Source organism: Alosa sapidissima, chromosome 6 (genome assembly GCF_018492685.1).
Source record: "Alosa sapidissima isolate fAloSap1 chromosome 6, fAloSap1.pri, whole genome shotgun sequence".
Classification (NCBI taxonomy): domain Eukaryota; kingdom Metazoa; phylum Chordata; class Actinopteri; order Clupeiformes; family Clupeidae; genus Alosa; species Alosa sapidissima.
The window spans coordinates 27,842,017-27,984,547 of NC_055962.1; the positions used below are offsets into that span (position 1 = coordinate 27,842,017).

General features: G+C 42.2%; 9 protein-coding genes, 2 long non-coding RNA genes and 3 other non-coding genes across 25 annotated transcripts in view; 3 read left to right on the forward strand and 11 right to left on the reverse strand.

The window, feature by feature from the left end:
• Window positions 1-5,285: 5,285 nt before the first annotated feature.
• On the reverse strand, window positions 5,286-5,358 carry trnar-ccg. The gene has a single exon. It is a non-coding gene; the product is annotated as a tRNA-Arg (tRNA).
• A 482-nt stretch (window positions 5,359-5,840) lies between these two features.
• On the reverse strand, window positions 5,841-5,913 carry trnar-ccg. Its single transcript has one exon. It is a non-coding gene; the product is annotated as a tRNA-Arg (tRNA).
• Window positions 5,914-7,514: 1,601 nt separating this feature from the next.
• On the reverse strand, window positions 7,515-7,587 carry trnar-ccg. Its single transcript has one exon. It is a non-coding gene; the product is annotated as a tRNA-Arg (tRNA).
• A 38,098-nt stretch (window positions 7,588-45,685) lies between these two features.
• Window positions 45,686-47,177, reverse strand: LOC121711856. Its single transcript, XR_006032467.1, has 2 exons — window positions 46,983-47,177; window positions 45,686-46,097 (listed from the first exon to the last, which is right to left on the reverse strand). It is a non-coding gene; the product is annotated as an uncharacterized LOC121711856 (long non-coding RNA).
• A 4,792-nt stretch (window positions 47,178-51,969) lies between these two features.
• LOC121711174 lies at window positions 51,970-56,726 on the reverse strand. The gene is made up of 6 exons (XM_042094536.1): window positions 56,528-56,726; window positions 56,323-56,436; window positions 56,025-56,100; window positions 55,681-55,938; window positions 55,308-55,470; window positions 51,970-52,027 (listed from the first exon to the last, which is right to left on the reverse strand). Exons 1-6 carry the CDS (start codon window positions 56,657-56,659, stop codon window positions 51,970-51,972), a joined length of 801 nt encoding a protein of 266 aa, XP_041950470.1. The 5' UTR covers window positions 56,660-56,726.
• Window positions 56,727-56,730: 4 nt separating this feature from the next.
• LOC121711937 lies at window positions 56,731-71,908 on the reverse strand. 4 transcript variants are annotated; one of them, XM_042095831.1, is made up of 11 exons: window positions 69,734-70,431; window positions 68,809-69,007; window positions 67,976-68,598; window positions 67,702-67,882; window positions 67,517-67,593; window positions 67,191-67,371; window positions 66,824-67,069; window positions 66,543-66,714; window positions 66,278-66,426; window positions 59,894-59,942; window positions 56,731-57,046 (listed from the first exon to the last, which is right to left on the reverse strand). In XM_042095831.1, exons 1-11 carry the CDS (start codon window positions 70,004-70,006, stop codon window positions 57,037-57,039), a joined length of 2,160 nt encoding a protein of 719 aa, XP_041951765.1. In that variant the 5' UTR covers window positions 70,007-70,431; the 3' UTR covers window positions 56,731-57,036. The 4 variants fall into 4 exon arrangements, with proteins under 4 accessions (XP_041951765.1, XP_041951763.1, XP_041951766.1 ...); XM_042095829.1 differs by lacking the exons at window positions 56,731-57,046; window positions 59,894-59,942 and adding exons at window positions 64,380-66,154; window positions 71,904-71,908 and having other exon boundaries at window positions 69,734-70,008; XM_042095832.1 differs by lacking the exons at window positions 56,731-57,046; window positions 59,894-59,942 and adding an exon at window positions 64,380-66,154 and having other exon boundaries at window positions 67,976-68,249; window positions 68,373-68,598.
• dynlt1b (dynein light chain Tctex-type 1b) lies at window positions 70,431-75,117 on the forward strand. 2 transcript variants are annotated; one of them, XM_042095833.1, is made up of 5 exons: window positions 70,657-70,808; window positions 71,479-71,520; window positions 72,331-72,454; window positions 74,186-74,263; window positions 74,884-75,117. In XM_042095833.1, exons 1-5 carry the CDS (start codon window positions 70,782-70,784, stop codon window positions 74,952-74,954), a joined length of 342 nt encoding a protein of 113 aa, XP_041951767.1. In that variant the 5' UTR covers window positions 70,657-70,781; the 3' UTR covers window positions 74,955-75,117. The 2 variants fall into 2 exon arrangements, with proteins under 2 accessions (XP_041951768.1, XP_041951767.1); XM_042095834.1 differs by lacking the exon at window positions 74,884-75,117 and having other exon boundaries at window positions 70,431-70,808; window positions 74,206-74,261.
• A 202-nt stretch (window positions 75,118-75,319) lies between these two features.
• tmem181 (transmembrane protein 181) lies at window positions 75,320-83,872 on the reverse strand. Of its 2 annotated transcripts, none has more exons than XM_042095741.1 (17): window positions 83,611-83,872; window positions 82,028-82,131; window positions 81,789-81,853; window positions 81,547-81,637; window positions 81,242-81,360; window positions 79,964-80,092; window positions 79,730-79,810; window positions 79,278-79,377; window positions 78,938-79,068; window positions 78,671-78,762; window positions 78,503-78,560; window positions 78,256-78,358; window positions 78,105-78,156; window positions 77,879-77,961; window positions 77,562-77,651; window positions 77,386-77,452; window positions 75,320-77,247 (listed from the first exon to the last, which is right to left on the reverse strand). In XM_042095741.1, the coding sequence occupies exons 1-17, from the start codon at window positions 83,739-83,741 to the stop codon at window positions 77,163-77,165; spliced, it is 1,581 nt and encodes a 526-aa protein (XP_041951675.1). In that variant the 5' UTR covers window positions 83,742-83,872; the 3' UTR covers window positions 75,320-77,162. The 2 variants fall into 2 exon arrangements, with proteins under 2 accessions (XP_041951675.1, XP_041951676.1); XM_042095742.1 differs by lacking the exon at window positions 83,611-83,872 and adding an exon at window positions 82,744-82,888.
• A 560-nt stretch (window positions 83,873-84,432) lies between these two features.
• On the reverse strand, window positions 84,433-118,358 carry tulp4a (TUB like protein 4a). Of its 2 annotated transcripts, none has more exons than XM_042095204.1 (14): window positions 118,235-118,358; window positions 115,930-117,038; window positions 103,485-103,613; window positions 102,357-102,518; window positions 98,261-98,441; window positions 93,873-93,980; window positions 93,603-93,769; window positions 93,095-93,319; window positions 92,588-92,822; window positions 92,169-92,313; window positions 91,676-91,820; window positions 91,425-91,518; window positions 87,711-91,297; window positions 84,433-87,571 (listed from the first exon to the last, which is right to left on the reverse strand). In XM_042095204.1, exons 2-14 carry the CDS (start codon window positions 116,179-116,181, stop codon window positions 87,455-87,457), a joined length of 5,547 nt encoding a protein of 1,848 aa, XP_041951138.1. In that variant the 5' UTR covers window positions 116,182-117,038; window positions 118,235-118,358; the 3' UTR covers window positions 84,433-87,454. The 2 variants fall into 2 exon arrangements, with proteins under 2 accessions (XP_041951138.1, XP_041951137.1); XM_042095203.1 differs by having other exon boundaries at window positions 92,555-92,822.
• Window positions 118,359-125,776: 7,418 nt separating this feature from the next.
• mrps10 (mitochondrial ribosomal protein S10) lies at window positions 125,777-128,420 on the forward strand. The gene is made up of 7 exons (XM_042095480.1): window positions 125,777-125,876; window positions 126,034-126,086; window positions 126,672-126,738; window positions 126,877-127,016; window positions 127,300-127,408; window positions 127,518-127,607; window positions 128,099-128,420. The coding sequence occupies exons 1-7, from the start codon at window positions 125,805-125,807 to the stop codon at window positions 128,183-128,185; spliced, it is 618 nt and encodes a 205-aa protein (XP_041951414.1). The 5' UTR covers window positions 125,777-125,804; the 3' UTR covers window positions 128,186-128,420.
• Window positions 128,421-131,364: 2,944 nt separating this feature from the next.
• si:ch211-51e12.7 (uncharacterized protein LOC336335 homolog) lies at window positions 131,365-137,212 on the reverse strand. 5 transcript variants are annotated; one of them, XM_042095224.1, is made up of 7 exons: window positions 137,136-137,193; window positions 136,071-136,176; window positions 134,679-134,838; window positions 134,318-134,455; window positions 133,761-133,895; window positions 132,830-132,943; window positions 131,365-132,403 (listed from the first exon to the last, which is right to left on the reverse strand). In XM_042095224.1, exons 3-7 carry the CDS (start codon window positions 134,780-134,782, stop codon window positions 132,313-132,315), a joined length of 582 nt encoding a protein of 193 aa, XP_041951158.1. In that variant the 5' UTR covers window positions 134,783-134,838; window positions 136,071-136,176; window positions 137,136-137,193; the 3' UTR covers window positions 131,365-132,312. The 5 variants fall into 5 exon arrangements, with proteins under 5 accessions (XP_041951158.1, XP_041951154.1, XP_041951159.1 ...); XM_042095220.1 differs by having other exon boundaries at window positions 136,023-136,176; XM_042095225.1 differs by lacking the exon at window positions 136,071-136,176 and having other exon boundaries at window positions 137,136-137,212.
• Window positions 137,213-137,552: 340 nt separating this feature from the next.
• Window positions 137,553-138,634, reverse strand: msgn1 (mesogenin 1). Its single transcript, XM_042095226.1, has one exon. It carries the CDS (start codon window positions 138,393-138,395, stop codon window positions 137,913-137,915), a length of 483 nt encoding a protein of 160 aa, XP_041951160.1. The 5' UTR covers window positions 138,396-138,634; the 3' UTR covers window positions 137,553-137,912.
• Window positions 138,635-138,843: 209 nt separating this feature from the next.
• LOC121711548 overlaps window positions 138,844-142,531 on the forward strand; it is a 19,284-nt gene continuing 15,596 nt past the window's right edge. Inside the window, exon 1 of the long non-coding RNA XR_006032366.1 lies at window positions 138,844-138,854. This is a non-coding gene — a long non-coding RNA (uncharacterized LOC121711548). The remainder of the gene's footprint in view (window positions 138,855-142,531) is intronic.
• The window catches only part of LOC121711543 (flap endonuclease GEN homolog 1), a 10,771-nt gene continuing 7,765 nt past the window's right edge, over window positions 139,526-142,531 (reverse strand). For both annotated transcript variants that reach the window (XM_042095216.1, XM_042095217.1), the window contains exons 13-14: window positions 141,701-141,850; window positions 139,526-141,055 (exon numbers count right to left, since the gene is read on the reverse strand). In XM_042095216.1, the coding sequence (XP_041951150.1) occupies window positions 139,632-141,055; window positions 141,701-141,850 (1,574 nt within the window). In that variant the 3' untranslated portion in view covers window positions 139,526-139,631. The remainder of the gene's footprint in view (window positions 141,056-141,700; window positions 141,851-142,531) is intronic.

The window sequence follows — 142,531 nt, forward strand, 5'->3', positions numbered from 1 at the left end:
GCTACAACGCTGCCAAGGGAAAACACATTTGCATTCCGAACGCGACACTAACGTTAACGTGAACACGGTTTGATTAAACGATATTGCAGTTAGACCCAGTATTGAACTAGCTTCTACGTCTATGCACAACGTTATGATTATCTTTTAAAGTTTATGAAGTGTGTAGTTTGCTTTGTGGTGCAGGTTAAGCAATAATGTGACGCATTAATGAAACGGTAATCAATGCTGGCATTTTGATAATAACCTAAAGTAACAATTCGTTTCTGACCAGTTCGCTAACGTTAGTCACCCAGATTGTGTGTTCTTATTTTGGAAATGCTGAATGATTTAAAAATGAAACAGTATGGAAGTTGAAATAAGTTATGTGTTCACAATATGGTGTGAAATCAAATTTATAATAATCTATTTTGTTGCAGCTACAAAGTTGTGGATTGCTGCTAGACATCCAACGTTGGAGGTTTTTGCAGAGTTTCCACGCTTTGTGGACATGCCATATATGGTGAGTGCATATTGTTTTGGGACAATGAAAATAATGAAAGTTGGATGAATTGTCTTTAATCCCTCTGATATCATTCTAATTATTCAAATGACCTATTTGTAATAAAAATAGTAAAATAAAGATGAAAATAATGAAAGTTGGATGAACTGTCTTTAATCCCTCTGATATCATTCTAATTATTCAAATGACTGTATTTTGTCCATTTATGTACTTTGATACAGAATTTGGAAAGATGTTTCCTGGAAAAGCTGTTGTTCATCCGAAAATGGGAGGGAATGTCCACAAGTGAACCTGCAGCTGCCTTGCCACCAGTTCCTGAGGATGATGGTAGGAGGAATTATCTCTATTAAGCTTTTGTGCTACAGTGAATGAATGCAATTGATTTTAACAAGAAAGTAAGAGTTTACTAAATTTGTTTGTTTTTATAGTTTCATGTTACAGAGCTCTTCATAAGCTTGTCCATCTGCTGCCCCCCACTGCATCAGGCAGGGGCAAAGGGAACACCAAATGCAGTGTGAAGTCAGCTTTGGGCTACCTTTTGGATATAAAACCGGTAGGCCCCTCATATAGTAAATGTTTCTTTTATGTGCTTACAGTACGGAACGCCTATATTGTATGTTTTATGGTGCAATGTTATATCTGGTATAATGTAAAATGAGTATTGTCAATTTGTAAATTGCTTGAAACCCTGCATATGTCTAATGACTTGTTTATGTTCTTGTTCTTTCTTTAAAATAACAGACTGGAACCAGCATTTCCAGTGTGCTGAACAATCATCCTGATAGATCAGTAGAACATCGCCAGCCCCACTTGGTGTGCATTGGAGATCCCTCCGCCTCCGCCCAATACATCATTGTTCCAGAAAACGACTTGCCATTTCTCTTAAGGAAAACGGTTTGAGAAGTTATGCACATTTTACCAGAAAGTGAAAATCAAAATGTTTTTCTTAAGGATACTTGTTACAAAGTTTTTCCATAACCATTTCCATGCAATTGCTGTCCAGAGAACAGAGGACTTTAAACTAATTAGTTTACAAGGATACAAGGAAGTTTATTGTCACATGCATATAGTTACTGGAAGTAAGAAATGCAGTGAAATTATGTCTGGTGTCAGCCTATTTGTGCATTAATGGGGGGGGGGGGGGGGGGTAAAAAGTGCAGTAGAAGAGGGGTTTAGTAGATTAAGTGGCAAGGGCTGCATACAAAAGGTGGGGGAGGATTGGGATTGGGTGGGGGGCACCAACAAGGAGCACCCAAGAGCAAGAGATTTAATTGATTTTAGACCAATACATTTGATATTTTTTAACAATGATATTTTTGTAAACCCTCGCTATGAACTTGTGTAATGTTTATGTGTACAATATTTGTAATAAATAATACATAATTTCACATTAGGCTGTCAGGAATTCATCTTTATTGCACACACTATTTGGTTTAAATATTTCATTATTGTTTTATTTATAAAAAATAAATTCATAATTGTCTTATCTGCTAAGATCCATAAATATACTAAAAATATAAATAAAACGACAACATGCACTTCATTATGCTGTGATTGAATTGACATTGTTGTTTATTATTGCTATTATCCTTCTAATAGTCTGACCAACATCTTAATTTGTTCCCTGTTAAATTTAAGTATTATATTGTCTTGTATTTGTATGTGGCTTTGGACAAAAGCATAACCATAACCAAATGAAAGTAACAATAACCAAATTGACACAAATTGTGTCAACTATAACACACAGGTGTGTTAAAATATAAACACAGTAATTGTGTTAACCATGACCAAATTGTGTCAACTGTAACACACAGGTGTGTTAAAATATCAACACAGTAACTGTGTTACATGGGTTTAACACAAAAAATAACACAAAATGTGTTGTCCTTACCTAAACACATTGATGTGTTAAAAATGTGTTGTTTCCAACACATCCTTTTTGAGAGTGAATCACTACCATAAGGGATCATAAGGAATATTTTTTGCATTATAACTGGATCCTGTAACTTATTTTCCAGCCCCTCAATTAGCCCTCCAATCCAAAATGAGTGGGGTTGTGGGCATATGAACTCACAATCACAAAGCTACAAGCTCCAGTTTGCTATTATGCAAAACTGTACACCTTACAGTCATAGCTTTCAAAAATAGTGAGAATTATTCAATTATTTTCATAATTTTTATAATTATTTTGAATAAGTTATGATTTATAAGTCAAACTAACATTTCATGTACAAATTGAACCAGTATTAAGTGTTACCAAAAATAAGACTATGAACAGGGGGTAAATGGTTTCATATGAGTTATTAAGCCTACACTGTAACTTGGGCTACTGAATGGTATACTGGTATACTAAAGTGCAGGAGGTGTAGTTTTGTTCAGCAGTGTTACAGCCTCTGGAAAGATCCTGAGCCTGCTGGTGCGGGAGCACAGACTCCTAGAGTAGACTGAAAAGACCATGGTTTGGGTGGGTGGCATACTTGACAATGGATTTGGCTTTGTACAGCGTTTATGATATGTGTTGTGGATGGAGGGGAGTTGGGAGCCAATAGTCCTTTGGGGCGGATTTCACTATTCTTTGTAATGCCTTGCGATCAGCAGCATTGCAGTTGCCATACCATACAGAGATGCAGTTAGTGAGTATTTTCTTTCCTACATTTCAGTTTCTTCCGAGTCCATTCCTGGGGTTAATGCACAAAGTGCAGAGACCACGTCCCCCGCAAAACTAGAGGCAAATGAGTGGACAATTCTTCACAGTTATCTCGACAACAGCGGATTCAGTGATGATCTGCACATCAGATCCCACTCCTCTGCCACGAATGACACCAGACCCTGTGATTGCCCATGTCATGGCCCCAGACCCAGTTCTTCCACCAGCCTCAGCTCCAGAGAACCCACCACTGTCTGTCTCCTGCTCCTCCATCAGAGCCCACAAATAGACAACCAATGAGGGGACCGTGTGGAGCTAAATGCCGACGGCAGTGCTCTGGAAAATTTTCAGAAGACAGGCGGCAAGAAATCTGGTCTGAGTACTGGAATATGACGTATGCACAAAAACGGTGTGAAAAAAATGTCTGTGCCAGTCCCAGTCAGCAGTGGAGCATTTGTCTACAGGCTGCAGGATACCCACAAGACCCTCCAGTTGGTGTGCAAGCTATCCTGTCTTTCCACACTAGGCTATCATCCCACCAATGATAGCCTAGTTCTCTCAGTCATGGGCAAAAGCAATAACAACTGCTCTAGCTTCACCCAATGAGGCATGATATATACTGGGTGGATAATTATAGCTCTCAAAATAAAAACTGGTTTCTGTTTTCTTCACTGCTGGCATTGGTAAATTCTGAAATAATATCAGCTGAAGATGTCGCTTTGAAGTTTTTCGAGCCGGGGCACACCTTCATTGGCGCCGACAGCTTTCACCATGGTGTGGAACAAGAAATGAGGCACAGACCTGGAGGAGTGGTTTTTGATTTTGATGACTTTTTGCCAGTGGTGGCCAATTCCAACTATGAAAGTGGTGGGGGTGGAGCTGAAGAATGATAACATCTGGGCCTGGATGGATGGCCATTCTGCAGCCAAGACTAAAAAAATGCCCAGGCTGGCTGAACTCAAAGTGGTGCAACTGCGACGTGGGTCAAGGTCCATGTTCGTGAAGAAATCCCATGGGGATTCCAGAACTTCCAGAAGTTCAATCCCAACCCACCTTGAGGTGGCAAGACTGGGGTGTGGAGGGGGCCAAGAAGACGGAGATCTCAAGTTTGAGCTCAATGTTTTTATGTAGATCAATGTATTCATTATGACAACTACTTGGCAAATTTTCAGTGTCCTACCTATCATTCAATTGGCTGGACAAGTCATTTTTCTCAATTTCACACTCTGGCGAGTTAAGGTCTTTTGCAGGGCAGTACAGGTGCTGAACTTACCAGATGACCTCAGGAGGGTCTGCATGATTTCATTATCCATGCACCTTTTACATCATTTGATGCTTTTGTAAAGGGAATTGATGTTCAGTTTTTAAAATGTACATCTTCATTCTTTTTTCATATGAAAAGGAACATCCTGATTGCGTTGTATGGCTGTGTGCAGAGGCGTATCAAGCTTTTTTAAAGTGTGGGGGTTGTGGGATAGGGAAGTGAAACAATCCGGACAAATTATAAATAACTCCCTGCGGGGACGTTGGAGGTATTTTCTGAGAGGGGTGCAGACGATATTGGCGGGTGTCCAGGAGTTTCTCCCCCAAAAAGTTTTTGAAATTCTGGTTGCTAAACACACCATTTTAATGCAGTTTGAGAGGGACAGAGCAAGCAGCGCCCCTCATCTGTGTGGGTCATGTGGCATGTAGAACTATACTCTTTTTTTATACTATACTCTTCTTATATTACGCTGGAATGAGAGTATACTGTAGTTCAAATCAGCCTAGAAAATTGCCATGTTTCATTTTTTGTTGGTCTTATTACACTTTCTAACTTGAGAGGAGACAAGTTTTGAATAGGAAAATTCCCGGAAATCTTAGTTAATTTTAAACGTGATGCTAGCAGGCGAGAAGCTAATGGTCTAATCAGATTCAATGATCTATGCTACGCTGGAGCTAAAACTGGTATCGCCAGACTCAAGAGAACGGCTGGATGAACTGAAGAAAGGTAAAAATCAATTGTTTAACTCAAGGGGAGGTGGAAAATGAGTGTAATTCCCCAATATTGGTGGAATATCCCTTTAAGTTAAAGAGAGAAACACCATGGAGAATCTTTTGTCAGACGTGTAATTACACATCATAATGCTTATAATATAACGACCCAGGTGGGACTTGAACCCACAATCCCCAGCTCCGGAGGCTGATGCCTTATCCATTAGGCCACTGGGCCTGTCTGTTCTTTCTAAATGCTCCTAAGTACTTTATTGTCATTGTGCAGAGAACAGAGACAACAACATTCAGTTTTGTCTAATCAGAAGTGCAGAAAAGTACAATGTGATATACACAGTATAGACAGGTGGTGCAGTATAAACAGTATAAGACATATAGTGCAGAATAGATTGTATGCAGTATGAACATATAAACAGATATGTACAGTACAGATATGTGCAGTATAGTAACAGTATATTGAAGACAAGACAGAGTTTTTCAAGTATCTTAATTGTGTATGTTTCTGTGAGAAATCATACACAGCCCAAGTTTGAGAACAAAATATCCAGTGCCTGCGTATTGGTTTCAAGGCGTGCCACAGTGATGCATATCCAATAACTGACTAGCATCTTCCTGAGGTTAATGGAGCTTCGTGGTACAGAAATACCAGAGCTGTGCTTGCCTATCAGACATCAACATTGTTCTGGAAATTTCATAATGTTGCAACCCAGGTGGGACTTGAACCCACAATCCCCAGCTCCGGAGGCTGATGCCTTATCCATTAGGCCACTGGGCCTGCTTGTTCTTTGACAGAACAAACAAATGTAATCACTTCATGTCATACACTCAGAACACAAAGCACTTAAAGAAGCTCTATGCAACAATTTTAGCAAAAATGAACTTAATCATTAGCCCGGTTAAAACCAGACCCTTCTCAGTCGTAATTGAGAGTGGGTCTGGGGAAGGGGACTGTTGAGTGGCGGAACGTCCGCCTTCAGAATGTCTGCCTTACTCTGGTCTGTTGGTTAGGAAGTCCAGAATCCAGTTACAGAGAGAGGTATTGATGCCCAGTTCACTGAGTCTGTTCACTCAGCTGCACAGCACAGACCCTGAAGATGCGTCCGGGGATGCCATCAAGATCAGCAGCATGACGTGCATTAATCCTGCTTAGTGCTGCCCACACATTGGTGGGGGAGAGTGTGAGGGGCTGGTGTTCTGCAGACACCACAGCCTTGATGGCCACCTCCTTGTTGTCCCTGTCAATCATCCATAGAAGTGGTTCAAGTCATCAGGCAAGACGTGTCGGTGGTAGGGAGGGTGGAGTTAGTTGTTTTATAGTCTGTGATGCCCTGGATGCCTTACCACATGCGTCGGGGGTCAGAGTTGTTCTTGAAGTGATCCTCAGTCCTTAGCTTGTGGTTGTGCTTGGCCTTTTTGATGCCCCTTTGTCAGGTTAGCAATGGATGAGCAATAGGCCTGAGCACCATCTGATCTGAATGCGATGTACCATGCCTTCAGCTGGAGTCCGACCTCACTATTCATCCATGGCTTCTGATTAGGAAAAGTGGTAATCCGTTTAAGGGTGGTGATGTTTGAGTTGATATACTGTAGTCCAGAACGGAGGAGGCGTATGAGTCAATGTTCGTGTGGGAGACGTGGGGGTCCAGAGTGGCAAACATTCTCCAGTCAGTGTTTTCAAAACGCTGCTGAAGTGGCGAGTCAGCTCCCTCTGGCCACATTCTGACTCTTCTCATCTGTGGGTTTCACACGTTTGATGAGTGCTGAGTACTTGGACAGTGGAAACAATGAGAGGTGATCAGAGCGTGCTAGGTGGGGGAGGGGAACAGCTTTGTATGCCTCAGCAATGTTACTGTAGAGATCAAAGATTCTAGAACAGAGCTCTGTTGAGTGAGTTGGGTCTGAGTAATAGCCCACAAATACCAGATAGCAGAGTAAAGTGTTGAGGGAAAAGGGAGCTCAGTGTTTGGCTAGACAATCAGTCCTTGTGCAAGTAGTCGGGTAGAACTACAGAGTTCAAGGGCTTTATTCATAGTTTAGCTGAGATAATCAGAATATATTGCGTACTCCATAGTTATTATAATGTTCGATCCCATTACCTGAATGATGCATACCAGAGAGCAGTGTAAAGAATTGAAGACAAGACAGAGTTTTTCAAGTATCTTAATTGTGTATGTTTCTGTGAGAAATCATACACAGCCCAAGTTTGAGAACAAAATATCCAGTGCCTGCGTATTGGTTTCAAGGCGTGCCACAGTGATGCATATGCAACAACTGACTAGCATCTTCCTGAGGTTAATGGAGCTTCGTGGTACAGAAATACCAGAGCTGTGCTTGCCTATCAGACATCAACATTGTTCTGGAAATTTCATAATGTTGCGACCCAGGTGGGACTTGAACCCACAATCCCCAGCTCCGGAGGCTGATGCCTTATCCATTAGGCCACTGGGCCTGCTTGTTCTTTGACAGAACAAACAAATGTAATCACTTCATGTCATACACTCAGAACACAAAGCACTTAAAGAAGCTCTATGCAACAATTTTAGCAAAAATGAACTTAATCATTAGCCCGGTTAAAACCAGACCCTTCTCAGTCGTAATTGAGAGTGGGTCTGGGGAAGGTTAGTTCACAGCCCATTTCCAAAGGGCGTTCCCAAACGGACGCGATCAAAATGCCTCGGACACAATAGGAGAGGCCAAAAACCAATCAGAGCAACGAAAGAGACAGTGACGGAAACACACAATTTGCAACAGTGTCTGGTTGTAGGGAGAAGCAGGAAGAATTAACCACTTTTTAATTAAACGTAGGCTAATTTACAAAGACATCGTGCCACACTGAAAGCTAATATTTTGTCACTAGCAATTTACATCTGCCCTCTGTCAAACACAAATGCATTTTCAGCTCTGAACAAATCCGTTCACGTTCAAACGAGCATTTTGTTTCAGACCCCGTTTACACGAGCATGTGTATTTTTATAAACAAAGACATTTCCCTACGTTTGAGCCTTTCATTTAGACGCAAACGGAGAATTCGCCCCATAAAACGATTATCCAAAAAAACTCCGGCCAAAGTGATTTTTTTGGAAAACTTTGTTTATGCGTTTGGTTGTAAACTGTGGTAAAAGGAGTTTTGGGCAGCCAACGTTACAGTATGTGACAGAAGTACACCAAATGTGCGACCAATGTTTACATTTACATGTTCTCACGTGCGACTTTTCAGGGTTCTGATTGGTTAATGTGAGCTTGAGCTTATCGTTAGACTGCCACTGTGGTTTGGCGTGCTCATGACAGCATGTATGTACACGGGTTCATGTAAACACATTTAAAAAAAGGAAAATAGGAAAATACCCTGCTTCGTGTAAACGTAGTCTCATTCGTCCTTTCTGGCTGACAGGGACATATAAAGCAGGAATGGGGGACGAGAGACTGAAACGTTCAAAGCAATTATGCCGGAATTGTTTCAAGGCAAACACTGAAGTGTAGCATTCGTGTAGCACTCCAATTCAAAAGTAGTTTTCTGTCGGCTACTTGTCCAGCTACTATAGTCCTCAAAGTCAAAGTCAAAGTCAGCTTTATTGTCAATTTCTTCACATGTTCCAGACATACAAAGAGATCGAAATTACGTTTCTCACTATCCCACAGTGAAGACAAGACATTTTACCAATTTAAGTCCACAGACAAACATAACATTCAAGTAAACAAAAAAGTAAGTAAATAAGTAAATAAGAGGGCACATATAATAATGAAAAAATAAGAGCAGCAAAATTTGGTTGAAATTGTGCATGGACAGTCAATAAAATACTAGTGCAAAGTCAGGCCAATAAAAGGCTTGGGTAGTTCTGTTTGACCTAAGTAATAAGAAAGTGGCATAGTGGTGCAAGTTATGTAAGAGCAGCAGAAGTGTTGTGTTTTCAGGACAACAACACCAAGTTGTAAAGTGTACAAGTGTGCAAGTGTGCAAGTGGAGTAGTGCAGGCGGCCATTGTGGGTCCAATGTCCAGGATGTTATGTAGCTGGGTCCAATGTCCAGGATGTTATGTAGCTGAGGGTGGGGGGGGGGAGAGGAGGGAGAGAGTTCAGCATCCTTACAGCTTGGTGTATGAAGCTGTTGGTGAGTCTGGTAGTGCGGGAGCGCAGGCTTCTGTACCTCTTCCCAGAGGGCAGTAGATCAAACAGATTGTGAGCGGGGTGACTTGAATCACTCACAAATTTGGTCGCCTTGCGGGTGAGGTGGGTGGTGTAAATGTCCTTCAGGGAGGGGAGTGAAGCACCAATGATCCTTCCAGCTGTGTTCACTATGCGCTGCAGGGCTTTCCTGTTGTATTCAGTGCAGCTTCCGCCCCACTCAGCGATACAGCTGGAGAGGATGCTCTCAATGGTGCCTCGGTAGAATGTGGTCATGATGGCTGGTGGAGCACTTGCTCGCCTGAGTTTCCGCAGGAAGTACAGGCGGCGCTGAGCTCTCTTCGCCAGTGATGCAGTGTTGGTGGTCCAGGAGAGGTCTTCACTGATGTGCACCCCCAGGAATTTGGTGCTGCTCGCTCTCTCCACCACAGCACCGTCGATGGTCAGTGGCAGGTGTTGGGTGTGACCTCTCCGGAAGTCAACAACAATCTCTTTGGTCTTGCTGACGTTCAGCAGGAGGTTGTTGTCCCTGCACCACGTGGTCAGATGGTCGACCTCCAACCTGTATTGAGTCTCGTCGCCCTTGGTGATGAGACCCACCAGAGTTGTGTCGTCAGCAAATTTCACTATGTGATTGTTGCTGTAGGTTGCAGTGCAGTCATGCGTCAGCAGGGTGAAGAGCAGCGGGCTGAGCACGTAGCCTTGGGGGGCCCCTGTGCTCAGTGTGATGCTGCTTGAGGTATTGTTGCCAACACGTACTACTTGGGGCCTCTGACAGAGGAAGTCCAGTAGCCAGTTGCAGAGGTAGGTACTGAGTCCCAGTTTGTCCAGTTTGCAGATGAGTTGTTGTGGTATTATGGTGTTGAATGCAGAACTGAAGTCTATAAACAGCAATCTCACATATGAGTCTCTTTTTTCCAGGTGGGTGAGGGCTGGGTGGAGGGCAGAGCAGATTGCATCCTCTGTAGACCGCTTGGCTCGGTATGCAAACTGGAAGGGGTCCAGGGTGGGGGGGAGAATGGCTTTGATATGTGACATGACAAGCCGCTCAAAGCACTTCATGATGATGGGTGTCAGTGCCACAGGGCGGTAGTCATTGAAGCAGGATGGAGCAGTTTTCTTCGGCACAGGTATGATGGTGGCAGCTTTGAAACATGATGGGACGATGGCTTGCTTCAGGGAAGTGTTAAAGATGTCTGTGAAGACATCCTTAAGCTCCCCTGCGCAGTCCTTCAGCGCACGACCTGGGATGTTGTCTGGACCTGTTGCCTTACGGGTGTTGATAGCAGCAAGTGTCCTCTTCACGCTGTCGGCAGAGAGGCACAGGGGCTGCTCATGTAGAGGGGGATGGGTCTTCTGTGGGCAGGTGCTGTTTTGTGCTTCAAAGCGAGCAAAGAAGCGGTTCAGGTTGTTGAGCAGAGGGATGTTGCTCTCACAGCTCTGTGGCGCGGGCTTGTAGTCCGTGAGGGCCTGAATGCCCTGCCATAGGCTTTGTGCGTTCCTGCTGTCTTTGAAGTGGGTGGTTATCTTGTGAGTGTATTCCTTTTTTGCTTCCTTGATGCCACGGGACAGGTTGGCTCTCGCTGTTTTCATGCCAGCTTCATCCCCAGCTCTGTAGGCTTTGTCTCTGGCCCTCAGCAGCCTGAGGACATCCCCTGTCAGCCATGGCTTCCAGTTAGCCCGAGTGATGATGTCTTTTGTGTGGGTCACATCATCGATGCACTTGGTGATGTAAGAGGTTACAGTGTCTGTATACTCCTCTATGTCTGTCCGGTTGTTGTAAGTGGCTGCCTGCTTAAACATTTCCCAGTCTGTTGTGTCAAAGCAGTCTTGAAGAGCATCGGAGGCTCCCTCAGGCCACACTTTTACCTGCTTACGAACCGGTTTGTTCGCTTTTACCCTTTGTCTGTATGCGGGCATTAGCATAACAGTGATATGGTCTGAAAGTCCAATGTGGGGGAGGGGGGTGGCTTTGTATGCTCCTTTGTGTGTAGTGTAGACCAGGTCCAGGATGTTGTCTCCTCTTGTTGGAAAATCAACATGCTGGTGTAGCTTTGGAAGTACAGTTTTGAGATCAGCATGGTTAAAATCTCCAGTGAAGATGGTGAAACCGTCTGGGTGTGCCGTCTGTTGTTCACTGACAGCCTGGTACAGTTCACTAAGAGCCGCGTTCTTATCGCTGTTGTTGTTGGTAGGCGGGATGTATACTGCGACTAGCAGAATCGCAGTAATTTCCCTTGGCAGGTAAAAAGGACGGCACTTTATGATCATAAACTCTGCCAGTGGTGAGCAGTGTTTGCATACTACTACAGTGTCCCGGCACCATTCGTCACGGATGTAAACACAGATTCCTCCTCCTCGTGATTTACCTCCCTTTACAATGGCCCTGTCTGCTCGATAGCATGCTAGCTGCTCCAGTTGTACAGCAGAGTCCGGAATGTTGTCATTTAACCAAGTCTCAGTGAAGACGAGCACACAGCAGTTACTTACTGTCCGGTTCGTTGATCTCAGCAGTCGTATGTGATCCATTTTGTTGTCCAGTGATCGTACATTTGCCAGGAGAATGGATGGTATGGCTGGGCGAGTTGGGCTGGCCGCTAGCCTGGCCCGGACGCCTCCGCGCTTGCCCCTCTTCTGCTTCCTCACCGCACACCGCTTCCGACGCTTTCTTTCCGGGGGAGGAGTAGCAGGCGAGTCCGGTGTTGTTGCAGGCCGGAGTAGTCCGAGTTCCTTTAGCGTCTCTGTTGCAAAGTCCAGAACGCTGCAAAACTTGCTTTTGCAGATGTCAATTAAAAACTGCCTGCTGTACTTGTAGTACGACGTAGTAAGACGAGACGAACACGTAAAACTTTCGGACAAACACTTTTTAAACGAACAAAACACCGTACGGTTGGGACAGAGAGAGGTCGCTGCGTGTGTACGCGCCGCCATCTTGGATCACCATATATATAAGTCCTATAAATGAACAGAATATCAAACTGTTTTCAGTAGCCTACCACTGTTACAGATATCACATAGGTATCCCTTACAATCATGTTTGTACAATGTTGCATATTCCAACATAAGGAAGCAGTTAAAAACTTCTAACTTCCTGTCTTAAACCAACATGATATCAGCTTCAAACAAGCGGCAGCAGCCATGGTTGATGTTTTTTTTTTAAAAACCCGGCTTCTTCAACAGGGTGCGCTATCGTCATCGTGTAAAGCCCGCCTCAAGGGTTCTGATTGGTGCCTCGATCTAGGAAAATTGGAAATGGGCTAGAATGAGTTCTTGGCCAGACGGACTTTCAGAGCGAATCTCGAATTTTCCGGAAGTACGTCTGGGTTTTTCCCAGGCTACTTAATTATGCAGGTTGAGAGTCGTTCTGATAGTTCTACAACACTTTTTGGGTCGTTTGGTGGGTGCTTTGTCTCCCCCTAGTGCTCGCTAGCTAGTGGGGGTTTAGCGTAGCAGTCACTTGCTCCCGAAGCTCCAGGGGGAGCTGTCGTGAAAAATGCGAGCCCAAATCAGGTGAAAACCCAGAAACAGCAAAGAAATAACCAGACCTGCATAGGGCTTCTTTAAGGACTAGTAAATTAACCCTTAGAACCCAATTGACGCAAAGTGCGTCAAAAAACACACCCTTCTCTGTTACATTGCTCCGGAACTGTTTATCGTAGCGAGATGAAACCTTTATTGTGTGACAGAGCAGAAGTGGGGCTTTCCAACGAGACGTGCACCCATTACTCTCGTTTGAATTACTCGCGAACCCGTGATCGCATAGATATGGCAAGCATAGCAGATGAAAGAGGAGACACAGGGCTATCCATTGGTACCATGTATATCGATCCTTCTGGCTTATGAAAACAGACAAAGTGACTGCAAAATAATAAATGTCATGTACACAAACCAACGCTGCACACCCATTTGAATTATGTCAAATTATACCCATTTGAAGCATGTCAGATGAAAGAGGAGACTATCAGAGCTATCATTTGATACCAAGTACATCCTTCTGGGTTATAAAACAGACGAAGTGACAGCAAAATAATAACTTCATATAGCTGGACTTACCCCACGTTTTTGTCTGTTTTTGTGGCAAAGCATGTTTATAATCCAACGCTATCGTGTGTTTCTCTATGGCAAAGCATGTTCATAATCCGGTTTTGAGATCCTAGCAAATTCCTGCATGGCATCCAATTCCAGGCTCACATTGCATCCCAATTTGTTCTTTTTTGCCTTTACTTTGTTCATGGCAATGCAGTAAAAAGTTGAGAATCATGAGTGCATACACCGTAGGCACGCAGGCTAACACGCAACCTTGGGTCAAGTCAGGTCAGATCAGTTTGTGTCACAGATAGTGTTGCACGGTGTATCGATACTAAATAGGTATCACGATGCCTTCACGCAAAAAGCGATACGATTTCAGACGTTTTTAGAATCGATACTTTATTAAAATTAACGTTCTGTGTCTGCGTGAACTGCTGCTCTCATTGCTCCTTGCATGCATCTAGGCAAGTGGGTGTGTCAAGCAGGCAGCTCTGAGTGAGTGAGTGCGCAGCCAACGTCAACATACAGTAGTTCTTTGCCGACCGTCCTCGGCCTTGTGGATAAAACAAAAGGTGAAGTGAAATCTATTCTATATCTATTTCGGATACATCGCGAATAGTGAAGGCAAGCCATCAGGTACACAGAGGCCCGTTTGTGAAATATGTTTCAAAGTCATTTAAAAGCAGTAGGCTACGCATGGAACTTGGCTAAACACCTCGCAGACATATCCCAACATTTTTATTCAAAGAACGGCAGGTAAACAAATATGCTATAGAAAACACGACTACAAGGTTAGTGCCAAGTTCTTCTCTTCTGTTTTAGTCTAGCCTAAGTGAAACGAGTAAGGTTCTCTGGGATAAAGCGAACCTTCCTTCATCAATGAATTTTGACGAGACATAACGAGCTGTAATCATAGGGTGCTAACGTGATGAAAGCGCAATGTTCACGCCAGAATAACATTACCATAACTTGTAAACAATCTATTTCATGTTCGGTCAGTACTACTGGTAATATTTGTCATGGCATGTAGACTGCAATTTGTTCAATAAGTATTGCCCAGATGTAGGATAGGCTACCCGAAATGCGCTAATTAAAGCCCACAGCATATAATACCACCAAAGCGTGTTGAGTCCTAATAATAATAGCGGCTTATTGTTACGTTGTAGCAAATCATGTTATCAAAGAAATAGACGTAGGCTAATGTAGGAATGCACACAGACATATTGCTACAGGTAATGGTGTAGGCCTAGCTGACAAAGACCTGAGTGGTTGGAACGTTGTACTTGTACACTGGGCGCAAATAAGACTATCCTCACATTTTTCCCTTTGCAACTGTCAAAGAAATCTCATGAACACGGGAAGGCCTTAGGCCCCTCTGCATACCATTCAGTGATTTGCATGCAATAATTTCAACACTGACCTTTATCTAGCCTAGTTTGGCTATTTAAAGCTACTTTATTGGCAAAACACAATGTAAATGAACTATAACAAAAAATAAAGGACTTAATCACACAAAGTAGGCCTACTATTTTACTGACTATAAAAATAATAATTATGTAGGAAGTTTAGAACCCAGAATTGACCTGCACACTACAAAAGTGCACCGAATTCAACACAAATGACTCAATACACTTGGAGGAGGTATGAGTCCTTTCTTTTCCAGATATCTTAGGATTTCGCCGTAGTATCGTTTCAGTATCGAGCATCGTGATATTTATGGAAGGTATCGTATCGAAGTCATAATTTTGGTATCGTGACAACACTAGTCACAGATATGGAGCGCAGAAAGGTCATTTTTCATCACTAAATAAAAAATGGCATTTATTTCCGTAAAACACACAACACATATTTCTGTAAATTGCTCAGCCCCAGAGTATCCCTCCAACATGGCAATTGTATTGCCCGATTCAGGACAGTCTGCCCTACACACACATGAAATGCATGTAGAGCTATGAGCTTGCTGTGGTGAGTTACATATACACTTTTTATATTTTAATTTTTGTGTGCACTAGGGCTGGGACAACGCGTTTGTTGCCCTAGTGCACACAAACCCTTGACGGAAGACGCAAAGAAAAGGAAAAAAGCTTCAGACCGAGCGAGGGGGAGTTTCGTAGAGAAAAAGCATCAGGCTTGCCTGGTGTCCCTTTAACAATGTACTGTGGTCATTTCAGCCCATATAAGTTTTATCTGTGATTTCAGCTACACAGGAAAATACTTGGCAAAGTCTTAACGGCAAAATCTAACATCTAACTACAAACAGTTTTACACGTTGCTCTCTTCTGGCTAGCTGCTAAATATGAACAAGATAGCATGAGATTACCGAACCACACTTGTTGCTTTTACTATCAGATTCTGATACAATTAAGACGAAACAGCTAGAAGTGTTCCGTACAGTGCTCCCTGCCATAGGAAAACGTTAATTTCGTAGGTAACAGTAATCCGTACAGTTAACCTTTTGCGATCGAATGCAATTAATTATTTCCAGGTCAATAAAAACTATAAGTACCTCTGACAACCTTGTCTTGTTCTCTTTGATCTCTGACCGAGGGGAGTATCTGCCGACCAACAAACCACGCAACTACCGAGTAAGTATGTCAACACACACAGCATTTTTTAGCGATACCGGAAGAATATTTAAAAATGGCGCCGAGGGAGGGTTTAACCTTTGCCCTAAATTACGTAGGGGAAGACTTTAAACAAGATTTGTGAAAATATGTGGTAAAATGTAACGTATTAAATATTGAAGTAAACATGTTGAAAAAGTTATTTTGTTTGAATATAGATTGTTAGTATAACATTAGCGGACATTTTATCAGACCTTTTCATGGCGTAATTAGTGACATTCAAATACGCCGGGAAATGGCGGCAGATTTAAAAAAAAAAAAAAAAAAAAACAGAGCGTGTTAGTGCATTAGCTTGATGCCTAGATATGCAATAGTCATACAGACGGAATTCGCAATTTCCATGAATAAATGTGATGGTCAGATTGTAATTACATAATTTATCATTGTGTAATGTTTTGGATTCGTAGATTTATATAATTAATCATCCTGAAGTTTAAACTTGGCAATCAGTGCAAGTTAGACAACCCTGCACGATGAGGCAGGAGGTTGTCGATACTCACGGTAAGTAAGTAAAGCTAACGTTATTGATAACAAGGTCAGACAATTTAGAGTTGTCGATACTCATGGTAAGTATAACGACCACCGAGGCGATTTTTATTCACATAATTACCACTAGGTTGCTGCATTTCCTATCCAGTAGGTGGCAGTCCAGGATAAGGAATAGCAGAGCCATGGATATATATATATATATATATATATGGCTCTGCGGTATCTTATCCTGGACTGCCACCTACTGGATAGAAAAGGCAGCAACCTAGTGGTAATTATGTGAATACAAGAATAATAGCGATACAAAAAAACTCATGAATCCAACCACATAATAACCAATGAAAATAATGCTTTTGCAGAGCCACATTCCAACAACATAATCACCGCCAATTAAACAATCCTTTAGTTTTGAATTTCCCCTGGGGGTTCAATAAAGTATCTATCTATAATACATTTTATAGAAAATGCCTAACAAATATACCAGGGAGGATGTAGCAAAGGCCCTGAAGGAGTTGGAGGAAGGCGGGAGCCTCCGCAAGGTGGCTGCCCGACACGGAATCCCCCACACCACCCTCCAGGACTGGAGGAAGGGCAAGTATGCACTTGCCCCACCCCAACCGGGCCCTCATGCCGGAGGAGGAGGAGGCGTTGGTGGGGTATATTTTCTGGATGGCTTTGGAGACAAGGGCCACTCCAGGCAGCGTGTCCTGTGCCGTAAAGGCCAGAGACACGTCTACGCGCAGCAGGTGACTACCAGGGACCACATCACCGTCCACTGCTGCGCGAACGCCGCTGGGGAGAGCGTGCCCCCATTCATCATCTTTCAGGGGTGCCCAGCACAGCCTACAGCCTGGAGGGGCCCACCAACGCACTCTACGGCGTGTAGGCTACATGGACAGTGACTTGTTCCTGAAGTGGCTGGGGCACTTTGTAAAGTACACCCGGCAGGAGCGGCCCCTCCTCCTGTTCATGGACCAGCATGAGGCCCATGTTGGGAAGGGGGTGGTCGACTTCTGTCGGGCCAACCAGATAGAAGTGGTGTGCCTGCCAGCGCACACCACCCATGTGCTCTAGCCACTGGACGTGGCGGTGTACGGCTCCTTGAAGGCGGCGTTCTCCCGGTTGGCATGGGAGATGGGGTTGGTGCGAGGAGACCTGATGCTGGGCAAGCAGCACTTTTCAACGGTGCTCAAATACGCGGTGGAGCAGGCCTGTACCCCTGACACCATCAAGAGCAGGTTCCGTTCTACAGGCCTGTTCCCGCTTGACAGGACAGCGGTGGACGACTCAAAGGTGAGTTAGCAGAAAAAACAGTTTGACATTATGTGAAGTACAATTCATTGGATTAACATCTTTTGAGATGTGAAGTACAATTCATCGGATTAACATCTTTTAACACCTACTAACAGCTCGTCAAAGGACCTCACTGACGTCTCCACCGCTTGCACAGCTGCCCACACCAGGCCGGCCCGGGGGAGGAGGAGAATGCCTCTCCCAGCGAGGGTCATTCCTGGCAGAGAGAGAGGAGGAGGAGAGGCGCAAGGAGGCGGACAAGAGACAGGGCAGCACAGCGGCTCCTCCGGCAGCAGCAGGTGGCTGAGCGGGCAGCTGCAAGGGCAGCCCGGCAGGCAGAGAGGGCAGCTGCACGGGCAGCCCAGCAGGCGGCCAGAGAGCAGCGGGAAAGGGCCCAGGCAGCGTTACACGCTGCACGGGAGGACCCAGAGCAGTACTGTACACTATGCAAGGACATGGCTCCGCCTGGGTCCTCCCGTCACATCCATGAGTGGCTGCGGTGCGACTTGTGCACCCTCTGGTACCACACAGAGTGCCTGGAGGTCAGTGTGGTACCAGAGGGTGACTGGTACTGTTACAAGTGCCAGGACAGTGTGTCGCTCCAGGTGGCATTGGAACTGGAGCTGTAAATATTGTATTGTATATATTGTAAATAGTGTAAATATTGTACATACTGTATATAGTTCGTTGGTTTTTTACATATATTTTGTTTTGTGTTATGTTCTGTGTGTTCTGGTCTTGCAAAGGGCTTCTTGAAATGGCACTTAATTCAGTACACGTGTTGTGTTCTGTGTTTCAGGTCTTACAAGTGCCCACTGCTCTTTAATCTGATGCATTCTCTTACTGCCCTGTAACTGACCCTGGGCAATACCGCACCAAACCAGAGGCGGCAGACTGTACGGAACATTGTGTCATACCCCCCTTCCATGTACTGTGATCCAGAACTGTGTTGCGCACCCATATTTCACAAGTGTTCTTAAATGTGGCACCTTTCTATGTTCCCTTCTTTGCAGCGCCTTGATGCACTTTGTATTTATGATAAAAGTGGTCACCACCGCCCTTACAATGACTTGAGGAGTTTCCATTGACTTATTCAAGGAGTAGGCAATCAGAGAAAGAACGTGGAAGTACCAAATGACTTGCAGGTAAGGCTAAGCTAAATCCTAAAATAATCCTTACCACGTATTGATCAACAGATATATCCATTAACTACATAATCTACCAACATCAAACAATGTAAAATATACGTTATACGGTGTAAAATGTGTGTTTAAATCGTACCCAAAAGCGGTGTACGGAACACTGTTACTGTTTCGTGAAGTGGTGTACGCTGTTACGGGACAAATTTGGCGAAATCAGAGAAAATCTTTCAAATGATGTATACAGGAAGTCTATTGGACATCGTATCGCTAAATCATCCGATCGTAAGTGCAATACCGCGCCAAACCAGAGGCGGCAGACTGTACGGAACATTGTGGCGACTTTGCTAGTATAAAAGTGAAATAAATGTAATTCTAATATAATATAATTCACATTTAAGGATTCATACCCATTTCTAGAATGTAATGACCCTAGGGACTTCTCTTCGCCAAGCCATAGAGATGACCAATGTAACAGAGCCTCAGCTAGGTGCCAGGAGCAGTGGGACCACAGGGCAAATGGGCTGTCAGGGGCAGGTTTCAGGGGTAGGAAGCCAGGGACTTGTGAGGTGCTCCTCAGGGCCATTGCCGTACCAGTGTGTCAGGGAGGTAGAGGCAAGCCAGGCAGCTCCATCCATCTGGGAGCAACCTCATAAATGCATGTAGGCCTATACATTTATTTATTCTATGAAAGGTCAAAGTAACAAAAATTAAATAAAAAGTAAAATGTCATGTAAGTCAAATCACCAAGTATCAAAGGTCATTAATCTAATTTGACGTTTAAATCAATGTCATTTAAATTTTAATTTACGTTAAACTTGAAATCAATTGAATAAGAAGTTGAATTAATTTGAAGTCATACATTACATTTACATTTTCCTGTTGTTTTCATTTTGAATGAGACTTAATATTTCAGCCTCATGCAATTCCGTGCGCCACCATTTAATTTGAACGCTTTTACTTTGGACTTTGGTGTTTAGGTTGTACTGTCACCTGTCAATCATGCTCTGTCCCCGCCCCCCCTCCACTGAATCTGAGTCGATTTATCAGGTCTTCAGTAATATTCCCCCCCCCCACACACACACTTCATCACCATCACCAGAGCCTTCGTCTGAGGCAGGAGCCGAACTACATGAGGTTAGTAAATTGACATATCGCTGTGTTTTTGCAAAATCAGGTGAATTTTAGTGTTGACATAAGTTCTAGCTCTGCTAGAAATTTTCAACAATTATGTTGCAAGAAACGGAATGAATGACTTTCATTTACAAACCCTGGCATAACCCCATTTTTTATTTGACAGAGACCGGGGAACAGATCAAAGATCTAGTAAAGTTCTGGACCGGATGGGAGATCCTGCCCAAAACACTTGAGCTCCAGTATACAACAGACAAGACTCAGTTCAAATCGAGCACTTGTTTTGGCCAACTTACAGTACAGAAAACCTTTTGGTTGCACTTGCAGTAACAAATTTTGGCTTTGGCCTTATTTAGGCCTGTTATCTATAAGGGCAGATTAGAGGGGTCTCTCTCACTCACACACACACACACACACAATCAGTTGAGATGATATTACCTTGACAGCCAAGCAGTTCTCTAAATTCTTGTGCCCTTATATGGCTTCAGGTTATCTATTGGTATTTTAATAGGCAGACTGGCCCTAATCAGGCCAATGTGTGTTGTGTTCCTTGTTATTACACAGATCCGAGTCCAGCTAGTCCACCTCCAAACACTAATATGATGAGCTGGGCAACAGTAATCACAGAGATACTGTGTGTGTGAGAAAGAGACAGTGTAAGTGTGTTAGTGTGTCAGTGTTTTTATAGTAGGCTATGTCTACTCGAGTTAATGCAAATGTCTAGAACTGTTGCAAGATTTGTTAGGGCAAGTGTTTAGAATTGTGGCAGGTTCATTGCCTCCCGTTTTAATAATGGCCCTTTTTTATGATGAATTCACTTGTGTTCATAGTGATAACAACTGCACTGTTATGCAATGTTATATAAACATTTAATATACATAAAGAGTTGCCATGTGTATTTGACTGTACAAAGGAAAATGTTGAGGAAGGAAAATTAGATACTGTATAATCTGTATGGAAGTAAAAAAAAAAAAAACCATGCTGTGTTACAAGCCTGTCTCTCTGAACTAATACATTTAAAAAAATTAAACTTATTCAGATTTTCTTTGAGACACTGGGTCATATTAGATCCCAAATAGTTCAAGAGTCTCAAGATAAATCTACACCATGGCTTTCAGACTGGCGACAAGGATCCAGATTGTCGAGAAGTTGTCTTTGTTCTTGAGTCAACTCGATGACCGGTGGGTGGATGTTAGCTTGATTTGGCAAAGGTTCTGCTGCAGAATGGTCAGCCACCCTGTGGGAAAATGTAAATCAGTTTCACAATGTGTTGTCCCTCTCAAAGCTACTAAAATAAGTTTTTTGTTGTTGGTAAATATATTTACACAGGGTTCCCATGAGTCAGGAAAATCATGGAATTTTAACACAGGCTGTTCCAGACAGGGAAAATCAGGAAATTTGATGTTTTTGTGTAGCCTTGAAATCTAGACGCGCCCCTAGTCTAGTAACTCTCCGTTGGCTTGTGAGCTCCAGAAATCGAAACTTAATCAGGCCAATGAAATCGTGTATAGAGTCGTTAGGTGGGCTTAACATAATGATTGATGGCAGAGTTGCAACGGTTTGGCTTGAATTCCCTGCTACTTGAAAACAAATAAGATGGATGTTGCTGCTGGCGAACAGTGTGACACGAGTTAAGCTTTTATTAAGTTGGCAAACGTTTGAACTAGCCAACTAGCTCCGCTGGTGGGAAACGCATGGGACTCATAGCGCTGCCGCTGTCCTATTGCGTGCAGAGGGAATTTGAAAGACAACTGATTATCCCGCCCCTCGGACTGAGCACTGCGAACGGTGAGTGCCCAGACCCTACATTTTAATGTGGGTCTGGCTCGTCAGGCTAGTTTTTGTGGACATAGTCTGGGAATTTTGGTAAGAAGATCTAGTTGTCCCCAAAATAGGATTTATTTATTTCCATGCTTCCTTCACTGTATCGAGTATGAAGTTATCTCATGCCTTACTTGAGATGTTGTGGTTTTCGAATTCCCCCTCCCCAGGACCTATAAAACCTAAGACACATTAAAACTCAAGTAGATCTACATGCCCACTGAGTTTTACATGGTCTGGTGTTTCGGTGTGCTAGGAATTGTTGACCAAAAATAGCTTGCTCCGTGCCTAACAACACCTATCAGCTGACTGCTAGTCTTTGCCGCCAAAACCTGCTAGCCTGTCTAATGCTGTACAGGATTTTTTTTCCTTGGGTCATCCTCATTTTCCATTTTACATAGTCAGAGGATAAATCGTCCATTGATGACATGCTAGGTAGGCTAGCAGCTAACGTTAACTATCGCCAATCATCAACCACGTAATGAACAGACTAAACATAGAAAACATGCCTGCATTACCATACAGAAACCTATTTGTCTACTAGCAGAGCTAAAACGTATGTCAACACTAAAATTCACCTGATTCTGCAAAAACACAGCGATATGATGTCAATTTACTTACCTCATGTAGTTCGGCTCCTGCCTCAGACTCAGACGGAGGCTCTGGTGATGGTGATGAAGTAGGGGGGGGGGACCGGGAAACTATTACAAAAGACCTGATAAATCGACTCAGATTCAGTGGAGGGGGGGCGGGGGACAGAGCATGATTGACAGGTGACAGTACAACCTAAACACCAAAGTTCAAACTAAAAGCGTTCGAATTGGTGGCGCACGGTATTGCATGAGGCTGAAATATTAAGTCTCATTCAAAATGAAAACAACAGGGAAATGTAAATGTAATGTATGACTTCAAATTAATTCAACTTCTTATTCAATTGATTTCAAGTTTAACGTAATTCAAAATTCAAATGACATGGATTTAAACTTCAAATTAGATTACATTTAATAACCGTTGATAGATTTAAATTTGATACTTGGTGATTTGACTGACATGACATTTTACTTTAGGGTGACCAGACGTCCTCTTTGGCCCGGACATGTCCTCTTTTTGAAACCTAAAAATGTGTCCGGGACCGGGCGGAATTTCAAAGTTGTCCGGGATTTTCTTATTCTAGCCTCAAACGTGTTTACAGCGAATTTGCATTGCTCTCTCTTTCATTCATATATTGCCTATCTATGTCTTTCATTCACATATAGTCACACCCTCCCCCTACAGTTTGCTTTGCATTGAGTGGAAAGTGTGTAGAGCCTGACCTTAGCTACCATCATTGGTCGATAGTAATCTCTGTAAACATTTAATTGGTCAGTCACCTCAATAGCGCAAACGTCCTTGTTTAGCCTAGTGTAAGTTCACTGACGAATTAAAACGTACATTTCCATGTTTTTGTCTCGGTCGAGATCAACATGAAGCTGAGTGCTGACCTGCAAAGCAGGCACTTAAGCCTACTTGTCGGTCGCAAATAAAGGTGTCAACGACCTTCAGGCAGGCTACACAATGTTCAGCAAAGCATCAAACGGCAGCGAGGGGTGAGAGCTCATCAGCTAAAGTGACAAGAGTTTTTCGACCTTAAAGGAGAATTCCGGTGTGATATTGACCTAAAGTGTATTGAAACATGATACCGAGTGTGAATGTATGTCTCATAGCCCATCTCGGCTTGTCCCCTGCACTCCAAAATCTGGCGCTAGTTAGCCGATGCTACCAACAGCTTTTTCAATAGTGGTGCTTCGGCATCGGGCTAGCCATGCAAATAAATCACTGTTTTACACCCATTTACGAGGCTCAATGTATCTCCACACTTCATTGGTAGACTTCCGAGGGCCCTGACATTTAAAACGAGACATTGAGAACTTTGAAAAAGCACTGGTAGTTTACTTACAAGACGATTTATACAGACAGTATCTTCACGAAGTTTAGCGTTTGCAGCCATCTTGAACGTCTTTAGTCACGATAAGTCGAGCGACGAGTAAGAATGAACAGGTATGATAAGGGATCAGATTCCAAAAATAATTCAGTGGAAATGCATGGATTCCAGTTGCTGCTACTGGAAGAAACTGGAATCCATGGATTTCCACTGAATTATTTTGTATCTTGCGTGTATAGAGCTCAACAGCCCTGCTTTTATTGTAATTATTGTTTTTGCACATTCAAAATAGTCTTTTGAGGCAGTGTTTTTCTGTTAGCGGGCCGGCCAATAAAGCTCATTATCATACATAGTCACCATGTCTGTTGACACATGCCCCCCCCCCCCCATTCTCATTTCCGAGGGAAAGAACTACTCATCCCATAAACCACCGCGCCTCACTGAATAATATATAACAAGGCACAACCAGCGCGATTTTGCCATTTGAACAACTTCCAACTGACGACAACACACAAACCTTTTCCTCCAAACAGTGATTTTTATATAGTGAATGTGCAGTTATTTCAGGAGTAATCATGTAAATAATAGTGTTTTGGTATTGAATTTTATATTTACCATCGTTGTGTGTGTGTGAAAGCGGTTCACGTTAACGTTAGCAACATGGTGCAGTGCTTTCTATCTGACTGCCATCACCGCTCAGTCGGGCTGATGTATGGACCAATGCATGGTCTGCTCTTGGACCACCATATTCAGTTTATTAACTTGCTGTGAATTATTACACAAAATGTTCATTAAATGTACGAAGAAGTATTTCTAGGTTAATGATTGATATCGTACAGTATGAAGGCTACATAGCCTAGCTAATGTTAACTAGCATTACCAACCTCCCTGCAAAACTCACCACAGCTTTGTAGGTCTTGTCCCTCATGCTGGCCCTTACAAAACCCACACGCTGACCCTCGGACACATAACAGTCAACAATGTGACCTGATTTAAAGTGGTTTTCACCCCTTTGGACACTCTTGATCTCATCCTTGAAACAGCAAAATATTGCCACGGGTGCATGGACAGCCAAACCGCTAACCATTTTACTGCAGTGTCTAGCCGGTGGTAGCATCGAGGCTTGGGCTATCAGCTAGTTCAAAAGTTTAAATACTTAGTGAGGATATACAGGGCTCTTTATGCCTCAACTAACTTGATGTTGCCTATAAACAATAATTCATGTTTAAGAAGAAACAACAAGGTCACTAAAACATAATATATTTAATACCATAAACTGTATGTTTAATACCTGTGTTGCAGCATGTAGGCTAATGTTAGCAGTATTATAATGGCATTATAATGTCTGAAAGGCTAATGATTCAGCTACCTGAAAAGTTAGTGTTTAAACTAGCATTTGCAGTGTTCTATTTGATGGTGTGTTGGCCCTGTCTAGGTTTGTGTGATATATAAACCACAATCCTTGTTTATACAAGGACCAATGTTCGTCTAGAAAGTTTTTAATCACATTAAGATTTTCGCCATAGGCAGTAAAAGACTCCACCATCTTGGTCAGGGATTTTCGCTGAGAAAGTTTCAAACTTTACCGTAGCGCACTTTCAACCAAGCAGAGGCATCACTGTGGGATTGTTCAGGATTATGGGTAATGATCCAAGACATCGCGAAAAAGACATCTCAAAACAAGGTTGGTGCCCCATGAATTTTTGCCATCAATATGAGCATATGCAATCCCTTTGTACAGCCGTAGCTGGTTTTAAGTCTTACCATGTGTGGTTACGTTTTTATGGCTTATACCCCAATTGTCAATGGAGTAATTGTATTGAAATCTTACTTCCGGAATCGGCTGTGGGCGGGACTGTGATGGTCTATACTGAGATGGTGATGCTTTTTAAGTGGGTATACTGCGTAGTCCTGCGTATCACATAGACTACACTAGCCTAGAAATCTAGACGCACCCTGCGGTACATTTCTTGTGGAAAGCATGCCTTGGTTACCTTGTTTCAAGCCATTCTAGCATGGTATAGAAAGCCTGCAGGAAGACTCAGCGCAATTTGCGCCAGTTTCATTAATATTCAACAAGCTAAGCTGCTTGACTCTGAGTGGCTAACAGCTAGTCGGTTTTGTCCAATACATGACAGTTGTCATCAAGTAATTTTAGCTTCATTGCATGAACTTAGCTTGGCTAGCGAGTGCTAGAATTGTCTAAATGGGCATTAAACCTGCTATACTAGCGAGTGCATTAAACATCTATAACATAGCACTTCCTTAAGTTGACAATAACGTTTTACTTATGGACTGGGCACTGGTCGTAGACTGCCAAGATGGTTGCTCCAGGCTTCAACAGCAATCTTTTTGCAAAGCCTGTGGCATTGTTCCAAAAAATAAACTACAGCCATTTGATCCTCAAGTCTGGGTTATTGGGCAAAATGCAATGTTGAAGTTCTATTTGTGCATAGCGCACAAGCCCGTTGACATTCAGCCATCCTTAATATCCAGCATATGAAAACTGTCAGAGGTAGACGAATTCTGGGCGAGCTCATGAATAGTAATGAGCTCAATCAATTCCACGTCAAACTGAAGAGCTTTTGCAATTGGCCTGATTTCTCTGCTTAATTCTTTGTGGCTAGAGCTGACAGAGGAGGTAGCTGTTCATTTTTCACATTCACAATATAGCACAAACACATATGGACCTAACATATTTTTTTTTAAAAATACAAGTAAAAACGGTTTTGTGTGGCAGGGCACCTTTAATGCACATGTAATGACAGTAGTGCATTAATACATTTGTTTGTGAATTTGTGTAGAGCACACAGCTAGCAATGTTTCTGGCTGCTCCCATGTGCTCTGTGGATGTTCCATTTCCTGAGTTTTGACGTTCTGTGTCTTGTGTCTACTTCATGAATGCTTTTAAATGTTTTGAAGTTGTAATGTGGAAACTACAAAGAAAATTGTTGTTTGTTCTTGTCTAGAGCATTTAAGTTACATACCAGATACGTTAGCAATATTAAAACATTTTTTTGTCAATTAAAGAAAACATCACCTCACCATCCGCTAGCTGCCTGTGTCCTGAATACACTGTAAAAAACGCAATCACTCTGGACAACCCAGGCTCCAAAAACAGCCACAAAACAACTTTGGCAAACCTTGCCCATAAATGCCCATCGCGTTTTTTTTTTTTACAGTGTCAGGGCACAGACAGCTAGCGGTTGGTTAGGTGATGTTTGCAGTAAGTGACATAAAATGTTTTGGCCTAAAAAATGCGTGGCATCGCTTAGAGCACCTTTAAGTACACTTGCATCTTGCAACACTAGGATAGGCTATGTTTTATTTTTTACCGTTTCCCCTCATAATTGTATTCTTACAGGATTTAAAACGTTGAAACACTGCCAATGTCAGTCCACCGACTGGCTGCACCATGATCATCGCCTACGCAATAATCACAATAAGCCTATGTAACCTAGCTATATTCATTTATCAGCATGGCACAGCAATCAGAATGTAGCCTAGCCTACCCACAAACAGGTCACAGACCACTCCAACAGCTGACAGGTAGGCTAGCCATGCTATCCCATAAGAAAAAGAAACCTGTAACTCACCCATTAGAAATTCACTCTTCTGAGTATTCTATTCAGCAAAGTTATTCACAATAGAATTGAAATCCAGCTTCCTAGCAAAAGGTTAGATGAACACCCAAACACTAACCGAAGCAAACATACATTTTCATTGAGCCTAATCACGGATGACAGGAAATAAGCTACATTTCCCAACTCCCAGCAGGCTTTAGGCCTATCTCACGTTTAAATGGCATCTTTCCGCTTTTCCATCAACTTGAGGTATCGTTACTTCCGGTCATGGGGGGCACCATTCACAGTGAATGACGATGGCACAGTCGAGAAACAAGACTTGGTGTTGTGTACATCTGTGTACCAGTGACAAACAAAAACAGCCCTATTCGAGGTTTCATACTTTTCCATGTGATGTGGACCATCGAAGAAAAAATCAAAACACAACAGCTTGTAAATGCACTTCAATAAAACGGTGTAACAAAATGATGCAGTATGCCCACCACTCTAGTTCATCCAAAACAAACCAGAAAAGGGACTCAAAGTGCTAAATACTGGAATTATCCTTTAATGATTTTCTATTGAAATGCCAACGTCACAACGTTACCCCACTGGCCAAAATGACGTTGGCCCAGTCAATAAACAATGTCATGTAACGGTTCCTATGCCGTTGGGCCAACGCGTTATCTGGGTAATTTTCCCACTATTTCCTGATGTTAACGACAATTTTGACTGGTAGCTAACATTCGATGTTAGCTTCATTAGCTTCTAACTACCTAACTATATTTTCTATGTAACATACCCAACTAGTACACATTAAAACTATTCATACGGACATTCTAGGGCAGGGGTCCCCAACCTTATATGTACCATGGACCGGTTTGATTCACATTTTCTTTTCACGGACCGGTGGTGGGGGGGGTTCCCATGTTCCGTGTTGTGCATGCATTACTTGAAAAGAACTAGCTCCAGTTATGTATGAACAGTGAAGGTAACGAACTCTTAAAAATGTGGAAAAAACTTGAAGAAGTGAAAATTGAACAACTTCAAGCTACATCTATCATATGTGAACATGCTTAACAAAATATGGTAACAAAACATGGGAACTAAACATGCATTACGAATATAATCGGTGGGAGCCCTGTGCTTGTTTCCCTGCAACAAGAAGGTTCCATCTGGGGGTGATGGAAGACAGTGACACCCTCAGTGTGTTTGAAATGTCCAGTCGATTGCGCAATTTGGTCTTACCCGACAAACACGGGATGTCCCTCGGACCTCATGCCGACATTCACGACGTCCCCGATTGGTCCCGAACGTCATGTTCTCTAGCGGCCGTTCCGGTGACCTTATTGACGTCCGGAGCAAGTTATCGTTTGGTTATTGCGTGACGTCCGGTGCAGGACTTTCTGGGGACGTCACCGTCAGGTCCCTCGGATGACATTTGCATTTGGTCTTTCAAATACCTGACCCGATAATAACGTTATATACGGGGACATGGGGGGGACGTTTGTTTATTCACACATGGCAGCGGAGTTGAGAGCGCTCTGACTACCGTCTGCAGGACGGAGACATCACATCCATGCACGACTTCACGTTACACGTCTGGGGATGACTAAAGTATCTATCTATCTAGTCTCTAGCAGTACCTGCATTAGCCTACCGTAGTCTAAGGCAACATATCATACAGTTTATGAAGTTGTGTGTCTATGAGCAAAGTAGAACCATATGTCTACTTTGCTCATAGACGCACAACTTCATAAACTGGGAAAAGGGTTAACGTTAAACTCAAAATGTATGTGCTACGTAATTACATAATTCAGCATACATTTTGAGTTTAACGTTAATGTATAACGTTACAAACTAGGGAAGGGATTTTATCAAAATGTTAGCTGATGTGATGCTTGGTGTAACGTTAGCAAAGTCGCTGTTCTTAGCTTCTAGCTTAGCCTACAATGCGCTTTTCTTCAGATAACTGTCATTATGTGATGCATGTAACATGCTCTAAATAGGCAGTGGTTTATTTAACATAGTCACGTACAAATCTGTTTTATTTTCAGAAACACACACACGGCCGAATTGGGACTGAACCGGCTTTTGGAGCTGAATACGGTGCAATAAAACTAGAGAAATGTTAAAAACAGACCACGTAGCATTTGTTAAGGGTTGTCTAGCAACATAAGTGACTACTTAATTTGTAAAGCAAAACGATCTAGCTCTACATTGCAGAAGAATTAAGGATACTGCTTCTTCATGACTTGTTTAAATGTCATTGTAATTTATTTGACGCATGCTCGCGTTTAAAACCGTCACGCATAGGCCTAGCTGTCCCCGATGTTACAGCAGCTCCTTGTGGAAACAGCAAAGAGTGCACATATCCGATGAGATTTCTAACGAGGAGCAGAAGCTCTCTGCCTCACCAGAGCCTTACTGTTTATTAATAAAACAATGATATAGAATAGAAACATCAGAATCTATTTATTTCATCTTAAAGTTGGCTATGAAGAGCATTCATAGCCTAGAGAAAACGATACATTTTTCTTTATCTGCAATGTTCCAGGAAGAAAGGCTTACATTTATAGGCTGTCCCTGTTTGATCACAACAGGTCCAAGAAAACGAGTGGATATAACGTCAGTGCATTCTAGTGATGTTTCATGTACTTTATTTCATGTTGAGTTTTGCTTCCCAGCATGCATTGCGATTCATTTAGTATTTTTGGCTATTATTAGTTTTTAATATTTTGAAACAATATGGTTTGAACAATTTATCTTAGGCTAGCCTAGGCCTACTCTGATGATGTTTTGAACAAAATGCTACGGGATATGCCCATTAAAACGTCGTATTAGTTTATTAAGAAAATTACACCGTAGATGTGAAAGCAGCACATCCTAGCCCGGTATAAATGTCCATGTCTCATCATACATGTGTGAAAATATGAGGTGAGTGAAGTTGATTGCGTAGTTGTAGAACAAGTCATTAATGCGTGTTCATGTTCCGTCTACCTCTCTCCTAGCAACGCTGAGATTTACAGGATGTAATACCATACCAAATCGCGCTTCATGTTTTTTTGTTACTATCGCGGAAATATAAACACAGCGCGCATAACGTCGCGGTGACCATTACAGGACGTCCTTTCAAAGTCTCGTGGACGTCTTTTAGACCTCCCGAACAGAGGTCCACGGGAGGTAAAGGGAACCCTACACAATGTCGGAGGTGACGTTCGCCAGGGGACCTTTAGGGGAACGTCCCCAGGACTTTATTTTGTTTACTGGGTAGTTGCAGTAATTGCCGAAAACCTGGCCTTGCATAGATACATGGTGGGAAATGATAGCAACGTTTTCAGCGCTTTTACGGCTATCTCGGGATATTCTGCTTTGGTTTTCATCCAAAAACCCGCCAGAGAGGTTTCCTCATAGCCTACACACTCTTAAGACCACCGTCATTTGCAATTTCGATCAACTGCTCTTCCTCCTGCGCTGACAAGTTTGGACTATTCGGGATATTGGCAAATGGGTTGCGGACCCACTCATTGGTTTGCCGTGGATCTTTGGAGGATGGGAAGTAACGCTCTAACTCATTTGAAAGCGCAACAAGGTGATCGCGCACCAGCTGTGAGAGAAAGGGCCCTGCCTCAGTCTCTCCCAAAACCCCCACTACTGTTTGGAACATATCAAATACACCCCGATCCACTCGTCGTACCCGCAAATCAAGCTTGGCTTTAAATGCAGCTACTTTATCTGCCAGTTTAAAGAAAGTCGTTATTCTCCCCTGCAGCGACAGGTTGAGGTCATTAAGCAACCCGAATATGTCACACAGGTAAGCGAGTTTTGACACCCAGCCCTCATCACTAAAATATGGAGCTAACGGTGACTTTTTTCTGTAAGAAATCTCTGCAGCGGCTCTCGCAACTCAAATACTCTGGCCAGTGACCTGCAACCAACCAACTTGGATAGCGTACCACGGTGACCCATTCACCCTCTCTAACAACTGTGCCTCAATATCCTCTGACATATCATCAATTCGCCTATGGACAGTGCTTGCAGAAAGCGGTACCTGAGCTATTTTTTTAGCTGCAGCCTCCCCAAGGAGTTCATTGCACATGCCTTTACCAGCAGGCAGAATTAACTCTTCCCCAATAGTAAAGGGCTTCTTAGATTTAGCAATCCGACTAGCCACTATGAGGCTTTTAGCGCAGCCACGTTCACCGATGTGGTTGCTTTACGCACTAGTTAGTTCCCACAGCCCTTTGTTACCTAACCATAGTAATGTGGGAACATAGGGCTGACCCCGGAATGTTACCCTTAACTCCGCTGACACACATAAATTTCAGTCCAAACATGCTCTAGGGCACTTCAGCCGTGCCTACTGGTCGTAGTTCGAACCGGCAACCCTCCGGTTACATGTCTGAAGTGCTAACCAGTAGGCCACGGCTGCCCACTCAATCTATACTGTCATACAGTCGCCATTTTTTATATTTTCTGCATGAAAATGGGGCTTTGGTGGTAGAAAGTTCCAAAAGTTGCTGTGAGTTAATGGAATAATAACTGGTGTATTTCTTTCCAACGATTTTTCATCATTTCCCAAGATGCAAGATGTTGGACCATATTTTCACATTTAGCATAATTGTTCTTTTTCCCTTCTATATGGTTTTCGCGAGAGCACAATGGAATTGTCTCTGCGAGACACTCTGGCAATGAGCAATGATGTGGGTAGTGAGAAACATAATGGTGCTTCAGTTTATGATTTGGGAAAGGCTGGCTCCTGGAACACACAGGCAAGTCCACAGAGGTGAATTGTCTGCCCCTGAACTAGCAGTCTGCCATAGCTTGCTAATAGCCTAACACTAAACGTCAACACTTCTGAAATATAGCAGTGGACAGAATAACAATAAACAACATAGGCTACTTGCACCAAGTCAAATGCTGACAGCTCCGATGTGCTCAGACAAAACGTGATCCCAGATACACTGCACAGGTCGCAGTGGGCATTCACACAACAATAGCACTGACAGAGTATCAAAACAGGACTTCTCTCTTCGGAACTCTGACTGACTTTGAGCTCCTCTCATGAGGCGTTAGAATGTTCAGAGAGGTCACGATTTCGCGGGCATTACACATTTACAAAATTCAAATAAAAACACAGACAACAAACAAATCTGATTGGTCTGTACCGAATTCCATATCAATTTATTTAAAACAAAGCATTATGGTCATTGTAGTGACATGAGAACAACACCAGTGCTGTAATAAAGGCATAGTTATTGGACATATGTAATAGTGCAGTGCTATGAACAATACCAGGAACATATAGTATTATAATATTTATAACACCTATTTTAGAGGTCCTTACATGAATACTAGTGCTGAAAGGAATCCGCCAATGTTATGTGACCCCAAGTTGTCACCAAAAATAGCATGCAGTATTCCTTTACAGACATGTCCATCTGGTAACACTATACCACTTTCCTCTAGTTCTTTCAGATCTTTAACCAAGACTAAATCCTGATATTAGTACTCACCAATCACAGTCTGGATCCAGAAATGCTTTAAACCCAGGATGAATGGGTTTAGGGGGCATTGGGCGGGGGCTCAGGACAACACAAACCACCCTATGTTAATACCCATCACTAACATGACTATGATAAAGTACTCACCGATGGAAGCCAGAGGGCCCTGAAAGTGGCACCGAAAGTGGCCGGGCGTGTTGGTTTGAAGGCCTTAGGGGAATCTATAACAGACACATGGACACAGATGGCAAATAATGACAAGTCAGATCTATGGACGTTGCTTTATCTGCCCCCCATGAATGTGGACCCACACTGTTTACCGACACAGAGCACCCTATGTTAAGACCCATCACTAACATGACTATGATATCAGTACTCACCGGTACAGGTACAAGTCTCCTGAAGCCAGAGGGCCCTAAAAGTGGCCGGTCGTGTTGGTTTGAAGGCCTCGATAGGGGAGTCGATAACAGACACATGGGTCCATTAGCTCTAATCAAGTGAGGAGGCGGGCCATTGGATGGGGCAGGTTCAGTGGAAGGGTGTTTGACTGGAGGAGGTTGTCTGAACCCCTTAGTGGACATCATTGGTGCGCAGCCCAGAGGGGACATGCAGAGAGCTTTGGCGTCCCTCATCCATTGAGGCTCAGGCGAAGACCCTGGGCCCTGAGCATATAACAAAGACACATACACAGATTGCAGACAATGATAACTCAGATCTTGGTGGACACTGCTTTAAGGTTGAGCCAGCAGCGAGACCAATGGCTTTGCTGAATTACTAAAGCTAAGCAGGTGTGGGCTTGGTTAGCACTTGGATGGGAGACCTCTTTGGAAAACTAGGTTGCTGCTGGAAGAGGTGTTGGTGGGTGGCCAGTAGGTGGCACTCTTCCCTCTGGCCAAAAATATCGATCCCAATGCCCCAGTTCAGTGACGGGGACACTGTACTGCAGGAAATGCCGTCCTTCAGATGAGACGTTAAACCGAGGTCCTGACTCACTATGGTCATTAAAGATCCCATGGCACTTATCGCAAAAAGTAGGGGGTTCCCCAGTGTCCTTGCTCATTCCTAATCATCCCCCCAGTGTAATTGACCGTTCGCAAAACCCCGCCCTTGAACGATCTTCGTCCAATCCTAGCTCAGCAACTGTAACTGGAGAAGGACATCCATCAAATGTTGCGATTTCAGCAAGATGGTGAAACGATGCGCCTATGGCACCTGCAGGTCAGACACCAGGTACCAAAAGTTTAGAGGGAGGGGTCATTTTTTTCGCCTTTCCAAAGCCCAAAACTCATGCCGACAATGGATTAAGCAGTGTGGGAGACCTCACTCACAGCTAAATGTCTCGAAGATTAATAAACATACATATGTCTGCTCTAAGGTAAGTAAAGCTAATGAGCTAGCATATCAATTATCAATAAATAGTTTAAGTAGCTAAGTACATAAAATCTGTAAAACTGGACTTAAGTTAACAGTTGTGGTTTTATATAGCATTATTATTGAAATTAGTAAAGTTAGAACACTAGATACTTTGTCCCGTAGGAAATTCAGGCAGCCTGTAAGGTAGCTGTTAGCCTGTCAAGCACTAATTATGTTGCCATCAACACAGATAATTTAGCAAGAGGTTGACGGTCACTGGAGGCTATAGGACTAAAATCTGTCAAATTGAACTTAACAGTTCATAACAGTGCATAACATTTTCACCAACAAATCAACATATGTAAAGTCATAACATACTAAGCTAACTGGCAGGCGCTAACCATGTTGCTATTCATACTTCTGTCTGGCATACTGTGTATTAAAGGAGAATTCCGGTGTGATATTGACCTAAAGTGTGTTGAAACATGATACCGAGTGTGAACGTATGTCTCATAGCCCATCTCGGCTTGTCCCCTGCACTCCAAAATCTGGCGCTAGTTAGCCGATGCTACCAACAGCTTTTTCAATGGTGGTGCTTCGGCATCGGGCTAGCCATGCAAATAAATCACTGTTTTACACCATTTACAAGGCTCAATGTATCTCCACACTTCATTGGTAGACTTCCAAGGGCCCTGACATTTAAAACGAGACATTGAGAACTTTGAAAAAGCACTGGTAGTTTACTTACAAGACGATTTATGCAGACAGTATCTTCACGAAGTTTAGCGTTTGCAGCCATCTTGAATTTAGTCACGATAAGTCGAGCGACAAGTAAGAATGAACAGGTATGATAAGGGATCGCATTCCAAAAATAATTCAGTGGAAATGCATGGATTCCAGTTTCTTCCAGTAGCAGCAACTGGAATCCATGCATTTCCGCGGAATTATTTGTGGAATCTGATCCCTTATCATACCTGTTCATTCCATACAGTCTATGGTTCATTCTTACTCGTTGCTCGACTTATCGTGACTAAATTCAAGATGGCTGCAAACGCTAAACTTCGTGAAGATACTGTCTGTATAAATTGTCTTGTAAGTAAACTACCAGTGCTTTTTCAAAGTTCTCAATGTCTCGTTTTAAATGTCAGGGCCCTCGGAAGTCTACCAATGAAGTGTGGAGATACATTGAGCCTCGTAAATGGGTGTAAAACAGTGATTTATTTGCATGGCTAGCCCGATGCCGAAGCACCACCATTGAAAAAGCTGTTGGTAGCATCGGCTAACTAGCGCCAGATTTTGGAGTGCAGGGGACAAGCCGAGATGGGCTATGAGACATACGTTCACACTCGGTATCATGTTTCAATACACTTTAGGTCAATATCACACCGGAATTCTCCTTTAATACGGAGTGGCAAGGCTCTCCTTAGACGGCTCTGATATTTCTCAGAAACATACTCAGATGAAATTTTACACAAGCCACAGTTTTTCGGTCATCACAAATGCCGGAATTCAGCCACGGGATTCTTACCTGAAGAAACCTCTGCCCACTGCCAGATGCCGTTGTTGTCTGTCTCGAAGATTCGTCTCTGTTAATTTAATCTATTCTGTAACAGACATTTTGAAATATGTCCAGTCAGAAAAAAGTATTCTACTGTAACCTTGTTTGAGACAGACTTCAGTTAAACACTAAAATACTGCTGCAAATATGGCTCTCCCTTCATGTCAGTATCTGGACACAGCTTTGAATGCCATTTCAGTTTCATAGAACATTTAATAAACAAAGAAATCCATTTACTAGGCTAATAGTTTGAAAATTCAGACACAACTTTCTTTAGTTTGATTATGGGCATGAATGGATAATTGGGAATACAAATTTCACTTATCTTTAAATAAAGCTTATAATCTGCCTGTTATTCTGTTCCAACACTTATAGATGCTTTTGTATTTCCATCTGCAGCCTGCAGGAGTATCGGCAAGGACTTCAACAGGGGGATTCACAGCCAACGATTGATGCATTTCAGCAGCGACCATTACAAGTTCAAGTTTATAATGCTAGTTCATCAAGACAGCAGGCTATCCACCAAACGATCATCCATGACTGGCTGCTGTCTACCTATATCAATCGTGGAAAATGAACATTTCCGACATTTTCTACGCACCATAGATGAAAGGTACACCCCAATCTCCAGAACAACGATAACCAGTAAAGAGATACCTCAACTAGCGATGAGAGTGAAAGAGTGCATCAAGTCCAGTCTAGTAGATCAGAAATCAATCTCTGTAACTGCTGATATATGGTCAGACCGCACAATGAGATCTTACCTGGGAGTCACAGCTCATGTTCTCAACTCTTCAGCCAGTTCTCCCATTGACGTTTTGGAAAAATCCGTATCTAAAGAGTTTTAGAGCATGTCTTAGACTAATCAGCTACGGAGTAACTCATAAGCATACAACATATCATTTCGAGTGAAAAAAACTAAAAAAAGAGAAAAGAAAAGAGAAAGTCCAAAAAAAGTCAAAGGTACAAGACTGTGTACATATTTTCATTTCCGAGCGAAGGAACTACTCATCCCATAAACCACCGCACCTCACTGAATAATATATAAGCAATGCACGAACTAGCACGAAATCATTTCCAACCGGCGACAGCACGCGAACTCTTTCCTCCAAACAGTGATTTTTATATAGTGAATGTGCAGTTAATAGCAGTTATTTCAGGAGTAATCGTGCAAATAATTGTGTTTTGGTATTGAATGTTATATTTACCATTGTGTATTTTAATTCGTGTGTGTGTGCATGAAAGCGGTTAACAGTTGGCAACATTGTGCAGTGCTTCATATCCCAGACAGCAAAATATATTTGGGCCAGATTTTGTCCAGATCTTCATTAGCATTTGGCGCAGATCCTCTAAACGGACCTGCCCCGGGGTCATTTCTTCCAACGGGCCAATACCGGAAGAGGTTGGAATTACGGATCAGAGACAGATCTGGGCCAGAACTGGCCCAGCACAATTAATATTGCCATGGCATTTGGTGCGGATCTGGCCCAGACTCATATTCTACATCTGGGGCTCATCTGGCCCTGGTCTGTGATTCATATTTAAGCTATCAGACAATTAAGACCCACACAATTTGTAATTTTCAAAATAGTTTTTTATTTTAAAAAGGCAAAAGAGAACACTGTGTCCGCTAGCCTAAGCTTAGGCCTACAACATAACACAAACTAATATGTGAAATATAAGGCTTATGTTGATAAACAAACTCCGCTAAACGCACTGAAAGAAAATGTCATGTTAACATAGTCCGTTTGCATCTAACTGGCTGATGTCCCGATGATGATGACGACGGCACTCAGCTGTGTCGGAGGAAGATTACTGGCAGTCTGGGGAGCACTGAAAGCACAGAACAGTTGGGCAATCCTGCAGATCAGCAGGTCGGTGGACAGCGAGTTTGTTGTTTCGTGAGAGTTCTTCGACATTAGCTAGGCTACTCAATCCAGACTGCAGGGCAGGCTGCTATCATGGCAGCTCGCAGGTCAGCAGCAGTTCCTTGGTCGCGGCAGCGGCAGATCTCTCGCAGAGGCTAGTAGCTGTCCTGAGAAATATTTTCGAACAGACGGTGAATAGCAGCGCCGTTCACGGATGGATGTCAGAGGACCAGGGCAAAAACTACCCCAATGGACTAACGTTAAAGTTAGGCATCAACCTGCGATTCTTCCTCACTGCTCCTGTGAGACGTACAAAAAGCACACAAAGCAAAGAAACAAGAGTAAATATTATACATACTATATACATCCAAAGATTATTTATTTTATAACAGTATAGTATGCCAACGACGCATTGCATCCCAAACCGGATAAACTGGAGGACACCGACAATTCTTGTGGACCTTCGATAAAAAGCCTAGTATTTACAGCCAAGTTTCCACTCTAAATCCATTTTAAACAGGCTTAAAAAACGCTGGCCGTCTATGCAATACCTGCAGTGCTACTAGCAGCCAGGCTAGCTACAGACAAAGTGGGTAACGTTAGCGCTAATGGCTACGAGTTTGCAGCTAACACACAATGGACACGATATTAAGCGATTTTGGTGAATAATAAGCAAAGCTCACCAATTTAGCCTTAAAGCTCATGTTCACATAGTTGTGGATGCATGTTTAAAAGAACCTAGACTACAAGCTAACCGTAGCTACTACCCAGTTTGTCTGGCACGTTTCAGGTTGTCAGAATTTCAGAGTAAACTAAGTTTGTAAACTTTCATGTTTAATACAGGCCTAAATATTTAGCAGACTAAAATGACATCAACACCAGTTTACATTTAAAATTATATTTGTATAATGTACTTACCAATAATCACAAAGACGGTGCAGCCTGTAGTCTTCCACTCTGCATAATCACATAACGTAGAGTTGCAGGTTTATGTGGGGTAAAAGTGTTCCGTTAGTTGTGGCGCGTCAGGTCTGCGCAGGTCCTGCGGATCTGGCCCACACCCGCCGGGCGGACTCAATTCAGTTGTGGTGGATCTGGCACAGATGTAAATGCTGTCTGGGATCTGACTGCCATCCTGATGCATGGACCGGTGCATGGTCTGCTCTTGGACCACCATATTCAGTTTGCTGTGAATTATTACGCAAAATGTTCATTAAATGTACGAAGAAGTATTTCTAGGTTAATGATTGATGATATGACTCGTACAGTATGAAGGCTACAGTAGCCTAGCTAATGTTAACTAGCTTACCAACCTCCCTGCAAAATTCACCACACAACTTTGTAGGTCTTGTACCTCATGCTGGCCCTTACAAAACCCACAAGCTAACCCTCAATAATGTGACCCGATTTAAAGTGGTTTTCACCCCTTTGGACACTTGATTTCGTCCTTGAAACAGTGAAATATTCACGGGGGCATGGACAGTTTGCTAACCATTTTACTGCAGTGTCTAGCTGCTAGCCGGTGGTAGCATCCAGCTTGCTTGTGCTATCAGCTAGCTAGCTAGTTCAAAAGTTGTAGTATTTAATTAGATACAGGGCTTTTTATGCCTCGACTAAGTTGATGTTTCCTATAAACAACAATTCATGTTCATAGAAACAACAAGGTCACTAAAACATTATATTAATGTTAGCACCATTATAATGACATTCTAATGTCTGAAAGGCTAATGATTAGCCTATCGGCTACCTGAAAAGTTAAGTGTTTAAACTAGCATTCAGTGTTCTATTTGATGGTGTATTGGCCCTGACTAAGTTCGTGTGATATATAAACCACAATCCTTGTTGATACAAGTACCAATGTTTGTCTAGAAAGTCTTTATTCACATTAAACATTTTCGCCATAGGCAGTAAAAGACTCCGCCATCTTTGTCAATTATTTTCGCTGATAAAGTTTCAAACTATGATCATAACGGCCTTTCCACCAATCAGAGGCATCACTGTGGGATTGTGGGATTGTTCAGGATTGTGGGTAATGAAGTACTTATCCAAGACATTGCGATTAAAAGACATTTATTTCAAAACAAGGTTAGTGCCCCTTGAATTTTTGCCCTCTATATGACCATATACAATCGCTTAGTACAGCCATAGCTGGTTTTGAGTCTACCATGTGCAGTTAAGTTTTTATGGCTTATACCCGAATTGTCAATGGAGAAATTGCATTGAATTCTTACTTCCGGAAACTCCTGTGGGCGGGACTGTGATGCTCTATTGGGGATGGGATGAAAGAAGTAAAAGTGATGTCTCGGGCACTCTCAAAAATAGCCAAACGTGCCAGTCTTCTGCATAGTAGCACTGTCTTTAAGGATCGGTTTGAGGCTGTTTTTGGAAGTAGTAAAAGCATTCCAGTCTCAAATGTCACAAGGTGGAATTTGCAGTTCAGACAAATACAAGCAGTCATCGAATTAGATCATACTGCACTAACTCAGATGTGCTCAGTGGACTTTGCAAATGTTGTCCTCAGCTCACATGAATGGGCCCAGTGTAGAGAATTTACACTAATTCTTGAACCGTTTGCTGAGGCCACTGAATTGACAGAGGGTGACAAAATTGTTACCATCAGCATGGTTGTCCCTACTGTCCTCGAGCTACATTCTCACTTATCAGATATGGATAGTGAAAAGAGACTATGTAGGCCACTGACCAGGGCCCTCAGAGCCTCACTTAAAAGATTTGCCGGCATCTTTGTTGGACTACGAATGACAGAAGATCATGGCCTTGATTTGTCATTTGGCCATGATATATATATGCAGGGAGTGATGCTGGACCCCCAGTTCGGGTTGAACTGGGTCGAGTTGGATGTCAGGACCAGTGGCAGCGCTACCACCATACAAAGTACAAAGAAGGAACTGCAGAAGTCACTAACAGGCAGAGGTGGGACCAAGTCACTGTTTGGCAAGTCACAAGTAAGTCCCAAGTCTTAGCACTCAAGTCCAAGTCAAGTCCCAAGTAAATACAGAGAAAAGGGCAAGTCGAGTCCAAGTCCAAGTCTCATCAAAGCCAAGTCAAGTCCAAGTCCCAATCTTTTTCAAGTCCTGAACAAGTCATCAGGTGCTCTTCACTTAATAATGGCATTATTAGACTATCGATCATAATTTTAACACTTCCATCTAATCCACAGATTTTTTTTTATAAATACAGATTAAAATATGTTCAATGTTTCTGTCTTGAAATCTTTTACGATATATGCATGTGCATACAATATACACATGTGCATACCTGAGTAATCTGTAGAAAACGGATAGCTACATGACAAATATATATATATTGTTTTTCCAAATTGCGGAGCACACTGTACACTAAAAAAAAACTCTCTGTGTTTACTTAAAGGTCACATTCACAGAGAAACCGTTTAATACTTGTTACTTTCGAAATACTATAGCTCACTCCAAGTTGCATATGCATGCTGCACGTGAAAATGATCTTCTACCCCCATTGCCCGCATTAGCCAATGAAAGAAAATACATGGAAAAACAAGCGAATCAGAAAGAGCCCTTCCCAATGACGCCGAAGGGAAACTGACTATTCATGGCCTCGCCCACCTTGGCTTGTGACCGCCTACAGGAAGACTGGAAGATTTTTCGGCTAGGGGATTGTCTCTGCAGCTAGTAGGAGCTAACAGCAAGTTGCCAGCGGGGCGGGGCGGAGCGGGGCGGGGCGGGGCGGGGCGGGGGAATCGTGCCTGTGTTATTTGTGGCAATAACACATCAATGTTGCATGTCTTGCCTTAGAAACATGAGTTGAGGAAGAAATGGTTCGGATTTATCGTTGGAACACCACCACCGAAATAGTGCAACATTAGTTCTGTGTTCCAATCATTTCGACCACACTCACTGCCTTAGAAAGTGGTTTTGCATCGATGTTCTGAAAACCTGGTTCTGTACCGTCATGACGATCGACCACCAGCTCACAGGCTGTAAGTACAAACAAACTTTTCCACCTAATGTCTGTTACAAAATAGCATGTTCATATTCTTCACGTTAGCATGCATGAAAAGGGTACAAGCTAGGCTTAGGCTAGCCTATATTACAGGAAGCCACACCAGGCACGTAACTGAAGTGTTCTGTTCGCGACGTGTAAAATCAGAGAATGCCTAATAGGAAGGGCTCTGGTAAATTCCATTAGAGGAATGGTCTATTTTCCCGAACGTAGCCTACAGGCCACTAACACACCAGGTGTAGCTACTTCCATTGATTAGGCCTATTGGAAGCTAATTGTTGGAGTACATAACGCGAACGGAATGCTTCAGTTACGTGCCTGGTGTAGCTACACTCATAAGAAACTGACCACACTACCCAGAGATTTAGCTTGTAGAACCTATAATCTTCTAACCTAAGTGTTAAACCACAAATAATAATATTAGCAACAATATTTTATGCTCAACTACGGGTATTGTTCTAGTCTAAACAGGGAAAATCAAAAACACAATACCCCTGCAATATTAGGCTAAGTTGCTATCACTAGAGCTAATTTATGTCTTCTTGCCATTATTACATTGACATACAATGATGTTTTGTTTGATTACTTGCTGTTTACTTAGTGTTTTCTATGTCTTCCAGAGCACATCCTCATGTCAGGCTACACAGCTTTCTAGCCTACATTAGGTCATCACGTTAGAAGCAAAGGTTTGTGATCTAACTTTTATTGTTGTGCTAGTTAGTTTCTAGAAGTCTTTTTCTAGTAGGCTAATACAGGTTCTTACGTGCTTGTCAATGTTTTGGAAAGTCAATAGGCCTTTATCACGGCAGCCGAAATAGGAAGTGAACAGCCCTGTTCCTGTGTGAGCACAGGTGTTTCTAATTAAGTGTCAGATTCGGCCACAGTTACTTCAACCAGAGGCCTCGTTAATGTTTTTAGGAACACCTGTGGTTTGTTTGCCAACAGGAAAGTGAACAGCCCTACTTCAGCTGCCCGTGGGCTGCCGTGATAAAGGCCTATTCATGGGTTTCTTCAGGTCACTTTCCACAGGTGTATAAAATCAAGCACCTCGATTATGAATGCAGACTGCTTGGTGCTTGATTAATACACCTGTGTAAATGGACCTGATGAAACCCATGAATTGCATAACAGATAGAATTGATATTACCGAATGTCTTCGTGGGTGTGCTACTTAGTACATCATACACCTTACCACAGTCACTAAAATATTTTTGTTTCCATTGTGCCAGTACAGTTTTGTGAGATAGTGAATGTCCTGTGTACTATTAGTATCTTGTAACTTGACAGTAATACATTTATTTACTTTAGGTACCCAAACAGAATACATCATGAAAAGTATGAGTATTGATACAAGCACTTCGGATACACCATGGGCATGGGGGCCTGCTACCTCTACTGCCATCAAGCCTGTTCATCCAAGGCCAGCTAGAAGACCTCGGGTTGATCAAGAGGAGGAGGAGGATGAAAGCGACATCTCCACAATAACACCTGATGGCTCCACCTATGGCCCAGCACAATCAAAGAGCAATGTAATAAAATCATCACAGCCAACGAATGTGTTTTGTGTGTTGTCCCTTCGGATCCCCAGGACAATACAAGCCGAGACAACAACTCAGACCTTTTTCCCTAAATAATCCCAGCACCATCTTACAAAGGATCTGTAGGCCAGATGTCTGCATCATCTGGCAAAAAGAGGACATTGTTAATTCTGTGCATAGTTTGGATGTTCTTGTTTTGTGTTTGCATTATTTTAATAGACTGCAATATTACTATTTGTCAGTGTTTCACGGACCACCTAGCACAAAAAAAAAACCGGTAGACCTACTTCAACAGTATATTACACAATAGGCCTTCTCACTGAACCACCTTGCTTGTTGTCTTTGCACCTTGCTTATGGTGTCAGAGGATTCATATGATTTAAACTGGCATAGGTTACATCAGTGTTGCAGAACTGTTTGGATTTACATACAAGTTGGTTCAATATTGCAAACAACTCATCTATTATATTTTACCACATCTACTTGTGGAACACTTGATAGCTTGCGGACCACACTTTGAGTACCACTGCTGTATGTAAATATAATAAAGTTGTTTATAGAAAATTGACCTGTTTTGTATATTTGTTTTAGGAGTTTCATCAGTTTTTGTCCCTTTTAAGCTAAAGGTTTATCTTACCTTTCATATCTTCTGTCTCACAGAGGGCCATAGTCGAATGTTTAGTGCATTTTGAAGGGAGTACATTATTCTAAGGCAGACTGGTTCTAATCCTGGGTACAGGGTCATACAGACAACAGGGGTACTGGTGTTGCCCATTTTTCTAACCACATGAGCAATCCCCTTACGAAAAAGTAGTATAGGAATCTTATAGTATTTGGGACAAAATATTATAGTAATCTTATAGGAATAATTGGGACATACTGTAGAAGTACTACTAATAACTATAATATCCTGTAACCGCTGTTTTTCTATAGTAGTCTTATAGTACCTATAGTATGTCCAAATACTATAGTATTCCTATAAGATTACTGTAATATTTAGTCCCAAAATACTATAAGATTCCTATAGTAGGCTACTTTTTCTGTCATACGTGACAGAAAACAACTTGAGTAGGCTAACCTCTGCCAATGTCAGGCTATCAAAGCCATAGTTCTCATTACCGGAGAAGTCTTGCAGCACACATTCTCTGCTTCTGTAGGCATTCTGGTACAATTCCAGCAAAATATAGCTAGGTAGGCTTGTTTGCATTTAGATCTATATATATATATTGGGCTATGACCAAGTGGTCTTTCAATGATAGTATCATGGAATTCAAACTATCTAGCTATTCCGATAGCATTAGCAGGCTAGGTCAGTGGCTGAACTGCATTTAGGGTGCTTACCTGTGTTGTGAAGTAAAATATCTACTAGGAAGACTGCAAAGACTTTTGACTGTGTAAAGAAATAGGTCTTTATTTTAAAACGTTTCCAACTGTTTATTACTTGAAAGCAAGATGACGATTGTCACAAACGTTTACCTCTTTTAGGAGAAATTTAAGCTGACAGGCAATTGTTACCATTAAACCAACGTTCACCGACAAACGATCAGGAAGCGGTTCTTCTTCCTACTCGAATACTAGGCTCAAACACATGAAGTTGTATCTCCGAAGACATTTTGTGCAACCGTTTTGACTCGAGTTTTAGCCAGGTTTTAGCACTGTAAAGTTGAATATGGAGCATAGCACAGGCAGAATCGGATGAGGACGCACTGGAGGAAGCGTCACAGTACTGTTAGCAAATCAGAGGTGAATTCATTAGCATGTCATTAATATTCATGACTAGAGGCGAAATCCAGTCGTTCCTCCCCGCCCACCTTCCCCACCAAACTAGAACAGCATGAAACAGACGCAGGACAGCATTTTTTTCACCAAAACCGGCTCACAGGGCATTCATCAATACTACAGACCACTACAAAATGAATGAAAAAACGATGAGATGAGACCTTTAAAAAAACAAGTCAACACATTTCACTAGCTTTTTTGAGTAATTTCAACTTGACAGTGAAGAACTCAAATAATCAAGTTAAATCAACAAATGCTCCCAACTTGAAATATATAGTAATGCCAACTTAGTATTGTGAGTAAGGTGGACTTACAGAAGGTTAGCAACTCAAAAATTCAAGTTGAATCAAGTGCTTTTAATTTGAAATATCTAGTAATGCCAACTCAGTATTGTAAGTAAGGTGGACTTACATTAGGTTGGCAACTCAAAAATTCAAGTTGAATCAAAAGTGCTTCCAACTTAAAAAAACAAGTCAACACATTTCACTAGCTTTTTTGAGTAAGTTCTACTTGACAGTGAAAAACTTAAATAATCAAGTTAAATCAACAAATGCTCCCAACTTGAAAATATATATTAATGCCACCTCATACTGACTCTAACCAAAAACCAGTCTAAATAACAACTCAAAAATCCAAATAGATCAAACAATGTTTTTATTTTCAGCCAGTTTGAACACCCCTGACCTACAGTACCCTCCAGAATTATTGGCACCTCTGCTAAAGTTGACTAAAAAGAGGAATATAAAATCATCTTTTGGAAATTGATCTTAATGCCTTAAGTAAAACAATGAGGGAATATCCAACCTTTAAGGACACCAATTTTCTTTGTGAATGAATAATGTATCATAAATAAATAAATGTTCTTTCTTAAAATACAGGGGTCATAAGTATTGGCACCCCTATGTTAAATCCCCAAGGGCATGCAGCTTCATCTTGAAAGACTGCGTTCTTGCAGAACAACTGCCAGCATCAAGGCCCAGGAAAATCTTTTGCAACACCTCGAACGTATATTTCAGTTCTTTCGGGTAACATATTAATGCTATGCAGGAGTCCGAATAGGTAGGCCAGTGCAGATGGAAGATCCTTGATGTCCTGTAGAACAACAGTCTCTTCCAGGGCGATGGCGATATTGGTGACAGTGTCCGGTGCTTTCATGACGAGGTCGTCTTCAATGACGGTCAATATTCCAATTTTCATGCCTCTAGTAGTCCTCCTCAGCATCTGTATCCTTGGTGGAAAAGCACAGAACTACATCACTAAATTTGCAAAAAATAAATTAAAAGACAATGGTTATCCGCGCGTCTTTTAGCGACAATCTGAGAGGAACGCCGGTGCAGCTCAGATGTCTCCTTAATTCTTTTTTTACTTAAGGCGAGACACTACAGGTGAATAGGGTAAAATTTTTAACTAGCAGATATCACTATGAAACTTCCCCAGTTGATTACTTACATAATGAGAAAAAAATGTTTTACAAGTTTTCTGTAATTTAATGTTTACATATGCAAATTAGGCAGTATCTAATTAAATATGCGATAATTTGCATACATTTTAAAACACGTCGAGTTCATCATTAACTGGTGCACCAACTGCATTTTTGTGTTCCCTAATTGTGAAGTGTTTGTGCTTCCTACTTTTGTGTGTGTCGCAAAGTTTTGTACATTGCCAATGCAATGGTCGCAGCCTACAAATGGACAAGTTATAGCTTCATAAAGTAAAGTAGGAGAGAGGCCGCACTATGCATATATACACTTTTATTTGCACATACGTGTTTCGGCGTGTGCCTTCTTCGGTGTGCACAGCAGCACACTGAAGAAGGCACACGCCGAAACGCGTATATGTGCAAATAAAAGTGTATATACGGTATGCATAGTGCGGCCTCTCTCCTACTTTACTTTATGTAACTATCCAGGCCAGCACTCTTAAAGTTTAAAAGTAGACACATTGAGTGAAGCCTGCTGCTATCCTCACTTACAAGTTATAGCTTCACCACTAAATGTCCTCCAAGATGTTTAAAAAAGTCCACTACAATCACATTGGAATGCACAATATTGACAACTGTAGTTTCGACCTGAGATGATTTGCCATTTGCATGCCAAATTAAAATTTAAGGTACCTGAAGTCTTAAAAATACACACACACTGGGGGTGGAGGCAGGGCCAGCTTTTTCCCTGGTGACCGTGATGAAGCCAGTAATGAGTCAGGAGGGTCTCTACATGGACACTGCTTACATTGCATAGCAACAGAAGAGTCTGTAACAACTCGAGTCACATTCCGTTAGCAACTGTCACTATAGCTAACGTTAGTGATATCTTAGTTATGACTGTGAATGGTAGAAGCTTGCAATGTTCTGGGAAGACATAACTAGTAATGCTGAACAAGGATGTTCCTAAAACATTCACTTTCAGACACAAACACCTTAGGTTTGCCACAGATGAGGTCAGACACGCTGTGAAGGCCGCTGTGAGTGCCCTCCTCTCCAGCCCCGATAGCGATGACGATAGAGACCTAGAAGACGCAGCTGCATCAAATGAACCTGAACCATCAGCTAAAAAAACAAGGAGTGATTGCCTGTCTGCATCTGCAATTGCGGTACTGTTTGATTACAGTGGGGAAACACACACAACAGAGCTAAATCATTACTCTCAGGATATATGCCCACCTCTCCACATTGATCCCATGACCTGGTGGAAAGCCAACGACTGCAAATATCCCTGCCTGGCAAAATTGGCAAACACATACTTGGATGTGCCTGCTACATCAGTGCCAGAGCGTGTGTTCTCCACAGCTGGACTAATTGTCAATAGATTGCGCACCCGTCTTCATCCCGAACATGTGGATATGCTCATTTTTTTAAACAAAAATATGGCATAGAAAGATAGTGCTAGACTATGACACTTACTTTCGTTAATAAAACGATGTTAATAAAAGTTCACGTTTATTGCCGACAACTTTGTTATATTGTGCTGCGCTAATATAAGCCTAAAATCATTATGGCATAGATAGCACATTTTCAAATGAACATTTAATTTTGATAACGAAACTATGGTTGTAAATATACATCTATAAATAGAGATTGTTTTTTGTTTTGTTTTTAAGTTTGACGTCAAGTTCATGTTGTAGCCTAGTCTGACCATCATTCCAAAAAAAATGCTTGAGGCAACATTATGAAATTATCAGTTTTGAAGATCTGAAGATGATTTCGCAGTTTTTAAATATTGAAAATGTTATGAACAGTTTCCGATAGGCCATCGTTTCCATATAGCCTATGTGTCTAGTTCAGTCATACATGCGTCTAGTTCAGTCATGCATGCTATAAAAAAATATAGCGATCTGTTTTCGAGCATGTACTAGGCCTATCTGCCTAAGCCTATGTTGAAATAAATTAATGTTCATGGCACAGCTGTTGTATTAAACAGACTGATTTCATACAAATCATAAAAACCTCTCCCTGTGTCATTGTGTGTGCGTATGTGGGGGAGTTCTTGACTGACCGATTTTCGAATCATTTTCGAATACTTTGAATACTATCAGCGAATATCGAATGGTATTTTTGCCAGAAATGCACATCCCTAATTCAGAGCTGTCCGACAGAGGACAATGCCCTTGTATTTTGGTTGAAAAACAAGGACAAATACCGTCATTTGCATGCCCTAGCTGTCAAAGTGCTTTCTGTACCTGCTTCTTCAGCACCAGTAGAAAGAGTGTTTAGTGCTGGAGGGCTCATTATGAGGCCCCATAGAGCCAGTTTAGGAGCAGAAATGCTCTCCTCCCTTATATTTCTGAAGTGTAACAAACCACTTTTGTAAGTAGTTGTTACACATCCATGTACAAGTTTGTTGATAATGTACAGACTTGTTTTTCTTGTTACACATTCATTAGCAGCTTTACTTACCTCACCTGCAAACAAAGTGCTGCACTAAAAGTTTGTTGATAATTTACTCAGATTTGTTTTTCTTGTAAGAACTTTATGCTAAAAAAGCTATTGAGGACAACTGATTTTGGAACAATTAATTATGACCGCCGCTAGCGAAGCGGTCATATAGGGATTGTCAAAGGTTTTTTTTTTTTTTTCGTTATCTACTTCCTGAATTTTTGGTCAACGATACCCGGGACACACACACACAGGCACCCACATACTATCGATACATACTATCGGTATTAGAACGGCCGATACATAATTACAAATTCAGTAGGATTAAAAGAAAGCCAAAATATATATTCATCATCATCATCATGGCTGCATTTCCAGTATTGGCGATAAGTAGTCGTTTGTCTACTAGATGGCGCATCATTGCAGTGAGACGTAATTTTGTTGGAAGTTAAACGTGGGTTGGAATAACAATGGACGCTTCCTACAAGGACTATAGTTTACCGCAGAGAACGTCTAATAAGGATAGGATGATGTTCACATGAAATGTAATTCCCATTTCTTCTTGAAGCCGAAATAAATCTGAGGATGTTTATCGGACATGCTTGGTTTTACTGCAGGTACGTTAATCTTATAATATCAATAAGGACCTAGGTAATGTTACCGTTAGCGTTGGTTGAGTGATGGAGGCCAATTTGATTGATTGCATTTGTAGAAAACTATAAATGCGGTTATACCAAGCAAATTGATAGCAGCACTGTAATTGTATCTTTCGACTGTCATTTGTTGCATGTGCTACAAAAATCATTCTGTGCAATGGAAGATTTACCAACGTTACACCGGTCTGATACAGTTTTGCCTATACATGCATGAGACTGAGACGCCTGTTTATTTTGTTTTAAGTGCGTGCAGGGTGTGAGAGGGGAATCGATGTGCTTTGATTCCAGCTTGGTAGTTGTAGTCTGTGAAATTAAAAAGCACGTGTGTGTGAAGTATCCAAACAATGACACCTTCATTTCATTATGGCTGCTTTAGCAACACACCTTAAGCTACTGTGTAGTGGGTCCCATTTAGAAGTGGCTACTTCATTCGCGCTTTCCTTGACTCATGGAGCTGCGTGAATTTTATTACAACTTTTCGCCACGATATGTCAGTTTAAAGGCCGTGTTGCAGGGTTCATTTTCCAACGAATTTGCACAATTTGCTTGTTGATAATAAACATTTAAACTGTTATCCATTGTATTTGATGTTGTTGGGTATCACAAAACGGAATATAATACGAAAAAGCAGGTAATATTTCACAGCATTTGAAGTGATTCTCCTTTCCCCCACAATGCATTGCATTACGTCACCTTGGGGAGACTACAGACCAAAGCCCACCTTGTGACCCTTGAGAATAACGAGAGAGGAGTAGAGAGACGAGTAAGGTATTGTTCAGCAGTAGATAGCGCAGATTATAGATAAATATATAGGCTATAGATAGCCTAGATATGTATATAGACAGATAGATAGCTAGATAGATCATGTCATTATGCTGGTCACAGGGGAGCTCCTCGACCAGCGGCCAAAATGCACTCGCTTCCCTAGTTACTGCAACTCTCCACCACAGTTTCCATCGGGACGGCACAGCCCACACAAGCACCTGCAAAACTGCGACTTGCCCATATTATCTCCCTCTTTGGTAAGCCGTACCCTGACGATGTCAATGGCAATCAATCACGAGCAGTAGTTATCGAAAATATTCATGCTGAAGACACGACCAGCCTAATCGGCGGCGGCTAGAAGCTAAGTAACTGGGGTGGCTCACAGGTGGGACTAAAAAGTTAGCCCAGCTAGCTATCATGATGCTTCATATTCTGATCTTCTGACTAAGTTTGCCCGGTAGCCTACTTATCTGAACTAACGACATGATCACTATCACTAGATATAAAGAACATGTTGACTTTCATTCGGTGCTGTTCACTGACAGTAAAAAAAAAAGTGTCGTAATGTTATAAGCATAATACATTGAACTGAATAGGTGCATTATAGCCTCATAACGAGGCCTCTCAAATTCAGAAAATTGCATTAAACTAAAATCGGAAGACATTGTTATCTTTGTTAGACCATAGGGTCGTTGTCATATAAATGCTGTAACGAAATTCGAAGTGTAAATATACAAACTTTATGTTGAAAGTGTAACCGCGACCGTTTCCCATAGGAATGAATGTAAAACATATACCCTCCAAAACGAGACCTCCCGAAATTCAGAAAAAATACTAAATTGATATCAGGCACCATTATTACCATTGGTAGATCATAGGGTAGCTGTGATATAAATGCTGTGACGAAATTCGAAGTGTAAATATACAAACTTTATGTTGAAAGTGTAACCGCGATGTCCATTGAAATGCATTGAAATGAATGAAGCGCAGATCAAGTAGTCCCCAAAGTGACGTCATCACCGAATTGCGTACAAAAAACCCGCTAATGCTAAAAACAACAAAAACTGGCATTTAACACCATTTGGAGACATTTTTAAAATGATATACATATATTGAGTGCTTTATGTACCCATTAATCAACAGTGGTGTTTAACCTGCAACACAGGCTTTAAGTCCGCTTGATACTGTAAGGCGTAAGCCATTGGTTTCCAAAGGAGATTTTATTTGTGTCGCCAGCATAGCCTGTTGACAATTTATGTTGTAAATAGGCCTACCTTATAAGCAGACCTCTCAAGTCTCACGCATTGAGCGTGAGACACACACATTTCAATGATTTCACACGCTTACACATGGCCACACATGGCATTTCTCACTCCGAGAAATTATTAACTTGCCCGCACAGACATTTCTAAGGGCTATATTTTACTAACCTGACCCTAGCCAGATGAATGTCGTTCCGCCTAGCTTCACTCACATCCATCTGGGACCTCTTCCATTGAGAGTGATTTCTCCAACCAACTTTATGGTTTAGCCAATCAGGACGCAGGGCGGGAGTTTCATAGATGTGACATAGCGTAGAAGCGACTGTGAGTCTGTTATTAGCGTCACGGGTTGGCTTCGATGTGAGTGGTTGAAGTAGCACGTCAGTAGATGACGGACAAGTGGCTTATTCAATCATATGCAAGCATTTTTTGATTAGGCCCAGCCTTCTGAAGCAACACTTCAATGGATCGGTTCCAGATGGATGAGTGGAGCTAGGCGGAGCGAAATTCATCTGGCTATTGCCAGGTTAATATTTTACAAACGTGTCACACAACGCTGCTGTCTGTACGCTCATTCAGCTCATAGAGCTGCTGTTCAGTTAACCTATCGGCCAATCAGAAAATAGGATTTCTCAACCAATCAGGAAATAGTTTTGTTTTGATGTGGGTCCGCAACGTGGACTCTGCTGGTCCGCGGAGTCGTGGAGTGAAATTAGGCCCGGTTCTTCATCTGATAATTTGCTGCGCAGTTGATCAAGATACCGCGGACCGACAAAAAAAGAAAACTAACGTTTCTGCTATCGATGTCATTAAACATGGAGCCATACAATAAAGTGGTGGTATGAGCGTTCATTCAATGCAGGCGTCTGCGCGAGAGAAACTGAAACTAATCGATAACGTTGGTATCAAAGCTCCGCTTCAACCTGTTGAATGCTATTTAATTGTTTAACAACACTTAATAGAACGTTGATTTTTGGAACTTCCATAGAAACAGAGCAGAGACTGTAGCCTATGATACACTGTATAGCACTGAGTATTGTATAGTCAAATTTGAATATAACGTGGCCAAAAGCTATTGTAGCCTTCTTTCTATCTGTTAAAAATCAACAGATCAGTGATTTACGCCTATCTGCTCACCAAAAAAGCTGGTATTGTGTTTCCTGAATCCTTACATTCAGGCATTCATATTAAACTTCATTAAAAAACCTCAGGTCAAAGAAGTTTGAGAAAGGCTGGTCTACATAACCTGCATCAGATTGAGGTTTGCAGTGATGCGCCTGAAGGCACGGGTTGAGGACCCAGTCAGTTACGTCACAATATGCACATTTGTTTAAATTCATACATACGTAATCACCATGACCAAAATTATACTTTTTTTTTACTTTGAATCTTAAAAAAAAAATATTGACCTACCTACCGACCCATTTTTTTTTTTGGCTGTTACTGCAAACAAGAATATTTTTAAGGATGGCCTCATGACTGTGAAAATGGCTGACATTAAACCACAGTGCTTTAAATGAGAGCCCCCAGTATCAATTGAAAAAATATAATGTCCGCAACACTGCTTTTGACTCCCAATTATTTAATGCAACGTTTCGACCCTGCTAGGTCTTCTTCAGCAGGGTCGAAACGTTGCATTAAATAATTGGGAGTCAAAAGCAGTATTGCGGACATTATATTTTTTCAATTGAGTATAGTTTTCTTTTGTCCTGCACCTGCCAGAAGGTGGGATGTGCGCACAATAACTGTTTGCTGAACGTCTAGCCCCCAGTATCAGTCATCAAGGCATCAAAATCTGCCACAAACACTTACAACACACAACATCACTCATAAACACACACACACACACGGACAGAACCACCACTGTTCAAGAGACCATTTTGGGGCTAAATGTGCTTTTTCTCATTTGGTTGTTTTCTGTTTGTTTAGAGCAGAATGAGCCACTGCTGCTCAAAGGGCCCATTTGGGTTAAATAATTATTATAATTAATGTTATTATTATTTACTATAGGGTTCTAGAATAAATAAAACAGTGTGTTTGAAATAATGGAATTTGTTCAAGCAGATGTAGGACTTTCATGTACTTCGATCAGGGGTGAGGGGGCGTGGCACTGTGCCAATACCACGCCCCCTCCCCCCTGAGAAACAAAGTCTCACTCCTTGCAAACATCAAAACTTGAGAGCCCTGCTTATAAGCCTAGCTAACAGCTTTCTATTAGGATAGTGTGTTAGTTACAGTTTTGTCATAACTCCCTGATGCATTTTTGCATTTAGAATAGCCAGAGCGTGAACAATATCGGGTGCCTATGGACTAGGCTTGGTGAACCCAGCCTGATCTGCCCGCTATTTATTTTTTGATTTCTTAAAAGATTGAGGTTGGTCTGGTGAAAGCCAGACTAGCCATGGACCTCAGTTACACAATGCAAGGGAACATGAATCAGCCTATATTTGCACGAACAATAACGGACAACAGCTCTTCAACTTTGGCCCGGTAAAATGTGTATGAACAGTCTAGCGACGCATTTCATCAAGGCCCATTTGGACATGTCAGTTATTTGCACCACTGGTTAGATGTAAAACAGCATTTCGTTTCAGACTACTGTTACTTAATTTGTGCATTAACAGTAACGTTTCAGACTACTGTTACTTAATTTGTGCATTGACAATAAAGTATTTCATGAACTAAAGATGACTAAAATCTTATGTAGAAGAAGAAACATTCACAAAAAATCCATCCATCCAAAAATGACCTTTGTTTTTGATAGCTGTTGAAAACGGCATGGAACTGACAGAGATGTTTTTGTTTATAAATAAATAAATAACATTTTGCTGATACCTTTTGCTTTTCCCAAATACAATGTAGCCTACAGGTGTAAGTGACCTTTCATCAATCCAGTTGCAATGGATGAACTGTGATGAACTGCCCTACTTGTGATTGTTTAGAGATTTTAAAGGTTTTATAACAATGCTACATCTTCTTTGGCTATTCTACAATCTATTCACCTTTTCAGCACCAGTAGGCTACTTTCTGTGCAGCCGCACACACACACTCAGGCATGCCAAACAAGCATACACAAAAGTTTCAAGAGTGGGGGATGGGGGATGGAGTAAAATATGGAGACAAATTGAAGTGTGATTTATTTTCGCGGAACGGATGTACAGGACTGACCGGCGGTCATATTTTGTACCGCTGTGCGGTACATCTAGTATTTTAAAATAGTTGTTTTATTTAAAAAAGTAGTTGTTACACATTCATGCACAAGTTTGTTGATAATGTACACAGATTTGTTTTTCTTGTTACACATTCATTTGCGGGTTTACTTACCTCACCTGCAAACAAAATGCTAGACTAAAAGTTTGTTGATAATTTACTCAGATTTGTTTTTCTTGTAAGACGTTTATGCTAAAAAAGCTATTGAAGGATACAACTGATTTTGGAACAATTGATTTTGATCCACCTCCTTGTGTGTGTAAGTGAGTGTGTGTGAGTGAGAGAGAGATAGTGTGTGTGTGTATGTGACCCAACCAACTTAATGAACTTCCTGATGGTTTGTTGTCGTTTTATTTAAAAAAAAGTAGTTGTTACACATTCATGTACAAGTTTGTTGATAATTTACTCAGATTTGTTTTTCTTGTAAGACGTTTATGTTTAAAAAAGCTATTGAAGGATACAACTGACTTTGGAACAGTTGATTTTGATCCACCTCCTGTGTGTGTGTGTGTGTGCGTGTGAGTGCGAGTGAGAGAGAGTGTGTGTGTATGTGACCCAACCAACTTAATGAACTCCCTAATGGTTTTATTTTAAAATTCTGCACTTTGTTCTAAAATAAAAAGAACATATGTAATAAATAGGTAATTCCATTGCATATCACTGACCTACTGTACATTCCAAGATATGAAAACCCAGTGTGTTTGGGTGCAAAGTGGAGGATGAGGGAGTGAAATGCCTCCAACGAGTATGTCTGGTACTGTGGGGATAGCTGCCGTATATCCTTCACTAGTGCTGCCCTAGTAGTTACACTCTCCAATTTCATTGCTACTGTTGAGTCTGCATGGACATATTTTACTGATATTACTACATGTTCTTTGACTGTACATATGGATGAAGAATAGCAGTATAATTTCTTTCTTCACATTTACCAAAACCATACAAATATATGTTATAGCTGGAGTACACCTGTAGCAAAATATACTAAACATAAACCACAACCTTGAATATCATAGCATTATTGCATTCTTTAACATACTGATGGTGTACCTGGTTCTAGCCACTGCTTGTTTTGCTGTTCCCCCTCCAGAGGTGGGTGTGCACAGCAGGGAAATGCAGAGGTGTCATGTTCATGAATGTCCTGAACATGGTTCACCAGGCTTTGCCATTTGACCTGCATCACATCTGGATCTCCATCAGGAGTTGAAGCAGCAGTCCAGTACAGGTGATTGACAATGGCTGGCTTCCACAGCTTCAGGTCCTCACAGTGCCTTTCTTTAGCGGCAGCATCCAAAGCCTTCCCTAGAGCTGTTTCAAAACCAAAACAAAGTATTGATGGAAATGTTTTTACAAGACTCAACTTTACAAAAGGCTACCAACAACAGGATACATACATTTTCCAACATGCCAAACATCAAAGAAATGTTTTGTTCCTTCAGAACACAGCTCCTCTCGCACCCACTTGGCAATCTGTGTAGAAAGACACAACCCCTCAAATACACTAATAAAAACTTTGAAGAAAGGAAGAGGTTGGGAGAGGGAGTTCCATTCATAAGCATTGATATTAAACTTTTTTTTTACCAGATCTACTTCATAGGTGTTCCGTTACTCAGAATTAAAAGCCACCCCGTCAGCCAATCAGAAAAGAGTATTGCTTCTCTCCGGGTGATAAATTAGAATATACAACCTTACCTGCCGATGTCTGTGGTAAGGGTTGACACATGTAGGTTCTGGTTCTTTAAAAAAAAACATACTGCGCTTCAGACCCTCAAGCTCACACCAGGTGCTGTTTGGGACCTCAGAGCTCTGTAGCATGTCACAGACAGTGTAACACTTGGAATTTGGTAGTGGAACTGGAACAAAATGGTTTGTTTTTGTTTGATGCCATCATACTCACCTGGACAAGCTGAAGATCTATGATCTTGTTTGTTCTCTCTATCAAGGAGTAAGTGCCATACTTTGCACAATGCCCAGGGGAATCTGACCTAAGAATGTTAAAAATTGAATTAATGAGTTGCAATGTAAACATTTTCTATCTTAGATGAGGCCAACAGGTCATTTACCTGCAGTCACCCGAGATTGCCAGTCCACCACCTTTGAGTAGTGTTACTGGAACATGCTGTTGCTAGTGACCTGCTCCCGGTATCGTGAATAAACCTGCAGTGGTTCCTCACACCTGAGTGTTGCCTGGATATTTTTGACCACATTTTGGTGACAGCGGTGGGATACCTAACTCCGAGACGCGGCAGTGAAACCTGGAAGGCGTAGGACCTGAAAAGGCCTTACAGGAGATCTATTTTTGATTTTGGGACAATACCGTGGAAAAAATGCAACAACGCCCGCGGGACCCATCCTTGCCGGAAGGGAGTCATCCTGTGTCTCGGATACGGTATTACCGTATTGTGGTCACAGGCACCTAGGTGGTGAGTGGGAAGCGATTTTTTTCTACCGCTTTGTAGTTAAGAATTGGCTTGTGTGCCGGGGTGCCACCGAAGCAATCTGCTCTAATTGTAGGAAGGTAGAAAGGTTGGCTTGTGAGCACAGCCGAAGAGCAATCGATAAAGGATCTGCTAAGAGAAGCAATCAGTAGGATTGGCTTAAAGCGCTTGATACTGGGATTGTATTGGTTGAGAACATTGCTATTGTACTCTGATAGTTTGCTCTGTTTTAGGCGTAAGGTAATTTGGCTAATAAAAATATATTAAAGGGACACTGCTATGGAGACTAGTAATAGTAAAACTGTTAAATTGCCCAAAGGTTTACATAATCCTGGATGTTTAAAAGATATGTATAAGAAATATGGACCTGAATGAGTAGATGAATGTTTATTGAATAAGTGGAGTAGATGGATTGAAGGAAAATGTCCTTTAAATGGTACATTGAGTTTGGAAAGGTTAACTGAATGTAGGGCTAAGATGGAAAGGAAGGCTGGGCCGAAGATAAAAGTTATGGAACAGAAAGAGTAGGGCCAGAGAGAGAGGTTTGTGCGGAGCTATGGACATTTCAACTGAAGTCTATGTGCAGACGAGTGAACCTGAACTTCAGCCCTTATAGTCTGTAAATCTCCACCACCATTCCCTTCAGCACCCCCTGCACCACAACCAGCTGTGGCTGTTCCTGCCCCTAAGCCCCTGCAAGTATTCACCTACTGAAGATTGGACTAAAATGGCTATTTTTCAGCTTACAACAGACTGCTAGAGAATTCTTGGGAAGAGTGGCTTCAGCAGTTAATAAACTTTGTGGAGGAAGGAGAGCAGGATTTAGGTGGACTGAAAGAAACGGTTGCTGGAATTGTGGAGACGTAGAACACATAGCGAGATATTGTCCGAAGCAGGGTGATTGGAGACAAGACGGGGATAAATCATCACAACGACGCCCTCAGGGTCCGGTCTGGACACAGAATGGAAATTCTGAATAGGACAGGGAGGACTCTGAACAGGGGGCTCCGGGACCCCTCACCAACACTTCTGTATCATCCTATGAACTTTATCCACAACTGACTTTGAATGCTGCCGCACAACCTAAGCTAACTCTTTCTCTGAATGGTAATGATGTATCTTTTTTAGTTGATACAGGAGCGGATGTTAGTACACTTGGAAGGAAAGATAGTTGTAAGTTTTTAACATTAAAAAGCAATAGAGTTATATATGTAACAGGAGCTTCAGGTCAATCAGTGGCAGAACCAGTTTCTACCCATTTAGTGGTTCAATATGAACATCAGACAGTAGAACATTCTTTTCTCCTGAGCAGTGTTTGCCCTGAAAATTTACAAGGCCGAGATCTAATGTGTAAATTAAATCTTACACTTTTTCTTTCTCCTGAAGGAGTAGGTCTAGAAGGGCCCATTTATCTGTATTGTCAGAAAGTTAACCCCACAAAGATAGGATATGAGTGTAAAGACATTAGTTTAGCATTAAAATCTCCGATCTCGGTCTAGAAAAGACAGAAACCCCTGAGCAATTTCAGTGTACAATCACGTTTTCAAGGCTCTCCAGATCAGCTGTATGTGAAAGAGTGGTACCAGATAGGAAATAGTATTGAGACTATTGATGTAGCCGGCGTATTGACCTCTACAATCTACTCTGCAGTAGTAGTAGACCTGTCTCCAGGTCTGAAATATTTGTTGTTATTCGATGCAGTTACTACCGTTTGTGTCGGCACCGGTGCCATATTAGAACCGTGTTTCGGTGCCCAACCCTATGCTTTACCCAAAAAGGAACAGGCTCTCTGATTGGAGGTTTGAAAAGCTTCTGCTGATGCAGTATAACTACTGTTTCACTCCGAAAGAAAACAAAAAAACATAGGGCCTTGTCATAAAATGAGACTAACACCTGCAGATATATGACAGGGGTCAGATCCCCTCCACACACACACACTCCTATACAGAAGCACTCCCCTCCACACATACACCTATACAGAAGCACTACCCTCCACACACACACACAGTAACAAATCCCTCTACATACATACAAATCACATACGTAGAAGCAAATCTCAATCTCACACACACATAGAGGCAGTCCCCTCCATACACACACACACTGACATTCACATCCACTCAGAGAAACACATCCTTCCACACACACACAGTTCAAACACTCTTCTTTGACATTAGAACAGCCTAAATGTGGCATGCAACAGCATTTTCTGTTTTGGTAAACGCATTACTCCTCTCTGCACTGCAACTGTTAAAAGATGTAAATGTTAATAGAGACTTTGGTTTTAATTATTTTATTGCTGTATTTTATTTACATCTATTCGAATGAAGAAGTATACACACCAAAAATATTTTCATTTTATGTGCTGGAATATGCAGAGATATAAATTAATCAGCAATTTTCTTTAAATCAGAGACTGTTGCATTTAATTTATTTTTTTTCTTTGATGCAATGTGAATAGTTAAGATTGAAACTAATAAAAAAAAGTTTTAAAAAAGCATATTCAGGTTGTGTATAGCTAGTGTGTTTTTGAAAAGTAACTAAGTAAAGTCATTATTAAAGTAACTAATTACTTTTGAAAATAAGTAATCAGTAAAGTAACTGGATTACTATCTTGGATCAGTAAACTAATTACTTTTTCCAAGTAACTTGACCAACACTGCCCATCACTGTGAAGCACTTTGAGTGTTGTGAAAAGCGCTATATAAATGTAATGTGTTGTTGTTTATCTGCTCCCCAAGACTGTGGACCCACACTGTTTAACAACACAGAGCACCCTATGTTAAGACCCATCACTAACATGACTCTATGATATTAGTACTCACCAGTGCAGGTCTCCGGAAGCCAGAAGGCCGGGCGTGCTGGTTTGAAGGCCTTAGGGTAGTCAATAAGAGACACATGTACACAGTTGGCAAACAATGACAACTCAGATCTATGGATGTTGCTTTATCAGCCCCCCATGACTGTGGACTCATACTGTTAACCAACACAGAGCACCCTGTTTTAAGACCCATCACTAACTATATTAATACTCACCCGTACTTCATATGGAAGGAAGTGACATAAATGGTTGGTAAATTTTGTCACTGGCCAATGTGATTGGATACGCTCCCGGTCAATAAATGCCATCATGCTATTCCAAACAACTGACAGCCATTTTTCTGTTGTTAACGTCCTTATTTTCAAAAACTAGCCTTGAAATGTCAGACCATACATCTGAACTGAAATGTTTTTTTGGCCAAAATCACTGAATTTAGCAGTCACTGCAGTGTTTAGCCACATTTTCTATCCCCTCAGCTTCATCCCACATCTGTGATCTTCGATTGAGCTTGTCAGTATTTCTTTTTTCCATGGACGCATTGCTGAAGAATGGAAAGAATGTGGACTAAAAGTGTCTGATTTGACCCTTATATTATGGACACTTTTTTTCAAAATTAAAAAAAGTTCTAGATTTCCCACAATCTTCCACCCTTCCAGTCTGTTTTTTTTTTTTTTGAAAGGTCTGGTTACAATACGACAGTACGGCAGCATCAGAAGGAAATATGGTTGTACATAGTGGTGCACACAGTAAAAAAAAAAAAAGGTTTCGGTATAACCGACAACAAAAGGGTGCAACAAACCTTCACCATAACATTATTCATTTATCACCAGCTAGGTACTATTCTGTAAACAGGGTGTGCTGTGCTGTGGTTGTACACAGACTCCTGTTGGGGAGACACAGGAAGTTTTCAGGGTTCTAGAGAAAACGCAACTTATGCTTTAACCTGGTGTCATCATTGTCTACTTTATTAGACATAACCATAACGTAACATGCCATCAGAAGTTGAAGTCGAACTACACAAGTGACGGCCTTGCCTGCAGTGCCACAGCTAGCGCCGCCAGGCAAGTTCGATTTCAGCAATGTGAATGAATGGCCGAAGTGGAAGAAGCGCTTCGAGCAATATAGAAAATCGTCATGAGTGGATAAGCAGATGGACGAATTTCAAGTAAATGCACTCATGCAGAAGGAAATGGAGCCGTTCATAGGCAGCAAAAAGGAAGATGGAGTCACTCCCATATGTAGAGATCAGGAAGGATAGCATTGGCTATTGGCCACTGGCCTTAGTAGCAAGGCTGATGCAAAAATGACAACTGCCCTAGCCAAATGTGCATAGTAACAAGCGACATCCAGTACCCTCCAGAATTATTGGCACCTTTTGTAATGTTGACTAAAAACAGGTATAAAAAATAATCTTTTGATGATTTATTGTACGCTCACAATGAAAGCAATGAGGAAAAATACTAACCTGGCAATAGCCAGATGAATTTCGCTCCGCCTAGCTCCACTCATCCATCTGGAACCGATCCATTGAAGTGTTGCTTCAGAAGGCTGGGCCTAATCAAAAAATGCTTGCATATGATTGAATAAGCCACTTGTCCGTCATCTATTGACGTGCTACTTCAACCACTCACATCGAAGCCAACCCGTGACGCTAATAACAGACTCACAGTCGCTTCTACGCTATGTCACATCTATGAAACTCCCGCCCTGCGTCCTGATTGGCTAAACCATAAAGTTGGTTGGAGAAATCACTCTCAATGGAAGAGGTCCCAGATGGATGTGAGTGAAGCTAGGCGGAGCTAAGCGGAACGACATTCATCTGGCTAGGGTCAGGTTAGAAAAATACACCCTTGAAGGGAAAAAAAATATTCTGAGAAAAATGAAAATCTCTAGCCTAGAAATCTAGACGCACCCTAGCGGCGGCAAATTAATTTGCTCAGCCTGTACGTCTAGTAGCAAACCATAGGGATTTCTATTGGCTGACGCCGTGGACGTCATCCAATCACAGCGCTCTATTTTGTTAGAGAGTCTTATGGCGGGCTTAACAGGACGACGACAGTCCTGCGACGGTGAACAACAAGGAAGGTGGCTATGGCGAACGAAGAGCGGTTGTTTGAATCGGCGTTGGCGTCAACTTTGGAGGAGTTGGACTTGTGCTTTTCTTTGAAAGTTGAGCAACACAATGCACCTAAGTCATTCTTTTCGAAGAAGGATGTATTTGCCGTTTTGCTCTGGCCACGTCATCCTGCTCTTTGTTCTGATTGGTCGTAGCGCTGGCCTATTGCATGCCTAGGCAGTTTGAAAGACAATTCTCTGCCCGCCCCTTGGATTAAGTGAGGTGAATGGGTCGATTCCAGACTATACATTTCAATGATATAGGATGGCCCGCCAGGCTATAAAATCTCATAAAGAAATAAATATTTTTAACGAAAACATGTTGCTCACGATTATTGGCACCCCTAGAAAAATCTTAAATACAGAATCTAACAGAAGCATTTTCCTATCTAATTTCAACTTATTTAAGTTAACCAGAGTGTCTGTAAACTTTCAGAAGTAGTTTAGTAGTGACTTTCTTTTTCACTAAGGTATGAAAATAAAGTGACAGATGCTAAAACCTCTAGTCATTTTTCAACATCAGAAAGACAAGAGAATACACATTTAAATAAAAAGAAAGTGTGTTGACATTTGTAAGTCAGGGAATGTCTATACAAACTAGGTACTTTGTTGAAAATGCCTATATTTACAGTTAAAACAATGATTAAATGGTTCTAATCAACTGGAAATGTGACAAACATGCTTGGACAAAGACCCAAAGTTATCTTGCCCCCACATACAGTATGGAGGATGGTAATATAGGCAAAAAATTCCATGAGAACCACTATTGGATACCTACAGACAAAGGTGTCATCTTGGGGTCACCAAGTCCCCCAAAAAATATTCAAAAGTGGCCTCATTGCTAATAGTTTATTTAGAGGGCATGCTGTAACAGGTTGTCCAGTAATTTAATTACCAATGTAAACGGCGGGAGTTACTAAATGGTACAGTGGTTTTGTCTGGAAGTGTGGTCTATTGTCAGATGAAATGAAAATTGCGTTCTTTGGCTAGAAACATGTTAGGTGTGTTTGGCATATATAGAATGACTATACAATAGCACTCACGCTGTGCTATTGTGGGGCTGTTTTTATTCCCAAAGGCCTTGGGAATCTAATTAAGGTGCATGGTATCCTGCACAACAAGAAAAACCTGAATATTTTCAAAGGAAATCTGTCAATCTCTGACAAGACACTAAAAGTTGGTCATGATTGGATCATTCATGAGGTCAAAGAACCAAAACAATCGTCCAGATCAAAACCAATATGCTTTACTGAACGCAAAATCAAGCTCTAAACTCCATAGAAAAATAGTGGGGTGAGTCAAAGAGGAGAATGCACAAGTGTGCATCTAGAAATCTGGACGATTTGGGGAGATTTTGTAAAGATGAACGGTCTAAATCTCTTGCCTTGTATTCTCCAACTTTATGGGGTGTCATAGGTGAATATTACATGCTGTTTTATTGGCAAAGGGAGGTTTACAAAGGTATTATAAGCAGGGGTGCCAATAATTGTGAGCAACATGTTTTTGTTAAGAATATTTATTTCTTTATGAGATTTTCCTTTTTCTCAAAATACATTTTTCCTAGAAATTATTTGTAACTGTAAAAATAATCTGTACAAGTAATTGTCGATATTACAAATATACCCTACTGTAGCTCTTTCCACAACAACACAACGGGGAAAGGTTCTTTGATACAGGTGTTTATTTGGACACTGGATACACCGAAGACTCCACACTCCCTTCACGCCATGAGAACTGTTAGTAATCACCAATAAATGGATACATCAGTGTACAGTGCACAATCGTAACAAAATGATACAAAGAAAAACAATGTAAAACAAAGTAAATACCTCGTTGGCCACTGGTTATTGAAAGAGGTTGAGCTTAACTTAATTCTTGTCTTGTGGCTACAAGTATACCAGGCCTAAAACGATGTATAAAGTGGTTGGCTATACAGTAATATACAGAATGAATAAAACAAGTATTGCAAATAAAATTAAATAAACAAAAGGAAATAAATACCTTGTTGCTATTGTTGGTAATTCTTGTACAGGGTTAGATTAAGCACTGTACAGGTACAGATCGGTTTTACGGCTACAAATCATCCTACAGTTACAAATAACAAATATTTTACCATTACAAAATTATTCTACAATTACAAATCAATATTCTACACACAAACACTATCCTACAGTAACAAATATCGGCGGCCATATACCAACGTTTTATGGGCACTCATCGGGCACAGTCTTTGGGTCGAACTGCGCGTGCGCAAGGCTTCACGACACCAATCTTGCTCCAGCGGCGAGATCACAACACATGATTGGCACGATGTCTTCACAACACACCATATGATTGGCTCAATGTATTCACATCACACCACATGATTGGCTCAATGTATTCACATGTCGACGTTTTGCAGAGGAAGGGGTGGGATATGTGTAGACAACGGCCATATTGGCGTGACAAACTAGCCCCATGCATTTCTATGGAGTATTTTTTGAGTGCACCACTACTTATGGTGCTGGGGTACTGGAGCGGGTTGCACCAACAGGACTTAGGACCAGTCTTATGCTTAGACTGGCGTAACTCAACGTTCTATGTCTAAAATGATGTTGCGCCTGTTGCACCACGCAGACTTGGGATGCTCTCTCTAAGTCTAGTCTTAAATTTTACGCCCTGTCGAGAGGAGACTTATGTTAAGGCGGAGACCGTTTTCTGTGTTGGTTTCTGTAGCCTAATTTTCACAAAATCATTGAGTGCAGCTTAAACGACAACAAATTGAAGTAAACGATGGCACGTCTTATTTATACTGTACAATGACTGTGCTTTAAGGGTGAGAGACTGAATGAATCCGCTAGATATCTACAACGACGATAAATTAATTCAAAGGTTTCATTTTAATAGATTTGAGATTTTTTTTGGTGTGATTGGCGTGCATAAATCTACAGCTTGTAGAGTAATTTGTAGGGTAGGCCTACGTCTCGCTGGCACTGAGTCACCGTCTCCCATGATACGTCAACTTACCTAACAAGGCCGAGGCAAGCGCTGTCAAGCAGCGTTTCCTTCAGGCCTCTGGCATTCCTGATATCATCGGCTGCATTGATGGTACCCATATTCGTATTAAGCACTAGCCTATCAGAATACGAATATCTATAGGCTTCATCAACAGAAAAGGCTAGGCTATAACTCAATTAATGTACAGCTCATTTGCGATGTAAACTACCAAATAATCAATTTGGTGGCGCGATGGCCTGGCTCAACTCACGACTCAAGAATTCTCTGGGAAAGTGAGCTATTCAATCAATTCTTGCGATTTTTTCTTCACTTCTTCAACTGTACTGAAGTCTGCAGAATTTTCGAGTTGATTTATACTCTCCGTTATACTTTTCCAAGTCTCTTTTTTTCGTTTGTTGGTTATTGTGTTACTTTGTTTCAAAGTTAAAATATATTTAGTCATACTGCTCAATCAATGTTCTTATTTCTGAATCAGAGAAATGACTCTTTATTTTTGTATGATCCTCCATAGCTAATTAGGCAAAAAAAGTTGCAAACTGAATGAATGAAAAGTAATAAATGAGTATCCTGGCAAGGCATGTTCCATTCTAGAATTCCACGGGCACTTTCATGAACGTGCACCGTTGCGGCCATACTTAGTTAAGACAGGTCTTAAATTCTGTTGGTGCAACAGGTGATATATATGGGCCTAAGACCAGTCTTAACAAAGACTAACTTAGCACTTATGACAGGTGTAGCAAAAACTAGTTGGTGCAATCCGCTCCTGGTGCTGGGGTTATTTGGGATGTAGTTGTCGGGTCGTCATTCCATCATGTGTTATGCTGTGGATACAACAGGAGTTTCCATCTGGGGTGCGTTTCCCAAAACTAGTTGCTAACCAGTTAGCAATTTAGTTGGTTGGCAATGGGAAATTGCATTGCAACCAACAAAGTTGCTGACTTAGCAACTGGGAAACGTGCCCCTGGTCAGTATGTTGGGTTTCAACCATCGCTTGACTGAAGCGGGACACATGACGGGCAACCAACTCCTCCTTTGAAGCCTCAAACCGATGACAGGTCAGGAGGGATGGGGATTTTTTGCATCTCCTCTACAAATGGTGTAGGGTCCTCAAAAACCTCCTCAATCACCAGCCTCATCAGTTCTTCCACATATTCTAGAAAATATTAGTCATATATAAATCTTTTTTTTCATATGTTAAGTGTAACCACAACACTAATCTGTAAATACCGTGTGTATGATTCATATATTTAAAAAAAAACAAAAAAAAAAAACGTACTGTATTTAGAGTCTGTTTTTATGGGCTTTGCAATGCCTTCCCCTGTCTTGGACTTCGGTAAAACAAGCTTGTACACAGCCTGTCCAGCAGAGGTCACAGCTTGCTCCTGGCCGGCATTTTCATTGTAGTGCATGGCCGCTAGATACAGCCTATTGTGATAGAGAAGTTCAGTTATACTGTGGTTGACCGTCATTGCACAATAATGCCATTAATCAGTAACTTTGTAATAAATAAAATAAAACAAAAACAAATGATCGTGTACTACCTGCACAACATTCCCATGAATGTGAAAACCACATTCTTGGGTGCAAAACGCAGGATCAAGCTGTGGAAGGACTCCAGTGTTGAGGTCGGGTGATGGTGGCTGAGCTTTTCCACATCTTTGAGAACTCTCTTATTGTTGAGAATTTTTTCCGCTTTGTATAGCGCCACTGACCCTTGAGTTAAATGGCAAAAAGTTTGGGTGAGGTAATATCTTTTTAAATTATTTCAAAAATGAATGGTCACATTAGGGATTTTTTTGATTAATGTTAATTTAGCACATACCAGGTTGAAGCCATTTGTTTGGATCCCTTGAAACTCTGTCAGGATGTAAACACTTTGGGAAAAGGGGGTCTTCATGCACATGAACATTTTGAAGGTGGTTGAGCAGAGACGTCCACTTTGCCACCTTTTCTGGTCCTGTACTTGAAGAGGTTGCACACCAGTAAACATGGTTTTTTATGCTAGGCAGCCACCTCTTCAAAACATTACAGTCCTTGTTCTGTAGTTTCTCCAGTTTCTTGGACAAACCTGTTAAAGAAATAAAATACACAATCATATAATACTCAAGACTTCATGATTAAGTGTTACAGTGACTAAATGTACAGTTTTTGTCTGACAGCCACATTGTATGGGGGGAAAAACATTTTACCTTTTTCAAAGTGCCTCACGTTATAGAACTGTACAATGTTTCGTTCCCTCAGATATTTCTGTATCTGAGGATGACGATCCGTAACGATGTAATCAACCGCCAACCCGTTTGACTCCAGAAGATCTAGGCATCTTCTGAGTCCCTCTTTCTCCATGTGGTAACTGCCACCTACTTCATTGCTCTGGTGGTTAATGGATAAAGTAAATAAATACATAAATAAAACAAATTGTGAGGCTACACACACACACACACACACACACACACATTACAGATGCATCAACATACTGCCAGCACCGCAAAAATAACATCCAGAAAGAGAAACCCACTTGAACAAGCTGGATGTCCATAATGGTGTTGCTCTCCAGGTTCATCAGAGTGTAGCTGCCAAACTTTGCTGAGTGCCCTAAAAATGCATAAGAGAATACTAGGGCTTTTCAGCACAACTTCAAGGGATATACTGGACGATTTTAGTACAGACCAATGACTCTGTTCTGTCCGAGGTTCTACTTACCTGGCAAGTCTGCCCTCATATCTCCTCCCAATGCAACCTTCCCACCCTGGTGTAATTGTTGATGGAAAAGATTCTGCTGATCCATTTTCCATTTGTGAATAATAGCAGGCTCCAGGTAATTCCTAGCATGTCTCCTGAAGGTGTCATACTGGAATATCTGGAGCTGCATGGCCTTGAATACCTTTAAATGAAAGAGAAATAAAAAATGTTATAGGTAAGTCTATTGCTGGAAAATGTAATAAGATATACTGTGTGTTAACTGCAATAGATTTACCTTTTCCAGTTGGATGAAGGAAGAACCTGTAAAGTATGTGGCAGCTGAAAGTTGTAGGTTGCCAACAGGGGTGCTTCCAACTATGGGCTGACTCTCCCACTGTCTAAAGTAGTTGCAGTGTGGACAAAACTGAGTGAAGGCCACATAAGTCCCCATTCTTCGTCGTTGGACATCACAGTTTCTCTTGCACACCGGACAGTTTTCAAATAGCTGTTTGAGGCAGCTTTCAAACACAATATACTTTGCCTCATCATAGGTGACCTGTGTCTCGAACCTAACATAACAGAACAAGATTAAGTATACATTTTTGCTCAGCAATATTTCCTCAACTCTTATGAACATAAATAGTATGCGTAGCCAAATACACAAAATGTACAATATAATACACAAAACATACAATGCATCCGATTCTTCTGTAAGTACTGAATCTCCCGGGGTGTAAGTAGAGTCCAGCTCCATATGATATTCATTTGAGGTGTCACCCTCCTCCAACTCAAGTGGAGGCTTCTTTCTAGATTGCAACCCAGGACCCCCCTTTATTAGTGTAGAGGTCACTGGTAAGTCTGGAAAATGGGAAGCTGTTCCAGTGCCAACGCTGAGGAGAGGCACTTTTGTCTGGATGCCTAACAATGGCAGAAGAAATACATAAACTCATGGTTATTTCTATGACAAACAATTACTGTTGATTGTTGATTAAACTGACATTTTGTTTATTATTGATATTCTCCTTAATGTAGTCAATTAAGTATATTCTATTGTTTTGCATTTGTATGTCACTTTGGACAAAAGTGTTTGCCAAATCCCATAACGGTACTTTTTATCAAATACAATACCTTTGCTTCGAATGTGTGGCACCTTCAACGATCCCCAGGACAACTGTGTGCTAACAGATTTCATCTTTAACGGCACACATTGTGTTCCCATAGATCGTGTTTCCACAGAATTAGTCTGTGCTGCTGCCGAAATGATCTGAGGAGAGTCGGTTTGGCATCCAACATGATGGAAAGAGGGGTGTGGTGGCTTGAGGTCCTGCTGTGATGCACCCAAAATCGGTCATGAAAATGTACCTTTATAATTTACCAGATGACAACAGTCAACGACTGTAACACTAACCATTGCCGTTAAAGGGAAACTTGGCAGGATGTCCCCCTCTGCTGGAGAAATTGCACATTATGCTATTTCAAACTGTGTGAAAAGGTAATGATAAAGCACATGGATTTGTTTACAAGCTAGCGAACTGTTAGCATATGTTTGGCAGAACTATGTGGATGTTACAAGGTAAGAAACACGATTTAAAACGAGTTTCTTGTTTCTCACTTCTCTTTCCGGGACGGTAGTCTCAATGTTGCAAGGTTGGTTTTCCGCCTGGGGACGCTAGGCGCAGCGGGGAAAGTCACCATTTTCACCGGAACAGGTCATTTAACCATCCAAATGATTTCTAAACGGGTTTATTAAGTTGAAATAGTTGCCAAGTTCCCCTTTAAGATCAGTAGCAGTTTTCTGCTACTGCCTCTCGTTAAAATTGTACCCCATAGCTAAGAAATGTTTACAAGTTGCTTGCGATGCAGCGAAAAAAAACAACCCTTGAGCTAACATACAGCTTGCAAGATGAGCGTTCCATTACCTCAGCTCACACACCACTGCTTTGTTAGCTAAGCTAGCGATATCATTTTGCATTTTGTGTGCTCACTCATAGTCCCTAACTTGTTCTAAAAGTAACGTTAACAAACGAAAGCACAAACAGTAATGTTTACTTACATGTTGTGAGGATATATCTTCTACCATTGGGCCACACAAAGTTGGAACAGCCTCTTCATTCAGAGCTAACAGCTTTGAAAATCCAGCAGTGAACAACCCCAGGTTCTTGAAGCAGTTGTCCGTGAAGTGGTTGGGACACAGATAAATGTTTGGCAAAGTCGCAGGAATAGAGTTAAAAATAAACTCTAACCACTGGGTACGTAGTGGCTCTACCTTTGGTAAACCATACAAGGGAGATGGCCCTTCACAACGAAAAAAACACCTTCTAACCATGGCTATCTGAAACTTTTACTTGTTGTGAAAAACAATGCTGTACTGAACGAACGTTACTGAGTGAGCGAGTGAGAGGCGGACTAAAAAAGGAACATCGTGACGTAGAAAAGTACCGGAAACGAATCCACAACAGAGAACCGGTCCATTTCCCGTTCGCGAACCAACATTTGAACTGCCTGGTCATTGCATTTCGACCTTTTTTTTTACAGTCTATGATTTCGACCAAACAAAAAAGGGTTCGGGAAGCTTGAACCTTGTTTTTTCCTGCGAACCGAAGTGGGCATATCACTTTAAACTTCAGAGGGGGAACCATGAGGTTTCCTTCCTTACTAGTCAACTATATTGCTCTGAAGACGTTGACTAGCATTTTAAACAGCTACGTTTTGACGTTTTTACGGGACAACTGTTAATATAATTCTCCCGTTTATGCATCATCTAACTTTTGTTTTGCATGCAACACCCATTGTTGATAATGCGTCCTGTGTTCAGTACTAAACTGGTGGAAATGTGGGCTTGTTCACTAGCTAGCACCAAGGTTCAAAGAATTCTGAACAGAACCGGTTCAAGAAGGGGTTCGCTGTTGGTTGAAAAACGCCATAGGGATATTTCTTAAGAACCAGGTAGCGTTAAAATGCTAACGCTAAAAACTACAAGCTACTGTGTGACCACGTGGCTGCCGTCACGCTCCTACTACTGTGCGCGTGCGCGAGTGTGGATAACGGGAGCAGGGCAACTGCAGACAACAGCTGGTTAGCAACGGGGACGGGTCAACATCATGGATGAGTTTCAAACAGGAGAAGAGGTAGCTAACTTTTCCGTTAACAATAATGTTAAATCACAGCATTCTTGGATTCACAAAGTCTGATTTACGAGTTCCGTTTACTGTTAATATAAGATACCTGGCTAGCATGAATTTGGATTTGCAGATCAACCAGGCATAATAATTTACCGTTAGATGTTGCCTATTGTTTACGTTAGCGGATTAGCTTCCTAGCTAGCTAGCTGTCAGCTAACGCCAACACTTAATTAACCTGGTCATACTTAATTTAAATAAGTGCATTTGTCTGGCCACACTTAAACAAGGACAGTATGAAATAGGCTATTAAATTGTGGTATGTAGTGGCCAACATTTGTTAGAAAAACTTAACGTTAGGCAGCTAACGTTATAACTTATACCATGGTTGGGTTGGGTAACGTTAAGGAAGGGTAACTTAACGTTAGCTGTGTGTTGTGTGACCTCCTTAATCATTGCCAAGCAAACGTGCAATATCATGCGGCAGCGAAACATAATTGCTGAACTTTATGTAGCTTTCCAGATTACATTTGTTTTTCTAAACTCGGTCAGCTATTGTAGTTTATGTTATTTTAACGTTTAAGTCAATGCAAAGCCAAAGTCATCTAACGCTTACGTTACTGCTGCTGAATGCTGATATGTTCTCTCCCAAAATGTTATCTGTATTTTGTTTTGACAGACAACCTTTATTGTGGATGACGTGAGCACAATCATTAAAGAGGTATGTTGTGCGCCAAGCATTAAAGGTCCAGTATGTAGGAAATAATGGAAAATAAACTGTAACCATTCCAAATATGATAACCATATGTTGTCAGAGAGTAAGGAAACACGATGAATTGAAGTAATGGCTTATTTGACAACATTACTCTAACCCGTAAAACCCATGAAAAAAAATGAGTTACGGGGCGGAATCTCTTAGAATTTTCGTTTATGTTTTGAACTATTAATTCTAGAATAGCGTATTAATAATGGGCTAGCGCGTCCTCCTATTTGGGTTGCCAAATTAGCAAAGGCCAACTGTCAACAGCTGTCAGTTGTAGTCATGAACACCTACGAGAAGCAGGCAAATTTCCAAAATTAAAACAAGAAACAAATTAAGTGGACATCGGAGGAGCTTCCTGAGATGGTGACGTCTTCGTCAAACGAAGAATATCAAGTCTGACGCAGAGCTGGCCATATTTCTCCACAACAGGTAGCCTAGGCTAAACTTCATCTGCATCGCTAACTTCAGCTAAATATGTTACGTTGGTTAGAGAGGTATTTTTTGTTTTCACTATTTCCGTAGCTGGGTCATGGTTGGAGAAACGTTAAAGCAGCTGCAGGTCAACTAACGTTAGCTAAGTCTTCATTACATCTGGCAACCCAGAAGAGGCTCGCGTCTGGTAGTCTTGAGAACGTTCACCAGTGTTTTGATTTTGGCCTGCAGAACGTTTGGTAACAATCCTACAAATCGCACCTTTAAAGAAGAGTTTCTTATTCGTTGTCGTTCTATGCATCCCCTGTTTTGATGTTCTGGTGTTCTCCCTTGCAGTCTGTGGAAGCAGCAATTGGAGGCAATACCTACCAGCACAGTAGGGTGAACCAGTGGACCACTAATGTTGTAGAACAGTGCCTCAGTCAACTCAGCAAACTTGGCAAGCCTTTTAAGTACATTGGTATGTTAATCAGTTCATGTTTTGTGTAAAGAATCTCTAGCTTGTAAGTGTCTTTCTTCCACCCCAAGACTATGTAGTAAGGGTGGACGATACAGCCTTAAAACTATATCACAATATTTCATGGTAATTTTTTGCAATAACAGTATAAATTATATGAATAGTACCATTTGCCACAAATCACATCAGCTTGCAGTCTTGATGACGGTGCAGACACACACACACACACACACACACACACACACACACACAAAATGACCATAATCAGTGATCAACTCTTCCTCACATACGGTTTAAATTCTGTCTTCTGCTATGCTGGTTGACCTAGTTCAGGGGTGGGCAAACTGCGGCCCACGGGCCGGATCCGCCCCGCCAAGCACTTTCATCGGCCCGCCGAGCATTTCATTTAGTTATCAGGCTGCTCGCTATTTTTTTCCTGCAATAGAGACGACGTTGGTTAGCTCTACTGCAAACTGCTTTTCACTCTCCTTAGATAACGTTTACAATGTCAATGTCAAAACATCATGTTAAATAGAGATAACATCATGTTAAACTAAGTTAACTCTTAGTTATCTCCTTTGCAGCAGATCTAACGTGAACATTATGCAATCCATTTAATTGGGAACGCGTCTGCACTCACGAGAGGGAGAGAGAGCCGCAGGTTCCAGCTGGCTTGTGATTGTTGATAATTGATATCTCCTTCTTATAAGAAAGTTTTAAAAGGAAATCATGAAGGCAACAGTAGTTCCCACTACTGACCATTTAAAAACTGTGAGAGGGCCCAGCCGTAGGTACAGCACTAGCCATAGCGGAGCAGGCAGAAGATCATTGAGAAATAAACGTGAATTAAAGCGACTGTCTTAAAGCGACAGTGCACAATTTATACATTTGTTAAACAGCATAAAATTAGCAGTATTTTTAAGCAATTAATATTTTAAAACAAATACTTTTCATACTAAATTATAGGCTATAAAAAATGTATTTTTTAATGCGTGTGGCGTGGGGGGGGGGGTTGTTGTGCGGCCCGGCGGCCAATTTTCAAAACCCAATGTGGCCCTTGAGCCAAAAAGTTTGCCCACCCCTGACCTAGTTGCTAGCTGCCCACCTTGTGGTGCATAAATGCAATATGTCATCAACTATATCATTAATATCACTCTGTGACATTCTTGAGGCAGAATTCCTCTGGTATAATGATACGATATGGCCCATCACTACTGTGTAGGCTGAGTGTGGTCTGAAGGACTGTGGTAGCAAAGTTAAGGAGCTGGACTAGCATGCAGTAGCCTGAAAAGTTGTGGGTTCAATTCCCGACTTCCACCATTGTGCCCTTGCAAGGCACTTAAAGGAAAATTCCGGTATTTTAGCACTTTGCGTCAGAAAAGTCGAGACAGGTCCAGTCGGCAAAATTTCGGTGTCCACCACTCTAGTTCATCCAAAACAAACCAGAAAAGGGACTCAAAGTGCTAAATACCGGAATTATCCTTAATCCTGTAATATAATCCCAATGTAATCCCTTGTACATTGTTTTTTTTTTTTTTTTAATAATCGCGTCATCAAATAAAAAATAAAAACATATTTGGAGATAACAATGTTTCAAACAGACAGCAGCGATATATGTCACTTTGAATAAAAAGTGTCTGCTTAACGAATACATGTAAATGTGCATGTTGCACCTACTTACCCATATGCAATGTCCATTGAATTACTTCTAATTGTACCTCATGATTTTACCAGTGACGTGCATCATTATGCAGAAGAATGGAGCAGGATTGCAGACAGCCAGTTCATGCTTCTGGGACAACAGCACTGATGGTATGTTACAGATGGCCATAGATCCATCAGACATTTTTACTGAATTATGTTGTGGCTACTGAATGACCTCACAGTATGAATATACCACAATAAACAACACATTGAAGGCTGTAATTAATAGTGTGACTGATATAAGAAATGCTGAAATATCAAGCAGAGGTCATGCAAAACATGTGGATGTATATGGAGGATGCTTGTAGTACATGCTATGTCAGCTATAGGGCTGATTCAGACTGGGTGCGTGGCATGAATGTGACGTGTCAGTTGCGTGGTGGCTGCGTGGCGTTTTCTGTGTCTTTGCACACCAAAAACGTGTCTGGCGCTGCAGCGGCCCCTCTGCCTATTAAAAGATCTCTTCACTCTCTGATTTGATTGGAAACGCTTCCAATGCTTGGAAAAATAGGCTATTTCTAGCATGCACACTGAGACGTGCGTGTCACGCAGGCAGCGTGCAAGCTCTAACCTGTTAACATAGGAGCCGAAATAAAAATGTGCACGCTTACGCCACGCAGCCAGTCTGAATCGGCCCTTAGACGAGTGCTATTCAATTTACTTCCGTCTAAATATATTAGTGCAGTTTTACTATTCCTTTTAAATTAATTTCAATTATCTTTCTCCAGGAAGCTGCACTGTCAGATGGGAGAACAAGTCGATGTACTGCATTGTCAGTGTCTTTGGGCTTGCCATTTAAACACTACCTTTGCTAGATTACTGTATAAATTATCACCTGGTGATTTCTTTGTGCCTACTGTTTTCAAGCAAAATCCCTTTGGACCAAAGGTTTTCCACCCATGTGAACCATTGTGCTGTTTTTACTTTTCATGAAAAATGCAAATAAATTATTTCTGTTTTCAGCTTCCTGATTTTAGCTTTTCTTTTGAGAGTAGCTAATTTGCCACATACTCCTTGATCTTTCTCAAACATACTTGTGGGATTTCAATTTCCATTATATTACAAATACACATCATTCATTACCCTTTGTGGTAGCACAGTCAACACTGGAAGCTACTTATACACAAAATGTGTAGTTAGAAAAAATAATTTGTTCACACACTCCTCAGTACAAGCCTTTTCAGGCAAGCTTTTTAATATTGAACTTTAATGACTACTTGACATCACAGAATATTTACAAGTGATTTTATTTTACAAACTAAGAAGAATAAGCCTTTCAGTTGGTGATTAGTATCCCTTATTTCCTTAAAGCCACCTAACTAGCAGCCTTCGTACCCATGGGGAAAATGGATAAACAGCCACACGAAGAATGTTTTTCGTTTTAACCAAGAACCTTACAGACAGATCAGAGGTCTAATACTGTGCAAAATGGAAAGGAAGGCACGTTCATTTTTTCCCAAAATGTATTCATTTATATTTTCTACTTTATGATAACCAGTACACCACTATACATTACAGTTATCTTGGATACAGGGACAAATCCTGGTGGGCTCCAGCAACTGAGAACCATCGATACACAATCTATAAAGTTTTTCCCTATATACCTCAATGCAGGCTATCTGGCTGGTGTTAGCAGAGAAGTCGACAAGCCTGATTTCATTACCAGTACACCCCTGTTAATGTATATAGTGACGAAAAGTAAAATATTTGGTGGTTTACATGTCTTTACTTACATATTAACAGTGTTCATAAACGTCATCAAACAGGTCACTGTTAGTGATGAGGTCTGATGGTGTACTATATGAAAATAAAAAATACACAATAAAACATCACAAAGTCTGAAATGGGCAGACAGACCTTACAGCAGAAGCAGGAGTTCCCACATACAGCCTGATATACACAAAAGGACAAAACATTCAAATCAAAAGTGCATACAAATCTGGAATGTGACATCACAGGCAAGATTTAAAAAAATAAATAAAATAATTCGGTCAACCCTTTAAACACGTTAGGCCCAGTTAGCGGCGGATTGAGAATTGGAAGAATTCCTGGCCAGCCGGTAACGTTTTGAGGCCAGACTGATTACTGTGAATACTTAAAAAGGGCATGATATCTGTTGGTATAAATTAATTTTTCACTGCGCCCTACAGCAGTCTGGTCTGTGATTGCAGACCCTCTCTCACTCCCTGGGCCTCTCCTCACAGCTCTGGTAGCCTAATAACGTGGTAAGAACAACGATGACCTGACATGCAGGTTGGGAGATGGGTAGCCTACAGACTACTGAAGATTTGACATGTCTGAAGTAGCCCCACTCCGCCCCTCAGCCCAGTAGAACAGATAAGCCTGTTTAAAGTCATATATAAAAGGAATGAATTGGCAAAACTTACACAAACATTTACACCAAATTATAGATTTACAATGTTCTTCCTGGCAAAAAGCTAATTCAAATTTACATCCAGATATAACTAGATATTCTGGCATAACTGAAAAAACACAAGACTTCTTCAAACCCTCTGATGTTTATCATGAGAGTAACTGACAGATTGCTGGAAGTGTCTTTGGCACATATGTACAGTATGGGGAGTCATCCTCTGGAGTTCAGATCCATTACATTAGAAGCATGAGAGTTCAGAAAGGATCATTTAAATTGCCATCAACATTACCCATACTTTAGAACCCTTCAACCCATTGATTTATTTTAGTATAGTGTTGACGTTAGTTTTTAGCACTTCTGTTCCGTTAAAATGTAAAATCAAAACCGTAAGCATGATAGCAATAAATTGAAAATAAGTGGCAAGTTTACATTCCGTCAATACCACAAGGAGGGAAAAACTCCTTAAGCATGTTGTTTTGTTTTCTTACATTCACACAAAACTTGTTTGTTTTCTTTGTTTAAAAATATATATTTATATATTATAATCTTTTCAAAGACTATATTTACACTGTATGGTTTTGCAGATGTGCAGTCAGATAGTCAGTCAAAAATCATGAGAAACCACAGAATGGATCAGTCACTGTCACTTTCATCTTGGTACTTCGAAGTGGCTTTGATGGCACGACCATTTTGAAGTGGCATCTCTTCATAGTCGCTCCTTCAAAACAAATTTAAAAAAGTAAACACTCAGAAATGCACACAATGCAACACACAACTGAAACTGCATCTTTAGCGTGTATATTATTAGAACTACATTATGTATTCTTATTCAAATGTTGAAATTGTGAGAACCTACCCATAAATGACCTCATCTTCAGAGTCATTCAACATGGAGAATGCAGGGTTATCCTTCAGCTGGGAGTCTGGAAGTACAACGAACAATTGAACAAACACACCCTCCAAAGAAAGCAGTCAGATGGCTGAAATATGAATTACATGCAACCATATGTTTTTCAGTGAACCAGTACTTACCATACATAGCATTCTTGGATGGAGAGTACACAAAGGCTAATGTGTACAAATAAAAGTTGAGTAATCCGTAGAAGGATAAAAACTCAGCAGGTGCAGGACGTGTTAAGGAACACAATGTAGAGGTCAAGAGAGAATTTCATAAGCTGGCTATAGCAAGATTCAGAGTAAGAAATGTATGGCAATAGAGGTAATGAGAACCTTAACACTTTTTAACGCTGATGTGGTTTAAGATCAAGTTTTCCCAACCAACATATTTTGACAGGAAAATGTCTTCGGTGTTGTGAGGGATGCATACAGCAGAAATAAAAAAAGGATATAGTTCTGGTAATGGGTGGACAGCTCAGCCACAAAGTTGTCTTGCAGAGCTTTGGCTCCAAACCTCAGGTAGAGGATAGCCATGCTGGTGGAGAGAACAAGGACTGTTAGATACCAACTAGCCCAAACTACCATTAGTTCTGTTCTCACCAGGAGAAAACGGTTTGACTAAGTAGATAGTTACAAACAGGGAGAAGAGAAGAACAAAAGCAAACAACAGGAGTGTACCTAATCATCAGCACAACAAACGTCAGGGCAGTCAGGAACTTCAGACGAAGATCTGTGAAAATAAAGATGAGCCATTAAATGTGCGTTTGTATGTGTGTGTTGACAGAATGTGTGTAATATATATATATATATAGTCTCTCTGGTAATTTACCTGAGTAAGGCATGTGCTTCAGCTCTGAGCACGCCCTGACCACCAGAAACACAAGGTAGAGAACATAAAGGACCACGACCAACAGGAAGAAAATCTTCATGCCCTGTAAGTAAATGTATAGAAATTATAAAGTCAATGTAGGACACAAATTTTCTATGTGGCTAATGCCCAGAAATAAACACAAAAACACATCAAAAGGTCAAAGAAAGGCAAAGCACTAAGTATCCATTCAGCCGGTCTGCTTTACCTGGAAGTTGTCGATATCTACTTTGTATTGGTATGTGGGATCCTGCAGTTCATTCACCCTGTAAAACAGAAGCATCTCGAATTCATATTTTTCTTCATTTGGGCAATCACTTCTGATAGCTCCAACCAAAAATACACACAGCACAAGGCTTAATTTTAACAGACTTACGTTTGCCAGATACCCAGTGTTACAGCTGACAGCCAGATTAGCCCAACAATGAGCATTTTGGGCAGGTAAAATGTCAGGCACTTTCTCTCACCCTACAAAACATTAATTTAAAAAATAAGATGAACATAAAGAAAGCAGGGCAAATGTACTGGTCACTATTATGGGTAGCTGTTGTAAAATGTCTAGAGATAGGGTTTAGGTCAGGTCATCTGGTGGCGTGCTGAATAAATACTACAAGGATAGGGGGCGATCAGGTAGAATACCCACCTGGACACGTATGCCATGATAGACACAGAGCCAGAAGAGAAGCAGGGCACAGAGGAATAGGGCCTGGAAAAAGGCATCCAGGGTCCCGGGGAACCAGCTGTTCACCAGGAACGATAATGGGAAGAAGGGATCTGACCTCAGCAAAAACGGGAAAACAACAGATACAAGCAGGGGAGCATGGGAATGACACCGGGAGAGAGTGACAAAGAGGGGAAAAATAGGCGTTTCATTAGTATGGCTAGTGACAGACACTGTTTAAATATGCTGTAATAACATTTTGAAAGAGAGAGAAAATGAGCTGCTACACAGATTTCATTAAATGCGTGAGATTCCGACTCACCATTATAAAGCAATAACAACGGCAACAGAATGGACATCCACTTCTGCTCAATTCCCCAATCCCTCATGGAGAACTTCCTTAAAGAGTGGGCAAACATGCACTGTGGAACCAAGAGTCCAAAACAAGAGCTTCTTTTAGAATGATAGTTCAACAGTTCTTGAATCTTGAATTTCCCCTTGGGGATCAATAATCTATCTATCTATCTATCTATCTATCTATCTATCTATCTATCTATCTATCTATCTATCTATCTATCTATCTATCTATCTATCTATCTATCTATCAGTGTGACTTTGTATATCCACACAAATAACACGGAGAGTATGACTTCCAGAAAGTTCTGTAGTGGTATAGACATTGAAACCAAGTAATAAACACAAACTACATATTCTCTCTGCTCTATCAATATGATGGGTTAACAAATTTGAAATTGTTATGTCCTGTAACCTTACCGTTACCATGAAGGTCAAAACGACAAACACAAATCGAAACCAGATTTCCCCTTGTGAAAAGGAAGGGTTGTACCTCTTCCACTGTGAGACACACACAAAACACACAGAATTTAACTAGAAAAGCAACTGATTTAAAATAAAAATAAAAAAACAGCATCAGCCAAGGCAACTGAGAAGCAACACAGATCATCATCAAGAGTATAATGGGTTCTTATGAGCAGACTCAGGTCTTACCATAAATGTGACATTTCGGATACCATACGTGAGGTTCTCCAGGCCTTTCAGAGCCACGTTCACCTGGTACTGGGTGTAATTCAGGTAGCCCAGGTGCATTACTATGATCTCATCACAACCTCTCTGTGGCTAGAAAAGGCAAGCAAGGGAGCATTAGTGAGTTACTGGATTCTGGCACACAGAAGCTTCATGTGGGCTTGAAGGGCACATTATTTACCACTAAATCACGGGGTATACTGGGCAAATTCTTCAGGAAATATGAATCACTGACTGCTAAATCATACATCAAAAAGGGTTTTGTTTCCATAACTAATACTTCTGGGATGATGAGTGTTATGCTTAGTCACTGCAAGTACTTTGCTCAGGGCAAATGTTTGCCTTCCTTTTCTTAGCTTGTAACCTAAGGATGCAGCAACACTTTTCCCAGGAGTTGAAGTTAAAAACGCAACTCCTACGTCATTTATATTTAGCTGTCTACTAGAGGTAGACTATATAGGCCACCGTGTGTGTGTGTGTGTATGAGGGAGAGTGTGTGTGTGTGTGTGTGCGTGAGTGAGTGAGTGAGTGCATGAGAAATAGTGTGTGTGTCGAAGGACCTGTGTCCATGTTCCAAACGAATGCACAGATGGAAATTCAACTTTTCCCACTCTACATTCTCAAGACTTTCCAAGTCCAGATTATACTCAAATCTCTCAACATACTCAAACAAACTCTAGACAAAAATTCAACAGGGAATAAAGCACATCTATTCTACTTTCCATTCACCCTCAACAAGGTTAGCAGAACCAATGCAAATGTAGATGGACAAACTGGACACATCTCTCAAATTCCACTCAAAGCTCTCTATACAAAGGTTAAAGTTGAGTCACCAAGCATATCCCTGCTTAACAAAAGCATGCCTCATATTAGGGCTGAAAAATGTGGGGAATAAATCTAATTGTGAAAATTTCCTCAACAGGTATTGCGATTGCCATTTGATTTTGCGATAGAAGTTTTGAAAGTCAAGCTTCAGTTCAGTGTTCTAAATGTCACAATAGTTTGGCCACTTGGCATGCCTAGTGCATGAGGAGCACAGCAATCCTGATTGGTGAGCATCACTGTCTGTCACACAAGGAGGATGACATGAACATAAAAATGACAAGATTAACCATTGGGACAGAGTTGCAAGCTGTATGATTAATTACCACTTACATTAAAAACAGATTAGCTAATTGCATGAGTTTGCAATTTGATTAAAAGCCCTACATTAGTCATACTTCCTATAATAGTCACACTCACAGCACAGTGCAGCATGCGTAACCTCTGGTGCACGTCATCAGTGATATGCATCACGCTGGCATCCTGCATGACTCCTTTTAACAGCACATTGATCTGGAAAGGCTGTTTAAAGTCTGCCACTACAACAAAAAAAAAAAAAAAAAATAATAATAATAATAATAATAATAATAATAATAATAATAATACACAGAAAGGTCAACAGAGGAGCCATCATCAGACTGAAAGAAAATTTATTTTTATTATACAGCACTTGTGCACATAATCATATACCAAATTCATTAACAATCAAATGGGGGGGGGCTCACCGTCACTCTGGGACACTTGGATGGAACAGGTTAGCCATAACTGTTGGTTGTATGTGGAGAGTGGTGGGGAATATAAACTAAACGGCCCAGTCTAAAAGAAGAGACATTAGAATGTTAAGTAGTAATTTTCCCTGTCCACTACTACAGGCCAAATCACACAGACACACACTCATCACTCATTCTGTGCCCAATGACAATACAGTCACCCTTAAGTACAGATTTGAAATATAAGAGTGTTTCACCTTTGAACCGTTTGTCGCTGCATTGGTAAAAACAGGGTATTTTGTCTCTTCTATGATTCTTGGGCCTACAAGGGGTTGATAAAGGCAAACAAATATACCATTAACTTGACTATCTAATACACTGGCTCTGAACCACATTGTATAAACTTATTATATATTACCAACTACTTTACACTTAAAATGCCATACATCCATATTTTTTCCGGGTAGCACGATGTGTTACATCCGACACCACCTACCTGCTATTCCTATGAAGACTGTGAGTCCAAAGCATATCAAGAAAAACACGAAAACCAACACGAAATGTCTCTTGGAGAGTGTGTATAGCCGCATGGGGGCGAGCCTAAAACAGGAGAGAGACGGAGAAATACAGTCAGTGAGGCAACAGTGCACTGGATCATTCGGAAAACACGCACACACTGACAAACTCAAGAAAATAATAAGACAACCCACATAATCTACACATGGCTTTAATGATGCGTTGGCTTTACTGATACCGTTAGCATCCAGAAATATGAGGTGATGTGAGTTGCATCGCTGAAACACGAAACAACTTGCAATGTTTGTGTTTGCGTTAGCTTCGCTAAATTAGCTGCTAACCAGCTGTTCCATTTCTTGTTAATGCATCCTGTAGGCTAGCACTAACGTTACCGCAAACTAAATAACTTTGAGACTAGCTAGCTAACGTTAACAGCCAGCGCCTCGATGAGAAATATAAACGACAAGCATCACTAAACTACTGGCAGTGTTTTACATAATAGCAGTAACATTAACGTTAGGAAATTAACAAGAATAATACTTTTCAAGCTTTCCTTTTGACACTGATTACACACGGAGCAGGCAGGTTTTCTTTAGCACAACGTTAGCACATCTGTAAGTTAACAGATGTGCCGTTATAGGCCTTAAATGTTTAGCAAGACAAGGCCCCGAGTAAGAAAAAATACTTTTTACTTACATATCCATTTGGTAAACTTCGCCGGCAGGGCGAAATGTTTTTTTTTCGACAGCTGCAAATCACTTCTAGACACATCCGTATACATCAGACTATGCGACAAAATAAGCGATAACTACGTCATTATTCTGGTCTGAGACCAAGTCACGTGATATTCGCAAAGGGAGGAGAAGAACCGAGAAGAACCCTGGGTGCGTTCATAGGCCTACATCATTGGATTATAAACTATTTAACGGTGAATTAAAAAAAAACGATGAATTAACGGTAAAACTAAAAAAAAAAAGTGGCCATGTGAAGTTGATAGCACGACGTGACTATGTTAATCAGACTGAACAGTTCAATAACGCGCAGTCTGTAGGTTAGGCCTACTATCTAACTGAAAAAGCACTGAAAATGTCAAAAGACTCGAGCCATGAACCATTACAAACCTGTCGAGCTACGAGTTTTCAAAGGTGCACAAGTACATAATACGTTCACAAAAATGTAGACCATCTGCCTAGGTTGCTAAGAAGTAGAAGATAATGAGAAGACTTGTAGCAGTGGTAAGGGAAATGCAAACATTGACCAATTTCACCTGGACCTAGTCAGCCAACAGGCTACGTAACCTAACCCAGACCTAACTACGGCATAGACAGTAAAAGAAACTACGGTCTAGGCTATATGTAATTTCACGAAATAACTGTGCCGCCATGTTGACCACATCGCCATGGTTGCAGATTACATGTTGCTAACATAACAGGCCTATTTATTCGAGAAAAGACAAGCCCAACAGTAGGCCTACATGGACAATTCCGGTCTTTTGATGGTTTAATGTATATCTCGATTCACTGAGAGATCATTAAAATACTCCATCACCCGTATATGACCTACCTGTAGAACCGATCATCTCTGTACGGAGTTATGTCTTCCATTAGTTCATTATAGGCCTCCTGTATCTTCTTGCAGAAATATTTGAAGTCGCTGTAAAGCGGATTCTCAAAGTTGGTGTAGTCGGTGTCCATGACTATCCATAAATGGTGACAAGTGAAACAAGCCTTCCTCTATTTCGCAGCGAGGCTAGTTAACTGATACATCAGTCTTCATGCGTAAGGTTTGCATGGAAGCAATCCGTAACGACAGGCAACTGGATGCGAGTGCCACGTGATTTCAGCACCTTGGATAGAGACGACCGCTATTTGTACACAGCTGATGTCGTCATTAATTTCATACACTGAGTAGGCTACCGTAAATTCGTGTCAGTCTAAAAAAGCTTCAATTAAGATACGATAGCATACTATGCCCACACGTAGGAATATATTCAGGATACTGTCCCGCAGTTTAGGACATTTACATCACACGCTGCCTCAGGAAAACAAGTCGCAACATGACAGACAGCCAAACTAGCCACACTGCACTGGCACGTCTCTTCTTGCTACCCTCTGGTAAATGGCTCGGGGCTATCCCCACATTCACCATGACTTTCAGGGACAGCTTCTATTCCCATACCAGAGTTTAATTCACAACACATTCATGAACATGCACCTCTTACTGCCGTTTCTGTTACATGTATCCATTTATATTGCATTGTATTGTTATCTATTGCTATTGCATGGTTAATATAATTAATAATTAGATTAGTTAATTAATTAAAATAATAAGAATTAGAATATACACACATGCCAGCAGGAACATAATTAATTCATTACACAAGAAGCCAATCCATCCATTTTATTTCTTCCAAACCAGCACAAAGTTTTGAAATGAGTGACATATACAGTGTAAAATAATTTACATGGCATGCCTTGCTACCTTCCACAAAACATTCAGTCACCAAATTAGTCTCCCATTTTTTTCAAGTATTTCTTTTTTTTTTTTTATCATCGTTGCCTACAACTATGTGTACAAAGCATATCTGTTCAGTTAAACACTTTTCAAAAATGCTACACCTTCCCATACAGTTAATCTCAACCATTCATCAGGAGTTTAAGATCATTCTCCTCAAGTGTTGGAATTAGCACATACAGAAGACCGAGTGTTACACCATATCAGAATGGAAAATGTGATGTCTCCTTGCATGAACAGATGAGCGAAAACAAAAAGAAACAGAAACGTGCATCTCATTGACAAATAAACCTCATATCTAGCATGGGAAGATAATGAGAAGAACATGTACTTAACAGATTCATCTGTGTTGAAATCGGTTGACTTCACAACTGTACACAAACACATCTGACATGATACGCGACCTATACTGCACTTGACTATACTCTATTAACATATAAAAACTCATTCCCTTCTGTAGCCCACAGCCATTCTGAAACACAGCACCTCTATCCCCCTTTACAAACACGACAGTAACAAATCTTCTCAATACAAAGAAATGCTCAGCAACATCTACATAACTTATATACAGCAATGGGAGTAAAATGTCCTTAGTATAAATAAAAAAAAATTACAAACCAGCACTGCATGATACGCCATTTCATTTTACCCCCACCCTGCACTACAATAAATGTGTGCAAGTTTCTCAGGAAAACATTAACATTAAAAGATGGGATCTTTCAAAATATTGCACAAACAAAAATAACACAAAAGAATTTATGAGCGTGTTCCATTTTGGCTTCTCAACTCAATAACATTTTTTTTGTCATTCTCAAAACAGTCATGCTTCCATTTAATGCACACCAAAGACACATTTTCCTGGCATTACATCTATATGACACCATCATTACCTTCATACACATAATGAATGCATGAATTACCTTAAGAAAATTTAAACAAGCTCTTGTGGTTTAATTAATAGACAAGTAAGAGCTGAATCATTCAACTCAATGACTGCTCTATGAGATTGAAAAGTAGAGGAGGGGTTAGACCAAAAGAGCAAAACGGTACAAGAGCGACAAAGAGAGGAAACAGTCACCTGGTCCCATCTAACAGCATTAAGCTTTGGCACACAGACTTTTTTAGGTTTGGAGGTATTAAAGAGCAAAAATGTAAAAATAACTGTACTAATAACTGAATCATATATTGCAATCTAGACTTCATATGCGGATGGCAACAATTATATCCATACAAAAAAACACACAAAGAGAAAGACAAACACACACACACACACACACACAGTGGAGTTATGGTATACAAACCAGAAATCCCACTGTGCAAAAGCAGGCCAATCAGGTCACCTGCTCATAATACTGAAACCTTTCATGGTTATCACACCATGTCAGTTCAAACCTGCTCGCAGTAACCAGCAGGCTACCACATCTCATAGCACAATGCCAGTCCACTTGACTTACTCAACAAATATGCAATCAGATTATAAGATCCTTCATAGAGGCTTCATGCACTTGACTCAACACCTCCACTGAACATAAGGCTACTATGTCTAGTTGTCAGTCAGTGTACTTGCACAAAGAAGCACTTATTTCAGGGTGTTGGACACATACAGCTTGTTGTTGTTTCTATGAGGGGTCTACATTGTAATGCATGAAGTTTATGACAAATTTGTTATAATTAAAAAAAACACACATGAAATGACATTTATGAGACATAGAAAAATATCCATTGTACCTTGCTTAAACCAGGCATTAGCTTTACCTGCACAACTCACTTCATAGAAGTGATGGGTCATGGCTAATAACGCGCCATTTTTTATTTTACTTTTGAGAATTTTGAATACTCAGATTTAGTGTGCCATTTTCAGTCTCAGTAACTGATGCCCAAAACAAAACATCTACAAAGGTGGTGTAAACAAGGTACAACAACATTGTTTGACACACCTACATAAATATATACAATTACAATTATAATGCTGATAGTGATGAACACAAAGTGTTATATAGGTTATAATAATTAGGAGAAATAATATTATCCAACATAGACGGGGGCACAAATGAACAAGTATTATGTAAAGGATATGGTGTGAAACAAAAAAAAAAAAAACAACAACAAAAATCACCCTGAAATGTGATTGCTGCAGTTTTTTTGCCTTTACCAAACCATACATACCAGAACATTTCATACATAGCTCATTCAGTCCCATTTTAAATCAAGTGATAATCTTTCATTTGACCGATCACAAAACGCGCCACCAGTGGAAAACCAATCAAATGACTAAAGGGGATTTATGACTTAGTTCAAGAGACAAACCCTCACTTACTCTGAGTTCAACAGATGTAGATATTTTGTGTAAATGTACTGTTCCTTACACACAATATCACTTACACAACTTACAGCAATTGATTTCAGTGCCCAGTAGTACCTCTATAGTCTGGAAAATCATGGCCATTTTCCAGAAAGCAAAAAGGTTTCAAGTATTACTGTTGCTTACTTTTAAAATTGGACAGACACAAGCACAAAACAAAAAGAACTCTGAGATGTGACCATTTCATCAAGAGAGTAAAGTTCATGTAAGGCAGTCTGTTCGGGGACAGGGGTGTCGTTTCTCTTAGCCTCTATAAACCAGGAGTGTTGGTTTGTATTACAACAGCAGAACACCGAGCTCCTTGTCTCCAGACGAGCAGACATCTCCTGCCAGTCTGAAGAGCCACTCTCTTCCTCCAGGGGGCGCCGTTTTCAGCTTCCCCTATTCTGGTGGAGGCTTTTCCAGAGCTCTTTGTGGTGGGCTTCCTCGGACACATTGTAACCGATTGCTAATCAAACTCAACTCAAGTTAAGAACTGTCCCACAACAGAAACTCTTCTTATAAAACCACAGAGAGAGGGAGACAAGCTGATCACTTCAGTCTCTGGGTGACGTTGGCCAGGGCCACTGCAAAAGCTTGCACAGCAGAGAACGGATACTGAAAGTCCAGTATGTAAGCGTTCCCATCAATCCTTCCAAATTGCATAACCTGTACAGAGACACAAAGTTGTATTAACAACAAAAAACTGAGTTTTACTCAGCTCTGCCTACTTTTTTTACAAGATCCTTGCAGATGAAAACAGTATTTATTTTATTAAAATATCTTCTTTCAAATAAGAGTGTCTTACCTGTCTCCCCTCAAGCTCAATCTGAAAGTTCTTTGCCGACTCCTGAGTAACTCTCCCGCCAAAATCCAGCTGGTAGACCTGTGTGGCCTCGTTCCACAGTGGCTGCTTGTTGGCCATAACATAGACGAAGCCTTGGCTCCCCAGGCTGCGGTCCTCCTTTTCGTTGGCCTTGCGGCACTTAATCTCATCCAGCTCGCAGGCCCCTGCTCTCAGGCTCCTCTTGGTCTTCCAGCCCTTCTTGCTGTTCTGGCTCTGGTTCAGAAGTTCGTCGCCACTAATGAAGAGCTCTGGTTCGCTCTCCGAGCTGTCCTGGAACTCGTTCGTGGTGGCTTTGCTCAGCTTTTTCGCCTTCAATTGCTCCTTTTGGCCCTTGGGCTTCTTTTTGTCCCGCCCACCCAGCCTGGGACTCGAGATGAGGGAGTTGAAGTCGCCGAGGGCCCGGCCTCCATCTTTCTTGGACTTGCTGCCGCCTTCTGTGATGGCCGGAACGTTCGTCTCGTCGGCGCGACCGTTGTCCAGCCTCTTGCGACTCTTCTTGCCGAATTTGTCGGCTCGCTGCGGCACAGGGCTCTCGTTGAGCGACAGCACCTCCTGGAAACCTTCACCAGTCTCGGCAGAAGCCTCAGAGGATCCGAGGTGCCCTTGCAGGTCCGCGGTTTGGGATGGGGGTGGCGGTGGAGGAGGGGAGAGAACCTGCTTCTCCATTACCATATGAGAGGCTTTTGGAGGGAGGGTCCCTGCTGGGCTCGACATGGGTGGGCACGGGTTGTAGGTGCCCCATGGGTGCAAGGCAATGGGGGTCATGGGGACTCCTGCGCAAGAGTTTGCGCTAGGATACATCGGGGGTAGCGGGCAGCAGGCCAGACTGGCAAGATTTTGTGCATAGCCTGGCGACAACACCAGTGGTGGGTCTTGCTGGGAAAAGGGCACAGGGGCTACCACTTCTTTGGGGGAGCAAGGCCGTGGGGATGCCTGCATGGCCTGAAGCTGAGCCCCACTGTAACCTGTAGCTGTCGAGTAGGGCAAAGTGATCGGATATCCCCCTGCCAACTGGAAAGAGGCGGCATTTGGGGAGGTGGGAGACTTAGGGGAGAGAACGAAGGGCACCCGAGACACGTCAAGGTGTTGGGCAGGGCTGAGAATGAGGGGAGGTGGCTTATGCGGGCCCGGTGGGCCAGGCGAAGGAGCCAGTGTGGTGGTCCTCTCCTGTGGGATCCAGATCTCCTCGGTGGCCGACGGGTCCCACTGGTACGGGGGCGGACGTTTGACAGTCAGCGTACCCACTTCGGTACCCACCGCCAGGTGCCTCAGTGACTGACTCAGTGCCTCGTCCTCCGTGAAGGCAGTGTTCACGTAGTCCGCCCTGTCTCGACCAACGCCACTCCCGCCACCCGTCGCACCACCACTGCTGCTACTCCCATCCAAACTCAGCAGGTTGTAAGACGACTGAGAAGGGAGGGGCGAGGCGCTGTTCGAATGCACTATGACGGTGCTGTGTGGCGCACCACTTCCTGTGGGCGGAAAGTCCTGTCGGATGATGGTGCCGCCAGCAATTCCGTTGCTACTACCGGCGGCCCCACTCACGTTGTTGTTACTGCTGCACTGGCTACACGTGTAAAGCGCCGTGGGTACGCGTTGCTGGTAAGTGGCTGTGAGCGAGCTGCTAGCTTTTGCTTTGGTGGGGAGAGTGCGCTGAGGATCCAACATCTGGGACACTTTGAGTGCAGCCTCGCGGCTGTTCCTCCGCAAGGTGGCGTGGATGAGGCTGCTGTCGAGCCTCTGGCCTGGGGTCCGCCCTGAGTTTGTTTGATTCGCCGGATCTGGGTAAGGGGGTGGGTCTCCGCTTGGTATGGAGTATCTGGGCACAGTGAGGCGATTGAGGGTGGCGGACGCGTACGGGAGTTGCACTTTCTTGCCGTCGGCGGACGCGGCCGAAGCGGAGGAAGAAGTGACCCTGAGGGTGGCAGAGCTTCCTGGGCCCTGCAGAGTGTAAACATTTTGGTTGCACACGAGCCGCGTGCGCGGGCGGCAAACCTCCTCTACGTTTCCACTGCTGTCAAACGTTGTGATCCTCTCGTAGCCCAGCGGCGTTGGGTACTGCACCCCCTGGGCACCGGGAGGGTACAGCGTGAACTCCCCTTTCTTCAGGCACAAGTCCACTGGGGGCGGCGTTCCACTCACCCCCCCTGCCCCGCCAGAGACGGCCGACCCGGCAGCCGAGGCGGCCGAGGCAGCAGCTGCAGCCGCCGCGACTGCGGCCGCCACCGTCCCCGGGTAAGGGGGAGGCGGGTTCATTTTGCTGAGCTCTAAGGGAGCACTGAAGACCACAGCATCACCTTCAGCCAGCTGAGGAGTGGAGCGTGTGGGTTTGATCTTCAACAGGTGCTCGTGCTCCACTCGTTCGACAGCCGCGTGGTCACTGGGAGAGTGAGGCACCTGTAGCATCGCCTGTTGGAGCTGAAGGAGTGGACCGGGAGACTGGCCCTGAGGTAGGGGGTTAGGTGGGATCTGGATCTGAATGGGGTGCTGCTGCAGCTGCTGCTGTTGTTGTTGCTGAAGCTGCTGTTGCTGCATCTGTTGGTGTTGCTGCTGCTGCTGTTGTAGCTGCTGCTGAATCTGTTGCTGTTGTTGTAGCTGCTGCTGCTGCTGTTGCTGCATCTGTTGATGTTGCTGTTGTAGTTGCTGTTGCTGCATTTGTTGTTGTAGCTGCTGCTGGAGTTGTTGCTGCTGAATCTGCTGCTGATGTTGCTGCAGTTGTTGCTGCTGCATCTGTTGCTGCTGCATCTGTTGATGCTGTTGTAGTTGTTGTTGATGCTGTTGCAGCTGCTGTAATTGCTGTATCTGTTGTTGCTGCTGTATTTGCTGCTGTTGTTGCATTTGATGGAGATGCTGCTGCATTTGTTGATGCTGAAGCATCTGATGTTGGTGTTGCTGTTGCTGCTGAAGTTGCTGCTGTAATTGTTGATGTTGTTGCTGCTGCTGCTGTTGCTGTTGTTGTTGCTGTTGTAGCTGCTGAAGTTGTTGAATTTGATGCGGTTGAAGTTGGTGGTGGTGCTGCTGCTGTTGTTGCTGTTGTTGTTGCTGCTGTTGTTGTTGCTGTTGCTGCTGATGAGACAGCGCTGGACCGACCAGAAGCCTTCCGACCTCCAGCCCCCCAAAGATCACCTGACCAGGGCTGGAGTATCTGGTGGGAACAGTGTACTGAGCCGTCAGCACAGAATCCTGGCCTTGATCAGATGCTGCTGCTGCCGCCGCCACTGCTGCTGCAGTGGCCATAGGATTGGTCAGGATGTCCAACTGGACATTCTGATTGGCTAAGAGTGACTGAACCAGCCCAATGCTTTGGGTTGGAGACATGGCTTGAGCAGGGCTGTGAATGGGGGCAATGGGGATATTAACAGTGCAAGGAGGGTTGTCGTCAGCCACTCCTGAGGGCCCGGTAACAGGGAGGTCATCCTCATCCTCGCTGAAGACGTTGGGGCTGAACACTGGCAGATTGATGTAGTCCATGGAGATCTTTCTCACCTCAGGCAGGTAGATGGTCATTTGACGAGGTTGAAGATGAAGCAGGCTTGTCTTGTAGATGACTGGACCAGGACAGGGTGGCAAAACCACAAAGAAGAAAATACATTGTTATGATTCCCAACAAAGGCAACTGATATCCTGAAGATTCATGACATAACGGACGGAATCACTCTTTGGTAGGAATTTTACCTGCGCCAAGATTTGTTGGCAAGAAAGTGGCAAGCCCAACAATTTTGAACTTGGTTCCCCATATATTAGATGTCACCTGAGCAAGGTAATTATGCTGAAGAAACAAATAATCACCAGTTATTAACAGTCAAAAACACTTCCAAACAAATATTTTGGTATTGCTCTTTAACCACACCTCAGTAACCACAATGAAATCTGTCTTTAAGCTGAGACACTGCGATGTAACAAAGTCCATTCACAGCTACGGGTACCTGTGTGATGTCATCAAGTGGAAACTCTCTGCGGGTCAGGCTCGGAGAACCAATGGAGGGTTTCCGGATTGGTAACCGTGGTGATCGTGATATTTCCTGTGTGGCACGGGAGAGCTTTGGGGACTTTCGGGGATCTATATTGATCCTGTTGGTAAAGGGACACACTAAGTCTCTACAGAGAAGGTAGTAGACGGAAAAAGAGGTTGAAATCAAGGTGCAACAGGCATGCAGAATACCTACTTGTACTACCTACGACATAAAAGTTCAACATACGTAGGACAACAAACAACATAACATAATTTGAAATGAAATAGCAAAATGAAGGTTGGAAAAGGTTTTAAGACACAGAAAATCACAATTGCTTTTGCCCGATTTGCTATTGATGCACAATTGCATGATTTTAGCTTGTTCTTCACACTGCCTTTAAAAAGAAAACGTGAAAATGTGAAAAAAAGAGCACAAGTGTGAGTAAACAGGCAGGAGACTTTAGTACCGCGGTAGTTTGGGTGACTTGCTTCCCCTGGATATCTTTGGTGATTTCTTGCCCACCCAGTCATCACTAAGCTCAATGTCACTGGAGTCGGAACAGTTGCAGCTGTCAATCATGGAGGAGATCAAAGTGTTTCCATAGACTTCATCTGAATGAAAGAACACAGAGCCAAAGTCAAACCACTGCCATGGTAAAGATAGCAACTCAACCTTGATTCGTTTTCATCAATATATTTCCATGATATTATTCTTATCATAGTCACCTAGACTAATCTTACCCATTTAAAGATAACTTTCATTAAATCACTAGATTCCACTAAATTGGAATTTCATTGCACAAGTGGATAAGGAATAAAAACAAATAGTGAAGCATTCCCACTTTATTCTGACCTCTCTTGCACCCATGTTCCACACAACACCCACCGGTCTTCCCATCGGTCTTGGGGTCCATGATGACGAATTCCGGACGGAGCTTGCTGATCCTGCGGCCCTTGAGGATGGGCACGAGGCCGCCTAGATACTCCAGGTAGAGGGTGTAGCAGGGTCCCCCCACCTCGGGGTTGTCCTCCGTGCGCTTCATGGTGCAGTGCAGGCGCTCGTTCCCGGACGTGGGGTAGCTGACAAAGTCCCGCATGTTGTTGGGATCGGGAATAGGGGGCTGAGTGGACACACATCATGAGTCATGTGAACTTCAGACTGATCAAGTGCAGAGAAAAGTGAACTCAATTGCTGCATTACTGAATAAATTCCATTAGATTATCCTTCGTTAAAATATATTAATATATAGCTGAATGAGGGTGTTCCATGGAAGTCCTTTAGAGGATTTCTTTTGCAATTATTTTGCAACGTCATATAAATGAAGGAAGGAAGCAGGAAGAGGATGTAACCAGTGACAGATACACCACAGCCACCCCTCTCAGGCACACGTACCTTGATGGTGGGTGCAAAGGCGGTGGTGACGTAGGTTCCGAGGCGGGAGGGCATGGTGAGCTTGGCCACGTCCTTCTCCTCACGCACGGCGCTGGCGATGCCCTGCTGGCACAGCAGCTGCAGGCTGGCCACACGGTGCTCCACACGCACCACGTACAGCGCTGGCCCACACGCCAGGAACAGGCGCGAGTCACGGTGGCCCCAGCACAGCGTGGTGATGGGGCGCTGAGCGCAAACAAACAAAAACATACACATAAACACACAAACATATACATTACATACATAATTTTATAACAAGTTACACAATTATACACACAATTATATTTAACATTATTCTAATCAAAACTGATCAAAGCTATACAAATTTCGCATTGCTTTTAGGCATTTTACAACCACTTACAAAGTGATAAGCTCACACACACCATTGCACAATTAATCCTATCCAAGCGAACCACTAGGTATTACTAATGGCTATGACAGTCTTCAGTGACACACGAGACTCATTCACCTGTGCAGGTGTGTCCAGGGTGTAGACGTGCTCCCCGCGGACGTTGTAGAATTTTACTGTGGCGTTCCTTGCCGAGGGAGCGCAGGCGGGGTCAGAAGACACTACGTGTCTCTCCATCCCAGCCACAGCCAGCAGGTCACCTTGAGAGCACCACTGTACCACGACATCTGCAAGGGAGCACACACACACACACACACACACTCAGTTGTATAGTCAGTTCTATGTTGATCTCCATTTTTAGACCACAAATGTTAGTGCAGGAGTTCTCACCTTTTAGCCCTGAGCGGATGTGTATGGGAGAGAGGTCGTCATAGTTATTCATCAGGTTGATGTCTCCCGAGGTGAAGCAGACCGTTAGCAGCGGCCGCAGGCTGTGCACTACACAAAGAACAAGACCAGGAACCATTACATTGCTTTACATTTTGCTGACGCATTTTTAACCAAAGCGACTAACAACATGGTAAACAGTTTAAGTTTTAAAGCAATTCTCAACAATACCAAACACCTCAGCCAGAACAACGGCAAAAAGACGGTGGAAATATTATTTTTTTTAACCTGAAGATTTTAAAACCATTAGCAGGACATTGGTCATTACCATCCAAATTACCCACCCAAACCAAAATCCCATTCCCATAACTCTAGGAACCGGTCATGTGATTGCCCTGCAGCATTGCTAAAAAGTTTTATGCTATGTGTAATCAAATCATGTATTCTTAAGAGGAAAAGTCATCAGAGCTTTCTCATGAAGTGCTTTAGTCACCAGCAGTTTGCCACACCTCAACATTGCAAAATGTTATACAAAGAAAAATAAATTACTGTAACTCTTAACTCATACTCAGAGCTCCAACTCTAACCTTGGGCTTTCGTTGCTTAGATTAACCATGTCCACTCGGATCATGCTTCATAGTCAGGAGACTTACTCACAGATAACAGCAAAACCTCATCATACTTTATCAAATTCCCTAGAATTGTGTACACTCCCTGTCTGACAGAAACATTTAATTGTCAGGTTACAGGACTCTGTTTGAGCAATCTGACACATTGCACATTGCGGGGGGGGTGACTTTCTCTTCTCAGGCTCTTGCTCTTCTCTGTAAGACAGACGACATCAGGTGTTTTTCTATGGGGAATCGCCCCCTACGCAGGAGAATGTAAAGAGCATCCACACCCCCCAAACACACACACACACACACACACACACACACACACACACACACACGTGAGACCCCCCCCCCCCCCCACACACACACACAAAAGAGTATGCCAAACTATAAGAAAACCATTCTGCAAATCACATTGCCTATTCATACCACCCTCTGACTTCACATGAAAAGAGGGGTGCCAAGGCCAAGTTAAACTAACTATTAGGGTGGAGGAGGAGAGACATAAACCTTCTATTTATTTGCTAATGTATGGATTATGTAGCCATAGTAACAGGGAATGATACTTTTTGGAGAAGTTTATGGAACCTGTACCTAAAGTAATGGTGCTGGTAACCCTGGTAACAGTCTTCTGCCAGTCATCCATCCTGATTACAGCACCACAACACCGGACTCTCAAGCACACTTCACCCAAAAAGACAAGGATGCACATACAGTCTTTACTTTTTGGAGTAGTTTATGGAATCAGTAGCTGAAGTAATGGCAAAGAGCATGTGGTGACGCAAGCCCAGCATGATGGCCGTGACGTTCAGTGGCGTAACAAACCAATGGTGGGCCAAGGTGTGAGAGTGCTACGCGGGCCCCATACCAACATACTTTAGCCCAGGATGAATTAGCTCTGATACATGCAATACACATTAAGGGTGACTTCAATTGTTTATGCAAAGGGCCTGAGGCACCGAAGTAGTTACAGATTACAATTTCAAATAAAAAAAAAAACACACGACTACATAGGATCCATTACATGTGAAAACATTAAAAATAATTTTATTAACAGCCTGCAGGCCAGGGTAATCTAATATTACTGCATCATCATCAACTCGCATGGAATTATGGGAACACTTAATGCGCTCAATGCGCCTCTTCAACCCTCTGCTGAAACTGCAAGCGTAGATTGCTTGCTTATAAACTCGCACTGCGCAGAAACAAAACTTAAATGTAGCCCAACTTATTTAACCGTGCAGGAACCAAATAAAATCATTCAAATGCATACACTCCCCAATATGCGTGAATTAGGCCATTAGAAGAAGGCCATCTTACGAGCCTTTCGTTGTGCAAAATCGTCAACGATGTTCCCAATATTTAATGCTCTGGCTCTCGTATTTTCAATGGACAGGATAGCTAACCCACTGAGCCTCTCCTGCCCCATGCTGCTCCTTAGGTAGGTCTTAATAAGTTTGAGTTTGGAAAAAGATCGCTCAGCTGTTGCCACAGTCACAGGCAATGTCAGAAACAACATGAGAGCAGTACACACTTCCCGAATGTGGATGTTACACTGTCATAATCTACCACCAGCATTTTGGCAAGTTGAAAAATAGATGACTTCTGTGAAATCTCTGCTTTAAAGCAAGACCTGAATGAGAGGAGTTGTGTTGGGAATGTTGGTGCAATGTCCCTGCTATAATGGTCTGACAAACGTCTTGCCTTTTCAAGCAGTTCATAATCACCTGCGAGTTGAAGGGTCATAGGACGTAAAGACTCAAACACATGACAAGTTTCCCGCATACTTGCAAATCTTTGGGAGAGCTGACTGATTATGATGTCCAGAGTTGCATTAAATACCTGCACTTTGAAGTATCTCTCTTTTGGTCAGAACGATGACTGAAATGTGCAGCCACCATCCATTCAAAAAATCACAACAAATCACTTAGCCTACCCAGAAATCCTTGCTGCATCTCAGCAGAAAGAAAGATACTCTGGCGAAACAGTATGACGACAAAGAAAGATGGTAATTTGATTTAGACGTTTTTATTTGATAGTTTGATTCTTAATGGTGAAGTTCTAAAAAAAAATTTTAAAAAAAGGAGGCAGGGCGGGGGTAGCGACGGGCCCCGGGAGGTCACGGGCCCTGGTGCGACTGCACTTGCTGCACCTACTATAGTTACGCCACTGGTGACGTTCATGATTCTGGCTACTACCAGCTGGCCAACAGCAGGGGCCTTTTAGTGGCGGTCACCTAAACGCCACATGTGCACTTTTGTCCTGCTTTTCATGCCTCACCTATTCAGGCAGCTTTTACCACCTCCGTTCAAACCAGCACGGCATTCTTACAAAGTAATAGGCTCTGAAAATGCTCACTCTGAATGACGGGGGGGAAAACCTGAATTGAAAGAGTTTTCAGAGGGTTAGGCAGTTAGGATAACTATAAGAGCTGGTCAGGATGACCTCGTATTGTCTTTTTGTGCGGAGTTTACACAAACACACACACAATCCCAAGTCTACGAGTTCAGACTCACTCACACACACACACGCTTCAAAGCAGCACTTCTAACGCTCATCCTACTTCCAGACTCAATATGCATGCAGTACAGTATAGTATAGTATAAGTATATGTATATACTTTTTTGATCCCGTGAGGGAAATTTGGTCTCTGCATTTATCCCAATCCGTGAATTAGTGAAACACACGCAGCACACAGTGTACACACAGTGAGGTGAAGCACACACTAATCCCGGTGCAGTGAGCTACCTGCAACAACAGCGGCGCTCGGGGGGCAGTCAGGGGTTAGGTGCCTTGCTCAAGGGCACTTCAGCCGTGGCCTACAAGTCGGGGTTCGAACCGGCCACCCTCCGGTTACAAGTCCGAAGTGCTAACCAGTAGGCCACGGCTGCCCAGTACGCTGATGGTGCAGGGGAGGCAGTTCAGAACACAGCAATAGTACCAAAAACTAGCAAGGAGTGCCAGATGGGCACCACCCAGGCTCCATCTGCGCTGACCACGAGACGGGGCCGGCGAGTGGGAAATCAGAACAGCTGGATAAAGCTTTCGCAGTACTCTGGCCCCAGGGGAGCATCACTCTGCTCCAGATTAACTCGGTGGCAGCGGCAGCAGTGCTTATTTTAGGAGGGGGGGGCGGGGGGGGGGGCGGGGGTGTCTAGGATGGATTAAGGGGGCAAGGTCAAAGGATAGGGGACGTGGGGACGTGTGTGTGTGTGTGTGTGTGTGTGTGTGTGTGTGTGTGTGTGTGTGTGGAGGGGGGTGTTATGGGTCCATTGTAATTATGAGTGCTCCTGGTTGTGGCTGGTTGTGCGTAGGCCTGATCCTAACAATGAAGTGAAGCTGGTCTGAACACTCTAGAATGCACAGTTGTTGGACGCTGGAACGCTGTGTCTTGGATGGAATCAGAACTCACTAACCTCTTCAAAATGGAAAAGTGCTATTTAGGGGACAAGCCTCAGGCACTGTGAGACTATTCTTAAGATGCTTTCAGGACTTTGAGTAGTTCCGTCTACAAGGCCGGCCAGATCCCTTTCCAGGAGGCATTGTGAATGAGAACCTCTAGAGAGGGCTTTAGGGGCTGAGAGTGGCTTCAACAACACGCTTAACGGATAACATGTTTCACTACAGCAGCCAATAAATGATTTGGAGTGAGAGAATGTCGATGAAAAACTTTGAAAAACTGCTTAAATCAGTAATAACACGGGGGGGGGGGGGGGGGGGGGGGAAGAGAGAGAGAGAGAGAGAGAAAGCAGAAGGACCCTGGACAATGACGCTTACCCTGTGGGGGAGCATAGTCATCTGAATCGGTGTCGCTCTCGCTGCTATCCTCCACCAGGAAGTTGGGGTAGTTCCAGGCCATGCTCACGATGCCGTCTGATTCGTGGAGCAGGATGTGGGCCAGCATGCGGCCGTGGCAGTCCATCACGATCACCTGACCATCAGCTGTGCCAAACAGCACCTGCAGGGGGCAGCGTAGAGCAGGACGGATGAATCAGAGCCTGGATATGGGCCTAGGGCAGTGTTTTTCAACCTTTTTTGGGCCACAGTACATTTTTTACATAAAAAAAAAAAAAAATCACAGCACACCACCAACCAAAACTGTAGCAAAATTACACACTGTAGCCTAATACAGCAAGTTTCTCCATTTGTTTACAGTTCACAGTTTACAGTCTTTTTTTTCCTTTTCAAGTAGGCTAGTCCTATTTATGTATCACTGTTTTATGTTTTTTCACCCATAGATATTAAAAAGCTAGATACGGCATTGTCCGTTGAGTTCTATTAAGTGGCATAGACTACATGATCACGGCCGTCATATTGCTGGGGGCAAACACTTATGGGCAACATTTGCCAACAATCAGAGACACCTGTCTGATGTCCAATCAGAGACACCTGTCTGATGTCCAATCAGAGACACCTGTCTGATGTCCAATCAGAGACACCTGTCTGATGTCCAATCAGAGACACCTGTTTCTCAATTGGCCTCCAGTGATTGTTGCCCCCACCATGATGGCAGCACCATTTACGTACCCTACGTTCTGGAGCCCAATGCGGTATCTCTAATATCTATTTTTCACTGCCACTTTTTGTGCGCATCACTTAATTAACAAGGTCATTATCGCACTACCTACTGCCACCCACTGACATGAAAGACTATTTATTTACTTAGCAAGTCACTACATTGCAGGCACAATGGCATAGCCTACTATTTGCAACAACTAAATAATACATGTTTTTGGACCGATGTGAAAGTCAAATTGGACACGGCACACCTAATGATCTCTCACGGTACACTGGTGTGCTGCGGAACGCGGTTGAAAATCACTGACCTACAGTATAATAAGTGTGTGCTCTCAGTGGCCTAGGGTATAATAAGTGTGTGCTCTCAGTGGCCTAGGGTATAATAAGCGTGTGCTCTCAGCGTATTACAATGAGATGTAGGAGGCCTGATTCATCATCAAAATTCATTCAAAAGGCAGACTCATTGTAGGCTTGTGAAATAGTGGAATAATGCATTTTATGAGGTAGCAAGTTCATTTCAAAGCAATTCAAGCTTTGGTCACATGTAGTAGTACTGTAGTACTTTGGTCACATGTAGTTTTTGTACAGTCAAGATGACGGTATCAAATGAGAAATCTCAAATCCTAGTTATAGCTGCACTCATGTTTGATGTTATTACAGCTTAACTACATGGGCTGTAACAGCAATCACTGCTTACGGATACTGTGAACCTGGCACTCTTCCCCATGGCTTGTTTCTGGCACAGCTGTGCCCATTGTAGGTTTGTCAACCTTTAGCAATCAATCCTGCAGCAAGGAATAGTACGGAAGCGCAGGACCTTTGCTGACACTGTGGGAGGGTTTAAGAAAGCAACAGCTGATGAAACAGGGCTGTTGGGATGGCGGGGATGGGGTTGAGGGAGTTGATCTGACGGGATCCATTCTGACAGAATTCTGACAGAGAGAGATCAGAGGCCTGGCTGACACGTCTCACTGACCGACACAGACTCTGACTGGGGTGTGAGTGCAGTGTGGGTGTCCAACAAACACCACAAACACAACACACACCAGAGGCAGAATGAAGAAATCCAAGATAAGTGATAAAGCGAGGTTTGACATAGCGTTTTCTGGTCATCCTAGCTCAACTCGTTTCACTAACGCCAATCCAGGATGAGTAGGAGCGACTAGGACAGCCAGGTGTAAGTTATTCAGGATACATGCGTGTTCCCGTTTCTGCCCCAAAGAACTCACGGTTGGGAAAAAAAAGACGCGGAAAATAGCGTCATCCACACAAAGTGAACAACCGCTTTTGATATAGACTTAACAATTAAGTAAAGTTTTCCTTTTTTGAATGGGGAATCATGGCTATTTCTGTAAAACAGCAGGAGTAGGTGTGGTAGACTAACTGAATGCAAATTTATGTATGCGCCCACGTGTGAGTGCTTCCTTGTCTCGGCACGCACGCTTGCCAGCGCAAGACAGCGCTTGCCACTGCAAAGATGCACATAGTATGACTATATACACCTTTATATTGTCTTAATTACCGAATTAGTTGAAAACACCTTTGAAAAAATGGCCCTCCACTTCCAATGAACGACTACAGTAGGCTATTCATAAAACATCTATCAACAAAAGAAGCAAACAACAAGTATGTTAATAATTATAAGGCGACCATAATTAAAATAACCATATGGTATTAGGCAGACAATCTGCTGTGTTTTGCGAGTAAATAGGCTACATGTAGCAAATAGTATATAAATGGAATAAAGCTCTTAAAAAAATTCACATGGAAATCTGATTTGAATGACAGCTGGCTGAACCAGAGACTTTCTAATGAGGAGACACAGCACTCAAAAAATCCTCCATAGAAATGCATGGGGTTAGTTTGTAACGCCAATATGGCCGTTGTCTATACATATCCCACCCCTTCCTCGGCAAAACGTCGACATGTGAATACATTGAGCCAATCATATGGTGTGTTGTGAAGACATTGTGCCAATCATATGGTGTGTTGTGAAGACATTGAGCCAATCATATGGTGTGTTGTGAAGACATTGTGCCAATCATGTGTTTTCTTTTTTTTTTGCTAATCATGTGTTGTGAACTTGCCGCTGGAGCAAGGTTGGTGTCGTGAAGCCTTGCGCACGTGCATTTCTGCCGAATAGGATGCCCAATGAGTGCCCAAAAAGCGTTGCAATATGGCCGCCGAGTGGAGGGACTTGCCTAAAAGGACTTGGCTGAACCAATAAGACAACATAATTAACATTAGAATTAACTAAGCCTGGCTGTTAGCCTCGTCGGGACCAGGCTAGGTGCAGAGAATAAATCCACTTGGTAACTTATGTGCCATCTCTTTTGTGAAACCAAGTCAAGGCTAAATTCATCCAGGCTAACCAAAAAATCCCAGCTTAACCCTTTATCTAGGTTTTGTGAAATACCCCTCTGGCCAGACACCCAACTAAAAACAACACACACTAGGCCAGCTGACACAACAAAAACACACACCAGGCCAGCAGACACAACAAAAACAAGACGCACCAGGCCACAGCAGGCCGGAACACAACCCTGAGAACATTCCAATTCTAAATACATGGTTGCTTCTGCCATTCCTTTATATGTGATAAAGGCGTCTGCCAAATCCCATAACCATAACCATAACTTCAGCAGTTTATTGCAAAACTATCCTAACCTAAAACTCTTCTCTGTTCCTCAAAATCAGATCTTCAGAAGGTTGAGCATCTTTTAAAGCATCTTTGCTACTACACACTGCAACACAATGGCTAATTCTAACATTGGAGTACTTCAACCATACATGTTTGAACTGGAATACAATTCTGAAGAAGATAAAGAGCGAATTTTACAAGGTCCCCTACAAGTTGGAGTGTGAAATTGGTAGGATAAAGTGGTTATTCCATTTCTTTCCCTTTCAGTAAAGTAACAGAAATGTAATAGTAAAACAGGCTGGCTTGACAACATAATTAAACAGTTAATTGTGATGCTGTGAATAATGTTTATGTAACATCTAGCAAGACTAAAAACATGATTATTATTGAATGGGGTCTTCAGTGGAGAGAAATGAAGGGGGGGGGGGGCAGTCTGCAGTTTAGCACCTGCCCAGGTAAACTCTAGCCTTACAGGCCTCCGCACTGCCTTACCTGCCCAGGTCAACTCTAGGCGGACAGGCCTCTGCACTGCCTTACGTGCCCAGGTCAACTCTAGGCGGACAGGCCTCTGCACTGCCTTACGTGCCCAGGTAAACTCTAGCCTTACAGGCCTCCGCACTGCCTTACCTGCCCAGGTCAACTCTAGGCGGACAGGCCTCTGCACTGCCTTACCTGCCCAGGTTAACTCTAGCCTTGGCCTCCGCACTGTCTTACCTGCTGGTCATCAGGGGTCCAGATGCCACAGGTGATCTGACTCTCCAAGTTGATCTCGGACGACCAGTGTCTCTGACCGCTGACAGAGCCCACCAGCACGAAGCCGTCGCGGTAGGAGATGAGCGCCTGTGTGCCATCATGTGACCACGTGAAGTCGCTGACCTACAAAAGATGAAGCGCAAAGAAAAGGCTATACTTAGAGGCATGGATGTCCGCCTTATGATGCGTACAGCGCGCTCACTGCGAGGACGTGGCTTTGTGGTTATATTAGGAACCTCATTGGGAGCGTTCTCCGCAAAATGACAACATTCTCTATTCTGACATGGCACCATTGGAGAAGGCTTTTGATCAGCAGACTGCTCATAAAAGGCATCTTTCTTGGACTAATAAAACTTAAAGTTATTTTGGCATGCGAGGAACAAAAACTGCGGCTATATTTATCCACTTGCAGTGAAATGCAACCAACATTTTGCATGACATCCTTTTTTTTTTGCAAATCTCCATGAGCTTTAACCTTTTCTCAAATATAAGGCCTATTTATAGATTTAACAACGCAAAATGAGACAGTCTGTTGGAATTTAAAAGGGAGGAGAGACATGGGCGCTGAGAAGCCATAGCTCACTGTGACACCGTGAAGTCCTCCATGACCTCTCAGACCTCCATGTCACTCAGTCAAGCCAAAACAAATAAAGCAACATCAGAATAAAGGAATCAGATGTCTAATCCCTTGTTCATATTCTAACATGAAAAAAGGAAAATGAGAGGAGTCCTAAGAGTCTAAGGCGATTTGAGTGAGGACACTTTCTAGTAAGTCTTTTAAGTGCAAAAACAAAGAATTACAAGTATTTTAAAAGTGTTGTATAAATCTGTGTTAGTTGTACTACTTATACTTAAGCATTCCATAATCTAACATTACATATCACATACATTCCATTAGTGCTTACATAATCATAGTAGGCTTAGCCTCAACCTCATTTGAACCTATTCAATTCTAATTAACATAAATCCTTACAGAGCTAGACATCATTTTTACTCCGCTGGGTGATAAATGGACTGACCGCTCAGAATCAATGTGTTACTTCCTTTTCGTGACACCACATTAAAATGGGGGGTGGGAGGGTGTTTTACCTGAGCTCCACGGTCGTTGACTAGCTCCACAGACCAGCGGCCTTCATACTGGATCCACACGAAGATGCCTCCATCAGTGTCGCAGGTGGCCAACTTCTGGAAGGGCTCGTTCCAGCGGACTAAAACCACCTGTTATGGCAACACACACACACACACACACACACACACACTTGGTTAGTTATGATCTTTAAAATCTCAAAATGACAACTGAATTCTTTAATAATAATAACAATAATAATAATAATAATAATATCAGTTGCAGTGAGAAAAAAAATCTTCAGGGGAAAAAACATAAAATGATAACATTTATGAAACATTAAAATAAAGCCATTTGATATTATTTAATGTCTTTATTTCACTGTATGTGTAGCAGTGCTGATGGTCGATTGTAGTAGAGCAGTAGATGTAGCAGTAACAGTAGCATGTTAATGGTCATCAGTAGCCCATCATACTAATGAGAGCAGTGATAGGCTAGTCTGCAACAGCACTGGGGGAACAGTGGACTTACAAGAACACTTCTCAACAAATCACCTCATCATTCACAAACTCCATGACCTCACCCACAGGCCCCCTGAGGGTGGGTAATGATATGTGGCAGATGTCCGCCAATGCCCGTGGCGCCAATGTCCGCCCTCACCATCCCCACACTCAACCAGTCCCTCTTACGTTGCCAAAACAAACCAGAACATAGAAACACACTAGGAGGCAACAACTGTCTGTAATGCTGTCATTCAGAGGCATTACTGTCTTCTGGGGGCTCATACAGTGTAATGGCTGAAGCAAGGTCCCCATCTCATTTCCACCGCACCCCTCCAACTTTCCCTCCAACCATCGCTTTTCCAGTCTTCCACATCCTCATTCAACAGATTCTCTCTTCTCTACCCGTCTGTCCATCACACAACCTTTCCCTCAATCAGGGTGTGGTTGTCCCTACAGGTCTCCACGTCACAAAAGAAGCACCACACACTTGGGCCATGTGAGTTCGTCCTGCATCGTGCTGGAGTCTGACCTACGCCTGAGCCAAGGGGCCCCGTCACGTGGCGTTGAGAGGAAAGGGGTGGGGTGGACTTCAATGAGCAACTGGGGTTTTAGTTGGGGCTTAAAATGACCAGCAAGCCCTTGCTGTAGCTTAACTCCCTCCAAAGCACGGGGATTAGAAGAAGCCTCCGCACACTGCCAACGACTCAATCAGAGGCGTCACAGCCACCACAGGCTCTGAGAGCGCGAGGGCTCAGCTGCGCTCCACCCGTGACGCCGCACCACAACAGTCTGACATGTGTGTGTGTGTGTGTGTGTGTGTGAGTGTGAGTGTGAGTGTGAGTGTGTGTGAGAGAGAGAGAGAGAGAGAGAGAGAGAGAGAGAGAGAGAGAGAGAGAGAGAGAGAGAGTGAGAGTGTGTGTGTGTGTGTGTGCAGGGCCACGTTTGGGCATTGGGCAAAGGGGCTGCTGCCCCGGGCCCCGGCCACTAGGGGGCCCCGGCGCAGGACATTTAAAAAAGAAAACAAATGTCTTATTGTCACCTGTCTTTGCCCGTATCAATGCATGCTATCACAGACAACAATGGCTTCGCATGAGACAATTAGGAAGAATGAAAGCGGAGCTCGAAAAAAGAGAGAGCGGCAGCCAGACGTTCTCAGTAAGGCGCGCCACAACGAGAGAGAATTGCCCCTGTGTGTGTGTATTCACACCAAATAGGTCTAGGTTACCATAACTTCCCAACTCTGCACAGTATTCCATTAGGCTATTTACAATTTTCTGTAAAGTTTGTAAACGCGTTATCAAAATCAACTTAATGCAGAACTATGCACGCGTGCACCTTTTGTTTGAGCAGGAGCCTACATACGCATGCTACACAAGTTGTCGGCTAGCTTGTTGTTTTCTATTACTATCTATGCTGGTTATCAGCACACAATGTTATAAGCTAATTCATTAACTCGAAACTCATCATGGATATAACACGTTTTTTTTAAAAAATGAAAACAGAAAGGATGGAGACAGCAAAGCGAGGAGTTATTTCAAATGGGCAAGCTGCAAGCACAAGGTAGGCAAGATTATTGTGCTTGTCAAAATGGCTTGCATTACCGCTGTTTAAAGCCATTTACGTGAACGTAGCCTTCGCTAGAACAAAACTAAAAGGTAACTTTAGCCTTTATAGGGCTATACAAAGTTGTCCAAATAAATAGGTCGTTGTTAGACGTTGTTGTTGTAAAGATATTGCATGTGGATGTCATTAGCCTACTATGTAGGCTACTTTTTAACTGACCAATGCAGGAACCTAACTGGGACAAATATTATCAAAGCGTTGAAAGTTAGGTGGGTGTGTGCGTACCATCGCATTTATTCCTGCAGGCGCCCTGTCCACTTTTTTTTTAAAACGAGGATCAAAATAGTGATAAGTCCACGTCTAGGCATACTACTACCCCTGTCCCTGACAACGTTACCGTTATCGACTACAACACCCCCCTTGTTTGTATTTGATGTGGTTGGGCGGTGTGTGTGCGCTAGACTGCGTGTTTCAATGTATTTGACGTCGTGGCTGGCTAGGGCTGTGTGTTAACAATGTAAAGACAGCGTGTTACAATGCATCATGATGTGGTTGTGTGCGTGCGCGCCTAACTCTAGGCTACAATGTTTCATGAGTTCAGAGTTCGGGAGTTGCACATTTTAGGCCGACCTGGTTACCACTGGCAGTTTTTTTCAAGCCTTAGTTTAAATAATTCATTGATGGTAATAATATAATATTTCATGGTTGATTTTTTTTTTTGTGCATTGCCCCATGTTTGTAGGCTACTTGTTTTTGTATGTTGGTAAAACTGTATATTGGTTATACAGTTCCACAATATAAATGCAAATTTCATTTTTACATTATCTGTCAAAATTTAATTGCCTCTCTCTCTCTCTGTCTCTCTGGGGAGGCCTCTGCCCTGGGCCCCAGATGACCTTAACCTGGCCCAGCTTTTGCCAACAGGATGGGTTGAAAAAGGGTCAATTTTACATTACAGCTTCGTACGACAACCTGTATCTCTAACACTTTTATTCGGTTTTAATATTTCTATTTCACACCAAGGCACAAACACAAACAGAAACACAGACACAAACAGCACACAGTGAACACACAGTGAGGTGAAGCACACACTAATCCCGGCGCAGTGAGCTGCCTGCTACAACGGCACTGCACTTCAGCCGCAGCCCACTGGTCGGGGCTCGAACCGGCAACCCTCCGGTTACAAGTCCAGAGTGCTAACCAGTGGGCTACAGCTGCCCCGTGTGTGTGTGTGTGTGTGTGTGTGTGTGTGTGTGTGTGTGTGTGTGTGTGTGTGTGTGTGTGTGTGTGTGTGTGTGTGTGTGTGTGTGTGTGTTTAACCAGTGGGCCACGGCTGCCCACAAAGGAGAGTGCAAGGAAAAGGAGTGCAATTCATCTAGATTTACGGTTCCTTCCATACGCTATAATTTGACTGTGCTAAGGCAATCTCAGAGCTTCCATCTGTATTTATTTGATCACAAGCTCCACAAGGAAGACGCACAACACTACACACAGAGATAACAACGGAACCTCCTGCTAAAGAACACGTCTGTTTTCGGAACACAAAAGTTACAACACAGGGTGACGTAAAAGGTATATTTACTCCCCCCCACCCCCAAACCCCACTATCATAAATCATGAAGCGCTCAGGCTTTCCAACAATCCCCTCCCCCACACAAGCCAACATCCACACGGCCGCCCACACACAGACACAGACAATAGAAAGACAGCGCAAACGCTTCCTCCTGCGGCGTTGGACACACGTTTGGACAGGACAGAGAGGGATGGAGGGGGATGAAGAGCGATGGAGAGGGGCGAGAGAAAGAGTGAGAGTGAGTGAGTGAGAGAGAGAGAGACAGAGACAGAGGGAGAGTGAGTGAGAGAGAGACAGAGACAGAGGGAGAGTGAGAGAGATAGAGAAAGAGAGAGACAGAGGGAGAGTGAGAGAGATAGAGAGCGCGAGAGAGAGAGCGAGAGAGAGAAAGAGAAAGAGAGAGACAGAGACAGAGGGAGAGTGAGTGAGAGAGAGACAGAGACAGAGGGAGAGTGAGAGAGATGGAGAAAGAGAGAGACAGAGGGAGAGTGAGAGAGATAGAGAGCGCGAGAGAGAGAGCGAGAGAGAGAAAGAGAAAGAAAGCGCATGTAAAGGCTCACTCTGCATCGGATCAATCTTGTGATATCTGCTGTAGACCTGCCGAGGCCAGCAAGAAGGCATCTCGCCTTCAGCAACCCCTGATCAATATTCAATTACCTGATCAATATTCAATTACCTATTATTACTTCCACAGTATTGCTCTGGCCTGTTGCTTCCTGAATCCCAAGAATGACCGGCGCTATTAAAGCTAAGGCCTAAATCCTCATGCCGCCGCACAGCTGCATGCATCTGGTACAGCAGGCCCCCTTCTGACAACTCCCAACAAAAGGTTAAAAAGGCTAAAGGACTTCAAGCATGACATCTCATCCTAAAGGGAAAAAACCCCAACAACGGCAGGCTAAATATAGGCTTGGCTGTGGCGGGATTAAAAAGCCGTCCTCACCAGACACCTTTAAGGGGCTCACAGCAGTCCCCAGTGACGAAGCGGTTCTTAGGATCCGGTATCACATGGACGGCCGCCAGACTAAAGAGCCTAGGGCATAAACCGCGGCCGGCAAATGGAGGGAGTAAAGCCAGGGACAGGCCAGGTAATGGACAGGACAGCAGTGTCCAGAATGGCCTGAAAAGACAGGACGATCCAAAGACGAATGGATCTGAAGGGTCTGTGGCTGTGTGATTTAGCACTGCGACGCTCAACATTACCTTCCGTATCCGTATACACATCACACACACACACACACACACACACACACACACACACAGGGAGGCACAACATAACCTTTCGTATATGTACACATACACACACACACACACACACACACACTTCTGACCAGAGCATGTATACACACATACACACACACACACACACACTTCTGACCAGAGCATGTATACACACATACACACACACACACACACACTTCTGACCAGAGCATGTATACACACATACACACACACACACACACACACACACACACACACACACACACACACACTGGGAGGCTCAACATTACCTTTCGTATACGTATACGCGCACACACACACACACACACACACACACTTCTGACCAGAGCGTATACACACACACACACTGGGAGGCTCAACATTACCTTTCCATTTGCACAACATTCAGACACAATGGGTTCATCATAACACGATATGTTCTTTAGAAACTCCTCTTTTCATGAAGGCCAGACTAACTTGAGACATGACAAGACTCGTACTACATGTAAGATTCCATCATTTCATGTCTTGAATTTCCCCTTGGGGATCAATAAAGTATCTATCTATCTATCAGAGTGTGTCTTTCTACCCAGCAGCACTACAATTATTGGACTAAACACAGTGGGGCAGGGGTCAACGAAGGACGATGTAGGAGACCAACAGGAGGGTTTTACCATTCGCTGCGTTTACCGATAGGCCTTTAAATCAGGCCTGGAACTCAATTAGTGAAATTTGCTGTTCTAGGACATGAGGGCTGATTTGCGAGCAGAGAACCGTCTGCTAAAGAGTGTGTGAGAAAGAGAGAGAAAGAGAAAGAAAGAGAAAGAGAGAAAGAAAGACCAGATAGAGACAGAGGAAAAGGAACAGAGAGCTGTGTTTCTGTGTATGTGAGCCAGAGAGAGGAGGCAGACTCCATCAAACTCTTTATTAAATATCGACATTGACAATTCTCTCTCTTTCATCCATTCTAGACATCCTCTGACAGGAAATGGCATTCCTGGGCCCCTTGTTTCACATGAGACACAAAAACATCATAAACATTCTTTGCCGGGAGACATTGTCCCAGGCTGCACAGGTAATGCTGTTTTGAGTCAAAACCAGTGATAGCCTACTATATACACTTAATAGATACACCTATATGAATCTCCAATTCTAGGGAGTTTTCCCTCGCCCCTCATGGGCCCTCTCTGAATATTTAACACTCTGTAAAGAGCCATGAGACCAAGTGAAATTAAACTGAAAATTGAAATTGAAATTACTAGTGTGGCTCACTTTGGCTAACTGACACGTGTCACAGCTGTTCATATGAGCCCTATGAGACTATTCCAGAATCATTCATATTGTGAACCAGGGCTCTACACTAAAAAAAATTTCCAGGAGCACTTGTGTTTGGGCGCACAGTCAGTTCTGTACTTAACTTACACATAATCTAACATTACACTGCAGCTAACAGTTAAACATGACAGTGCACCAATTGAAAAGATTAAGAATGACTGACGACATTTAGGCTACAGGAAACAGGATTTTAAAGATCAGTGCCTACTGTCTGTTCTATGCGAGTCTGTTCTATTTTCCTACATTTTGTTAATTTAGCTAATCCAAATATGCCTATGGTGACCTATCTGACTGCATACTGAATACTACTACTAAAACAGTCCATTTGCTCTTCCACAAAATCCAACATAGTCTAATCAAGGATATATTTTTTATACTTTTATTTTTTATTTGAAATATCTGCATTGATGGGGGCAGTTAGGCAAACATTAGGCCTACTTTCGTTTTGCACTTCAGCTTCAGTGTAAACAAACAAGAATGCGTGGAAGCCTGGAGTTGTCAGTAGCGTTCTACCTTTGAATAAAATGGGAGTATTACGGGAGGCTACTTTTGTGCCTGTTCGCTACAGCTATATTTTGCATATTGCAGCCAATACGTCAACTGGGCTAAAAGGCATGTTAGGTTACCTTTCGTTCTCTCACTGCATTCTCAGAATCTCATCCTCTTCCTCCTATATCCGATGAATTCGGTGGATAGAAGAACTAATTTCTTCAATCTTTGCAACTTGGCTGGCTAGTCTAACTTTCCGCTTTTTCTGTGCGCTCTTGGATTTGATAGAAGCGACTACTAGCGAGTCACAACGCGAAACTGCTAACGTTGATGGGAGGTGTAGTTTTTATGCTGCATTCGCGACATGATTCTATGGTTTGCACCAGTAATGTTTCTCGATGTTGCGGTGTATTTTGTAGACAAACATTGACATGTTTAGAAGTCATTCGCACCAGTGCGCCTAAATATTTTTTTGCACTCGCACGCAATCATTTTTACTCGCATGTGCGAGTGAAATGGGCGCACTATAGAGTCCTGTTGTGAACTAATGTGAACTCTACCCAGTCTGAAATGATATTGAGATGTTCCTGTCTGTTTTGCTGATTGTCATGAGTTTCTGCTTTGCCTATTTAAGTTCCTACAAAAAGTGGATAAAACCTTGTGTGAACGCATGGAGAAGAAGCCAAAGCTGGCCGAGGCCAGCGTTGTTGTTCCTCAACACGATCAGAAGGTACTGTCAGTACGTACTCCAATGATAAACCAGTTTCATGAGTTAATCAGATTACTGTCCGACACGAGTCTTAGTGTACACGACTTTGACCTGTGAATGATACCGCAAGTCTGCGATTCAGTGTTTAGGAAAACAAAGGCCACCTACAGGCCAGGACACCTGTATCAAGAGTGCTTTTAGCATGTGTCATTGGGGTTAAAAGGGGTAAAGGTCGCTAACACATACACCAGTGCGACAAACACACACAGACACACACGCACCTGGGAGATGAGTGGTAACCCTTACGTAACATAATTACCTTGAGTACAGATTTAACTCCCAAAGCTGGGCAGCCTGTGTGATATCTGACCAGAAATCCCCCTGCCACCTGCCCCCATAGCACCATCGCAGACTCACACAGTGCTGCCCCAACTAGTAAAAACAGCATGCAGACCTGTGCCCACTAAATATCTACTAAATGCACTCGGGCGGTCGGTAACATGTGAATGAGCACACCGGCTTAGTCTCCTCTAACTGCTATGGGGAGTGAGAGGACAGTGTGCGGCTTTTCAGAGGAGGTAAAATAGCTTTTGCTACATCATTTATAAAGCGCAAAGAAACTTTGCTGTTTAACACTCAGGTAGATGGAAAAAGGGGAAGAGGGTTTATACAAAACTGGGCCATCGGAGAGAGGCTGGAGGACACAGGTAGACTAACAAACAGGCTTATGAAACACACACACACACACACACACACACACACACACACACACACACACGTGAGCACAACACACAAGAATAGCATACAAGCCATTATCCTTTGTGGGAATCTAGCCTAAAATGTGTGTGTGTGTGTGTGTGTGTGTGTGTGTGTGTGTGTGTGTGTGACAACATAAAGGGGAAAGGGAGAAGAGCATATCCCGAGAGCATGTCTTCTGCACCCCCACAGGCCTCAGGGAAGGGGTGACCCCTCTAAACATGACAGGTGCTGAGAAGAAGCAAGCGCCGTCACATGACCGGACAAGAAGCCCTCTTCAAAGCCAAAACTACTGGGGGACGATTGCGCAGTGAGAATCCCAATCAGGCCCCTGTGAAACCTGCGTTGTGTTGTCCAGCCCTGCACCTGCCCGGGCTCGAACCCTCGGACTGGGAGGCGGGCTAGCATAGGAGGCCAAAACCCACATCTTACACCTGCACACACACACACACACACACACACACACACACACACACAGAACCATGAGGCCAAAACCCACGTCTTACACCTGCGCGCGCACACACACACACACACACACACACACACAAGCAAGCATAGAAGGCCAAAACCCAAGTCTCGGCATCGGGAGGGTGGTTAACTTACTGCACAGCTACTAGACCACACCAGCTGGCTACCATTACACCTGCACGCACACACAGACACAGGCGCATACACACACACACACACACACACACACACACACACACACACACACACACGCACACACACACACGCTTTTGGGCCCTTGCTGAATACTGGATACATAAACACAGGCAACATCAGTCTAACCAAGGCCTCACAGTGCATTCAGTAAAATTGAAATACACCCTACGATGTTGTAAGTGCTTGTTCTTGTGTTTAAGGCCTCATTCTGTGGTAACCTAGACCTGAACCAAGGCTGTACTGTGTGACATACATTTTCTACGTGCTACAAAAAAAAAAAAAATCAGTCTGTCACAGATAATTTACCAGCATAGCACTAGTGGGATACAGCTTTGCTTTAGATATACATTGCATGCGTGTGATAATGAGCCGTTTGTTTGTTTGTTTGAAGTATGTGTGTAAACTGTCAAATTTGAACTCACTGCAGGCTTTACACTCAGCATACCACTGGTCTCACTTAGTAGTACTTGATTAGCCAAACATGGTGAAACTATTGGTTCCAAAAAAGCTTCACAACACTTTCACTAGGACTGTTTTAGCCACAGACCTTCAGCTATCTTCTGTGGGCTACGCACCGTCTGTGTATGGGATGGTTTAGTGATGCATATCATGGATGTGCGATTTATGACATGCCAGTTACCCTGTTCATTTGCACTACTGGTTAGATGTAAAACTGTAGCCTATTTTGTTGTACTGGTATTTTACTCGGGCAATGAAAATGGAGTTGAATCTACTCTAATCTTAAACTTGGAAATATGAACTGTTTTTAACTAATTAACTGACTTCCAATGCATATTTAGAAGCTGTTAAAAAAGAAAATCACTAAAAAAAAAAAAAAACATAGCATGACCTCTCCTGATGGCTGTTATGTGCTACAATCAACCTCTGTGGCACCAGTGCTATGTGCAAAAAAAGTTAAACATAAAGTACAGCGTTGTGAACACTGCCTACTCGTGCATTTACTCAACTTCACAAGATTCCAATCGGTCATCACACAGAAGTGGTAAGTGCGCCAATTTCTCTTTCTGACCCTCATTGACTCGCTTTTCTTTCTCACGGATCTTATGTGCGTGCATTCTCCACAGCCACCCACTACATGCACACAGAGAGGGAAAATAAAATCCCAGATCTTTGCGTTTTCATCAGATGGGATGAGCTACACTGATAGGCACTCCTCTGGGATTACGGATGATTTCAGGATTAGACAGCGGGTCAAGACCCATGATTGCTTTTTGTTTATTTTTACCCATTTTATTTTTAAAACGTTCACATTTTCGATCAAAGCTAAAAAGCATGTGTAGCGCAATCTGAGAGCAGCCGGGGTTACATAACTGACAGAGTGAGTGAGTGTGTGTCTCTGCTGCTACAGAAAATTGCACATCACACTGTCAATTAGAACTTCCGGGTCATTAGTCTAGCCTATGTTAACACCCCCCCCCCCCGCCCCCCCAAACAAAGGGGTATTATAGCAGAGATAATCATAAATAAACAGATTGCGATTTCAAACACACCACTCCAGTTCACTTAACCATAGTGGCCACTGTTCGAAAATGTATTGTGTTATACAACAAGCAAATCTAACCTAATTGAGCACTACCATAACACCAACGCCATTCCTTGCTTGGACACCCTTTGAGTGAACAACTCATTGTCCGCTGTATCTCTGCATCACTGCTTGACAATGTGGAGAGCGGCACGCACGCACGCACACAGCAAATGGCAGAAAAGTGCTCATGGAACCTCTTCAGAGTGCACACTAGGGTAAATATTAGAAAGTAGCTTTGAATCAACATTTATTTGAATAATTTAATACTGATTCATGAAATCCAGAGATCAATGCTTTAATGCACTGTAGTCCTCCACGTTTTTCCTATGGAGGCTTGCCTAAAACAAACATTTAATGAAACTTTTTGGGGTTTAGTTCTTAATGTAAATATTTATATTTCTAATAATGCACCATGTTAAAGGGCTTATTGTACAATGTCCAAGCCACATTGGTTGTAACTTAAATATCTCTAGCGGAATCAAATCATATCTTAAACTGAATTGAGATCTTGTGAATCAGAGTGGAAACGATTCAATAAATCTGTGCAGCACCCAGCCCTAGTGCGTGTGCACACGTGCACACACACACACACACCTCAGGCCTTTTCATTCACCTCCATCCAGCCAAGGCTGGCTGAGATTCAACACACTCATCCCTTCATACTGCCCCACCTCACAGAGCTCTTTACCTGTACCAGGAATAGATGCGCACAGCCCAAAAGCACTGCCCATTCAGCACATGGCAAGGGGCACACCCTAGCAATCCTCCATGGCCATCAAAGCAGCGTTAGGCCATAGAGTTCTGGTCTACGACTAGCAAACGGACTAGCCTACCTAAAAAGTGTACAAAAACCTTTCAAATACCACCAACCACAACCCAGATGGCGTGAATTAAAGCTTGCTAACAACTAACTTAGCCTTTTTCTGCGATACTGAGTGCGATGCTGGGTGCTCCTTCCCAGCCCCACAAAACAGCTCAGTGCATAACCTGGCCTAGCAGTAGACACTGGTTTGTCCTTTGCATGACCATATTCCATCAAAAAGAATTTGAAGATGGCACCAAAAGGTAGCTGCTTGCAAAAACATACCTCAGAAATTGGTAGATTGCTACACGGTGTTACTTAAAATGCCCATAAGCTTTTGCTTCTACAAGGCAATGATGAATTTGTGTTTACTCTGCGTTAGGCTACATGATGATTGCGCTCTGCTCATGTGCATGTAGTTTCCCTGAACCAGGTCAGGCCCACACAGGCTACAGCATCTTGAACATGGCTAATTTCACAAGTGTAGAGAGAGATCAGCACGAGATGACAGCAGTTTCACAGACACTCGCACTGCACAGGGTAGTTTAACCCCTTGGTGCATAACATAGATTTCGGGAGCAGTTAAAAAGACTGCATTAGAGGGGGCTGCACAGATGAGTGAGTCGATCTGTCACCAGGCTGACAGAATTCATTAGGCAGAGTAATTTCCAAACTGTCATGGCGGGAAATGACGTGGGCTCCGCATGATTGATTTCTACATTCTCCACCGAGCACCTTGCTCGTTCAGTGCCACCTGCGATACTGGCACAGAAGTGCAGCGTTTGATCAGCCATGCAGGTAGAAAAATGATTATGTAATTGACTTCCCATCATTACTTTCCATTTCCACATCTCTGTATGTAGAACCAATTCTATACTGATATGGAGAGTGTGATTGCAAGTAATATTTCAGACAAGTTTTTAATGGACTTTTTCAAGAGTCAACAATCGAACTATTTCTTTTCAGCAAATTGCCACATCTGACACTACTCCATGCAATACTAGAAGCCATATGTGCTCTAGTGAGTAAAAAGTTTACAATATGTCCTGACTCCTGTCATTCTTCTGCCCCATAGACACTTAGGATACATCTGAATCAATATACACCACATTGTATGTTTCTTTGATACTATTGTAATGATACATATAGGCCTAATATGATTTTTTCATCAAGACTGTATGATACATTTCTGTATGATAGCCTGCTTATTTTTCTCTCGTACTTGGTCAGTGGTTGGCTTGGAGCAATCAGAAATTCGCTTCATAGTTGAACTGCAATTCAACAAAATGAATAAAGACAGCCACCAACCTCACTGTTGTGTCCTCTCAAATTGAAGTTTATTCTCTGAGGTGTCGTCCGGTCCCTTCTGCAGTGGCTTGAAGTGAACGTCACTCCTACAACACCCCGGCCATTCCCCGTCGCGAGCCAGCCCTCCTCATAGTAGCGCTTCCGACACACCGGCTTCTCCTTCTCGCTCTTCGGCACGCGCCCTTTCCAGGACAAGCAGAGGATGTTCGAGTCGCTGCAGAGCACGGGGCCATGCTCGACCGCCGCGAACATTCCTGCCGCCAACAAACGGTTCTCCGATGTAGTAGCAAGGTGTTTCACGGGTTTCGTGCCAAGACACTTGAAGTGTCAGTGCGGGCTGGGCGCAAATGCTGCGGTCTGTGAGTTCATAGCACAAAGGCCACTACTCTGGAGTCAGCGATCCAATAATGATATCCAAAATAGGCGATGTGACCTTTTGAGATGAACTTCGTGTGGTTTGGGATCAGGGATATCTGGGTGGCGTTGCCAAAGTGATCACCTCAAATGTTCCATGATTCGTTTGTAAAATAATGAACGAGATGACATGCATAAACGGAAAAGGCACGTTGATCAAGTCATTTCAAAGTCTACAGTGAATAGATTGCTTGTTTTGTTTGGATTGACTTCAAATTTTTCTTCGTCGTAGGCTATCCTTACTTTTCAATCATCCGTGTTAACTCAGTCATTAATGTTCAACAGCAGTGTTTTTAAACCACCAATGCAATCGCCTATCAACTTAACGACATAATTAAAAAGGAAAAAACTTCACCTTGCTCTTGTCACCGGCGGCAAGGTGTATTTCTTTAATACCCGCGATCGTCTACAGACATCCAATTTACTCCACTTAGAGGCGCCGAGTCTATGCCCGTCATTTCTGATGCCTTCTCTACAGTGTCAACATAATCCCAGAAATCTACTCCAATCATCTGACAGCAAAAGCCGGCTTGTGGTGCCAGTGGAATTGGTAGCTACTTTTATTTTTCAGCGATGTCCGAACGAGTTGAAAGTGAAGTCTGAATGGGTAATCATCATCTGTCCTTCCGCGGGAGAGCGGAACCCGGCAACGTCATTGCGTCATTGATTTTCGCTCCAATCAGCGCCGGGAATCCCTTCAAAGATGAAAGCCCAGAAGCGCAGTGACATAAAAAAAATAAAAAGAAAGAAAAAACACCTACGTTAGGTGGAGCACCACGCACACGAATAACAGAAAATTGGCCTTTCAAATGTCACAAGCTTACGTTAACCACAAAAGGAAACCTAGTTTACCATTTGATAAAAAAAAAACAAAGGAAATGTAGGGGCTCGGCTCGGCTGCTGTTCAAGCATTCATCAATTTTATTTTCCTTGCTAAAAGTCTAAGTCTACACATTTACGGAAAGCCAAGGTGTTGACAGTCAGGCAACGAATAACAAAGTGAAAAATACACTGAAATTACTACTTTAAAATGGCTGCACATTGACGAATCTTTTAGAAATGCTGCTTGACAATTAAAACAGCACAAATACTAATAAGCCTAATAATAAAGCATACCTGGTGAATCCCTTCAAATAATGTGATTAAAGCTTACTAAAACGTTCCCTTTCCCCAATAAACAACTGCTGAGCTATAACATGCAGTAACAGATCATGTCTTACAATCGTGACATAGCCTACACGGCACCCCTTTGGCTATATGATATATGATAGGCTACAGCTTTATCGCAAGTCAATTAAAATGACCATCTTCAAATCACAACTAGCAAATGAACAGACTAGCAGCTATAACGTCAATTTGGGTCATTCAGACATGACATAAAAGTTGGCTAGTATGCAATCTCCACTACAAATACATAGTCAAACGACCGGAGTGCCACTGTTGAATCATTCCAATTTTTCTATCCACATCTAAGGTCAGACAACTTGACAATTTCTACTACAAATACATCGGCCCAATACCTAGTATTTTGATTCATGTAAACAGCTCAAGTTAATCACTATTGTACAATTCACATACAAATCGTGATGCATCTTCCTATGTTTTATCACCTTCTCATTATAGATATATCTGCCTTACAACATACAGAAATAACGTTATATTTTAAAGCAATTTGATATCTAACGTTATCGTTAGCTTGTCTAATATGAACGTTAGCCAACATTAGCAAGCCATCATTAACAATAATATGCAAGCAAAACGGTTATTCAGTTGAAAAGTGACATTAACAGGAGTCTAACTGCAGTCATATTAGTAAATTAACACATTAAGTTCATTTCACTGTGCGTCAAAATCGAAATTAACCGAATCTGAAACGTGATAAAATGCTTACCTTTGTCGTTCAATGTTTGATAGCCTGAGCCACCTCACTATGCAGGGCCCAAATGCTGGGTCACGTGATGGTCACATGATTCCTGTCTTTGGCAGCTTTCCTGTCAGTGTATGAGGAGAGACAACCAAGGCCGCCCCTAACGGGCAGCCTACAACTTTGCACACTTTGTAGACTACGCAAGAAAAACACACTGCTTATGTAAATGAGGGAATACTTGCATATTTGATCTCAAGGGGCGAAATCTTCAAGTTGAAAGTCTTTAAGGATTGAAAACTAAATCAACATAGGGCTGGATTCACAAGGATTTACAAAGTAAAAATGTTTAAAATCACAGACTGATCCAATGTGCATGAATTCCATCATTTGAACTTATGTGCTTCAGTTAGGTTAGTGAGGTAAGGTAAATTTATTTATATAGTGCATTTTTAAAAACCCAATTTTTGCAACCCAAAGCACTCCACACACAGACATCAAGACATAAACAGACAAGTTGAGAAATAATTGACAATAAACAGAAACAAGATGCCCGAAGGAGCAGCATGACTCACCAGCCTACCCATAAAGCACAGACATCAAGACAAACAAACAAATTAACAAATAATAAAAAGTAAATATAGCTGCAGGCAGTAATGGCGGACCTGATCACCTGCGGTCTGCGACCCATGACATTATGGAATCCAACATGCACTCACATGTGGTGCATGTGTCAATTCAAATGCATGTATCTGATGTGTGTGCTATTTGTTTTTGCGAGTTTTATACATTGGAAACATTCATTTCGTGTCGGATGTGACGTTTATGAACCAATTTATGACATACACTTTGAGATATGCAGTGCAACTATTGACAAGTTATCCTAAAAACCCCTTTCAGTCTATATCCACTGGGCATAAGGGGCACTATGGAGTCCCTGGGCCACATTTGGGCCCAAATCTCTTTCCCAGAGTAGAAACTGGGATGGATGATATGGTTGCCAAATGTCATGATTTGTCGCCTGTGGGAACCAATAATTTCAGCCTACTTGACAGGGGGTGGGGGGCATGACCATAATATAAAAGGACACCTGTGAATTCATACACAAAATGTGAAATGAATCTAATGAAACTTCTAGGAATTGTAGAGGTAATACCATTGAAGTGAAATAGCCATTCTATCTGTTGTCAGATGGTAGTGCTATGCCAGACATGTATGTTGGACATGTGAATATCATCATTACCATAATAATCAACTAGAAATTCAATTCCAAGAAATTAACAGTGCATGCAAATGAAAAAAACAGAGACAGTTGCTAGGGTGTTGCTAGGGTAATCATAGTGGTTACTATGCTATATAAAGTGGTTGCTATGCTGGTTGCTAGGGTAATCATGTTGGTTGCCAAGGCAGTTGTTCGGTTGACATTACGGTAGTGGTTGGTAGTTTGTTGCTAGGGTAGATATGGTGGTTGTTATGCTAAATAATGCCGGTTGCTAAGGTTACTATGTTAATATGGCAGTTGCTTGGATGACACTTTGGTAGTCATTGCTAGATTGTTGCTAGGGTACCTGAGATGGTTGCTGGGGGTAGATATGGTGGTTGTTATGCTAGAGCAGTTGTTATGCAGGTTGCTATGGTGGATGCTAGGTTAGCATTTTTGTAGTGGTTAATAGGTTGTTGTTAGGGTAATTGAGATAGCTGTTAGGCTTTTCCTAGGGTAATCATAGTGGTTACTCTGCTATAAAGATATGTCTATGTTGGTTGCTAAAGTAAGCTGTGGAGGTTCCTAGTTAGTAATTGAATTTGATACAAGGAAGTTTATTGTCACATGCATATAGTTACTGGAAGTAAGAAATGCAGTGAAATTATGTCTGGTGTCAGCCTATTTGTGCATTTATGGGGGGGGTAAAAAGTGCAGTAGAAGAGGGGTTTAGTAGTGGCAAGGGCTGCATAAGAAAGGTGGGGGAGGATTGGGATTGGGGGGGGGCACCAACAAGGAGCACCCAAGAGCAACAGGGGCAAGGAAAAACTCCCTTACCAAGGCAGAAACCTTGGGCAGATCCACGGCTCAAGGAGCTAACCCAACTGCTAGGGGTCTTGGCGATTAGACATGGATGTTGATAGGAGTATGAATGGTTTGAAGTAAATGGATGGAGAGAAAGTTGGTGCCTTTGTAGGTCTTATAAAGGACACTATGTATTTTTCTTGTGGTTGCTTGGTAGTTACTGTGGTTGTGAAACATTGAAAAACATTACATGGGCAATATGTAGGTTACCTATACATTTTATGCTGCTCTAGGAATGGGACTTGCAGCATGTGCTAGGATGGATGGATGAATATAATGATATAGATGGAGGGATGAGTAGGCTGAATATTTGTAGTTCCTAGTTGGAATGGAGGACACCATTGAATATAATCCTACAATACAATATGGCAAAAAATGGCAATTTCCAAAACAATAATATCATTATACACAAGCATGGAGCCCTTGAACAGTCCAAATTGGCAACTAGCAACTTTTTTATATCCTAGCTGTAACGTTATATGAGTTTCACAATAGTGTTTACGGTGGTAGACGTTGTTTAAATATTAGGCCTAATCGTCATTGCCAAAAGACGGAGATCAACGTCGGAAGTTGACATTGATTCAGTGAAGTTATAGTAGGCTAGCCTAAGCATAACGTTAAAGAAGCACTATGCAGGTCTGGTTATTCCTTCACTGTTTCTGGGTTTTCGCCGGATTTGGGCTCACATTTTTCACTACACAGCTCCCCCTGCAGCTTCGGTAGAAAGTGACTGCTACGCTAAACCACCACTAGCTAGCGAGCTAGCCATCAAGAAACCAAGCTGAACACATACAGGGCTCACAATATAATGGTTGAGCACACATTGTTCAAGAAACTATCAAACCACATTACAAAGACGAAGTTCACCCAAGGGTAGGCTACTTAAAATTTCAACAGTAACAAAGCCAAGTAGGCGTCCGTTTTGCAATCTTCTTCGAAACTACAATCTGACTACATTTTCGAGGTGCTATTGGATACTTCCGCTGAGTCACATCCGGATTTACCCGGTCCGGGTTCAGAAAGTTGCATATTCGTTTTTTCCGTGGAGAAGCGATAGGGGGAGACGAAGCACCCACCAAACAACCTGGAAAGTGTTGTAGAACCATCAGAACGACTGCATAATTAAGGTCATTTCACAACCTGCATAATTAAGGTCATTTTTGCTAAAATTGTTGCATAGTTCTTTTTTAATGTTACCAGAACGAATTAACATGATTCTATGCGCAGATATCCGCTATGACAATAGCCTAAATTTTATTTAGCTAGCGACATTACTATCTAGGTCTGTCCTATAGGTCTGTCCTGAGGTGGTTAACACTATTTTCATTCAAGTAGTAGGCCTATGCCTGGCTTGATAACGTTATTTGTTTTAGTCAGAAAACGTTCGATTTGGTCAGCGCATTCTATCATAACCCCACACCGGCAGCACAGCAAATTACATGTATAATATGTAAAAGACAGAGGTGTTTACATAATTATATTATTTCTTTTCCTTTTGCAGAATTCTGCAGAACTGACAGACATCATTGGGTTTTGGTACCAGTGCTTCTCCTCGCAATACTGCTCCCACTACTAATTTGGAGGTATGTTTACTTTTTTGCTCATTGCAACAAAGATATTTATAAGGGTAGCACTCCAAACTCTTTTACAGGCCTACCATTCTGGAAATAGGAATCGTGTATTTTGGGCAATAAGTAGCAATGCCATATTTTGTGTATGTTAAAGGTGCTCTTGGGTGGACTGCGATTGATGGAATTGGCCATAGCTGGATGTGTCAACGCTCCTGCCTAACTGAGGGACTGCTATACCAGCCAAGGGTGTCTCCGCTTCGGTGGTCATTGGCCAGAAAGGTCACCGTTGCAGCTCCCCAGCAGTGGCCTGAGAGCCTGGGGTTGTTGGAGGTGTTAAAGGGACACCAGACAAGCCTGATGCCTTTTCTCTACGAAGCTCCTCCTTGCGTCTGTACGTGTCGATACGTGTGCGAGCCCTCGCTTGCCCTGAAGCTCTTTTCCTTTTCTTTGCATCCTTGCTTCCGTCAAGGGTTTTCGCTGCTTCTTCGCCGGCTCTGCCATTATACACACGTTTGCAACAATCGCTCGTTAGCCTGTGCTGGGGATGCAGGATACACTGATCCTGCTTCTTGCGATGTCTGAGACTTTGTGAGACTGAAGGTCGGCGGGTCGGATATACCGAACTTGCAAGTGGAATATTCTTCCTACAGGCAATAGGGGCGGGCGAGAGAGTCTTCATTCGCCCTGTAATGAGTCCTTTAACCATATACCGACTTACGAAGCTGATTAATTAACACGAAAATGTTGCCTGGTGTCCTTTTAAGCCGCTGGCCATCAGGGACACACTTGATTACAGTTGATTGTGCAGCTTACAACTCTGTCCAAATGGTAAATCTTGCCACATCTATGATTTTAATATTCATATCATCCTCCTCGTTTGACAGACAGTGAAGCTAGCAGGAGTGCTGTTCTTCTCCTGCACTAGGCACGTTCTCCAATCAGAAGTGCTGTTCTTCTCATGCACTAGCACGCTCTCCAATCAGAAGTGCAGTTCTTCTCGTGCACTTGGCACGCTCTCCAATCAGAATTTGCTAATACACTGCACAAATCTATATTTAAAGGGGCACTTGGCAGCTATTTCAACTTAATAAACCCATTTAGAAATTATTTGGATGGTTAAATGACCTGTGAAAAGGGTGACTTTCCCGGCTCCCCCTAGCATCCCCAGGCGGAAAACCAACCTTGCAACATTAGGACTATCCCGGTAAGAGAAGTGAGAAACAAGAAACTCATTTTAAATTGTGTTTCTTACCTTGTAACATCCACATTGTTCTGCCGAACTTATGCTAACCGTTTTGCTAGCTTGTAAACAAATCCATGTGCTTTATCGTTACCCTTTTTGCACAGTTTGAAATAGCATAATGCACAACTTCTCCAGCAGAGGGGGAAATATAGCTAATCCTACCGAGTTCCCCTTTAATTTATATTACTTTAAACCACCTTCTGTAAACCAACTGCATACTACTGTCTACATTGCACTATATTTCTTGCCCTATCTTTGCACCACCTGTCTATACTTTGTATATCACATTGCACTTTTTGCTTTTTTTGCACTTCTGGTTATTCACAAACTGCATTTCGTCTGTACGTTTTTGTACTTGTACTCTGCACAATGGCAATGAAGTTGAATCTAATTTAATCTAAAAAGAAGTACTGTTCTTCTCATGCACTCGGCATGTTCTCCAATCAGAAGTGTCCCAACTTAAAGCGAAATTTGGAATATTGAATTGAAGCTTTCAAATATCATATCGCAAATCAAATTGCAATATCTGTCAGAAAAACTCACAGTTAGACATTTCCCTGTGCAGCCCTTAGGTGTAACCATTTCCCAGTTGAAATTGAATGGGAAACCAGTTCCTATGGCCACTTGGTCAGTGCGAATGCAAATGGAAAAACCAGTTTTGGTGAGAGTATAAAACTGTTTAGAAGTGGATTGTTCCTATAACTACGTTCCTGTAACTACTTGGTGGGAAAGTGGCTCATGTCTCCTCCACAGTTAACCCTTGAAGACCTGGGCTATTTCCAGTGTAATTGTACTATCTTTACTACTTAACTTCTTATGTTGGTCATTGTAAGGGTCATCTACAGTATACATGCTATATCTTGTTATTTTTCTGGACTGGATTGTTTTTTGAATTCTTGTCACCAGGAAGTGTCAGTAGAAATATCTATTCATGTGTGTAGGTGGGATTGCCTGGAATCTGGCAATTGCCTGGATCTCTGCATTTGTTACCTGAAGTAACCTGTGCTTGCATATGTGCAGATGTCATGTATTATTTTGTGGAGGAAGAGTTAGACTATCTCATGTTGTTGACCATTTAGGCAAGAATAAATTAACAAACCTTATAGAATCAGCTTGATGAGAACCGTTAAGAACCAGAACTCTGCTCTGTCCAACTGGGCTGAAACCAGCATCTGTTTAGGAGCACAAACACACATACATATTGAAAACACAGTTACGCTCTTGCAGAGGCTATTGATAGATTTAATTTCCCTTCTATTTACCATTAATAAACTGATTTTGCACAATTTCTTCAGATATGATGTTAATACATGGGGCCAAGCTATTGGAATAAATCTTTTCTTCATTCTGTCAGATTAAAGCATGAACCAATTCTAATTCATTGAGTTAATTATCTTGAGACATTGTTGACCAATTGTGTTTGGTACATTCTGGATATATTTAAAGTCTTGTTGAGTAAGCTATGTGATGCACCTCATTTTTTCTCACATGAAGATTTTAGGAATAGATGTTTTTAATACTCTGTCCAGTAGGAGGCAGTAACACGTAGGGCGACTCGTGAATGCACAAAGCCATAGGACCTTGTTATGTTCTTCACAAGGAAAAAAATTAACCAAGAATGAAAAATAATGGTATCTGGTAAAGAACTGGAGAGGGTTGAAATCTTTAAATACCTGGGAGTCTGGTTTGATAAAGGTTGACATAGACACAACACATCCAAAAGATGGTAGATAAATGTAAAAGGATACTAAATGTGATGAGGTGTCTGTGTGGGGTAGATTGGGGTGCTACAAGGTCAGCGTTAAAAAAAACATCTGTTCAGGCCTAATAAGATCAGTGTTTGACTATAGCTATATAGCATATGGGTCAGAGACAAGCAAACTTGATGGTAGCACAATCAAGCAATAAGGATAATCAGTGAAGCAATAGAAACTTCTCCAGTAGCTGCAATTCAGAGGTGGGGGAGATGCCCCTGCATTTGAGGAAGGACCGGCTGGCACTGGTATACTGGGCAAATATCAGGGGACATAAAGAGAACCACATGTCTCAGACAGTGTTAAGGGAATATATGAAAAACAATACAGATATGGATGTGAAATACGGTAAAGCAGAGATAGAAAAAAAAGTATGGCTAAAACCATTAAAAAGTGGCAACATATCTGGGACAATAAGTGCACAGGGTCAGGGAGACATCTATATAGGGAAGGTGGGAATATACAAGGGAAAGTGGGAAAAGACACACACACACAGGTCTAGACAGGAAGAAATTTTACCGACTAGGATGAGGCTAGGTCATACAAAGCTGAATAGCACACTGTTTTTAATGAGAAAACATGTTGCTGGAAATTTTGAGTATTGCCAGAGCCATATACCTGAAACTGCATGTAGTAATTGACTGTCATAAATACAATCTGGGTACTTGTTACTCAGCAGAAAATAATGTGTCTCTAGATATTAAGACCTTATTGCAAAGAAATTCAGGGGAAATCTTTGGTTTCTTACTTTCTTTTTTGAAAAACACAGGCCTTTTTAAAAGGATATAAACTTTATTTTATTTGTTTGTTTTGCTTGTTTGTTTGTTTTATAAAACAGTACAGAATAGTCAGTGACTCCTGTTCCTCACTCCAGTCCAGTGGTGGCGGTAATGCACAAGAAATAATTGCCAACTGCCAATAAAAGAAGTAGAGAGAGGGGGAGAGGAATTCTGGGATATCAGTCATGGCGGCTCCCATAATAATGCTCGGGAGAAATGTTGGGGCAGTTGCGAGGACAATTTTCAGGACATCACGGGTAAAACACACGTTAAAACAGTGAATATAGTGTCCTTTCATGTATTCCAATGTTGTTTTTACTGAGTTTTGTTTGAGGCGATGTTTCTGTGTCATGTTATGATTGACTTGAGTTAGACTGTCTAAACAGTGAACACTGACATCTCTATCCATCGTAGGCATTACATCAAGTGGGCATTTGTGGACTATATGACAGACCAGCTATTTTCAGGTTTGTATTTACAGTGTCTAGGTCTTGCTGGGTTGTATTTGTAAATATGACTTTTGTCGTCATTATAATTATCGACATCGAAGGATAACTATGGATAGATAATATGGTTAAAAAATATATATATATATTTATCGGTATTACGATTATGCAATAACTTTTAAGTATCAGTAGGCTATTTATTTTTAATAGCAACGAAGAATTAACCTGTCATACTGTCCGATGAAACAACCCTTACAAAAATAAACTGCAGTTATGAGAAGTAGCATTGCAGAACAATGATCTGTCCAAAACATTGCCTTCCTTCAGTATGTGCAGTATCATGCGACTTATTCAAGTTTGTTATTGCATTTCCAGCATATGCACTGCACATAATTCCTCTAAAACTGTTGTTTTGATGTTCCAAAAACTATTCAACCATTCAAATGTTACATTTGTTAAAACATTCGAATGTTTATCGTATACCACGATATGATTCTTCAAGTTCACGATATTGATGATATTGTGGCAATATTGTAGTGTATGTCACATGTTAAATGTTTACCTACCATTAATGTATAGTGTACGTGGATATCATTTTCTCTTCAGCCAATCATGCCGTTTGCTATTACCAGCAACTTTCCACATTGCCAGTGTCCTCAGAAGTGCCCCTGCTGTAAGTTCCATTGACTAAACTGCCTTCAGTGATGTTAAATGCCAGCTGTAATATTCAACATACCTTTTTCATACTCACTCAAAGTAGCCTGGCATATGTTACTCATATTTTTTTTTTTTGTGATTTATTCTTTGTAAGATCACAGTCACAGATGAACCAGATGCCCTCTATCAGAAGGTTGAAGTGCTGGTGAAGGGCCATGACAAGGCTGTTCTTGACAGTTATGAATTCTTTGCCACCATGGCTGCCAAAGAACTGGGCATTGGTCTCGGCAAAGTGTGAGTAGAAAGCTACACCATGGCATTTTCTAATACTAATTAAAGGAGAATTCCGGTGTCATTTCCACACTTTAGGTCAATATCACACCGGAATTCTCCTTTAAGTTAAAGTTAAAACCTATATCCTATAATGGTGAATAGGATTTGTGATGATATAAAAACACTGCTTCTTAGTATGAAGTCTTCAAGTGATGATGTTTCATTAGGTATGCTATGGTCAAAGTATAGCATTGAGGTTTTTAAACTAATTTTTCTGCGTCTTGCTTTTTTGGTTACTTTGTAGGTATGAGCCACCCAAACACATTGAGAGGTTAACATTGCTGAAATCTGTGCACATCTTCAAAAAACATAGGGTTCAGTATGAGATGAGAACTCATTTCAGATGCATTGAGGTGAGTGGATAATTGCATCAAATAGGTGTGTGTATGCGTGCCTTTTATTGATATGTAAGCTGTATTCATATGAATTAGTCCTCTGAGGCCAGTTTTCTCTTATTGATAGCTGTCGAGAATAACAGGATCCACAGCACAAGTATACTTGGAATACATTCAGAGGAATCTCCCAGAAGGTGTAGCCATGGAGGTGACAAAGGTAAGTCCAATATTGCCCAGAGTTATGTTTATGGGAGGTTATGTTTATGCGACATATTGTTTAAAATTTAATTTCCCCTGGGGATCAATAAAGTATCTATCTATCTAAAACCTTTAAGCCTATTCATACATAAAATGTACCCCTTACTCAGTATGGACATGTAGATTTTAATGCCAGCTCTTTGTGCCACATCTTAAATACATTACACTTTTAGGATTTGGTGTGGTTTTATATCTCTTAAACATTAATGCACTTAATTTTACACTGACAATAAGTACTCAGAAATATTCAGTCAAATTGAATTCTGTTAATTGGTGAGTGTTTAGTTAATTGAAAGAAAAGTTGGTACAGTTAATAGACCAATTGCTCATGTGGACTTAGAAGTAGAACTATAAAGTCTTTGGTGGTTCCCTTTTAATGTGTAAAGCAAAGCAATTCCTTAGAACTCCGTAGTCATTCTACAACTTATACTATCTGTCTGTGGCCCATAGACTGCCATAGAGAAGGTTCCAGAACATATCCAGAAGCCCATGTGGGATGAAGTCCCAACAAAAGAACAAGAACAAGCAAGCCAGTGAGTGGAGAGTGTAGAACATCAACAGAACGTCTCAATCCCTTCTTACCTGCTCTTAAGTTTGAAGAGTGGCCTCCAAACCTTTAGTCCAAATAAGCTGCATTTTGTGGCATTTGGACATTTCTGTGTCATTGTCAACAGAGAAAGTATAATGCATTTATGTGTATTGCAGAACTGTTCATTTGTTTTAATATAATTTTCTGTTAAATATTTGTTTTATTAAATCATTGAAGAAAATACATTAGTCTTTGGTCTGTTCTTATTGACTGCTCAGTGGTCATCCTTTGATAAATATCTACAGGAGCAGAAGCAATATGCTGTATGCCCCATGCAGTTTAAATATGTATTGCATGTAATTGATTAATTTGGCCCAGTCGATTATCGGCAGAATTGATCTCTAAATCCTGCTCGTTTCTCTCATAGTGCTGTAGCACCCTCTAGAGGTTTGTTATTATTATTTTATTTCAGAAGATTTTATTTCAAGTCATTAATTCAGTGTTTCAAGTTATTAATGTTGAACGAACCATCTAGCTCCAGGTTAAGTAAATCTGTATGATACTGACCGGTAGGTAAGCTCAGTACCTTTCTGGAAGCCGAAATCTTTTTAATTTGCATGTTGACATTTTAATGAAGCTTAAATGAACTGTTGTTCTATTGCCAAAACGGTGTTTGATAATAAATTCAAAAACAACGCAAAAGGCAGTTTATACATGCTTACGTCTTTCACCATGTTCCATATTTTAGCAATGCGAGGGCAAGATGTTATATTACAGTGCTTGCTAAGGACTTGATGGCTGGACCCCCCCTCCCCAACTGTTGATGAGCTGGGCAGTCTCAAAGATCAACCCTCATGAGGACTTAACAGAGGCTGTCGGATGGGCAAAACAAAGGTCGCATACTAATCCAGCACAGGAGAAACCCAATTAGCGCTTGCTCTAAAGAGCCAAAAGTCTACACTGATAAATACAGACGTAGGTTATCAGGACCCAATAAACCTATACTTTTGTGTGAAATAGAGAATCACAGGATATAAAATGCACAAAAGATTCCATCCTTGCACAATCACAATTTAAATATTGTTTAACAAAATATAAATACAAAAAAAAAAAAAAACAATTGAGAGATTTATAATATATTTTAATGAGTGCAAAGAACAAAATACAAAGTAGTGCCTCTAATTTATATGAAAATCACTAAACAAACCCGAGTCTCCATTTATACGACTTTCCCAAAAATACTGTCCTTTTGGCATCTTCTGCTCTCTGATTTCAGCTCATCTGGAAAGGCTTCCTGCTGCCTGAGCCCTCTGGCTGCATATGAACTCATGCATGCACTATATGCAGTGCTATGAGTGAGTCATTTTTGATGACTCACACGGAGCAGAGCTCTCACACAATTCACACTAAAGCTACAAGCAGGATGTAATAACTCATCCTTTTCCCTTATTGCAGTTTCTTATGAGATATATGACACTTTTGCAAATATCTCTATATCTGCTGGAGGCAGTAAGAAGATAGGGTGAATCAGATTAAGTTTCATTTACATTTCACTAGTTAGCCCCTATACTGTTTATGAGTATACAGATACACCAAGCCTGCAAAACAAAGAAAGTCACGCTCTGGGGATTAAACTTGCTGAAGAGCTGAGGTTTGTTTCTCACCTGGACAGTGTTAGTGGACGAGTGACCACAGTTGCACGTCCCTGGGAAGGGGACGTGGAAGAAGAGGAGGAGGAGGGGAGAGAGAGAGGAAGGCCTGCTTCCGCATCGCACCGCCTTGGAAAGGGTGACTAAGTGCGCCCCTTCAGGAGACAATAACAATCAGTCTGTCATCACTGTTAGAGGCAGCAGCACAGCCAACAGCAGAGAAGAGAAGCATTCAGTTGCAGAGGAGGGAAGATAACAGAAGAGGCTGAAGATCTTATACAAAAAGGTGCAACACCTGTTACGAGCCAATTGGAAAAGTCTTGTCCAAGGGGCGCTTTGGCTTGCTTTTTTTCAGTACAGTATATTACAGTTAGATTAAATATTATTTCTTGTTATTACTTTTGCATTGAAGTCATAGTCTTGAGGCACATATTTGGTGTATGCCGCTCCTGTCAGTAGATTAGAATACATGGACTGAAACACAAATGTGCCATACTACTGGTATATTCCATAATACAAGTCTTATCATATTGTGAGGTGTTTAACAGAGTTTTCTTAGGCCATATGATGACATATCAACTCCAAAGACCAATAAATATGCTGTATGTTTACATTTCACAAGTATATACTGTAACACTTAAATGTAAAACATTAAAATACACAAGGCCTGTATGATTATAAATAGTTGCCAAAGTTTTTAGTGGCTAATGTACTGCTTGCATCCTTCTAATAATTCCACCTCCACATGAGATCATTCTTAGTGCTTGGACAAGAAAAAAACTCTTTCCTCCTCATCAGAGGCATTGCACCTTTGCATGCATTTCCATGCACAGGACTGAATTCAGATGTGTTTTTAAAAAAAACAAAAAAACACCATGAGCAGAGCGGATCACATCTTAAAGTATTGTGATGATTATTCACATTAAACAGTGAGATTGACTCTGGATGAAAGATCTCCCTTAGAATGCTATGAAAGTCCAGCACACAGTTGCAGTTCTGTATCTACTGTTTCAGAGTAAGAACTTTCTTGTCAATTTTAACTGTAACTGTGAATCATAATCCTTGAGCTTTTATAGAGTAATTGATTAATGCAGACATTAATATATCACAAATATCAATTTTATTCTAATATGTCACAGCCCTCTTCTTGTTCAGTCTCTTGTCTCAGCCCAAGTAATCTTTCTTTTCACAAATATATGTAGGTCTGTGTATTTTGAAATCAAATGTTTCATATTCCTAATGGGTTCTTGGTCCTCCAACTTCACTTACAAATGAGGCTTAACCTCATATGTTGTAGAACATTATATCTAATGACAGATCATCTCTATAAGGAGTGGAAAATACAATATTTCAATATTATTATCTATAATATTCAAATGAAATACACTAAGTGCAATATGTACATTCATTGACATATATAGCTTTCAAATTGTGGTCACTGTTTCCTTAGTGACTTGTACTTGGTGTGAGTTAGATGTCCAAAGGACAAAGAACGGACATTCTTATGCTGGCTTTGAATAAACAGTAAAAAAGAAGAGTTCAGGTTATTTTAACTTTATTTTTTTCACGACTAGGTCAAATCTGTTGTCCGTTTACCAAGCGTACATTCACAAATCCACAAGTGAAGGTATTATAACATTTCAATACTGAACACATACTTTACACTATTTTAAAGCAATTCAGTCCTTTGATTTGCCTTAAAGTACAAATGCATATATGCACTGTTTCGGCATTTCATGGTATTTCACTATTATATTTATTTATACTTAATAATATTTCTTATATATTAACTCACTCCACAGTTTGGGTTGCTGAACACAAACATGAATGGTTTCATACAGCAATATTCAAATAACTTAAAGGTAGCTGCACATTAATGATAGAAAAGATCACTTCCATTGGATCAAGAATACTTCACAGAGTATGGTTTCACTTGTTGTAGAAGCGTATAAGAGCTTCTGTTGTGACTATGGTGCTAATGTGTTGCCTTGTGAAGTTGAAAAAGTACATCCATGCACTGTCACCAGAGGAAAGTTAAGGAGGCCCAAGGAATCCAGGAATACTGCCATAGGACTGAGAGAGCAGATACAAATGCTATCCTTTCATTTCTTACATTTTCTTACTGCTTAAAATCGTATGGGTTATAAACGACATATTTTAAGGCTCACAGGATAACCACAAACTGGACTGAACAACATTTAAAGGGCTATATTTCTTCATCCTTTCCAGGAAAGTCATTTTCTGGTTTAAATAATGTTTTCACATAAAAAAAAAAAATACTTCATACTTTCTCGCCAATTTGCTGATTCTCAAGGGAGCTTTCTCAAAACAAAGCAAACCTCTCCGGAGCAAACGGTTTCTTTCGGGACGTGGAACGTGGAAAATTTTGGCAGCTATCCAGTCCGAAACATGGGCTGTCTTTGTTTGTTTGTTTGACCGGCGCCCAGTGTTAAGGAAAAGCGCTCAGTTTAAACCAGAGTCGCGTTTTAAAAACGTCGGCCCCTCGGTGGGCCTGCCCACCGCTGACCCCTGCCGGGCGGGGGGTGAGGTGGTGGAGGGGCGGGTCCATTGTGGTAGCTGTATGAAAGGATAAAATCACACATTTGCATTCGGGTGGTCCGCTGTACCTGTCAATCAGCGTGTGTCAAAAGTAGCCTTGATACCTCACATAAAACACAGTACATGTTACCAACTACACTGCAGTCAGGGTGACTATTCATTTCTAATCAATTCAATTGTTTTAAATAATGATTCATGCACTACACTTTTCAGTACCAGTGTCTAGTTTTCATTAGTTCATAGTTCATAGTTTCATAGTTTAATCCTTATTTATTTCTGTTCCCCCCCCTACCCAATTAACCTTACTTCTTGCCCTTTTGATCCAGTCTCAGTCAAAGCACTGCAACATGACAGGGGGGAGTAAAGAAAGAAGCAAAGCCATCTGTGCACATGTTGGAAGCAGGGAAGGGGAGAGGAGAGGAGAGATGCCGCATGGCGTCTTACCCTCGTGGGTGGAAGTGTCGGGGGGGGCCTGGGGGACCACTGTGGCCTCGAGGTGGAGGCGGCCGACCGCGAAAACAAGGGGGTCCATGAAGCGGGTGAGGAGGGGGACCATGTCTGTCAGTACACAGGGAGGATTAGGAAGATATTTGCATAAAGGAACTTGATAACTTTTTAGGGAATAAGCTTACTTGCCATCTGCCCCCCCGAGTTAGATAAGAGGGTATACAGCATACCCTTCTTTTCTCTACGGGTGCATCAACTCAGTCTGACACCGTTAGCCTAGCCCGTTAGCCTAGCTTGGCATAATTCACTGGAAGTGGGTCAAACCAGTTAGCCTGTAGCCTCCTCTTAGCTATAGGTGTGTTCCTTTAAAGTCAGACGCGGTGTCTGAGACACCCCCACACTGGTGGAGGTAGAGTAGGTCCCAGCATGTGCTGCAGTAATTGAAAACTTTACAGACCTTACAAGCTTACAAAGCTGCAACCTTGTTCCCCTGATAATGTAACATTGTAACATTGACAGATTTCCTGATCTCAAATCATTTACAAGGTATGGAAATGTTCTTCTCTGTCCCTTGAATGACACAAACATTAGTGTTGAAGAGTTTGGTTCCAAAATGCTGTATCTCCGTTTTATCTCCGTATATCTCCATTATATCTCTGTATATCTCCGCAGTTGTGGTGTTTTGAATTTCCCCTTGGGGATCAAAAATCAAAAGTATCTATCTATCTATCTATCTATCTATCTATCTAGATAAATCAAATAACAATACCCGAATACAGTTCTACTGAAATTACTTGGAAAACATAATGTAAAAAAAAAAACTATTTATTAAAATTCATTACAATGGTGAATATAGCGTTTTAGAACGAAACTCTTCAATTTTTTTTGACCTCGCCATCCTGGACCTGGAGAAGTTCTCCTACTGTACCTGAGCATGGGGTGATAAGGTCTCAGGTGTAATGGAGGGGGGGGAGGGGGCGGGGGACCCAGACCTCTTGGGCCCCCTCTCATACCCCCCCTGCCTCTGAAGTCTGGATACGGCCGCATCCTTCCCATCCCCCTTCTAGGGACAGACAAAAACTTGTGTCAAAACAACGAAGGAAGTGAGAAGCTGTGGCTGCAGTGTGCAAAACAAGACAGAAAGGATGAAACGTATTGGCCATTAGAGGGTGGAAAGAAGTATGGAGCTACTTTGAGCCTCGTAAATGGTGTAAAACAGTGAATTATTTGCATGGCTAGGCCGATGCCCGAGGCACCCCCATCGAAAAACTGTTGGTAGCATCGGCTAACTAGCGCCAGATTTCTGAGTGCAGGGGACAAGCCGAGATGAGCTATGAGACATACGTTCACACTCGGTATCATGTTTCAACACACTTTAGGTCAATATCACACCGGAATTCTCCTTTTAAGTCAGCGGTGGCAGCGCTGCCTGGAAGACGACGTTGGGGGCCTAAAACACCATCGAGCGTGTGCGGCAGGGTGTACCTCATGGGCCCAAATCCATTCATCAAGCCCTCGTGTCCTCGACCCCTGCCCCGCCCATGGGGTCCAAACGCCTTCATCATGCCACGCCCACCGCGGCCCATTCGGCCACCACGTCCACGACCTTTCACCCCGCGGTCTCTGTGAAATAACAAATGTATTGGACTTGTGTAGGGCTACTAGACTGTTCTGAAGATTTTGAACATTATGATATATATATAGCATATATATATAACATTATAACATCATAATATATATATATATATAAAGCATATATTACATATCACATAAAATCCATATTGTATTTCATATATCATAACGCATAGGACTCTGAAATAGTGTATGAAACACTTTTATGTCGAACCTGTTTTTCGTCTCATGTGCAGTTTTCTCTGTGGGGGCAGCTGGGATGTCTGTTTGCTCCTTCACTTGTGCTGTTTCCACGTCCATCGGTACACAAATGCACATGTACACAGTGGCGTAGATGCCTTGGGTCTGACTAACTGTGCTTTACTAAATGTTTTCTTCAGAAATGGAGAAAGCATACAAAATACATTTTATTATATGCTTCACGTTTTATTTAGGTTTTCAGTCAAGGCCTTCACCAAAGAGCAGAAATACTATTGTCAAATCGCAAAGCAATTTGATTGCACCAAAACATCAAATTATTACCATTTCAAATGCACACTGACACCGTTGACAGAGAACTGGGGTCAAATACACAGATTTCCTTGTTTCACAACATTTTTTTTCATGTCTTTGTTTCAGTTAGGTGCACTTCAGGGGCAGATCATGCATTTTGTTGAAATTGTGGACTGGAAAATGTATATACTGTACATATAGGCTAATAAGAATGCTGGAATGTGTATACATAATAAGAATGCTGGAATGTATACATATATAGGCTAATAAGAATGCTGGAATGTATACACATACAGTATAGGCTAATAAGAATGCTGGAATGTGTATACATATCGGCTAATAAGAATGCTGGAATGGAGGAGGAAGTAGATGATGTCGTGCTCTTAGATGAGGGGCGGGGCGGCAGAGGGGAATCAGGTGAAGCCATAGACTGTATATAAAGACAATCAAAATGACATCAGTGTGCATGCAAAAACACACACACACTTAAACAGCATACAAACACAGGCTCCCGCTCGCTTTCTCTCTATCACACACACATACACACACACACACACAGAATTATCTGTAAACACTGACTCTGACTGGAGGGGGAAATACAAATGAAGCATCCTGAGGGAGGTAATCAAGCATGAGAGGAAGAAATGCCAGCATGGATCTCGGTTAGAAAAAAAATCTGTATAATTTTCCTGCTGCCTTTTACGCTGGATGTATATGTTTAATTATGCCTTTTGATTGGTTAAACTATACACCGTGCTTATAACAAGTTTATGCAGTTGAACTTTTCATCAACCCCACTGCCTGAATCATCTCACCAAACTAGTATTTAGAGAGATTCAAAAGTCAGAAAATTAATTATGCAATGTACAGAGCATTATGTTGAGTCCACAGCCATCAACTCAAGAGTTCAGTAGACTATGCAATTTTGAAAACAGAACAGTTAATACCAACTATTGTCTTATGTTGGTATGTCTGAGAACAAATGGATAGAGCAGTTGTGAGCTGACAGATTCATGACATCTAGGTTTAGCAAGTATTCAAAGGAGCTTATTCAAAGCCGACTTACATAGCGAGTGACACCGGTGTAAATGTATGCAAGGACTGCTATACTTGCCAGCCCTCAGCAGACCGTTTGGAATGAGAAAGGACCTCGAGGAGTGGGGCGCACAGCTGAGAAGCTCTCAACACGAGATCACACTTATAAATATAAAATGGTCCCACTGGAGGGGCAAAGAAAAAAATATTGCTTCCCCTTAATATATGCAAGGAATAGTGATGTTTTGTAGGTCACCAAGTTTTGTAGACTTTGGTAGACAGGGTTAATTCTACGAAATGAACGCTGAGTATGTGCCAGGGACGCAGGCCGTCCATTAATATTGATATTACGGAGGATCAACCCATCTGTTGATTTGTGCTCTGGTTTGTTTTATGGATACCTTAAAATATATTTATTTTCTTAGAAAGCCGTTCTTTGATACAGAAAGATGATAATAAAAAATGAAATGTAAACATTCAATCATAATTAACCGTGGTCTCATTTTATACTAGACCTGTAGCCTAGTCGAGTGTAGGCTATTCCTTCCAGTGTTTCTTCAGCGCGTCGACATTTACTGACATGGCTAAAACGTTACAGGTAGAACAGTGAAATGGCATAGGATACTACGGGAAAATAAAAATTGTTGCCACCGCTCTAATGTTGCGACTACGAGACTGGAAAGTAGCTACCGTTGGAACAGATGTCGTGGTTTGAAGTAACGGAACTTAAGTATTTCGCTGAGGAGATATTCCAACAGAAATGGAACGCTCATAAACGCGTAAAAGCGCCTTTTATGTTATGGTATGGAGCGTTAAAATAGTCTGGAATGGAATGCCTTGGCATTTCAGTCGACCATATTTGAAGGAATATAGTGTACAGGGATACTGATTAGATAGAAGTCACAGTGTCTGCGCACACCTCTCACATGTAGGTTAATAAAAAAATCAGATTCTATCAATGTCATCCTTGCGGTTGACAAAAACAGCACTCCAACCTAGTACAAAATAGCGAACGGTAAATATGATAAATCTTACCTGGGGTGCAGAGGGGACAGCGTTTAAAAAATGACAAAACCGTTGCAAATGTGCCTGTTCTATAAAACTTATGAGGTTATAAACATTATATAAAAGAAAAAATATTTACCCTCTCGATTAATATGCTTTGAAATGGCGGCGTGTGCCGACCAATACATCCAGCTCAGATTTCTTTGTCAAGAATACATTGTCGCAAGGGTCACGCCCACAGGAAACTAAGTCGGGATGCGGTTGGCTACGGGCATATGTCGTAATGGCCACAATGTGATTGTGGCATTGTTATTGGTGGCATAAACGCACTGCTTTTGAATCCATGTTTGGAATTATTTCAATCCACAGGCTGGGTGACTGGAGTACGCGCAAACTGAACAGTCTATTCTTGCAAAATAAAAAAACTTCGTTGTCTCGGAATGAAGGCACATACAGTATGTGGTATGTTTTGACAGGTGCGTGTCAAAATTCCTTTTTACATTGAAGACACCAAATGGTCGCTTTTAAAAGTAATATTTTTATTAACACTAAACAATCCACTAAATCAATCACAAAATAGTCTACGGAAGACTGACACATCTTCAAGTGCCAAATAACATTAAAACATTATTATTTACATCAGGTGAGGGATGATATTCAGCAAAACAAATTTATACAACATTGAATTATCATCCCATCCTTTACCACAACAACAATAAAGAAAATACGACAAATCCATTGCAGAAAGATAATTTGACAACTGGACGTCATTACAACGTCAAATCATTCCAAGCATTGCCAGAGGTCACCAGAGCGCACGACATGACGCATGATTTATGATATCCCAAAGTTCTATTAAATAACATACAGTTGCTTCTGGGTGTTTCCATGGTAAAGCAGATGACCTCCAAAGAGATTACGAATGGTTGAGAATATCTGAAAGTTCCTTTATGTACTCAATCGTGTACTTCAGTGTCTGGATTTTAGTTAGCGGCTGACCTCTACGGCTATAATCAGGTGGCAGATAGTCACGGAGGTGATGCAAAGCCTCTGCCAAACTTCTCATTCGCATCTTCTCCCTCTCACTTGCCTTGACGCGCCTTTTTGTCGACATCTTGGATTTGGATGTTTTCTGTGGCGTGCGCTGAACTGGACTGTGTCCCAACAGCGTGTAGGGGAAATTGGCGAAATGTTGGTCTCCACCGGCACTCCCAGGCATCTCCGGAGAAGAGCACATCGAATCAAGTGATGATTCCGGTGACGAGGCACAATGTACGGTCCGCTGTCCACTTAAGAACGCGCCGTCTCCGTTCTTCCATTCCCACTGCTTGAGTAATTTAACCGTAAGGTCGTCCAAATGCTCTTCCATCATGACCGGAGTATTCGGCTGACTGTCCATGGCGTTCTCAATCAGCGGCTCATCTAATCGAACACAGAAAGCCTGAAGTCTATATACTGCTGCGACCCTCCGGCGATTTATGAGTTCACAGGTACGGCAACAGTTCAAAGAAAAGTTAAGTGCCAAACAGCGACCTTTCGAAGGCCGTCGTTCGTTGACACCAATGTGCGAATGAGACGCAATAGACTACTAATGTGTAAAAGAAAGAAAAATAATTGGATTCCCTTTTGTGGGAAATCACTCTTTAAGTCAGTCTGGCCACAATTATCAGTTTGATGCGACCAGAGACAAAAGACAGACGTTGCACCTGGTAGTTTAGCATCTCTGAGATAACAAGCCGCATGTGTCAGGACCCAGTCCATAACGTGTATTACACGTAGTAAGCACGCATAAGTTATTAAGCATCATTAAACACCAAACTCATCTTTAAAATATTTGCCAAATAAGGTAGGTTATATAGTTTACTCGTGCAACTTTACTTCATTCTTGAAAAACAAAACCGTTTTGATTTATATATTTTTTTTACACAGGGCATTTGCAATGACCTTATTTTAAAACATTTCCTTTAATAATTACAAGTTAAATAAGCCCCCTTGTGAATTTGTAGAAGAAGAGTGTCAAAACTCACTGAACTGAACTCACAAAACTGAAGATGACCTTGAAGCTCTGCAGTGTTAAACAGGTAGTAGGTTCCTCCTCATAAGATGCAGCTGTCATGTTTCTGCGTGAACAAACACCCTTTCATGTTTGCAGAAGGTGTGCAACAAGCCACTAATGATCAAGGGCTACCAACACCAGTTGCCATAAACCCCAGCAGAGGCTGTGATACCACCACCACCACCCTAATCTCCACCTCCACTTCCAAGAGGAAACATTGTAGACATTCACATCATTTAGGCTGCTGGAGCAGCTGCCGCTCCCAACTGCTGCCCATGCTTGAGAATGAGCACGGGTTCAGAACAGGCCTGATCCATGTATTCATCACCATGGGTGGCCATGCTCTTGACAAGGCAAATTCACACTTTGTGATTTAAGTTCACTTAAGGAGGGGTAGGTTCACTTAAATCACAAGTATAGATGCCCTTAAATATTATATGGAAATGAAAGAACATCCAAAGTCCACCACTGCACATGAAACAAAGCTTTAATTTTACATGATTTAAAAAAAAAAAATCACTTCACAGTGCTACACCTAAAAAGACTACGCACAGTATTTCCAATGCAGTATTTTGGTGCTTACTTCACAAACTTCAGTTTGAGTCTTTGGGCAAGGGGCAGGGGGCTTTCGATGGAGATGACGGAGTCGTCGTTTGCACTCAGAGCAGCGCAAAGCGGAGAGGCCGGAGCTGAGAGGCACAAGTCGATCACCTCCACCTCAGCTCTCCGGCTCCTCTGCTGCACGCGCTCAGAGAGTGATACGCCTGGGATCTCCTCTGACCTGGGATCAGTCACGCTCAAAGGCTTTTGCTGGGGAGCAGAAGCTGTCTTGGCAGCAGCAGGGATATGGTTGTGAACCTTGGGGTGAGTGGGGTGAGTGGGCTTTGATTTGGCTTTGTTGGCCTTGTTCCACCGCTGCCCTCTCTGGTTCTCCACATCGCTGTCGTCGCTCGAGTACACCGGACCGACGCAGACGCTCGGCTTCGAGACCTTTCGAGGCTTGGGGTCAGGCCCTTTCGGTTGCTTTCTGCTGGTCAGATCATCGCTGTTGGTCTGCTGCAACAGAGCAGGGGCATACTCTTTATTTGTCCTCACAAATTTGTACTTGGCGGATGCGTTTGTGCTTCCCACATTCAGTTGTTTCGCTTTGTGTGCCGTAGTGGAAGTTGTGACAGCTTTTAGTGTTGAGATTTCAGAGTTGCAACCACTGGCAGCTTTGTGAGATAAATAAAGCTGTGCTGGCTTTTTACTCTGAACCTGAGACTGTGTTAAAACTGATCGACTTTTCTCAGTTCCTGAATGATCAGTGTCAGCTTTTGAATGTCCAGTGACTGCTATGGAATCAGCTCTCTCTAGGGGAATGGGGTGGGCCTCTGATGATTCATCTGTTGTCAGGTTAACACATTCATTCCGCTCGCGGCAAGAACTTAGAGATTTTAGAGCGTTCCTCATAAGGAGTCTTTCCCGTAGTGAACAGGGTTCATTTTCAGGCAAGAGTTCAGTTCTGTTTGACGCAGGACCATCCTGTGACCCCGAGTCCGAGACCAATCCTACCATACCTGACCCCAAAGCCTCTGTGTCCACACGCTCTGCCGATTCCTGATCGATCTTGCTGCTCGACCCTGCCTGGGACGGGGACGTCGTGAATGACCAGGCCTCCCAGTCAATATCACTCAGATGCAGCTTGTCCAGCAGGGTGGGTGTAGATAAGGACGTCACAGCCGGGGATGCTGGTCCAGGAAGAGGGGACGACAGTGGCTTCTCGGCGTTAGGCTTCACGTCCAGTTGATTACCGGTGTCCTCTTTCTTGGTGCCATCTTGATTTCCCTCAGTGCAGGAGGGGTCCTCTGGGCGTTCCTCAGCCGGTCTGGCGGGCGCAGCTGTGGTGTGGCTCGTAGTGCTCTCCGTTGGGGTGTTCTTCAGTGACATCCGAGCCAGAAGATCAGACACGTCGTCATCGCAGACATCTGGAGATTTCTCTTTCTTACTCCTCGGCTTCTTCTCTGTAAGACAAACCAAGAACACCCACCCACTTTTCAATGTCCATTTTCCCATTTTGGATATGTGAATTAGCTATTACAGATCCTTATAATAGAGATAATGAGTTATTTGGATATGTGAATTAGCTATTACAGATCCTTATAATAGAGATGAGTTATTTTAGAAAACACCTCTTACAAGGATGTTAACCAGATAGTGGACGTATATTTAGATAGTTAAGGAAATGTTTTGTGTTTTTGTGTGTGTGTGTGTGTGTGTGTGTCCACCAACGTGTGACTAACAAGTGTTGTTGTGTCTTGTGGTGTTGTGGATGGTTGGTGAGAGAGAGAGAGTGGGGGGTGTCGCAGAAGGCCCAATCTGAAGGCTACAGACAGGAGCTCCTGTGCAACACCTCTTGGTTTATCAAAGCCTTTCACGTGAGGGAGAAGGGCTGCCAGTGACAAAACCTGCCTTTTGAAGTGTCAGGGGGCACTAACGAAAAACCCCTCAGTGTGTTACACTGCTCACCCGCTGTTTTGATGAGGTTAAATGGCGAGAGTTTTGTATAGTACACTGTAGTGGCTTTTCAGAGTTTTTTCAGTTTTTCTTATAAATGTATAGGGAAATATAAACACAACCATAAGCAGAAGGGGAAGTGAAAGACATACTTTTGTTTTTATTTTCCACTGCTTCCTCCTTCTGCTTGATATAGAGGTCCACAATGTCTGGATATGCCAGACAGAACAGCGCCTCCTCTTCCACAGTTCTCACCACATCCTGGTCCTCAGTTTCTTGGCCATCAGGGAATGCATAGTGCTCTGTGAAGTATATGGATCAAATTTAACTCCATATTTAACTACAACATACAATTTATATTACCGGTAATAATATTACAAGCCAATAACTAGCCTGCTGTGGGATTTTGATATGTGGCACCCCTAACAGTTTTTTTCAGCCACAAAACATAACAAAACATGAAACACAGACCATATTTAAGTTTAATTCATAATAATTAAATTGATCAGTTTAATAATGGTCACCAACACACATGACAAATAAAAGTGCACATAGAACACATAAGCATACGTCTTAACATAAGCATACGTCTCAACATAAGCATACGTCTTAACATAAGCATACGTCTTAACATAAGCATACGTCTCAACATAAGCATACGTCTTAACATAAGCATACGTCAACTTGCACACTTTCTTTACAGTCATTAGTCTCGCTCCACTGACTCTGTGGTTCAGACTGCACTCACACACACACCAAGCTATCGGACAGGGTCGCATTTCCCAAAACCACAGTTGCTAACTAAGCTATGGTTTTGGGAAACTCACCCCTGGCTGAGATGGGTCAACAGCCCTGGTGGCCACAGGAAGCAGCTTTAGCACCTTTAGCACCCAATATGCGCCTGTTCTCCCACCTCAGTCCCCAGACCCAACCTGACCTCACAACAAGACACTAACAGGCTGTGGAGTGACAACCTGCCACTT

Excerpts from the sequence above, each read along its gene's own strand:
- tmem181 (XM_042095741.1), bottom strand. The coding sequence starts at position 83,741 with ATGGACACCGACTACACCAACTTTGAGAATCCGCTTTACAGCGACTTC. Across the intron at positions 79,811-79,963 it reads TCCGAAATGTCACATTTATG|TGGAAGAGGTACAACCCTTC; the intron begins GTAAGACCTGAG and ends TGTGTCTCACAG. Across the intron at positions 79,378-79,729 it reads TTTTGACCTTCATGGTAACG|TGCATGTTTGCCCACTCTTT; the intron begins GTAAGGTTACAG and ends TTGGTTCCACAG.
- dynlt1b (XM_042095833.1), top strand. The coding sequence starts at position 70,782 with ATGGATGAGTTTCAAACAGGAGAAGAG. Across the intron at positions 70,809-71,478 it reads AGTTTCAAACAGGAGAAGAG|ACAACCTTTATTGTGGATGA; the intron begins GTAGCTAACTTT and ends TTGTTTTGACAG. Across the intron at positions 74,264-74,883 it reads CTGGGACAACAGCACTGATG|GAAGCTGCACTGTCAGATGG; the intron begins GTATGTTACAGA and ends ATCTTTCTCCAG.
- msgn1 (XM_042095226.1), bottom strand. The coding sequence starts at position 138,395 with ATGGACAGTCAGCCGAATACTCCGGTCATGATGGAAGAGCATTTGGAC.
- LOC121711937 (XM_042095829.1), bottom strand. The coding sequence starts at position 70,006 with ATGGTTAGAAGGTGTTTTTTTCGTTGTGAAGGGCCATCTCCCTTGTAT. Across the intron at positions 68,599-68,808 it reads GCCACACATTCGAAGCAAAG|GCATCCAGACAAAAGTGCCT; the intron begins GTATTGTATTTG and ends TGCCATTGTTAG. Across the intron at positions 67,594-67,701 it reads TATGAGGGCAGACTTGCCAG|GGCACTCAGCAAAGTTTGGC; the intron begins GTAAGTAGAACC and ends ATGCATTTTTAG.
- tulp4a (XM_042095203.1), bottom strand. The coding sequence starts at position 116,181 with ATGTTCGCGGCGGTCGAGCATGGCCCCGTGCTCTGCAGCGACTCGAAC. Across the intron at positions 103,614-115,929 it reads TGAGAGGACACAACAGTGAG|GTGGTTTTAGTCCGCTGGAA; the intron begins GTTGGTGGCTGT and ends TTGCCATAACAG. Across the intron at positions 93,981-98,260 it reads TGACTATGCTCCCCCACAGG|TGCACAGCCTGCGGCCGCTG; the intron begins GTAAGCGTCATT and ends TTCTTTGTGTAG.
- mrps10 (XM_042095480.1), top strand. The coding sequence starts at position 125,805 with ATGGCGGCTCCCATAATAATGCTCGGGAGAAATGTTGGGGCAGTTGCG. Across the intron at positions 126,739-126,876 it reads TCCTCAGAAGTGCCCCTGCT|ATCACAGTCACAGATGAACC; the intron begins GTAAGTTCCATT and ends ATTCTTTGTAAG. Across the intron at positions 127,608-128,098 it reads TAGCCATGGAGGTGACAAAG|ACTGCCATAGAGAAGGTTCC; the intron begins GTAAGTCCAATA and ends TGTGGCCCATAG.
- si:ch211-51e12.7 (XM_042095225.1), bottom strand. The coding sequence starts at position 134,782 with ATGTGCATTTGTGTACCGATGGACGTGGAAACAGCACAAGTGAAGGAG. Across the intron at positions 132,944-133,760 it reads CCTTATCACCCCATGCTCAG|ACATGGTCCCCCTCCTCACC; the intron begins GTACAGTAGGAG and ends GTGTACTGACAG. Across the intron at positions 132,404-132,829 it reads CGACACTTCCACCCACGAGG|CTACCACAATGGACCCGCCC; the intron begins GTAAGACGCCAT and ends CCTTTCATACAG.
- LOC121711174 (XM_042094536.1), bottom strand. The coding sequence starts at position 56,659 with ATGTTTACATTGCAACTCATTAATTCAATTTTTAACATTCTTAGGTCA. Across the intron at positions 56,437-56,527 it reads TAGATCTTCAGCTTGTCCAG|AGCTCTGAGGTCCCAAACAG; the intron begins GTGAGTATGATG and ends GACATGCTACAG. Across the intron at positions 56,101-56,322 it reads CTTACCACAGACATCGGCAG|ATTGCCAAGTGGGTGCGAGA; the intron begins GTAAGGTTGTAT and ends CTTTCTACACAG.